We start from the raw sequence: 144,179 nt of genomic DNA, 5'->3' as shown, positions 1-144,179 counted from the left end.
CCATAACACATACATTTTGTTTAATGACAAATGATGTTCAATAATATCTAAGGCTGCACTGAAATCTAACAATACAGCTCCCACAATATTCGTATTATCAATTTCGTTCAGACAATCATCAGTCATTTGTGTCGATGCAGTACATGTTGAGTGTCCTTCCCTATATGCGTGCTGCAGGTCAGTTGTTAAATTGTTCATAGAGAAATAGCATTGTATCTGGTCAAACATTATTTTACATAAGTTTGCTAAAAACTGGCAGCAAGCTGATTGGTTGGCTGTTAGAGACAGCAAAGGGAGCTTTACCATTTTTGGGTAGCGAAATGACTTTTGCCTCCCTCCAGGTCTGTAGACCCTGAAGAAGGCACAGCGATGCCGAAACATTGTTGTTTTACCCAATAAATTACTGTGAGTTTATATATACAGTATATATATATATATGTGTGTGTGACTCTCTTTATTTTTATAAAACACTAAACAACACAACAATATAGCACCTGGAATACTGAGAGATAAATACAAATTCAGCTTGGTTTGAGCTTGGTATTGCGCTTACCCCTGTACTCTATTCTTTGGGGGATTTTTTTCTTCCTATGGATTTGTTACACATCCATTATGCTCTGTGTTTGATTATTTTAATACAAATAATATTCATATTCCAGAATGCAATGCATTCCTCCCACAGGAAAACAGCTGCAGTGCACCAAGGCAGTTTGATGGCACTGGGTCTGACTCCCATCATGGTATTACAGTCACATGGTATCACTCTGCACAACACCATCAACAGCACTTTGGCTATACAGTAAACCATGTAAGACTCCTCTGTTTTCACACCATGTGTATTGTATTGCTAGGTTATATGTTATTTTATATGTTGTGTAAGTTGTTTACTTTTGAAATGTTTTTTTCTGTGGCCTCCTTTTCTGAGATCTCAGGCCCTGAGTACTCACAATAGGAGAGGCGAGGTGTTGACATGTCACTCCATTTAAGTTGAGAGCACAGCACACATATTTAAGAGAGAGAGTGAGAAGGACAGATTGGTACCAAGAGAACAAGTGAGTGGGAGGGTGTGGGAGTGTTTGTGTGTTACACTGCTATTTTCTCTTTACAGTCTCTCTGCAACTCCTCTGATTCCTCATGAGGCCAAGACTAACACACACACACTCTACTCTACTCTGGAGTGGCACATTTGGAGTGGCTGACCAGCGAGGAGCAGAGAAGTGTTAATGCTGTTGGGGAGGAGAAAGGCTGAGCCCTGAGTGGTTTGTTGTCTCCCTCTGTGAATTACACATTCTGTTGACAGTAGATGGGATTCTGCCATCTGAAGAATTACAGCTGTACATAGGGATGTCAAGTGCCACTCAGCGAGGAGTCTCCACTATGATTGCAATCAATATCGGTTAAAGTGGAGGTTAACAGCACAGTGACTGTCAGTAGTTTCAGCTGGTTGGTTATTGGCATCGTATCTGTCAACTATTGACACATAATTTCCCATCCCACAGACTCCCGGCGAGAGGCTCTTAGTAACTTGAAGCAGATAACACAAAAGTTCAATTTCAATCAAAAGTACTGCAAAAGCAACACAAAATATATCAGTAGTTTACGCTTTTTGCTTTCAAATAAACAACTATTTCCACAAAGAAAACAAAGAGAATTAGAGAAACTTAGGTGATTCTGCAAAAATATGAGCAAGGAAGATATCAGCAACCCAAAACTGATTCAGATTGCTACCATATAGAGGACAAAACTATAAAAATAGCTGTAAATATTGTTGTTTCTGGGGAATTTGAAAGGGAAAATACATCCAAAGCACTCCTTATAATTTGGTCAATATATCCCAACCACAACTGAAATAACAATTTCTGTATTACTTGAAACTGTTGGTCAGTTCAGAAAGTAACCACGCCTGGCAATTGTTTTTGTAGAACCACTGTGAGAAAGTCAGTTCTGGATCTGTTCAGTTCGATTGAACGTTTTCTACATTGCATAATGTCTTGTACTGAACAACACATTTCCCCAAAACGCTTTTCATCATTCTTGAACAGACTTTGAGGTAGCTTACGTTTGCTCCATTTGGTGGGTGTGGCGGGGTGTGGCTTGAAGCAATGAGTGGCGTACTTGAAGCGCAGCGGTACATTTTGAACCCACAACCCACCCCTCCCCATTTTTCAACTGGTCATTCAACAGCCCTGTTTCCATTAAATTTAACCTTGCATTACATTTTTTCGTACTGAACGCAGCCCTGGTGACTTTTCTACTCCAAAATGTATGAAAATACACTTATGGTGGCACCATTCAAATATAATTTCCCCCTCCAAAAATGTGCCTAACTGATTTAGTTTAGTAGCTATAACTAAATAGGCTGAAGCATCGGGTTGCCCATCTGTATTTGTGCTAATCATTAGCTAGATCAATGCATCTCAAACTTTTTCAGTCATGGCCCCTTTTTCATCATGGGGGAACATTCTATGCCCACTCACCTCCCTCAATTACATTAACTGCTACTATTGTTACACAAAAAAAGTATAAGAATACATGTTATTCATCAAAAAACAGTACATACAAACACCAGTATCTGGTTTCCCTTCCATATTGAAATTAAAAAAACTGTTAATGAAGGAGAAATAAACCTGCTTAAACATAGTGGCGGGTCATTGTTTACCCTTAAGACAACACAAGGGTTAACCTTTTGTCAATAGGGGGAGCTGTTAGCATTATTTTTTTTTTTACATTTCCAAATTAAACTGCCTCGTACTCAATTCTTGATCGTACAATATGCATATTATTGTTATTATTGGATAGAAAACAGTCTATAGTTTCTATAGGAGTTGAAATTTTGTCTCTGAGTGGTACAGAACAATTTCTACAGCACTTTTCATGACAGGGTTCAGATTTCAGAAATTTTTACCTCTGATCTGGGGTCTGTTTATAAGGCCACAGTGAATGCTATGAAGAAACCGACACTACCTACGTCTTCCTCTGGGTGTCTGTACGTCATCACGTTTTCAATGAACTCTATGGGACGTTCACAGCCATTATAAATGACAAAAATGTACAGAGACCCCTCTTTCTCAACGTGCGCCTCAAGCGTGAAGGCCATCGGACCTGCCTCGTTCCAAATCGTTTTCTAACCAGCAGTATTTCTCCGGTCATGTTTTCAGTCGTTATAGTTGTTAAAAACATCATAAGGTAGTGAATTTTAACCGTTTTATAGCAATTTATATCCGTTTAGTGCGATTCTGAGGAATTTATTTGTCGTGCACTTTCTAGCTTTGGGAACGTTTCGCGGTCTCGGTCGTTGTTAGTGGACATTTCGAAGGACAGAGGACATCTATCGACCAAAAGACGTTTATAACATAGAAAGGATACATTGCCCAAGAATATGATGGAAGATCAGCTCAAAGTAAGCAATATTTAATATGATAAACCGTGTTTCTGTCGAAATATTTTAAACGCATACATCGCCATTTTGTTTGGTATAGCTTCACTTGGCCAACCCTGTATTGAAAAGTAAGGATAATTTTAAAAATGTAAATCAGCGGTTGCATTAAGAACTAATTTGTCTTTCGATTCCTGTCAACCCTGTATTTTTTAGTCAAGTATATGATTAGCTTTTAATTAAACTAGATCACTCTGATAGATGACGTCAGACATATTGAGGCTTGATTTCCTAGTATTTTCATTGTGTAACCACGGTTTTGTATGGCTAAATATGCACCTTTTCGAACAAACTGTATATGTATGTTGTAAAATGATGTTACAGGAGTGTCATCGGAAGAATTCTGAGAAGGTTAGTGAAAAAATTAATATCTTTTGGCGGTGGTTACGTTATAGCGCTCTTTGGCTGGAATCGATGCTCTGGTAACGTTGGAACATGTAGTATGCTAACTTATCGATTTATTGTGTTTTCGCTGAAAAACGCTTAGAAAATCTGAAATATGGTCTGAAATCACAAGAACTGGGTCTTTCCATTGCTATGCTTTGTCTATTTTTATGAAATGTTTTATGATGAGTAAATTGGTCATACACGTTGCTCTATCTAGTAATTCTAGTGGATTTGTGATGGTCGGTGCAATTGTAAACTGTGATTTCTACCTGAAATATGCACTTTTTTCTAACAAAAACTATCCTATACCATGAATATGTTATCAGACTGTCATCTGATGGTTTTTTTTATAGGTTATTGGCTATCAATATCTTAGTTGAGCCGAATTGGTGATAGCACCTGAAGGAGTAAGAAACTGATGGAGTTAGAATAGTGGTGTATTTTGCTAACGTGTTTAGCTAATAGATTTACATATTTTGTCTTCCCTGTAAAACATTTTAAAAATCTGAAATGGTGGCTTTATTCACAAGATCTGTATCTTTCATCTGGTGTCTTGGACTTGTGATTTAATGATATTTAGATGCTACTATCTACTTCTGAAGCTATGCTATCTATGCTAATCAGTGTGTGGGGGGTGGGGGGTGCTCCCGGATCCGGGTTTCTGAGGCAGTAAAAGTTAAGTCATAAAACAGACCAACCTACCCCCCCCCCCCCCCCTCTGCTGTGTCAGCTAATGTCAGCTAACATTTGCCTAGCTGATGGGTCCTTTTGATCCTCACCAAGGAGAGAGAGTCGTGACACTAGTCTGATATGTTAATTCTTAACTCAAACGCTTTATACCCTCGGGTAAAAAGGGGGCGTTTACATCATGCTGACACGCTCTCTGGGTTCCCTGGGGCGTGGCTAGTTACGAGGCAATGTATCACAATTTACTATGATCTCGTTAGAGAACTAAAATCACAATCTTATTGTCAACAAAACATCCTATTTATTTTCCACACAACATAGAGTATGTAAACATGATATACACAGTATGAAAACTCTTCAAGTTACAATGTTTTCGTTATAACGTGTTCATGCTACTTTCACAAAATATACATTATTTTTTGAATAACATTCGGATGTTGAAATATATTGTTCCAGTGTCCATTGTTTGATGTTGTAGTTTTTGGGCGGCAAACTCTTCATAAGGCACACAGACATTCCAACTACCCAAACTAGACCCCAAAAGGAATTGTCAGCTGCCTATGGTTTATGACCGACGTAAGGTGTCATAAAATCCCCACATCCATCCCTCCCCCCTCTGTGGGAGATAGAGCTCTGTAGAGCTGATCCACTGCAATCTGATCTTTTGGATCATCATAGGGGAGTCATGACAATAGTCTTTATTGATAGAGATGGATGTGATATTGCACAGCATTAACAGCAGAGAAAACCCCCTAAATTATATTTTTTCAATTTGATTTTTGATGATTTTTCCTAGAGTGACCCCAACATTAGAAAAAGTTAAACATTGCCTTTATTCATATTTCCATGAAAGCTGTACACCAACAGGGTACAAAGATTGTCTTAGGGTCATTTTTGACCCGGCAGTTATAAAATAATTTACACACCACAAAAATCACAAAGATATATACACACACACACACAATGATAAATTGAGATTGTGTGATACTGATTGAACTCAGACAAAACTAAAATCTTGTGCATGTGCAGCATCTCCCCTCAACTACCCCTCACGACTCAAGTTCACAGACAAAATACTTTTTTTTTAGACAAAATAAAAACAATTTCAGACAAAATAAAAATGTCTTTAAAGCATTGATTACAAATGGGGAATGCAATCAGAGGCTATGCACTCCTCGCAACAAGGGGGAGAGAGGCCTTCTCATCAAAGTTTGCCTTCACCTCCACCACCACTCTAGTTTCTTACCTCCCAAAGAGGAACACAAATGTGGTCCTCCCGAGCACACTGCACAAAACGGCTGAGATCAGTAAACGTGAGGACAGGAAGCCAGCCATCATCCTGGACTACAACCACAACAAAGGAGGCATGGAAAACCTGGACAAGATGATTGGAACTTACAGCTGCAGGAGGATTACTGCCTGCTGGCCCCTGGTCATCTTCCATAACAGCATTGATGTGTCCTCATACAATGCCTTTGTGATATGGAACAAGATCAACCCTACCTGGATGCCTGATAAGCGAATCAAGAGGAGGGTGTTCCTGGAGCAGCCGGGAAAGGCACTTGTAACCCCACACATTCAAAGAAGGGAGCGCCTCCCCCACACAGCAGCCTCTGCAGCGCTTGTGAAAGCTGTTCAGGGGGCTGTATCTTGTCCTGATCCACCTGAGGCTGCAGCTGGGACAGGCAAGAGGAGGAGATGCCAATAATGCCTGACAAAGAAGGACATATGAGAAATACATCTGCAAAGTCCATGCACACACACTTGCAAACTGTCCTACATGTGCTAATTAGAGTTGAATGATTTATGTTCTTCACGTTTTTGTTTTGTATCTATTATCTTATTTTATTCTCATTTATTGTTCTTGTTTATACACCTTGTGGGTGGGGGCAATTGTTAAAAAATGGGAGAAGACTAGTATTTTGTAGTTGAATTCCTAATTGTACAGTGTATAGAATATATCACTATGTTGCCCAAAACAGTTCAAGACTGTTATTGTTCTCCTTCAATAAAATGCATTCAAAACTATTTCTTGCACATTCCTGCTACTTTCTTAGGCTATACAAGTGCTATCTCTTGCTAAACAATTTATGTTTACACCTATGCAGTACCTTCAGCAATAATAATAATACAAATAATAATAAACCTCTACTTAGTAAAGAAAACAATTATGACAGGTGTGTTTTAATAAAAATGAGTTGTGTCCACTGATTAAATGCAGTCTTTCTGCATTGTGAAGAGGGAGAACCCAGATATTCACAAAGCTTGTGATGAATGACAGGTTGTTTCTTCATGCAAAATTGATTTTGGGTGTAAAACTCAATTAAGTTGTTTTATTTTAGGGGTTTAGTGAAGGCGGGTCATTTTTTACCCTTAGAACAAGGGGAGTATACAGAATGTTAAGACTATACACAAGGGTTAAATACCTTGCAGAAACTCTCCCCAATCTGCAGAAATGGAAGGCTTAAAATCCCTTTGTTACACAGAGAGACTTCGCCGCCAAAACTTCAACATCAAACAACGGATACCGGGACAATATATTTCAACATCCAAACGTTGGGGTTGATGAGGGATGGAATATGAAAAATGCATTAAAATTATCTGAAAGACTATCACGGAAATACTGTAACTTAGGAAGGAAACACATTCTAGCTGTAAAGTTTCCACCCTATAGGTTAATACAATATGAAGAACGATGAAATGAAACTATGTTTGAAAAGATAGAAATGTGTTAGTCTTCTAATGAGATAATGGTTTTTCATGTCTGTTACACACTAACTAAGCCACTCCCCTAATGAGGTCAGAGTTCGTGTCCACATGATGGAACCACCCTCCAAGACCAGGGTGCTTAAAATGACTTGAGAATTTAAATACAGACCAGAGAACATGAGGTTGTGGTCCACACGTTGAAAAGAATAAAACTAAAAGACTAGAAAATTGTAAGACCCTCTGAAACTCTTGACGAGAGAAGAAGACTGGTAGATATAACTGGTAGATTTGGATAGAAAACTGTTAAAATAGTGTCTGTGAGTATAACAGAACTGATTTGGCAGGCGAAAACCTGAGAAAAATCCATTCAGGAAGTCGTTTTTTGGGGGGTTTTGTAGTTTTCTATTCAATGCCATTACAGTATCCATTGACTTAGGACTCAAATTGCAGTTCCTATGCCTTCCACTAGATGTCAACAGTCTTTAGAAATAGTTTCAGGCTTGTATTCTAAAAAAATAGGAAGTAAGAGCAGTCTGAATGAGTGGACCCTAAAGTGTCACAGAGCTTTTTCATGCATGCGACTGAGAGAGTGCCTTTCTTGTTTACCTTTTATTTTGACGTTATTGTCCGGTTGAAATATTATCGATTATTTAGGTTAAAAACAACCTGAGGATTGAATAAAAACATCGTTTGACATGTTTCTATGAACTTTACGGATACAATTTGGATTTTTTGTCTGCCTGTTTTGACTGCGTTTGAGCCTTTGGATTACTGAAGAAAACGCGCAAAAAAAACAGAGGTTTTTGGATATAAAGAGACTTTATCGAACAAAAGGAACATTTATTGAGAAAATTTATTTCTGCTGAGTGCAACCACATGAAGATCATCAAAGGTAAGGGATTAATTGTATCTCTATTTCTGACTTGTGTAACTCTTCTACTTGGCTGGTTACTGTTTGTAATGATTTGTCTGCTGAGCTATGTTCTCAAATACTCGTAAGGTTTGCTTTCGCCGTAAAGCAATTTTTTTATCTGACACCGTGGTTGGATTCACAAGAAGTTAATCTTTAAACGAATGTAAAATATGTTTTGTTTTCTGAATTTTTATAATGAGTATTTCTGTATTTGAATTTGGTGCCCTGCAGCTTCACTGGCTGTTGAAGAGGTGGGACGCTACCGTCTCAAGTACCCTAGAGAAGTTAAACTGATGAGGTAATAATTCATAATTGAATGTTACTGATGTAAGAGATATTTATAATAGTTTAACTTCTTGTCAATATGGGGGCGCTGTTTTCACTTTGTAAAAAATCGTGCCCAAATTAAACTGCCTCGTACTCTATTCTAGATCGTACAATATGCATATTATTATTACTATTGGATAGAAAACACTGTCAAGTTTCTAAAACCGTTTGAATTATATCTGTGAGTAAAACAGAACTCATTTTTCAGCAAACTTCCTGATAGGAAGTGAAAAATCTGAAATCGAGGCTCTGTTCCAGGGCCTTCCTATTCATTTGCTTGAAATCTATGGATATACATGCACATCATACGCCTTCCACTAGATGTCAACAGGCAGTGGGAGGTGGAATGGGGTGTCTAGCTTGATCTGAGGTCGAACACGAGCTTTTGGAATGACGTGTCTGGAAATGTCATTGTCTTCGAAGCCGCGAGAAGGAACCCCAGATTGCCTTCTGAAAAGCTTTCGGTATACACGGTAGATATCTCCGGCTCTGATTTTATTTGATAGATGTGATAAAAACATCATAAAGTAGTTTTTTTCAACCGAGTTGTATCAGTTTATTGGACTTTTATTGCGGGTTTTGGAATTTACTTTTCTTTGCGTCAGGTGAAGTTGGGCACGTTTGCGCCACATGGCTAGCTATGGTTGCTAATTCGACAGGAGAAGAGGACATTCTCAAACCAAACAACGATTATTCTGGACCAAGGACTCCTTGTACAAGATTCTGATGGAAGCTCAGCAAAAGTAGTAACCATTTATGATGTTATTTCGTATTTCTGTGGAAAATGTTTAGTTCTATTTTCGCCCCTTATTGCGGGCGCTGTCTCGCTATAACGTAAGCTGTTTGTTACGGTAAAGTTATTTTAAAAAATCTAACACAGCGATTGCATTAAGAACTAGTGTATCTTTCATTTGCTGTCCAACATGTATTTTTTAGTAAAGTTTATGATGAGTTATTTGGTCAGATTAGGTGAGTGTCAGAAATATATCCGGAGATTCTGGGAAAAAGTTGCTACATTTTCACAATGTATAACCACGGGTTTCAGCTCAAAATATGCACATTTTCAAACAAAACATAAGTGTATTGTATAACATGTTATAAGACTGTCATCTGATGAAGTTGTTTCTTGGTTAGTGACTAATTATACCTCTATTTGGTCGGTTTTGTGATAGCTACCTATGCGGTAAAGAAATTGTGAAAATATGCAGTTGAGTCTTTTGCTACTGTGGTTAGCTAATAGAAATACATAGTGTTTTCGCTGTAAAACATAAAAAAAATCGGAAATGATGGCTGGATTCACAAGATGTGTATCTTTCATTTGCTGTATTGGACGATTTTTTCCAAAGTGAAAACAGCGCCCCCCTATTGACAAGAAGTTAATGCAACCGCTGTGTTAGATTTTTAAAAATAACTTTACCACAACATACAGCTTGGGTTATTGTGAGACAGCGCTCACCAACACGGCGGAGAATAGGCATCAACATATTACACAGAAATACGAAATAACATCATAAATGTTTTCTTACTTTTGCTGAGCTTCCATCAGAATGTTGTACAAGGAGTCCTATTTCCAGAATAAATCGTTGTTTGGTTTTAGAATGTCCATTTCTTCTGTCGAATTAGCAACCTTGGCTAGCATTGTGGCGTGAACATTCCCATCCTCTCTTGGCGCAAAGAACGGAAAATTCCAAAAGTCCCGTTAAACGTTGAATAAACTGATAAAACTCGGTTGAAAAAAACTACTTTATGATGTTATTATCATATGTATCAAATAAAATCAGAGCCGGAGATATTCGCCGTGTATACCGAACGCTTTTCAGAAGACAATGTCGAGCTCCCCCGCGCGCCGTCAAAGACAAAGAAAATACCGGACCTGTCACTCCAAAAGCTCTTATTCGGCCTCAGATCAAGCTAGACACCCCATTCAACCTTCCACTGCCTATTGACATCTAGTGGAAGGCGTATGAAGTGCATACATATCGATAAATAAAAGCCAGTTGAATAGGCAGGCCCTGAAACAGAGCCTCGTTTTCAGATTTTTCACTTCCTGTATGGAAGTTTGCTGCCAAAAGAGTTCTGCTTTACTCACAGATATAATTCAAACAGTTTTAGAAACTTCACAGTATTTTCTATCCAATAGTAATAATAATATGCATATTGTATGATCTAGAACAGAGTACGAAGCCGTTTAATTTGGGCACAATTTTTTCCAAAGTGAAAACAGCGCCCCCCTATTGACAAGAAGTTAACCTCTCTAGGGTATGTGGGACGGTAGCGTCTCACCTCGTCAACAGCCAGTGAAACTGCAGGGCGCCAAATTCAAAACAACAGAAATCCCATAATTAAAATTCCTCAAACATACATGTATTTTACACCATTTTAAAGATACACTTGTTGTAAATCCAGCCACAGTGTCCGATTTCAAAAAGGCTTTATGACGAAAGCAAACCAAACGATTATGTTAGGTCAGAGCCAAGTCACAGAAAAACACAGCCATTTTTCCAGCCAAAGAGAGGAGTCACAAAAAGCAGAAATATAGATAAAATTAATCACTAACCTTTGATGATCTTCATCAGATGACACTCATAGGACTTCATGTTACACAATATATGTATGTTTTGTTCGGTAAAGTTCATATTTATATCCAAAAATCTGAGTTTACATTGGCGTGTTATGTTCAGTAGTTCCAAAACATCTGGTGATTTTGCAGAGAGCCACATCAATTTACAGAAATAGTCATCATAAATGTTGATGAAAATACAAGTGTTATACATGGAATTTTAGATCCACTTCTCCTTAATGCAACCGCTGTGTCAGATTTCAAAAAAACTTTACGAAAAAAGCAAACCATGCAATAATCTGAGTACGGCGCTCAGACGACAAATCAACCCAAAGAGATATCCGCCATGTTGGAGTCAACAGAGGTCAGAAATAGCATTATAAATATTCACTTACCTTTGATGATCTTCATCAGAATGCACTCCCAGGAGTCCCAGTTCCACAATAAATATTTGCTTTGTTCAATAATGTCCATAATTTATGTCCAAATTCCTTGTTGTTCACGCGTTCAGTACACAATCTAAACTCACGACGCGCGGGCAGGTCCAGGCAAAAGTTCAGACGAAAAGTCATATTACAGTCCGTAGAAACATGTCAAACGAAGTATAGAATCAATCTTTAGGATGTTTTTAACATAAATCTTCAATAATGTTGAAGAATTCCTTTGTCTTCAGAAATGCGATGGAACTCAAGCTAACTCTCACATGAACGCGCATGGTCAGCTCATTGCAGACCTTACTCAATCCCCTCTCATTCGCCCCCACTTCACAGTAGAAGCATAATACAAGGATCTAAAGACTGTTAACATCTAGTGGAAGCATTGGGAAGTGCAACATGACCCCATTTCCACCGTGTCTAGGATAAGCAAAGCGTTGAAAAACTAAAAACCTCAGAATTCTCACTTCCTGGTTGGATTTGTTCTCAGGTTTTTGCCTGCCATATGAGTTCTGTTATACTCACAAACATCATTCAAACAGTTTTAGAAACTGAAGATTGTTTTCTATCCAAATCTACTAATAATATGCATATCCTGGCATCTGGGCCTCTGGTCACGCTTTTCATCCGGACGTGAAAATACTGCCCCCTTTCCCCAAAGAAGTTAAAGAATGAATACCGTGGTTACCCAAATTCCTAATGAGTTAGTTGTTACATTATTAATTTAATTGAGTAATAATTAAATGCAGTAGGGATTTACTTGATAAATAGCAGTCATCACATTAATGATAGTTACGTCACGACACTAGAATGACCACAAGCTGCAGCTGAGGTCTACAATTAGTCACGACCCAGAAATGCAACAACATTTACATTTACATTTAAGTCATTTAGCAGACGCTCTTATCCAGAGCGACTTACAAATTGGTGCATTCACCTTATGATATCCAGTGGAACAACCACTTTACAATAGTGCATCTAACTCTTTTAAGGGGGGGGGTTAGAAGGATTACTTTATCCTATCCTAGGTATTCCTTAAAGAGGTGGGGTTTCAGGTGTCTCCGGAAGGTGGTGATTGACTCCGCTGACCTGGCGTCGTGAGGGAGTTTGTTCCAGCATTGGGGTGCCAGAGCAGCGAACAGTTTTGACTGGGCTGAGCGGGAACTGTACTTCCTCAGAGGTAGGGAGGCGAGCAGGCCAGAGGTGGATGAACGCAGTGCCCTTGTTTGGGTGTAGGGCCTGATCAGAGCCTGAAGGTACGGAGGTGCCGTTCCCCTCACAGCTCCGTAGGCAAGCACCATGGTCTTGTAGCGGATGCGAGCTTCAACTGGAAGCCAGTGGAGAGAGCGGAGGAGCGGGGTGACGTGAGAGAACTTGGGAAGGTTGAACACCAGACGGGCTGCGGCGTTCTGGATGAGTTGTAGGGGTTTAATCGCACAGGCAGGGAGCCCAGCCAACAGCGAGTTGCAGTAATCCAGACGGGAGATGACAAGTGCCTGGATTAGGACCTGCGCCGCTTCCTGTGTGAGGCAGGGTCGTACTCTGCGAATGTTGTAGAGCATGAACCTACAGGAACGGGTCACCGCCTTAATGTTGGTTGAGAACGACAGGGTGTTGTCCAGGATCACGCCAAGGTTCTTAGCGCTCTGGGAGGAGGACACAATGGAGTTGTCAACCGTGATGGCAAGATCATGAAACGGGCAGTCCTTCCCCGGGAGGAAGAGCAGCTCCGTCTTGCCGAGGTTCAGCTTGAGGTGGTGATCCGTCATCCACACTGATATGTCTGCCAGACATGCAGAGATGCGATTCGCCACCTGGTTATCAGAAGGGGGAAAGGAGAAGATTAATTGTGTGTCGTCTGCATAGCAATGATAGGAGAGACCATGTGAGGATATGACAGAGCCAAGTGACTTGGTGTATAGCGAGAATAGGAGAGGGCCTAGAACAGAGCCCTGGGGGACACCAGTGGTGAGAGCACGTGGTGCGGAGACAGATTCTCGCCACGCCACCTGGTAGGAGCGACCTGTCAGGTAGGACGCAATCCAAGCATGGGCCGCGCCGGAGATGCCCAACTCGGAGAGGGTGGAGAGGAGGATCTGATGGTTCACAGTATCAAAGGCAGCCGATAGGTCTAGAAGGATGAGAGCAGAGGAGAGAGAGTTAGCTTTAGCAGTGCGGAGCGCCTCCGTGACACAGAGAAGAGCAGTCTCAGTTGAATGACTAGTCTTGAAACCTGACTGATTTGGATCAAGAAGATCATTCTGAGAGAGGTAGCAGGAGAGCTGGCCAAGAACGGCACGTTCAAGAGTTTTGGAGAGAAAAGAAAGAAGGGATACTGGTCTGTAGTTGTTGACATCGGAGGGATCGAGTGTAGGTTTTTTCAGAAGGGGTGCAACTCTCGCTCTCTTGAAGACGGAAGGGACGTAGCCAGCGGTCAAGGATGAGTTGATGAGCGAGGTGAGGTAAGGGAGAAGGTCTCCGGAAATGGTCTGGAGAAGAGAGGAGGGGATAGGGACAAGCGGGCAGGTTGTTGGGCGGCCGGCCGTCACAAGACGCGAGATTTCATCTGGAGAGAGAGGGGAGAAAGAGGTCAAAGCACAGGGTAGGGCAGTGTGAGCAGAACCAGCGGTGTCGTTTGACTTAGCAAACGAGGATCGGATGTCGTCGACCTTCTTTTCAAAATGGTTGACGAAGTCATCCGCAGAGAGGGAGGGGGGGGGGGGGGGAGGAGGATTCAGGAGGGAGGAGAAGGTGGCAAAGAGCTTCCTAGGGTTAGAGGCAGATGCTTGGAATTTAGAGTGGTAGAAAGTGGCTTTAGCAGCAGAGACAGAAGAGGAGAATGTAGAGAGGAGGGAGTGAAAGAATGCCAGGTCCGCAGGGAGGCGAGTTTTCCTCCATTTCCGCTCGGCTGCCCGGAGCCCTGTTCTGTGAGCTCGCAATGAGTCGTCGAGCCACGGAGCAGGAGGGGAGGACCGAGCCGGCCTGGAGGATAGGGGACATAGAGAGTCAAAGGATGCAGAAAGGGAGGAGAGGAGGGTTGAGGAGGCAGAATCAGGAGATAGGTTGGAGAAGGTTTGAGCAGAGGGAAGAGATGATAGGATGGAAGAGGAGAGAGTAGCGGGGGAGAGAGAGCGAAGGTTGGGACGGCGCGATACCATCCGAGTAGGGGCAGTGTGGGAAGTGTTGGATGAGAGCGAGAGGGAGAGGGAAAAGGATACAAGGTAGTGGTCGGAGACTTGGAGGGGAGTTGCAATGAGATTAGTGGAAGAACAGCATCTAGTAAAGATGAGGTCAAGCGTATTGCCTGCCTTGTGAGTAGGGGGGGAAGGTGAGAGGGTGAGGTCAAAAGAGGAGAGGAGTGGAAAGAAGGAGGCAGAGAGGAATGAGTCAAAGGTAGACGTGGGGAGGTTAAAGTCACCCAGAACTGTGAGAGGTGAGCCATCCTCAGGAAAGGAACTTATCAAGGCGTCAAGCTCATTGATGAACTCTCCAAGGGAACCTGGAGGGCGATAAATGATAAGGATGTTAAGCTTGAAAGGGCTGGTAACTGTGACAGCATGGAATTCAAAGGAGGCGATAGACAGATGGGTCAGGGGAGAAAGAGAGAATGTCCACTTGGGAGAGATGAGGATCCCAGTGCCACCACCCCGCTGACCAGAAGCTCTCGGGGTGTGCGAGAACACGTGGGCAGACGAGGAGAGAGCAGTAGGAGTAGCAGTGTTATCTGTGGTAATCCATGTTTCCGTCAGTGCCAAGAAGTCGAGGGACTGGAGGGAAGCATAGGCTGAGATGAACTCTGCCTTGTTGGCCGCAGATCGGCAGTTCCAGAGGCTGCCGGAGACCTGGAACTCCACGTGGGTCGTGCGCGCTGGGACCACCAGGTTAGAGTGGCAGCGGCCACGCGGTGTGAAGCGTTTGTATGGTCTGTGCAGAGAGGAGAGAAGAGGGATAGACAGACACATAGTTGACAGGCTACAGAAGAGGCTACGCTAATGCAAAGGAGATTGGAATGACAAGTGGACTACACGTCTCGAATGTTCAGAAGTTAAGCTTACGTTGCAAAAAATCTTATTGACTAAAATGATACACTACTGCTGGCTGGTGAAGTAGGCTAGCTAGCAGTGGCTGCGTTGTTGACTTTGTTTGAAAGTGTAGCTGGCTAGGTAACCTCGATAACTGGCTAGGTAACCTCGATAATTACTCTAAACTACACAATTATCTTGGATACAAAGACAGCAAAGACAACTATGTAGCTAGCTAACACTACACTAATCAGGTCGTTCCGTTGTAATGTAATAGTTTCTACAGTGCTGCTATTCGGTAGAAGTTGGCTGGCTAGCTAGCAGTGTTGACTAGGTAGGAGAACGGCAGCGCGGCGGACGAAAATAGCCGGCTAGCTAACCTCGATAATTACTCTAAACTACACAATTATCTTAGATACAAAGACAGCAAAGACAACTATGTAGCTAGCTAACACTACACTAATCAAGTCGTTCCGTTGTAATGTAATGGTTTCTACAGTGCTGCTATTCGGTAGCATTTGGCTAGCTGGCTAGCTAGCAGTGTTGACTACGTTAGAAGGACGAAAATAGCTGGCTAGCTAACCTCGATAATTACTCTAAACTACACAATTATTTTACCCGTTCCTGTAGGTTCATGCTCTACAACATTCGCAGAGTACGACCCTGCCTCACACAGGAAGCGGCGCAGGTCCTAATCCAGGCACTTGTCATCTCCCGTCTGGATTACTGCAACTCGCTGTTGGCTGGGCTCCCTGCCTGTGCCATTAAACCCCTACAACTCATCCAGAACGCCGCAGCCCGTCTGGTGTTCAACCTTCCCAAGTTCTCTCACGTCACCCCGCTCCTCCGCTCTCTCCACTGGCTTCCAGTTGAAGCTCGCATCCGCTACAAGACCATGGTGCTTGCCTACGGAGCTGTGAGGGGAACGGCACCTCCGTACCTTCAGGCTCTGATCAGGCCCTACACCCAAACAAGGGCACTGCGTTCATCCACCTCTGGCCTGCTCGCCTCCCTACCTCTGAGGAAGTACAGTTCCCGCTCAGCCCAGTCAAAACTGTTCGCTGCTCTGGCACCCCAATGGTGGAACAAACTCCCTCACGACGCCAGGTCAGCGGAGTCAATCACCACCTTCCGGAGACACCTGAAACCCCACCTCTTTAAGGAATACCTAGGATAGGATAAAGTAATCCTTCTAACCCCCCCCCCCCCCCTTAAAAGAGTTAGATGCACTATTGTAAAGTGGTTGTTCCACTGGATATCATAAGGTGAATGCACCAATTTGTAAGTCGCTCTGGATAAGAGCGTCTGCTAAATGACTTAAATGTAAATGTATCTTTGATACAAAGACGGCTATGTAGCTAGCTAAGAACAAATTGCTATGATCAAACAAATCAAACCGTTGTACTGAAATGAAATGAAATGTAATACTACCTGTGGAGCGAAGCGAAATGCGACTACTCGCTCCAACCCGGAAGTTGCTGAAGAACAAGAAGACAAAGGACCCTCTTAACTTCTCTATTATAGGGGGCAGCATTTTCACTTTTGGATAAATAGCGTGCCCAATTTCAACTTCCTTCTACTCATCCCCAGAATATAAGATATGGATATTATTAGATTTGGATAGAAAACACTCTGACGTTTCTAAAACTGTTTGAATCATGTCTGTGATGATAACAGAACTTATGTAGCAGGCAAAACCCCGAGGACTAACCATTCAGATTTTTTTTTTTTGAGGTCACTGTCTGTTCAATGATTTTTCATTGGGATACTAGATTTCTAAGGGACTTGTTTGCAGTTCTTACCGCTTCCACTGGATGTCACCAGTCTTTGGAAATTGGTTGAGGTTATTCCTTTGTGCAATGAAGAAGTACGGCCATCTTGAATCAGTGTAACGTTATGTGTACTGTTTGAGAGTTGCGCAAGACTAGAAAAGTAGCGTTAGTTTGTTGTCCTCCTGTATTGAAAACAGATAGACCCGTCTTCAATTTGATTGTTTATTAACGTTTAAAAATACCTAAAGTTGTATTACAAAAGTAGTTTGAAATGTTTTGACAAAGTTTACACGTAACTTTTGAGATATTTTGTAGTGACGTTGCGCAAATTGGAAGCTGTTTTTTTCTGGATCAAACGCGCCAAATAAATGGACATTTGGATATACAGTGGGGAGAACAAGTATTTGATACACTGCCGATTTTGCAGGTTTTCCTACTTACAAAGCATGTAGAGGTCTGTAATTTTTATCATAGGTACAGTTCAACTGTGAGAGACGGAATCTAAAACAAAAATCCAGAAAATCACATTGTATGATTTTTAAGTAATTAGTTTGCATTTTATTGCATGACATAAGTATTTGATACATCAGAAAAGCAGAACTTAATATTTGGTACAGAAACCTTTGTTTGCAATTACAGAGATCATACGTTTCCTGTAGTTCTTGACCAGGTTTGCACACACTGCAGCAGGGATTTTGGCCCACTCCTCCATACAGACCTTCTCCAGATCCTTCAGGTTTCGGGGCTGTCGCTGGGCAATACGGACTTTCAGCTCCCTCCAAAGATTTTCTATTGGGTTCAGGTCTGGAGACTGGCTAGGCCACTCCAGGACCTTGAGATGCTTCTTACGGAGCCACTCCTTAGTTGCCCTGGCTGTGTGTTTCGGGTCGTTGTCATGCTGGAAGACCCAGCCACGACCCATCTTCAATGCTCTTACTGAGGGAAGGAGGTTGTTGGCCAAGATCTCGCGATACATGGCCCCATCCATCCTCCCCTCAATACGGTGCAGTCGTCCTGTCCCCTTTGCAGAAAAGCATCCCCAAAGAATGATGTTTCCACCTCCATGCTTCACGGTTGGGATGGTGTTCTTGGGGTTGTACTCATCCTTCTTCTTCCTCCAAACACGGCGAGTGGAGTTTAGACCAAAAAGCTCTAGTTTTGTCTCATCAGACCACATGACCTTCTCCCATTCCTCCTCTGGATCATCCAGATGGTCATTGGCAAACTTCAGACGGGCCTGGACATGCGCTGGCTTGAGCAGGGGGACCTTGCGTGCGCTGCAGGATTTTAATCCATGTCGGCGTAGTGTGTTACTAATGGTTTTCTTTGAGACTGTGGTCCCAGCTCTCTTCAGGTCATTGACCAGGTCCTGCCGTGTAGTTCTGGGCTGATCCCTCACCTTCCTCATGATCATTGATGCCCCACGAGGTGAGATCTTGCATGGAGCCCCAGAACGAGGGTGATTGACCGTCATCTTGAACTTCTTCCATTTTCTAATAATTTCGCCAACAGTTGTTGCCTTCTCACCAAGCTGCTTGCCTATTGTCCTGTAGCCCATCCCAGCCTTGTGCAGGTCTACAATTATATCCCTGATGTCCTTACACAGCTCTCAGGTCTTGGCCATTGTAGAGAGGTTGGAGTCTGTTTGATTGAGTGTGTGGACAGGTGTCTTTTATACAGGTAACGAGTTCAAACAGGTGCAGTTAATACAGGTAATGAGTGGAGAACAGGAGGGCTTCTTAAAGAAAAACGAACAGGTCTGTGAGAGCCGGAATTCTTACTGGTTGGTAGGTGATCAAATACTTCTGTCATGCAATAAAATGCAAATTAATTACTTAAAAATCATACAATGTGATTTTCTGGATTTTTGTTTTAGATTCCGTCTCTCACAGTTGAAGTGTACCTATGATAAAAATTACAGACCTCTACATGCTTTATAAGTAGGAAAACCTGCAAAATCGGCAGTGTATCAAATACTTGTTCTCCCCACTGTATATGGACGGAATTAATTGAACAAAAGGACCATTTGTGATGTTTATGGGACATATTGGAGTGCCAACAAAAGATGCTCGTCAAAGGTAAGGCATGATTTATATTTTATTTCTGCGTTTTGTGTTGCGCCTGCAGGGTTGAAATATGCTACACTCTCTTTGTTTACTGTTGTGCTATCATCAGATAATAGCATCTTATGCTTTCGCCGAAAAGCCTTTTTGAAATCTGACATGTTGGCTGGATTCACAACGAGTGTAGCTTTAATTTGGTATCTTACATGTGTGATTTAATGAAAGTTAGATTTTTATATCATTGTATTTGAATTTGGCGCTCTGCATTTTCCCTGGCTTTTGGCCAAGTGGGACGCAATCGTCCCACCTATCCCAGAGAGGTTACCAATCAGTGGTACGGTTGAGTAGCTGTATCTAAGAAGGTGAATTATTTACTCTTTTATTTACATGTTTTCAATTACAGGTGACAAATCATTCATTCCGATTCTTGCATATTATGTGTGCAAAATACTTTTTTGAAGGTTGTACTGATTATGATGAGCCAAGCTAATTCCAGCTGTGTAGCCATGTTTGTTGACATACAATGCATTCTGGGTTTCACGTAATTGTCTGTTTGACTAAAGATGTTATAACAAAATGAGGTGAGTAAGGGTTCACTCATTTTTTGAGGACTTCCGGAAAATAATGGTGGGGATGTGAACCGTGGTAGACAACACACCCCTTCAACATGCATACTATAAACAGACCAAACTCATCTTGTCTTCTCTTATTATCTTTGGTTTCTGTGAGGGAAAAAAGCATGGCTGCGCGCTGAAACTAATCATCGTCGGATTACTTTTGATTTATAGAAAGTGTTTTACTTTTTTTTTTCGATCAATGGTGAGCTCACCCGTGATGTGATTAATTATACATAGTAATTGCTATTAGCTAATTCATATTGTAATTTATGTCAGCCGAGAGTTAGAAAATATGACCGCTTGTGTCTTTCCTCAGTTAGTGCTAGGACAAATGTAGCCTACATTTTTCCGGTTAGGATGATTGTGTTATGCTATAGATACTTCTGTGAATATCTCAACATTGCATCCAAAAATAAACTGCTCACATTCTGGACATAACTTTGTAAGGACTGTCACGGCTGTTGATAGATGTGGACCAAGGTGCGTTCTAAATAAGCATTCTAAATAAGCGTTCTAATCACACGAGTGTGATCGTAAGCTTCAGGGACCACTGTAGAATGATCACACCCGTGTGATGGTACGTGTGAAAGGGTTAAACTAATTTTTCCCGTGGTGCCCCAAATTCCTAATGAGTTAATTGTTACATGATTAATTTAATTGAGTAATAATTAAATGTAGTAGGTCATTATTCGATAAATAGCAGTCATCACATTAATGATGTCACGTTTGAAGGTAACACCCAGGTGCAGACAATGTCGAAGTACAACATTTGAACACAGGCAGGCAAAGGTACCGGATGGCAGGCAGGCTCAGGGTCAGGTCAGGCAGAGGTTGGTAATACAGAGTAGTGGGGCAAAGGTACCGGACGGCGGGCAGGGTCAGGGCAGACAGAAAGGACAAAACCCGGGAAAACTAGAAAATAGACAAGGCAGGAGCAAGTGGAAAACCGCTGGTAGGTTTGAGGAACAAAACGAACTGGCAACAGACAAACAGAGAACACAGGTATAAATACGTAGGGGAAATTGGGGAAGATGGGCGACACCTGGAGAGGGGTGGAGACAAGCACAAAGACAGGTGAAAGAACAGGGCGTGACAAATGATAGTCACGTTACGTCACAACACTAGGGTCGGCCAATTTCTTTTGAGATTTTCTCAATTGAAATAAAATCTAAATATGGTTCTGGAAGTATTCTTTGAATGATTATCAGGTTGCATAAACATGATGAGTGCTTTACCCCGACAATCTTTGCATAAATAAACATAAATAAGGAGGATAAGTTGCTGCTGCTGGTCAGTCTGTGAGCCAGGCATACTAACTCTGACTGGGGAAAGAAACAGGCTTGCTTGAGCCTACTGCCTGAGGTTCACAGAAACAACCCTTCTCTCATTCTGTGACCTACTAGATACCAATTGTTTCAAAGTTTATAATACTACCAAAGTTGTCTTTGAAATCACAAAATTGAGCCCAATATAACTGTTACCAATTATCACTTGTTTTGAGAAATCGTGTTCACACGAGAAATGCACATCTAGTCACTTCGCAATAGAAACTTTCTCTATTTGAAAAATATTGTGATCTATATAATTCTCATTTGTGTAAAATGTGACTTTACTTCTTTATTTGTTACAAGTTAGCTCACAGAATTAAGGGTTTGTTAGAAAGAGAGAGAGAGAAAGAGAGGAGCTATTGGAGCTATTGCTCCATTCTCCTTACAAGCCTTGCACAACTTTTTTCCCCTCCACAAACCAAGGCCTCTGAGGACTGGCCAAACCAAAAGTATAATTGGCTGCGGGGGGTGTCCAATCACAAAATTAGGAATTAAGTAGAACTGCGTAGTGTAAAGCAGTGAGAAAATAATTTCCAATCTATTAAATTCATCATGGTATATTATTGATGGGGTAAAATTGACCTGTCTCTAATATGCTCATGACTCCCCTGTCCCCCGCAAGTTACGTGCCTGCTCATGGGTCAAACAGTGATTTGCCCTTCAAAGTAGACCATATCCATGTCTTTCCCCACTAAAGAGAGTAAAGCAATCCACACACGAGTCATATTGATCCTGATGGTTTTACCCAACTGAAAAGATAAAAGGAAAAGATAAAAGAGGGACACTTCCCCCTCTGCTCTCTCCCTTTCTTACACATGTACACGCACGCACGCACGCACGCACACACACACACACACACACACACACACACACACACACACACACACACACACACACACACACACACACACACACACACACACACACACACACACACACACACACACACACACACACACACAACCCTACCAACAAAGAAAAAGAGAGCTAGCAGTGTGCCGGTGAGTGTATAACTAGACAAGTTATCAAAAAGACATGAAAACCATTGGCTTTGGTCAGAATTGTCTGAATTCGGATGTGTGTTAAGGGAGTTAATGAGTATATCAGACCAACAAGGCATACAAATCTTTCAGAGCTGTGGCTCCACAGAAGGCATGGTGCCAATTATGTATTGATAGACATTAAAGATGGCTGCTAGGTCCAGCATTCAGTTGACAAATGTGAGCTGCAAACATAAATAATACAGTCTGACATTTGTTTTTTTTCTCTGAGTGTGTGGTAATCTGAAAAACATGACTCTCTCCTCTTGTAATTTGTTTGACGTTGTTTGTATACAGTATAAAAAAGCCTCTGCAGCACTCTGCCTGTGTCCATAGTCCCTGTTCACTTCTTATCACTAAGCCCTGAGGTGTGACACCAAACCACTAATAACTTTCCACTTTTTGTCATCATTCTTGCATGAAATTGGCTATTAGATGATTCTCAGGGACAAAGAGGGACTCTAATACAACAGGACGTGCACTGCAACTATTTGCTGGAAGATGCACAAAATACATACAGTATGCCTGATGGACACACACACACACATACCAATCACTACTTTCAAAGTCAAATCCTGAAGTGGAATATGTTTCACCTATTGCTAATGCTGAAGGAGAAGCAAGGTGGAAGGGCATGAAAATCTGAGGATGCACAAGCATCCCCTTGAGGCAGGAGACTGATTTTGCTCACTACCAGTGTCATTGTTTGAATATAGTAAGTGAGTCTGTCTCATGAAACAAAAAACGAATTTGATATGGGGTGGCTGGTAGCCTAGCGGTTAAGCACGTTGGGCCAGTAACTGAAAAGCTGCTGGTTCAAATCCCCATGCTGACTAGGTGAAAAATATGCTGATAAGCCCTTGAGCAAGGCACTTAACCTTAATTGCTCCTGTAAGTTGCTCTGGACAAGAGAATCTGCTAAATGAGTGAAATTGTATTAATATTGCTAGGAATGGCATTTGGGCTGTGCATTTTGGTTTATTTTATTTCTTCTGTATGAGTTTAAGGTTTTTAACTGATCTGATTAAATCTGCATATCAAATCAAATCAAAGTTTATTTGTCACGTGCGAAGAATCCAACATGTGTAGACCTTACAGTGAAATGCTTACTTACAGGCTCTAATCAATAGTGCAAAAAAGGTAATAGGTGAACAATAGGTAAGTAAAGAAATAAAAACAACAGTAGAAAGAGAGTGAAAAACAGTAGCGAGGCTATACTCTATGTTCTCTTCAAGTCAATATCTCTATCATTCTCCACTCTATTGTTATTCCTTCACTCTGAAAATGTCTTGCTAGCATCGGTCTCTCTTCGGTTAGACAGTCAGTGACTCAAAAACAGTCTACGGTACTACCTTTATGTGGGTCTGTCTCTACCTCACTGCATTTTCCTGCTTTCCTGCTCCAGCACAGTAGCATGCTATTCATTCCATGGTTATTGACTGGACAGCGAGAGAGGGGCAGAGAGGGAGAGGAGGTGATGGGGAGAGTGTAAGAGAGACAGATAGATGGAGAATAGTGAGAAAGAGAGAGAGAGCACACTATTTTCGGGTGGCATTAAAGCGGCATTTGTGTCAAACGAATGCTCTTTAGGCAATTTTGACTTGTAAAAGCCAGCGCCCTGCTATTTTCCAACCCTGGCGCCAGTCTTATACAGTGCCTTCAGAAAGTATTCACACGCCTTGATTTTTGCCACATTTTGTTGTGAATTTTAATTGGATTAAAAATTGATTTGTTTGCTACTGGCCTACACACAATACCCCATAAAGTCAAAGTGGAATTGTGTTTTTCAATATTTTAACAAATTAATTAAAAATAAAAAGCTAAAATGTCTTGCGTCAATAAGTGTTCAACCCCTTTGTTATGGCAAGCTTAAATATGTTCAGGAGTAAAAATGTGATTAACAGGTCACGTAATAAATTACATGGTTCCATTTGTGCAATAATTGGTTTTAACATAATTTTTGAATGACTACCTCATCTCTGTACCCCACACATACAATTCTCTGGGAGGTTTTCCAATGCCTCGCAAAGAAAGGCACCTATTGGTAGATGGGTAAAAAAAAGAAAACAGACAGTGAATATCCATTGAGCACGGTGAAGTTATTAATTACACTTTGGATGAGGTATCAATACACCCAGTCACTACAAAGATATAGTCATTGTTCCTACCTGAGTTGTCAGAGAGGAAGGAAACCACTCAGGGATTTCACTATGAGGTAAATAGCGACTTCAAACAGTTAGAGAGTGTAATGACTGTGATAGGAGAAAAATATAAAAAATTTCACAAACAACATTTGTAGTTACTCCACAATACTAACCTAATTGATAGAGTGAAAAAGAAGGAATCCTGTACAGAATAAAAATATTCCAAAACATGCATCTTGTTTGCAACCAAGCACTAGAGTAATACTGCAAACATATGGTAAAGCAATTACCTTTTTGTCCTGAATACAAAGTGTTATGTTTGGGGCAAATCCAATACAATACATTACTGAGTATCACGTTTCATATTTTCAAGCATAGTGGTGGCTGCATCATGTTATGGGTATGCTATCAATCATTAAGGACTGGGGAGTTTTTCAGGATAAAAAGACACAGAATGGAGCTAAGCACAGGCAAAATCTTATAGTGAAACCTGGTTCAGTCTGCTTTCCACCAGATACTGGGAGATTAATTCACCTTTCAGCAGGACAATTTATTTATTTTATTGTATTTAACCTTTATTTAACTAGGCAACACAAGGCCAAATCTATACTTGAGTTGCTTACCAAGAAGACAGTGAATGTTCCTGAGTGGCCGAGTTACAGTTTGGACTTAAATCTACTTGAAAATATATGGCAAGACCTGAAAATGGTTGTCTAGCAATGATCAACAAACAACTTGAAAGAGCTTGAAGAATTTGAAAAGAATAATGGGCAAATATTCCACAATTCAGGTGTGGAAAGCTCTTAGAGACTTATCCAGAAAGCTGTAATCGCTTCCAAAGGTGCTTCTACAAAGTATTGAATGTGAATACTTATGTAAATGACATTTTTCTGTATTTCATTTTCTAGAAATGTGCAAAAATGTCTAAAAACATGTTTTCACTTTGTCATTATGGGGTATTGTGTGTAGATGGGTGAGAGAAATAAACATATTCAGGCTGTAAAACAACAAAATGTGGAATAAGTCAAGAGGTATGAATACTTTCTGAAGGGACTGCATCAACTCACTTGAGCTGAGATGGGAGGGTAGAAATATTTGTGGTGTGTCCTTAACAATGTGTGCCAATGTGCCAATTTCAAACAGTGTTACTCACCAAAAGCTGTTCTTAGCGGTAATTCAATTAGGTATGGCATTGATTTTGCCAGCGGAGGCGCACAGTAGCCGAATCAGTAGCCTATAACCAATGTTTTATTAAAATATCAGGAGCAGCAAAACAGCAAACAGACATTCACGTTTTTTTTATATTCAGCATTATTTTTGTCCACGCAGCTTCTTTGAAAAGTTTAGCCTCATTAGGCCTATGTGTGATGCCCACTGAATGAAATGTCCACTTTCATCTGTTGGACCTAACTGTCTTATCGTGGGAATTCCGATTGCCGTCCTTTTCTGCTAAATCTGCTTGTTTGTTTACCTCTCACGTGGCAAAGTCACTAACCGGCCATATACATGGCTATGTGTAGGCTAATATTTTATAACATTTGGGAAATGTCCAAGTGTCCATTGCTCGAACAGGCAGTGCATTTTTTTGAAACGTGGATATTTCCATGTTGAAGTCAATAAAAAAACTAGATTGGCTACAAGTTTGTTATAACTAGGCTTATTCTACAGTTACTGTATACTGTTTAAAAAACATATTTAATGGATAGGACAAACATCCATGCCTCCTACTGAATAGCCCATAGGCCTATGTATGCAAACATTGCCTTATGCTCATGGAACAAGTTATGTGATTTATGATATCATACTTTTTTTTCTTTGTTGAATTTGATTAAAAACCAAACTTATTAGAAAGATTCAGCATGGGTTTATGGTGAGAACGTACATGGGTCGAATGCAATACAATTTAATCTGCTATTTCTGGAGAAGTGCCAATATGGGGGGTACTCTCACGCCCTGACCTTAGAGATCCTTATTATTCTCTGTGTTTGGTTAGGTCTGGGTGTGACTCGGGTGGGAAAGTCTATGTTATCTGTTGTTTTTGGCCGAATGTGGTTCCCAATCAGAGGCAGCTGTCTATTGTTGTCTCTGATTGGGGATCATATATAAAGTTGTAATTTGGGTTTTGTGGGATCTTGTTTTCTGTATAGTTTCTTAGCCTTACAGAACTGTGCGCTTTCGTCTTTTGTCTTTGTTATTTTGTTTTGGTGTCATCAATAAAAAGACAATGTACGCCTACCACACTGCGCCTTGGTCCACTCTTCATTCTACAAACGAGAGAGAGAGAAGAGATAGCAGAGATTCCTGTGATGTGTTTTAAAACACCATTAAAGAGCTTCAAATCACTGGCAGGACACATTAAACGGGAAAAGGGGTATTTTCACTTTGATTTACTCTGGAGCCATCACTTATCCCCGCGTGGCAATTACTATTGTCCTGCCGGGCCATGACCTCACCCCAGTCCTGTAAACGCAGTTACAATTCAGGGCCCTGTCTGTGTTCCCCCACGTGCCAGCCATCCAATCTTCTGGGAGCGAGAGGGGGGGGGGATGTCCATATGAAGTGCCTGCTTATAATTTAAATGAAGACAACAGTGTTTACGAGCTACCAACATAACCACCCCCCCCCCCCCTACTCCCCTCTTGGTGTAGCTTGATCGCTAGATGAACTTTCTCAACATTACTTTCTCAGTGTCACATCTTCTCCACTGTGTATCAACAAACAAACTGGGGAGTTGGAGTCATATCAATACCGAAGCTCTAATAAGGGGAGCAGCTGATTGTGGATAACTTCCACAACACATTGGAAGAGCTGTCAGTTTCCCTCCATCTTTTCCATCACAGGAATGATTAGGTAATATGCTAACACAACCTTCCAAAAGGGAGTGGAAGGTGATCTATTCTGATAGAAGATGAGAAACACATTACGTGTTCTAAAAATAGTCTGTGTTGTGTTGGTGTTGCATTGGCATTCTGTGTCAAGCTCTCTGTAGATGGAAGCCTTTGTCTTGCATTTCCTTTGTTTATTCCCAACGATTGATGTTGTGGCAGATGCTTGTATAATGTATTTTTTAGTGTGCCCATAGCCACCTTTTGAATCCTCGGGGCATTTAAAACTAGGTAGAATCATTACAACTAGGCTACTGTGGGAGCTCACCTTGCTACAGTCATCCCTCCTCCTGTCCCTCGCTTAAAGGTGTCCACTTCCTATTTGAGTGAATATGGGTTATATGGTGATGGATTGACTCTGAGTCATTCCTGTAGTGAGGGAGGGGTTGACGACAGCTGCTGTAGTATACCTGAATGAATAATTCATCCTCCATATTGTCTGTGTTCTCATTCTTCATGCTTATCTCATAGTTGGTGCTGGGAACAAATATTGTTAATGTGCATTTTACAGAAAAGCCATAGAAATAATATAATTTCATAATTGTGTCTTTAATGTGCATATTGCCATGTTTCTAGCCCATTTATTTTCAAATTCAAATGTCTGAGATTCACAGTGCAGTAATAAAAAAAAACACATGGTGAGGCAGTAAATAAATACATATATAAACAAGTAATGGTAGAGTTAATTAATCTTTGGCTTTTCACTTACAAATGTCACCTTGATGGTGCACTTATGTCAGAGCGTGGAGCCGGTGGAGACCTGGGGCCCTGGGGAGCCAAAGAGGATTTGTAGACAGCAAAGGATGCTTGGCAAGAGAGCTGTCTGACAATCCACAACGACAAGCCTGTCATATGGCAAAACACCAGCGCACACTGCTCAGAACTCCCATCCCCCTCTGGCACTGAGCACTGGGCAAGAGTGGGAGTACAAGAAAATACATATTTATTCCCTCTCCAGAAAAATTATGTTTTGTTTTAAAGTGCTTCGGGAGGGGGGTGGGGGACACACAGATTTCTGGTAGAATGAACAAACATAGCTGGAGGAATTTGTTTATATTTAATCATATTTAAACATGACCTTGTTCTGCAGGGGTGGGTGCTGAGCTCTTTTCCAAGGTGCATGGCGGTGGATCTCCTTTCACTCCAACACTGAAGATGTCAGAGGATGAGCTTTATCTTTATTGAGGAAGCATTTAAAATATTAATGTTTTTCTCCAGCAGCCTGGATGAGGGGGGAGAGAGAGACTGGACATTGGTATTTTTCAGTGATAAAACTAAAACAGTATTCCAACAGATCCACAGAGTAGCATATCAGTGCTATCAGGCAGAACATGAGTATGAGGGTCATACGGATGCAGTAATGGAAAAGAACCCCCCCACACAGGGTAAAATATCTGGTTAACATGTTCAGTAGATATTGAGAATGGCACGGTGAATCCATTTAGCCTACAGCATCTCCATGTACATGACGTAACCAGAAAATGTACAGTTGAAGTCAGAAGTTTACATACACTTAAGTTGGAGTCATTAAAACACGTTTTTCAACCACTCCACAAATTTCTTGTTAACACACTATAGTTTTGGCAAGTCGGTTAGGACATCTACTTTGTGCATGACACATGGAATATTTCCAACAATTGTTTACAGACAGATTATTTCACTTATAATTCACTGTATCACAATTCCAATGGATCAGAAGTTAATTTACACTAAGTTGACTGTGCCTTTAAGCAGCTTGGAAAATTCCAGAAATTATGTCATGGCTTTAGAAGCTTCTGATAGGCTTATTGACATCATTTGAGTCAATTGGAGGTGTACCTGCATGTGTATTTCAAGGCCTACCTTCAAACTCAGTGCCTTTTTGCTTGACATCATGGGAAAATCCAAAGAAATCAGCCAAGAACTCAGAAACAAAATTGTTGACCTCCACAAGGCTGGTTCATCCTTGGGAGAAATTTCCAAACACCAAGCTCATCTGTACAAACAATAGTACGCCAACATAAACACCATGGGACCACGCAGCCGTCATACCGCTCAGGAAGGAGACGTGTTCTGTCTCCTAGAGATGAACGTACTTTGGTGTGAAAAGTGAAAATCAATCCCAGAACAACAGCAAAGGACCATGTGAAGATGCTGGAGGAAACAGGTGCAAAAGTATCTATATCCACAGTAAAATGAGTCATATATCGTAATAACCTGAAATGCCGCTCAGCAAGGAAGAAGCCACTGCTCCAAAACCGCCATAAAAAGCCAGACTATGCTTTGCAACTGCACATGGGGACAAAGATCATACATTTTGGAGAAATGTCCTCTGGTCTGATGAAACAAAAATATAACTATTTGGCCATAATGAGCATCGTTATGTTTGGAGGAAAAAGGGGGATGCTTGCAAGCCGAAGAACACCATCCCAACCTTGAAGCACGGGGGTGGCAGCATCATGTTGTGTGGGTACTTTGCTGCAGGAGGGACTGGTGCACTTCACAAAATAGATGGCATCATGAAGTATGAAAATGATGTGGATATATTGAAGCAACATCTCAAGACATCAGTCAGGAAGTTAAAGCTTGGTCGCAAATGGGTCTTCCAAATGGACAATGACCCCAAACATACTTCCAAAGTTGTGGCAAAATGGCTTAAGGACAACAAAGTCAAGGTATTGGAGTGGCCATCACAAAGCCCTGACCTCAATCCTACAGAAAATTTGTGGGCAGAACTGAAAAAGCGTGTGCGAGCAAGGAGGCCTACAAACCTGACTCAGTTACACTAGCTTTGTCAGGAGGAATGGGCCAAAATTTACCCAACTTATTGTGGGAAGCTTGTGGAAGGCTACCCAAAACGTATGACCCAAGTTAAACAATTTAAAGGCAATGCTACCAAATACTAATTGAGTGTTTGTAAACTTCACTGGGAATGTGATGAAAGAAATAAAAGCTGAACTAAATCATTCTCTCTACTATTATTCATACATTTCACATTCTTAAAATAAAGTAGTGATCCTAACTGACCTAAGACAGGGAATTTGTACTAGGATTAAATGTCAGGAATTGTGAAAAACTGAGTTTAAATGTATTTGAATAAGGTGTATGTAAACTTCCGACTTCAACTGTATGTGAACGCCTGCTCGTCAAACATCTCATTCCAAAATCATGGGCATTAATATGGAGTTGGTCCCCCCTTTGCTGCTATAACACTCTTCTGGGAAGGCTTTCCACCAGTGGAGGCTCCTCAGAGGAGGAAGGGGAGGACCATCCTCCTCAGTGAATTTCATAAAAATAAAAATGGTAAAACATTTTAAAAGTTTAGATAAACCTATTCTGAATATAATCACGTCAACAAATAATGTATTAAAACATACTATTTTGCAAAGGTCTACATTAGCTTCAACAGCACTCTGTAGGGTAGCACCATGGTGAAGCCAGAGGACAGCCAGCTTCCTTCCTCCTCTGGATATATTGACTACAATACTAAACCTAGGAGGCTCGTGGTTCTCACCCGGTTCCAGACTTACACAGTAATTATGACAACTTCCGGAGAATGTCCTCCAACCTAGAGATAGATTGTAATTTTTTTAACTTTCAGTTTCACTTAGTTAGCTAGCAAATGCTGCTAGCTAGTTTAGCCTACTGAAACACCCAGCTCAAACAGAGGGATGCTATGTTATCTAGCTGGCTATGACTATCCAACACAACACTGGAACTCTTCCAAGTTAAGGTAAGCTTTTGATTTTACTAATGTATTGCCACCGGGGCCCGCCAGTGTAACTGCTTACTGACTGTACACTGCAACGTTACTGCATGATTGTTGCGGGTTTACTACTGCATTAGTTCTATTAGCTATGACTACGATGTTACTTTAGCTAATATGGTGACAACGATGTATGCTGTGTGTAGCGGTATGTTTATGGATATTTATTTTTGCCTTTGTCACATACAGCTGATGTGTTGTGCATTGAAGTCCGCAAGTGAAGGAAAGAGGTGAGAGGAGGAGGAGAGCGCATGGATGCGAGAAGGAATATACATGCTTCAATTCGTCCAATAGAAACTATTGTTTGCAACTGTTGGACTAATGATTACATCCTATATTAGCTAAATACAGGCAAGAGTATGCAAGGTAGTATTGAATGTCACTGTCTGTCCATGTGTCACTCTGTCACCTCAAATTCGTCTCTCGACCTGTTTGCACCTACATTGTAAACTTTTATTCATTTGATAGGTTGTAGAAACCTCAAAATGGGTATAGGGAACATTTGAGTATCATGTAGTAGCCTAAACTTATCGATGTTACATTGAACTGGGTTAATGGAATATGAATGACAATCATTCAATATGCTGTAAGGGAAATAAGGCCATGCTCATGAAAAAACATTAGAGCATTAGTGAGGTCAGGCAATGATGTTGGGTGATTAGGCCTGGCTCGCAGTCAGCGTTCCAATTCATCCCAAAGGTGTTCGATGGGGTTGAGATCAGGGCTCTGTGCAGGCCAGTCAAGTTCTTGATGTCAACAAACCATTTTTGTTTGGATCTCACTTTGTGCACTGGGGCATTGTCATGCTGAAACAGGAAAGGGCCTTCCCCAAACTGTTGCCACAAAGTTGATAGCACAGAATGGTCTAGAATGTCATTGTATGCTGTAGCGTTAAGATTTCCCTTCACTGGAATTAAGGGGCCTAGCCCGAACCATGAGAAACAGCTCCAGACCATTATTCCTCCTCCATCAAACTTTACAGTTGGGAATAAGCATTGAGGCAGGTAATGTTTTCCTGTATATATTCAGAGCTGGCATGTGGGGTCTTGATTATTGTGTTGAGCGGTGAGGTATTTTTTTATATGATACAAGGAGAGGTCTTTATGTTGTGTATACTGTAGGTAGCTTTCGATATACTGTAGCCTATACAGTATACTGTGCATAATAGTCTTCATATCTGTCATTAAACAGATGTGTCGTTATGGTTAACGAAAAAGCATAACTGGAAAACATGTTAATTCTTACAACACAGGATGAGGTTGTAACTCATGTAATCTAATTGTTGCACAGTCCCTGCATGTTGTACAGCACTCCCCCATCCAATTAATATGGTTCAATGGTTCCAGAGATGAAATGACATTAGAAAGCCTTCCATCTGCATGGCAAACCCAAAACTCTAGACCCAGAATAGGCCCCCAGTACATTGCATCAGAACTAATGGGCCCTGGCCTTTACCAACATACACCACCTGAGAAATTTCAACCTGGGGGTGACATTTAGCATCACACAGTGGCCCAGCCTGGAGTGGGGGAGGAAACTGTGCGTCAGCAGGTTACATGTCCTGCGCTGCATGTTGGGTCCACAGCAGCACCTCCATCTGTTTCTCCCATAATGCAATTTGCTTTTAATTTCCTAATGTTCTTCTAATCACCCAGGCCGGGTGCAGCAGGGCTAATAGAGGGGTCATGAGTTGATGTCTGTCCAGAGGATCTAGAGGCTTTAATGGGAACCAGAGAATGCAAACTCCATTATGCCAGACAGCCTGCTATGCTGTTACAAATGGCAGGCCCAAGGAATGACCATTTGTTGCGTTGAATACGGGAAATATTTGCTGGTCTGTTGGATATTTCATGCATGTTTTTTTTTTCTACTGTATGTTTTTTTCTTCTTCTCCAATGCAGGGGCTCAAGATAAAGCTTCTAATGAACTGCATCTGCAAGTTGTTATGTTTAGCCCACCACTCCCTCATGGACACAACATTCTCTCACTTGCATGTGAAATCTTTTTCCAAGAAATGTTCCAACTTAAATACAACTTAATCAAATTGCACCAAAATATTCATGAGTATCATGTTATGGGAAAAATGGCATGAGGGGGAGTTGTTTTTAGAATTCAGCCCAGAAATATGAATGAATAATAGATCTAAGTGTGGAAGATGTCAGTGAAGAAGATTTATTCCAAACAATTACCCTTCCCACCAAAATCATCTGTTACATGAGCATGCAAGCAAATGCTCTTTACCCTTCACAGGCGAATCTTAGAAATGTGTTTCATTTACGCAATTAAAGCACCCTTGAATTGGTGCAATACCTACATTTTCAGACTTTGAGCATGCATTTTGTATTCAGATCTCACATCTCCAAATCTTCAAAAAACACTTTCCCTTAGATATGCTTATGTATGCTGGATTTTAGATCAATGGCATAAAGCCCTCAAAGAAAGGAGCAGGGGGAAAACATCCGCTGTGAGGAACTTAAATAAGAAGCCAGGAGCTAGCATCTGTTTATATTCTCTCTCTTCTAAACTCCAAGCGCCTTTCACTAAAGGACCTCACGGCCAGACGCAAACAGAAAATATTTATTGGGGATGTTCAAACTGGTGTGTGTGTTTGTCTGTTGAAAAAAATCTTAATTAGAACTTTTGAAGTGCCGGGCAAAAATCCAAAGTAGTTATTTGTGGCTGGCATTTTATGAAATCGGTTTCTGAACAAACCAGTTTGTCATGAATTTAATAAATGTTTTCTTCCAGTTGCCATACTCCCATATGGGCATGATAAACAGTTGCCATACTCCCATGGGCATGATAAACAGTTGCCATACTCCCATGGGCATGATAAACAGTTGGGTAGTAGCTGACCATCTTTCCCTTCGGACACAATGCATTAGCAAGCAGCATGCATGAGCGTTTATTGTTTTGTATGGTTGAGGGTCAAATCTCATTATGTGAGCAATCTGTGTTGACCCATGAATCATGCCTATCTTCAGGTAATATAAAAGACTAAAGATGGCTATGAAGCTGATAGGTGGTTAAATTGACTGATGATATTAGTCAAGCATGAATATTCTGATTTGAATAATTTTAAAACAAATATGTTCAACAAATATAATGAGATAAGAATGAAAGTCTTTAGGGCCAGTTGAAGAAGCAGAAACTCTAAAATGTTGGAATGCAGCCGGCATTTAATAAAACCAAACTTTTGTTCAATCTGTCCCATGAATAAGTAGAGCAGAGACAGAAGGGTGAGGGGTTGGCTGAAAAACACTCTCAGTATCTATCTTCCCTTCCTTTCCAAGACAACTTTTCAAATCCATTTTGTCCTTAAGCTTTAGCCGAGCGTGGAGAGTGAGTTAAGAAAAGCCTGTTTATGCATATAAAAGGAAAGATGGGTCGCGTGCTCAGCCGACAGAGGCGAGGGGAGGTGCGTGTGGGAGTAAACTAGGTTCGGATTCAGCAGGCCTCTTCACCATCATCAAAGCTCTACTCCACGCTTCCACCAGGGTAAAGCTAATCCCTACACACTGCTCCTCCCAGTGTCGTGCAAGGCAAGGCCATTATAGTTTTGTGATTTAATATTAGTTTTTAGATTTTTATCTTAAATTTAGTTTAGTTTCAGTTCGTTTTCAGACTTGATTTACTCGTTTTTATTTAGTTTCAGTTTGACAAAAACATAGCCTATGCGTGGGAGGATAGGAGCCATTTATGTGTTGTAGGCCTATAGGTGATTTTCGGGGGGGATGCCACTTCTTGCCACTTGGGGAAAGTAGGACATAGGTTTGGTTAAGTTTAAATTATGAATCAATCCTAATGTGATTTGGATTTAAAAGTACAAGCACCTAGACTGGTGCAAGAAATATGGCAGAAGGAAACTCTCGTGCCCATGTTTACACCAATCCAATTATTTGTTTTACTTTAGTAGTTGATGTAAAAAGAATCAAGTACCTTTCTCTGACATAAAGAGAGAGGAAAAAACAACATATTAACCTCTCTTGGGTAGGGGGCTGTATTTTCACCTCCGGATGAAAAGCGTGCCCAAAGTAAACTGCCTGTTACTCAGGCCCAGACGCTAGGATAAGCATGTAATTTGTAGATTTGGATAGAAAACACTCTAAAGTGTCTAAAAGTGTTAAGATAATATCTGTGAGTATAACAGAACTGATATGGCAGGCGAAACTCCGAGGACAAACCATCCAGGGGGGGAAAAATTGAGGTTATAGGATTTTCCAATGGTTTTCTATGTGATACCCTTATTATTAGGAACCTGGTTGCAGTTCCTATGACTTCTACTAGATGTCAACAGTCTTTAGAAATTGTTCAATGTTTCTCTTTTGAAATGAAGAAGTAGTCCTAAGTGTCACTCCAGGTGGACTGTTTTGGTGCGCGTGATCTGGAGCGCGCTTCACATTGTTTTTATCCGGTATTAGAAACAGTTTATTCCCTCTTAAATGTTATCGATTATTTACGTTTTAGGGTACCTGAGGTTGGATTAGGAATGTTGTTTGAAATGTTTGGACCAAGTTTACAGGTAAATTATTAGATCATTTGTAAGCATGTTGGGCGAGTTGAAACCGGTGTATTTCTGAATCAAACGCGCCAAATAAATGGAAATTTTTGGGACATAAAGAAGGACATTATCGAACAAAAGGACCATTTGTGTTGTTTCTGGAATATTTTGGAGTGCCAACAGAAGAACATCTTCAAAGGTAAGGCATTATTTATATCGCTATTTCTGACTTTTGTGGCGCACCTGCCTGGTTGAAATAGGATTTTCATGTGTTTGGGGGGCGCTGTACACAGATATTCGCATGGTTTGCTTTTGCCGTAAAGCCTTTTTGAAATCTGACCCAGCGGCTGGATTAACCTCTTGGCGCTAGGGGTCATATTTTTTATATTTTTTTATTTTTAAATGTTCCCAAGGTAAACGGACATTTTCTCTGGCCCAGATCGTAGAATATGCATATAATTTACAGATCAGGATAGAAAACACTCCAAAGTTTCCAAAATTGTCAAAATATTGTCTGTGAGTATAACAAAATGTATTCTGCAGACGAAAACCTGAGAAAATATAACCCGGAAGTGATATTTTGTTTTTTAAACTGTGTTTCCTTGACCGTCTTTCTTCCATTTTGAAGGGGTATAAACCAGATTCCTTTTCCAATGGCTTCCTCAGGCTGTGACCAGGCTTTAGACATAGTTTCAGGCTTTTATTTTGAAAAATGAGCGAGATGTTTCATAAGTAGTCAGGTGTCCTCTGAATGTTTCCTGCGCGCGAGAGAAGGGCTCCCCATTTTCCTTTCGTCTCTGAATGAATAGGTTATGGTCCGGTTGTAATATTAGTGATTATTTTTGTTAAAAACAACCTGAGGATTGATTATAAAAAACATTTGACATGTTTCTACGACCATTACGGATACTTTTTGGAATTTGTCGAACGGAACACGGCTTTGGTTTTCTCAACATAATGCGCAACCCAAATGGCGTTTTTGTGTGATAAAAGTAATATTTATCGAACAAAAATAACATTTGTTGTGTAACTGGGAGTCTCGTGGGTGCAAACATCCGAAGATTATCTAAGGTAAGCGATTCATTTTATTGCTTTTCTGACTTTCGTGACCATGCTAATTTGGGGCTAGCTGTTGTAGCATTGACAGCTACACTCACAAAAGCTTGGATTTCTTTCTCTGTAAAATATATTTTCAAAATCTGACACGATAGGTGGATTAACAACAAGCTAAGCTGTGTTTTGGTATATTTCACTTGTGATTGCATGATTATAAATATTTTTTGTAATATTTTTTTATTTGGCACCCTGCAATTCTAGCGGTGGTTTAGGAAAGTGATCCCGTAAAAGGGATCCGTAGCGCAGAGAAGTTAACAAGAAGTTACGCTTTATTTTGATATATAACACATATTTTCAATATATTTAAATTTGGTATTTTGGGGTTTCGCGCAATTTCACCTGATGTTGGCCAGGTGGGACGCTACGTCCCATAATACGTTTTGTCATGTCACATTAGTAAAGGGAGCATGTCAGGATGTCAGTGATGTTTGACCCTCTCCACTGCGGCCCTGTCGATGTGCATTGAGGCATGCTCTCTCTGCTGTCTCCTGTAGTCCATGATCAGCTCCTTCGTTTTGTTGACTTTGACGGAGAGGTTATTTTTCTGGCACCGCTCCACCAGGGCTCTCACCTCCACCCTGTAGGCTGTCTCATCGTTATTGGTAATCAGGCCTACCACTGTTGTGTCGTCAGCAAACTTGATGATTGAGTTGGAGAAGTGCGTTGCCACACAGTCATGGGTGAACAGGGAGTACAGCAGGGGGCTGAGCACACACGCCTGTGGAGCCCCCGAGTTGAGGATCCGTGTGGCGGAGCAGTTGTTGCGTACCTTCACCACTTGGCGTCCAAGTCCAGTGCTTAGTGATGAGGTTGGAGGGCACTATGTTGTTGAAGGCTGAGGTGTAGTCGATGAACAGCATTTTTACATAGGTTTTTCTCTTGTCCAGGTGGGATAGGGGAGTGTGCAGTGTGTCAATATGCAAATTGTAGTGGGTCTCTGGTGTCGAGTAAAGGTGGAGGTGATATGGTCCTTAACTAGCCTCTCAAAGCACTTCATGATGACACAAGTGAGTGCTACTGAGCAATAGTCATTTTAATTCAGTTACCTTTGCTTTCTTCGGTACAGGAACAATGATTAACATCTTGAAGCAAGTGGGGACAACAGACTGGGAAATAGAGAGATTGAATATGTCTGTAAACACTACAGCCAGCTGGACTGCACATGCTCTGAGGACACGGCTTGGGATGCCGTTGTCGGGACGTTGGATTGATTGTGACAGCCGCTGTTCATCAAATGGTTAACTGTTTATAATTACGTGATTCAATTAATCAGGTAATTATTCATTCAGTAACCTGGGGCACAATGGGAAAATTTGGCTTTATTGAGTTTCTATTTCCCAAATAAACCTTTCTCGCCCAGGGGTTCCGCTAGCGGAACACCAACAACATTCCGCTGAAAAGGCAGCGCGCAATTTTTTTTTAGAAATATTTAACTTTCACACATTAACAAGTCCAATACAGCAAATGAAAGATAAACATCTTGTGAATCCAGCCAACGTGTGCGATTTTTTAAATGTTTTACAGAGAAAACACAACATATATTTATGTTTGCTCACCACCAAATCCAAAAAAGCACAGACATTTTTTCACGGCAAAGATAGCTTTCACAAAACCCACAAATAGAGATAAAATTAATCACTAACCTTTGAACATCTTCATCAGATGAGTCATATGACATCATGTTACACAATACATTTATGTTTTGTTCGATAATGTGCATATATATATAAAAAAAATCTCAGTTTACATTGGCGCGTTACGTGCAGAAATGTTTTGATTCCAAAACATCCGGTGATTTTGCAGAAATACTCATAATAAACATTGATAAAAGATGCAAGTGTTATTCACAAAATTAAAGATAAACTTATCCTCTATGCAACCGCTGTGTCAGATTTCAAAATAAACTTTACGGAAAAAGAATAATCTTAGAACGGCGCTCAGAGCACAATCCAGCCAAAGAAATAGTCGCCATTTTGGAGTCAACAGAAGCTACAAAAACACTATAAATATGCACTTACCTTCGAATAACTTCATCAGAAGGCACTCCCAGGATTCCCAGTTCGACAATAAATGACTGAAAAGTTCCATAAAGTTCCATAAAGCCCATCATTTAGCCACTTGTTGTTAGCATGTTCAGCCCAGTAATCAATTTTCATGACGCACGAGCAATCCCTCCAGACAAAAACTCAAAAGTTCCGTTACAGGTCGTAGAAATAAGTCAAATGATGTATGCAGTCCATATTTAGGATGTGTTTAACATTAATCATCAATAAGGATCCAACCGGAGAATTTCATTGTCTGAAGAAAGAGCATCGGAACGAGAGCACTCTCTCTCGCTCGCGCGCAAAATGAGACTGAGAATTTCTGAAGACCACTCAGTAAAATAGCTCCTATGAGCCCCTCCTTTATAGTAGAATCATATAACCAAAATCTAAAGACGGTGACATCTAGTGGAAGCCCTAGGAAGTGTTTGCTTATCCATAACTATATTAGGGTATCATTTGGCAATGTTTTGAAAATCGAGTTCTCACTTCCTGTTTGGAAGTCTTCTCAGGTTTTTGTCTGCCAAATGAGTTCTGTTCTACTTACAGACATAATTCAAACAGTTTTAGAAACTTCAGAGTGTTTTCTATACAATAGTAATAATAATATGCATGTATTACCTTCTGGGACAGAGTAGGAGTAAATTCCGTTTGGGCACGCAATTTGTTCAAAGTGTAAAATACTGCCCCCTGTCCCTATTTAACTCAAAGAATATCAGAATATCGATTTTACAAATAGTCGCTAATTAATTAATTTCCTCTACAGTCTCATTCTGAACGTCGCATAATCCGGGAATCTGCACAAACCAGAGTCCCACTAAATAAGTCCGTACCACACCAACTGAGTTGATTATTTATTTACTAACAAGCTAAAATGATAATATAATATACACATACACAAACCCACAGTCTAGGCTATTGATTAGAATTTAGAACAATGAAACAGGTCCCTGGCAGGCCAACACAATATGACACGTGTTACACAAAATTAAGATTTAAAAAAAGAGTGAAAGAGAGAGTGCACAAGAGAAAAGCACACTTGGGTACATTTGTAAACTATGCTTAATTAACCTTTCTAGGGACACACGTTCTGCTAGCGGAACCCCTCGACAACATTCCGCTGAAAAGGCAGCGTGGGAAATTCACATAAATCTCAGTGGCAATTTGAATGCACAGAGACACCATGACGAGATCCTGAGGCCCATTCTCATGCCATTCATCCGCCGCCATCACCTCATGTTTCAGAATGATAATGCAAGGCCCTATTTCGCAAAAATCTCTACACAACTTCTGGAAGCTGAAATGTCCAAGTTTTTCCATGACATTCATACTCACCAAACATGTCACCCATTGAACATGTTTGGGATGCTCTGCATCGATGTGTATGACAGCGTGTTCAAGTTCCTGCCAATATCCAGTAACTTCGTACAGCCATTGAGAGGAGTGGGACAACATTCCACAGGCTACAATCAACAGCCTGATCAACTCTATACGAAGGATATGTGTCGTGCTACATGAGGCAAATGGTCATCACATCAGATACTGACTGGTTTTCTGATCCACACCCCTAAGGTATACGTGACCAATAGATGCATATCTGCATTCCTAGTCGTGAAATCTATAGATTAGGGCCTGATGAATGTATTTCAATTGACTGATTTTCTTATATGAACTCCAATTCAGTTAAATATTTGAAATTGTATCATGTTACATTCATATTTTTGTTCAGTATACATAGCAGTGATGATGACTAAATAAAATGATCTTAGTAGGTAATATAGTCAGCATTTAATGGTGAGGTATTCCAGATCGGGTGAACAAAAGGACTTGAGTTCCTGTAAATTACCACAATCACACCATGAGTTGTTAATCATGAAACAAACCCCTCCGCCTTTCTTTTCATGGAGTTCTTTCTTCCTGTCCGCACAATGGACGGAAAACCCCGCTGGCTTAATGCACAATATTTCCAGAGAGAGACATGGTTCCGTAAAACATTTTGCTCCCTGCTTTTACATGACCACCATTTTACATGACCACCATGACCATGGATTTGTAGCGATTTTTTTATTACCATTTTTGTTAGCGATTATATCACCTTCGTGGTTTTGTTTTCGCTCAACAGTTATTCTATCATCTATTGTCACCCTGGCTGTCTGTCTAGTTGAGGGCCTCTCTTCAGCCGCCTCCTGTTACCTGCTGCACTGCTCCCCGCCTGCCCTGGTCTGTCTCTCCCAGTCTGGTACAGGTGCCCTCGCCACTCTCTCTCTCCCCGGAGCTTTGCTTGCCTACATCATACGCATACATCGCTGAATTTTTTATTGATCTGCTGTTGGACTATTTGATTAGTGATTCTTAGGGCAATTAACAAACATGTTGATGTTGTTCATTTTGCTCTTGTCTACCCTTGGCTTTTACAATGTTGGCAATACCTTTAGAGCCCGTTGCTCTGTGAATGAGGAAATATATGACTGTTTCTCCCTCGAGTTTTGTGAGAAACCACACGCTTGCTCCGTAAATACACGTGAGAACTATGTACATTTCTCCCAAACAACATGGGAGAAATCGGACTCTTGCACTTACATGTCAGAACTGTTCTCCTGGTACTTAACCATGTCTCTGGACTTTACACATCTCCTGAAATATGTGGCATTAAAAACTCTGATGACTGGGTTGTTGTTCAAGTGCTGTCTGTAAATCCAAATGTTGTAACCCCCGATCTAGACTTGCCACTATCTTGCTGCTTCTACTGTCTGGAAATGTGCAATCTAACCCAGGTCCTGACATTCTTAACCCTACCGAATTAAGTAGTCAGAGTGGCCTGAAGCTTCTGCAAATGAATGTAAGAAGTCTTCTGCCGAAGCTTGATTTTGTGAATGTATGGATGAAAACTACCGACCCTGATTTATTTATGCTTTCTGAAACCTGGCTCAAAAAATCTATTACAGAGAAAAATATTGGCATAAATGGTTACAATGTTTTTCGTACAGATCGTACATCCAAGGGTGGTGGTGTTGCTGTATACAGTGGGGCAAAAAAGTATTTAGTCAGCCACCAATTGTGCAAGTTCTCCCACTTAAAAAGATGAGAGAGGACTGTAATTTTCATCATAGGTACACTTCAACTATGACAGACAAAATGAGAAAAAAAAACAGAAAATCACATTGTAGGATTTTTAATGAATTTATTTGCAAATTATGGTGGAAATTAATATTTGGTCACCTACAAAAGTTTATCTCAATACTTTGTTATATACCCTTTGTTGGCAATGACAGAGGTCAAACGTTTTCTGTAAGTCTTCACAAGGTTTTCACACACTGTTGCTGGTATTTTGCTGGTAAGTTATATATAAGTTCTCGGCGATAGTTCTGAATTCTGTTACTAGACCTAAGCAATTTGAATATCTGTCTTTGAACCTAAACCTTGGCTCATCTTTAAATATTGTTGTATCTTGTTGTTTTAGACTTCCATCTGCTATTGCTGTCTCTCTGGATTATATTTTTGAATTGTTATCACAGAATGTCAATTCTGAATTTGTCCTGATGGGTGATCTGAATCAGGACTGGTTTACATCTAGCTCTGATCAACTCAAAATTCTATGCAATACCTATAATCTCACTCAGATTGTCAACAGTGTAACTAGGTTGAATATAAATTATCCTCTGAAATCCTCTTTGATTGATTTGATCTTAACCAATACTCCTCATCGTTTTAATGGTTCTGGTATTTTTGCAAATTACATAAGTGACCACTTTGCTATTGCCTGTGTGAGAAATTCCTAAGCAATATCCACGTGTCATTACGAAAAGAAACTGGAAGCTGTTTGATATTCAATGTTCTTTACGTGATGTATCTAGCATTGAATGGAATAGAATGGAATTAAACCCTGATGTTGAACTAGCCTTTTCTTACTTCCACAACGCATTCCAGGATGTATGCAAGAGCCATGCCTATATTAAAAATTCACGATTAAGGGCAGAGAGAACTCTTGGTTTACTGATGAATTTACTAAAGTCATAAGGGAACAAAATGCTATGTGGGCTAATATAAGAGGGTCTGGTTCGGCGGATTTTTGGATGGCTTTTAAATGTCTTTGAAATATGTGTGTGGAAATGATCCGTAAAGTGAAAGCAGACCACTACCTGAAATCTACTTCGGCAATTTAAACAATCCATCCAAATTTTGTGAAAGGTTTGGAGTGCAAAAAAGATACACAGCTTCCCAAACAATTGTTGGTAGACACACAGATTATAACTGAGAGAACCTCCATTCTGAAAGACTTAAATCAGCATTTTCTAGATACAGGCAGTTTATTTGAAAAGGTCAAAGGTATAATTGTACCCATATGAATTTACATGACACCCCTGTTCACTCCTTCGCCAGGTTATCATTTTCCTCCTTCTCTGTTTCAGAAGTGTGTAAAGCCCTGAAAGAAATTTATAGAAACAATATCCCCTGGACCTGATGATCATCATCATCATCATTGCTCCCCCTTAACATGTATTTTTAACCTCAGACTTGATGTTAAGGAAATCCCCAATTTATATCAAATCAAAATCAAATTAAATGTATTCATAAAGCCCTTCTTACATCAGCCGATGTCACAAAGTGCTGTACAGAAACCCAGTCTAAAACCCCAAACAGCAAGCATTGCAGGTGTAGAAGCATGGTGGCTAGGAAAAACTCCCTAGAAAGGCCAGAACCTAGGAAGAAATCTAGAGAGGAACCAGGCTATGAGGGATGGCCAGTCCTCTTCTGTCTGTGCCGGGTGGAGATTATAACAGAACATGGCCAAGATGTTCAAATGTTCATAGATGACCAGCAGGGTAAAATAATAATAATCACAGTGGTTTTCGAGGGTGCAACAGGTCAGCACCTCAGGAGTAAATGTCAGTTGGCTTTTCATAGCCGATCATTCAGAGTATCTTTACCACTCCTGCTGTCTCTAGAGAGTTGAAAACAGCATGTCTGGGACAAGTAGCACGTCCGGTGAACAGGTCAGTGTTCCATAGCCGCAGGCAGAACAGTTGAAACTGGAGCAGCAGCATGACCAGGTGGACTGGGGACAGTAAGGAGTCATCAGGCCAGGTAGTCCTGAGGCATGGTCCTAGGGCTCGGGTCCTCCGAGAGAGAGAGAGAGAGAGAGAGAGAGAGAGAGAGAGAATTAGAGAGAACATATTTAAATTCACAAAGGACACTGGATGAGACAGGAGAAATACTCCCCCCAACACATGAACTACTGCAGCATAAATACTGGAGGCTGAAACAGGAGGGGTCGGGAGACACTTTGTTCCCATCCGACGATACCCCCGGACAGGGCCAAACAGGCAGGATATAACCCCACCCACTTTGCCAAAGCACAGCCCCCACACCACTAGAGGGATATCTAGTTATATAAATCTGCTTTTGTACTGCCTCTCCGGAAAGGTGGAAATCCTTCACTACCTGACAACTATCGACCCATATAAAAATTGTCTGTAATGTCTAAGGTACTGGAGTCCTTAGTTAGTAGGCAGCTGAAGGCCTACCTCCAAGAAAAAATATCTTAAATGGAATGCAAGCAGGTTTTACGTATGGCCACAGCACTGTTTCAGCAACATTGAAGGTTTTAAATGACATCCACTGTGTTCTTGACAAGAAGTTACATTGTGTGTCTGTCTTTATTGATTTGTCGAAGGCATTCGACACCGTGGACCATGCTGTGTTAGTGCACATTTTAAAATGTTGTGGAATTACTGGTCATGCTCTAGATTGGTTTATAAATTACAGATCAAATTGTACACAATGTGTAATGGCGGATGGTTGTAAATCCAAAGAGTTGTGCTTAGGTGTTCCGCAAGGTTCTATTTTGGGCCCACTGTTGTTAATTTTGTATATCAACAACATCGGGGATCATATTGAAACACCGGATTACATTTTTTATGCAGATGATAATGTTCTTTATTCAAGTGGTAGTAGTTGATCTTTAGCTTTTAAAAATGCCTAAATAGCATTTGACATCATACAACAGAATCTGTATGAATTAAAGCTGATTCTGAATTCGGGAAAAACAAAATGCATGGCATTTTCAAATGCCAGGCATGTTACTAATCATGTCATTGCTACCTTGGCTGGACATACTATAGAGCAAGTCAAAGTGTACAAATATTTGGGTGTGTGGGTTGATGATAAGCTGAGCTTCACTGTGCATGTGGAGAACTTGATAAGGAAGCTCAAGCTGAGAATAGGTTTTTATTACCGGCATAAGGCTTGTTTTTCTCTGGAGGCCAGGAAGGAGCTGGTACGATATACATTACTGGCGATGGTGATATTATTTATATGCAGGCCTCAACCACTAACCTGAGAGCACTTGATTAGGTTTATCATGCGGCCCTCATGTTCCTTACAAATCAAAAACGTCTAACACATTGTGAACTCTACAGCGCTGTTGGCTGGTCGTCATTGAACTTGCGTAAACTTAAACACTGGTATACACTGATTTATAAGGCCAAACTGGGTAAAATGCCATTTTATCTCTGTTCTTTTGTAATCAGGTCGGTAAATAAATCTAAATTACGCTCTTATTCTCATTTTCTTTTAACAGTGCCATGAATTAGAACAGGTCATGGTAGAAACAGTTTTAGTTACTCAGCTCTGTGGTCCTGGAGTTCTCTACTGAACATTAAAAAATTTGATGATCTAGTCCCGTTGGTGGAGTTTAAACACTTCATCATTGAAGAGTGTAATTGTCTTTAGGACAGCTGTTTTTTAGTCAAGACATTTGTGTTCTTTTAACATAATATGTAATTGTTGTGCTTTTGTACTGTGTGTCTATGGTTTTGTCTAATGTTGTGTTAGTGTATGTAAGTTGTTTAGTCTGAAACGTTGTTCCCCTTACTGCGATTGGACCAGGTCTCTCTTGAAAATATATGTTGTTATCTCAATGAGAAAAACCTGTATAAATAAAGGTAAAATAAATAAATAATGAAGTACCTGATTCTCACCCTGAACTCATCTAAAAGTTTCTTTGCGTAATGTCTAATTGATCTTCTAATTACGTCGAGGATTTCAGATCTATGGCTAATAAGCAGGTTTGGTATACAGTAGTATGTTATCATACTGCTGTGAATGGTGTGCTTGCTCATGGCCAATAAGTGGTACAATACCTACTGTGCTTTGGAAACCCCGAGCTCTCAAGAATTGAAGGACTCCAGCAGAGAGGAAGAAACTACAAACAGCAGGAGTACATTCTGTGTTACAGGGGAGAGGAGGGGGATGAATGAGCCAATTGTAAACTGGGGATTATTAGGTGACCGTGATGGTTGAGGGCCAGATTGGGAATTTAGCCAGGACACCGGGGTTAACACCCCTACTCTTACAATAAGTGCAATGGGATCTTTAATGACCTCAGAGAGTCAGGACACCCGTTTAACGTCCCATCCGAAAGACGGCACCCTACACAGAGCAGTGTCCCCAATCACTGCCCTGGGGTATTGGGATCTTTGTTTAGACCAGAGGAAAGAGTGCCTCCTACTGGCCCTCCAACACCACTTCCAGCAGCACCTGGTCTCCCATCCAGGGACTGACCAGGACCAACCCTGCTTAGCTTCAGAAGCAAGCCAGCAGTGGTATGCAGGGTGGTATGCTGCAAACCCAAACTATAGTACGCTAAATAACATAACTGGCATTAAAGGTTTTCAGTTATTATTAATATTCGTTATATCACCCGTTCAGGTGATATCTTTGATCTGTGTATCACACTGAAAACTCTAACAATATACCTGCCTGGGAGAAGCGAGTCTGTATTTACCTGGGAGATATACCTGGGAGAAGCGAGCTGTCTGTGAGTATAACAGAACTCATATGGCAGGCAAAAACCTGAGAAAAAATCCAACCAGGAAGTGGTAAATCTGAGGTTTTTAGTTTTTCAACTCTTTGCTTATCCAAGATAGTGGACATGGGGTCATGTTGCAATTCCTAAGGCTTCCACTAGATGTCAACAGTCATTAGAACCTTGTTTGATGCTTCTACTGTAAAGTGGGGCGAATGAGAGGGGATTGAGTAAGGTCTGCCATGAGCTGACCATGCGCGTTCATGTGAGAGTTAGCTTGAGTTCCATTGCATTTCTGAAGACAAAGTAATTCTCTGGTTGGAACATTATTGAAGATTTATGTTAAAAGCATCCCAAAGATTGATTCTATACTTCATTTGACATGTTTCTATGGACTGTAATATGACTTTTCGTCTGAACTTTTGCCTGGACCTGCCCGCGCTTCGTGACATTAGATTGTTTACTGAACGCGCGAACAACAAGGAGGACTTTGGACATACATTTTTGACTTTATGGATCAAATCAAAAATTGATTGTGGAACTGGGATTCCAGGAAGTGCATTCTGACGAAGATCATCAAAGGTAAGTGAATATTTATAATGCTATTTCTGACTTCTGTTGACTCCAACATGGCGGATATCTTCTTGGGTTGTGTTGGTCTCTGAGCGTCGTACTCAGATTATTGCATGGTTTGCTTTTTCCGTAAAAGAAATGTGAAATCTGACACAGCGGTTGCATTAAGGAGAAGTGGATCTAAAATTCCATGGATAACACTTGTATTTTCATCAACATTTATGATGACTATTTCTGTAAATTGATGTGGCTCTCTGCAAAATTTCCGAATGTTTTGGAACTACTGAACATAACCCACCAATGTAAACTCAGATTTTTGGATATAAATATGAACTTTACCGAACAAAACATACATGTACTGTATAACATGAAGTCCTATGACTGTCATCTGATGAAGATCATCAAAGGTTAGTGATTAATTGTATCTATATTTCTGCTTTTTGTGACTCCTCTCTTTGGTTGGAAAATCGCTGTATGCTTTCTGTGACTAGCTGCTGACCTAACATAATGATATGTTCTGCTTTCGCCGAAAAGCTTTTTGAAATCGGACACTGTGGTTGGATTATCGAGAATTTTATCTTTAAAATTGTGTCTAATACTTGTATGTTTGAGAAAATTGAATTATGAGATTTCTGATGATTGATTTTGGCGCCCTGCAATTTCATTGGCTGTTGGTGAGGGGTTCCGCTAGCGGAACCTAGACAGGTTAAGAAGGCAGAGCAGAGCTTTATTATGGACAGACTTCTTCCCATTTTAGCTACTGTTGTATCAATATGTTTTGACCATGACAGTTTACAATCCAGGGTTATTCCAAGCAGTTTAGTCACCTCAACTTGCTCAATTTCCACATTATTCATTACAACATGTAGTTGAAGTTTAGGGTTTAGTGAATGATTTGTCGCAAATAGAATGCTTTTAGTTTTTGAAATATTTAGGACAAACTTATTCCTTGCCACCCATTCTGAAACTAATTGCAGCTCTTAAGTGTTGCAGTCATTTGAGTAGCTGTATTAGCTGACGTGTATAGTGTTGAGTCATCCGCATACATAGACACACAGGCTTTACTCAAAGCCAGTGGCATGTCGTTAGTAAATATTGAAAAAAGTAAGGGGCCTAGACAGCTGCCCTGGGTAATTCCTGAATCTACCTGGACTATGTTGGAGAGGCATCCATTAGACAGGTAACTCTATCCACAATATAGCAGGAGGTGTAAAGCCATAACACATACTGAATGTTTTTCCAGCAGCAAACTATGGCCGTTAATGTCAAAAGCCGCACTGAAGTCTAACAAAACAGTCCCCACAATCTTTTATCATCAAATTCTCTCAACCAATCACCAGTCATTTGTGTATGTGCTGGGCTTGTTGAATGTCCTTCCCTATAAGCGTGCTGAAAGTCTGTTGTCAGTTTGTTTACTGTAAATTATATATTTTTTATTATTTTATTTAACTTTTATTTAACCAGGTAGGCCAGTTGATAAAGATAAAGATAAATCAAAGCAGTGCGTCATAAAACAACAACACAGAGTTACACATGGGATAAACTGTCAATAGCATTGTATCTGGTCAAACCACTTTTTCCAAATGTTTACTAAGGGTTGGTAACAGGCTGATTGGTCGGCTATTTGAGCCAATAAAGTGGCTTTACTATTCTTAGGTAGGGGAATTACTTTTGCCTCCCTCCAGGCCTTTCTAGTAGGCTTAAATTGAAGATATGGCAAAAAGGAGTGGCAATATCATCCGCTATTATCCTCATTAATTTTGCTTGCAATTGTAATTTTTTTTATTTATCCTTTATTTAACCTCTCTAGGGTATGTGGGACGGTAGCGACTCACCTCGTCAACAGCCAGTGAAACTGCAGTGCGGCAAATTCAAAACAACAGAAATCCCATAATTAAAATTTCTCAAACACACACGTATTTTACACCATTTTAACTTCTTTATGATAGGGGGCAGCATTTTCACTTTTGGATGAATTGCGTGCCCATAGTGAAATGCCTCCAACTCTGTCCCAGATGCTAATATATGCATATTATTATTACTATTGGATATAAAACACTCTGAAGTTTCTAAAACTGTTTGAATGATGTCTGTGAGTATAACAGAACTCATATGGCATGCAAAAACCTGAGAAGAAATCCAAACAGGAAGTGAGAATTCTGAGACTGGTCAATGTTTAACTCATCGCCGATTCAATTCCCTGTAAGATATTGATCTGTTTGCACTTCCTACGCATTCCACTAGATGTCAATAGTCTGTAGAACGTGGAATGAAGCTTATGCTGTGTTGTGAGGCCGGATGGGAGGGGATTGAGTCAGTGGTCTGGCAGATTGCCATTTCCTGGTCACCGCTTTCCTCATGATATCGCCTTGTGTTCCATAACTTCTACAGACATGAAGGAATGCTCCGGTTGGAACGTTATTGGATATATATGATAACAACATCCTGACTATTGATTCTCTACTTAGTTTGACCAGTTTATTCGACCTGTTATTTAACTTTTTGAAGTTTTCGTCCGAGTTCGCTTGCATTTGCGCGAGCGTTTGGACATGTGCACTAAACATGCTAGCAAAAGTAGCTACTTAGACATAAGTAATGGACATTATCGAACAAAACAACGATTTATTGTGGAACTCGGATTCCTGGGACTGCATTCTGATGAAGATGATCAAAGGGAATATTTATGATGTAATTTCGTATTTCTGTTGACTCCAACATGGCGGAGAAATGTTGTTATGTTTGAGCGCCGTCTCAGATTATTGCATGGTGTGCTTTATACGTAAAGTTTTTTTGAAATCTGACACAGCGGTTGCATTAAGAACAAGTGTATCTTTAATTATATGTAAAACATGTATCTTTCATCAAAGTTTATGATGAGTATTTCGGTTATTTGACGTGGCTCTCTGCAATTTCTCCGGCTATTTTGGAGGCATTTCTGAACATGGCGCCAATGTATTTGAATATTGCGCGCTACATTTTTTCTAGCTTTTGGCCAAGTGGGATGCTACCGTCCCACATATCCCAGAGAAGTTAAAGATAGACTTGTTGTAAATCCAGCCAAAGTGTCCGATTTCAAAAAGGCTTTACGACGAAAGCAAACCAAACGATTATGTTAGGTCAGAGCCAAGTCACAGAAAAACACGGCCATTTTTCCAGCCAAAGAGAGGAGTCACAAATAGCAGAAATGTAGATAAAATGAATCACTAACCTTTGACCTTTGACCTTTGACAAGAGGTATGTGGCAGGGTCTACAGTCAATCACGGATTACAAAAAGAAAACCAGCCCCGTCGAGGACCAGGATGTCTTGCTCCCAGACAGGCTAAACAACTTTTTTGCCCGCTTTGAGGACAATACAGTGCCACTGACACGGCCCCCTACCAAAACCTGCAGGCTCTCCTTCACTGCAGCCGAGGTGAGTAAAACATTTAAACGTGTTAACCCTCGCAAGGCTGCAGGCCCAGACGGCATTCCCAGCCGCGTCCTCAGAGCATGCGCAGACCAGCTGGCTGGTGTGTTTACGGACATATTCAATCAATCCTTATCCCAGTCTGCTGTTCCCACATGCTTCAAGAGGGCCACCATTGTTCCTGTTCCCAAGAAAGCTAAGGTAACTGAGCTAAACGACTACCGCCCCGTAGCACTCACTTCCGTCATCATGAAGTGCTTTGAGAGACTAGTCAAGGACCATATCACCTCCACCCTACCGGACACCCTAGACCCACTCCAATTTGCTTACCGACCCAATAGGTCCACAGACGACGCAATCGCAACCACACTGCACACTGCCCTAACCCATCTGGACAAGAGGAATACCCATGTGAGAATGCTGTTCATCGATTACAGCTCAGCATTTAACACCATAGTACCCTCCAAACTCGTCATCAAGCTCGAGACCCTGGGTCTCGACCCCGCCCTGTGCAACTGGGTCCTGGACTTCCTGACGGGCCGCCCCCAGGTGGTGAGGGTAGGTAACAACATCTCCACCCCGCTGATCCTCAACACTGGGGCCCCACAAGGGTGCGTTCTGAGCCCTCTCCTGTACTCCCTGTTCACCCACGACTGCGTGGCCATGCACGCCTCCAACTCAATCATCAAGTTTGCGGATGACACTACAGTGGTAGGCTTGATCACCAACAACGACGAGACGGCCTACAGGGAGGAGGTGAGGGCCCTCGGAGTGTGGTGTCAGGAAAATAACCTCATACTCAACGTCAACAAAACAAAGGAGATGATTGTGGACTTCAGGAAACAGCAGAGGGAGCACCCCCCTATCCACATCGACGGGTCAGTAGTGGAGAAGGTGGAAAGTTTTAAGTTCCTCGGTGTACACATCACGGACAAACTGAATTGGTCCACCCACACAGACAGCGTTGTGAAGAAGGCGCAGCAGCGCCTCTTCAACCTCAGGAGGCTGAAGAAATTCGGCTTGTCACCAAAAGCACTCACAAACTTCTACAGATGCACAATCGAGAGCATCCTGTCGGGCTGTATCACCGCCTGGTACGGCAACTGCTCCGCCCACAACCGTAAGGCTCTCCAGAGGGTAGTGAGGTCTGCAGAACGCATCACCAGGGGCAAACTACCTGCCCTCCAGGACACCTACACCACCCGATGTCACAGGAAGGCCATAAAGATCATCAAGGACAACAACCACCCAAGCCACTGCCTGTTCACCCCGCTATCATCCAGAAGGCGAGGTCAGTACAGGTGCATCAAAGCAGGGACCGAGAGACTGAAAAACAGCTTCTATCTCAAGGCCATCAGACTGTTAAACAGCCACCACTAACATTTAGCGGCCGCTGCCAACATACTGACTCAACTCCAGCCACTTTAAAAATGGGAATTGATGGAAATTATGTAAAAATGTACCACTAGCCACTTTAAGCAATGCCACTTAATACAATGTTTACATACCCTATATTACCCATCTCTTATGTATATATACTGTACTCTATATCATCTACTGCATCTTGCCATCTTTATGCAATACATGTACCACTAGCCACTTTAAACTATGCCACTTTATGTTTACATACCCTACAGTACTCATCTCATACGTATATACCGTACTCTATACCATCTACTGCATCTGCCATGCCGTTCTGTACCACCACTCATTCATATATCTTTATGTACATATTCTTTATCCCTTTACACTTGTGTGTGTGTGTAAGGTAGTAGTGTGGAATTGTTAGGTTAGATTACTGTTGGTTATTACTGCATTGTCGGAACTAGAAGCACAAGCATTTCGCTACACTCGCATTAACATCTGCTAACCATGTGTATGTGACTAATACAATTTGATTTGATTTGATTTGATGATCTTCATCAGATGACACTCATAGGACATCATGTTACACAATACATTTATGTTTTGTTCTGTAAAGTTCATATTTATATCCAAAAATCTGAGTTTACATTGTCGCTTTATGTTCAGTAGTTCCAAAACATCCGGTAATTTTGCAGAGAGCCACATCAATTTACAGATATAGTCATCATAAATGTTGATGAAAATACAAGTGTTATACATGGAATTTTAGATCCACTTCTCCTTAAAAACTTCTTGTCAATAGGGGGGTGCGCTGTTTTCACTTTGGAAAAAATCGTGCCCAATTTAAACGGCCTCGTACTCTGTTCTAGATCATACAATATGCATATTATTATTACTATTGGATAGAAAACACTCAAGTTTCTAAAACTGTTTGAATTATATCTGTGAGTAAAACAGCACTCATTTGGCAGCAAACTTCCATACAGGAAGTGAAAAATCTGAAAACGAGGCTCTGTTTCAGGGCCTGCCTATTCAACTGGCTTTTATTTATCGGAATGTATGCACTTCATACGCCTTCCACTAGATGTCAACAGGCAGTGGAAGGTGGAATGGGGTGTCTAGCTTGATCTGAGGCCGAACAAGAGCTTTTGGAGTGACAGGTCCGGTATTTTCTTTGTCTTCGACGGCGCGCGAGGGACCTCGACATTGTCTTCTGAAAAGCGTTCGGTATACACGGCGAATATCTCCGGGCTCTGATTTTATTTGATACATATGATAATAACATCATAAAGTAGGTTTTTTCAACCGAGTTTTGTCAGTTTATTCAATGTTTATTGGGACTTTTGGAGTTTTCCGTTCTTTGCGCCAAGAGAGGATGGGAATGTTAGCAACCTTGGCTACCATTGTGGCGTGAATTCGACAGAAGAAATGGACATTCTAAAACCAAACAACGATTTATTCTGGAAATAGGACTCCTTGTACAACATTCTGATGGAAGCTCAGCAAAAGTAAGAAAACATTTATGATGTTATTTCGTATTTCTGTGTAATATGTTGATGCCTATTCTCCGCCGTGTTGGTGAGCGCTGTCTCACAATAACCCAAGCTGTATGTTGTGGTAAAGTTATTTTAAAAAATCTAACACAGCGGTTGCATTAAGAACCAGTGTATCTTTCATTTGCCATACAACAAGTATTTTTATGTAAAGTTTATGATGAGGTCTTTGGTCAGATTAGGTGAGTGTCCAAAATATCTCCGGACATTCTGGGGAAATGTTGCTACGTATTCACAATGTATAACCACGATTTGCAGCTCTAAATATGCACATTTTCGAACAAAACATAACATAAATGTATTGTATAACATGATGTTATAAGACTGTCATCTGATGAAGATGTCCAAAGGTTAGTGATTCATTTTATATATATTGCTGGTTTTTGCGAAAGCTACCTTTGCGGTGAATAAATGCCTTTGTGTGTTTGGCTATTGTGGTAAGCTAATATAATTCTATATTGTGTTTTCGCTGTAAATATTGGCTGGATTCACAAGATGTTTATCTTTCATTTGCTGTACACCATGTATTTTTCATAAATGTTTTATGATGAGTATTTATGTATTTCACGTTGCTCTCTGTAATTATTCTGGCTGCTTTGGTGCTATTTTTGATGGTGGCTGCAATGTAAAACTATGATTTATACCTCAAATATGCACATTTTCGAACAAAACATAAATGTATTGTATAACATGTTATAAGACTGTCATCTGATGAAGTTGTTTCTTGGTTAGTGACAAATTTTATCTCTATTTTGTCGGTTTTGTGAAAGCTACCTATGTGGTGGAAAGATGGTGAAAATATGCGGTTGTGTGTTTGGCTATTGTGGTTAGCTAATAGAAATACATATTGTGTTTTCGCTGTAAAACATTTTAAAAATCGGAAATGATGGCTGGATTCACAAGATGTTTATCTTTCATTTGCTGTATTGGACTTGTGATTTCATGAAAATTATATTATATGATATCCCTGTCCCGTTAGGCTAGGCTATGCTAGTCAGCTTTTTTGATGAGGAGGATCCCGGATCCGGGAGGTTGATGAAGTAGAGGTTAATAATGCAACTTCTGTGTCAGATTTCATAAAAACTTTACGGAAAAAGCAAACCATGCAATAATCTGAGTATGACGCTCAGACGACAAATCAACCCAAAGAGATATCCGCCATGTTGAAGTCAACAGAAGTCAGAAATAGCATTATAAATATTAACTTACCTTTGATGATCTTCATCAGAATGCACTCCCAGGAATCCCAGTTCCACAATAAATGTTTGTTTTGTTCGATAATGTCCATCATTTATGTCCAAATTCCTCCTTGTTATTCGCGCGTTCAGTACACAATCTAAACTCACGACTCACGTGCAAGTCCAGCAGAAAGTACGGACGAAAAGTCCAAAAAGTTAAATTACAGTCCGTAGAAACATGTCAAACGAGGTATAGAATCAATCTTTAGGATGTTTTTAACTTCTCTAGGGTAGGTGAGACGCTAACGTCCCACCAGGCCGACATCAAGTGAAACTGCAGAGAGCTAAAATTCTAAATACACCATTCGTTATATTAAACATTCTTGTAAATACATGTATCTTACATCTTTTAAAAGATGAACATCTTATTAATCCAGCCGCTGTGTCAGATTTCAATAAGGCTTTTACTGCGAAAGCAAACATGCGATTTTCTAAGGACGGCGCCCCGCACACACAAGTATTACTAGCATTTTCCAACCAAGCGTCACGAAAGTCAGAAATAACAATAAAATAAATCGCTTACCATTGAAGATCTTCCTCTGGTGGCAATGCCAAGTTTTCCTAGCTACACAGTGAATGTTCGTTTTGTTTGATAAAATCAATTTTTATAGCCTAACACGAAACATTTGTAAAACGCTTGCGTCGTGATTTCCGTCTCATTCAACTTTGGACGAAGCGTTCGTGGTAATTACACACACTAAACAAACGTTTATCCAGTCATGGTTAGTTTCATTGCAATCCTCTGGTTTTACTAACACACCCATGCTTGATGGTTCTTTTCCCGGGACATATTGACCGAAACAAACCGATTAATGACCTCATTTCGCACAAATGGTAGGACCGGTCTATCGTTGATTGACTGTATTTTGGCCCAATGACCACTGATCATCTTGAAATCTAGCTTGGAAGATAGCCAATGAGCTGAGGTAAACGGCAATATGTAATGGTTATACGTTCGAAGACCAGCCTTTGTCGTAAACTCTGGCGTAATAGAGGTTCATTCGCCATTGCAAATCCTACAAATCCTACGAGTGTTACGCATAGCAGTACATATTCAATAGCATTTTCAACAAGTTTGTATATTTAAATTATGGCGAATAAATCAGGAAAAGCTAAAACAAAGTCTAGGTATACAGATTTAAACCAAATTATAGAGGAAATTGATAGAGACAGCCAGACCGAGTTGCTTCAGGAAGATGAATCTTTCAGCGAAGCTAGTTTTGCCTCCCAGGCGGAAGACATGTTTCTGCATGGCGAGGATGCCATGCTGGATTGGTAAATTCTAATGCTAATGTCATTGTTTGAAATTAATAATATCAAATATTATTCATTTGAGATTTTTTTATTTTATTTCTTATTTTATTTGCAATATATAAAAATATAATCTGAAATTAAATGTGTAAAGTACACATTGGCTATACTGTGTGTGTGTGTGTGTGTGATATATTTTTTACATTTATTTTACATAAACATGGAATGGAACAGCACTTCACCATAGTGATTATGTTCCCTGTACTCTATATATATCTGTTTATTTTACGTGTTGATACAGGGCTCATAACGTGAAAGTATTGTTACTGATTTTTTTAATCTTTCACAGTGGCAGTGATTCTGATTATGAGGCACCAATGTCTAGGTGTCCATCTCCCTCTGAAGCTGGTTCATCCAGCCGGACCCCCGCTGTCTCTGGCTCTACACCTACCCAGCCATCTAGAGGTGTGAAGTCAGTGACAAAGAAGCGGAGGTGGGGAAGAGAGAAATCTGCAGACAGAGGGCCAGCGGGTCGTTGGCACTCTGTGTTAGAAGATGATGTGGAACCAAATCCACCAGTTTTTAGACACAAAAGGCAACCAGGATCTCAACTAGACATGACTGCAAAGTACAGCCCCCTTCAACTTTTTCAACTGTTTTTCACCTCGTCAGTTGTTGATTCCCTGGTGTCGAACACCAATAAGTACGGGGCTAAGAAGCAGGCAGGAAAGAAAGAGGCATGGAAGACCATTTCCATGTCAGACCTTTTCTGCTCCTTTTCAATTCATTTACATGGGGCTGGTGAAGTTGAAAACTCTAAGGGACTACTGGAAAACGTCAGCTCTCTATCAACTGCATTGCCCCATGACTGTCATGTCTTGTAAAAGGTTTCTGACTATCTCACGGGCACTTCACATCAGTGACCCAGAAGTTGATGGGGAGAAAGACAAGAAGAGAGGCACACCAAGGTTTGATAGGCTCTGCAAAATCAAACCTCTCTACCCCAGCATCGTTGAGGCCTGCAAGACCTATTTTCAACCCTCCCAGAACCTGTCCATCAATGAGAGGATGGTAGCCTCAAAGGCCAGAATCAGCCTAAAAAAATACATGCGTAACAAACCAACCAAATGGGGTTACAAACTGTTTGTTTTGGCTGTTTCTGTGTGTGCCTACACTTGCAATTTTTTGGTTTATGAGGGGGAAAACAGTTTTGCTACCGGTAATGGACTTAGTTATGATTCCGTTATGGAGTTATTGGATTTCGAACTGCTGGGGAAGGGCTACAAACTGTTTGTGGACAACTTCTACACAAGCCCTACCCTGTTTATCTGGCTGAGGAAGCGGGAGGTGTGGGCTTGTGGCACCATTCGAACCAACAGGGTGGGATTTCCAAAGACAAAGGTGAATGACATGCCTAAGCGGGCTGAGCGGCGTACCATGCGATGGATCTGTGAAGATGGCCTGCTGTTTGTAAAGTGGATGGATACCAGAGAGGTGGTCATGTGCTCCAGTATCCACATGTCCTTCGGTGGAGATCACGTCGTCAGGCGTGTGAAGGACGGTGCCGGGGCATGGACCACAAACAATGTCCCCATCCCAGCTGCTGTGAAGGACTACAACAAGGGCATGGGAGGTGTGGACCTGTCAGATGCGCTGATAGGATACTACAATGTTCTCCACAAGATCATGAAATGGTACAAGACATTTTTCTATCATTTCATTGACATTGCTGTGGTGAATTCCTTCATCCTCCAGAAGGAAATGGCCAAGAGCTGTGGACAGCCCCCCATCTTACAGCTAGCCTTCAGGGAGCTGCACATCCAGGAGCTTGCTAGCTAGAGCAAGTCCAATGTAGCACCTTCTGTCCCTTCTGCTCCAACCAGTGGCGTTCACCTGCCCAGATTCATCTCTTCAGGCATGAATGTGCCTCTGGGCAAAAAGGCCACAGTAGGAAGACGTCGTTGTGCCCTTTGTCACAGGAAATGCCCCATCACCTGCACAACCTGTTCAGTAAGCCTCTGCTTTACAGCAGAAAGAGAAAGAGACTGCTATGGGCCATGGCACCAGCAGCACAATATTGTGTAGAGGACTGAGGGTCTTCACAATATTGTAAATAGAAAATGTGTAACTAGTTACCCTTGTTATTTGTTTGTTTATTATTTTTATATATTTTTTTCATATATATTTTTTTTTTTTGGGGGGGGGGTGTTAGAATAGTATTTATGTATTTTGTATATAGTTCTTTCCTTCAAAATGTATCACTGTACCAATTCGGCCACTTGGGTACATTTGGGTACATTTGTGTGGGACACCTGGATGACTTCATGCTCAATGTCATGTAACTCGCTCATTCTTGAAGTTATCTGTCTAAAACTTTGCTATTGTGCCCATCTTATGTTCTTCATTCAAATCATCCACAGCATCCTATCTGTATGTTTGGCTGTTCTTGGTCATTTGAAAGATGATGCAGCAACAATAAAAAACAGAAAACGTATGTTTATTTCCTTGTATTTTCTTCTACCAGATCTATTGTGTTATATTCTCCTACATTCAATTCACATTTCCACAAAATTCAGAGTGTTTCCTTTCAAATGATACCAAGAATATGCATATCCTTGCTTCTGGGCCTGAGCTACAGGCAGTTAGATTAGGGTATGTCTTTAGGCAGAAATTGAGAAGAAGGGGGGGTACCCAAAGAAGTTAACATAAATCTTCAATAATGTTCCAACCGGAGAATTCCTTTGTCTTCAGAAATGCAATGGAACTCAAGCTAACTCTCAAATGAACGTGCATGGTCAGCGCATAGTCAGCTCATGGCAGACCTTACTCAATTCTCTCTCATTCGCCTCCACTTTACAGTAGAAGCATCAAACAAGGTTCTAAAGACTATTGACATCTAGTGGAAGCCTTAGGAAGTGCAACATGACCCCATTTCCACTGTATCTTGGATAAGCAAAGAGTTGAAAAACTAAAACCCTCAGATTTCCCACTTCCTGGTTGGATTTTTTCTCAGGTTTTTCAGTTCTGTTCTACTCACAGACATCACACAGTTTTAGAAATGTCAGAGTGTTTTCTATCCAAATCTACTAATAATATGCATATCCTAGCATCTGGGCCTGAGTAGCAGGCAGTTTACTATGGGCACGCTTTTCATCCGGACGTGAAAAAACTGCCCCCTACCCAAGAGAGGTTAACTAGGCAAATCAGTTAACAACAAATTCTTATTTACAATGACGGCCTACAACTGCCAAATCCTGCCGCCCAATGGCCCAATCACAGCCAGTTGTGATACAGCCTGAATTCGACCAGAGTGTCTGTAGTGATGCCTCTAGCACTGAGATCCAGTGCCTTAGACCGCAACAATCATTTGTTCACCTCTTCCACACTTACCTTACGGAATTCAAAATTACACTGCTTGTCTTTCATAATTCGGTCATGTCGTGTCTTTGCTATCATTAAATTGAAGACTTATAGTTTTTATCAAAGATTCCTGTAATTAGGGATTACGCGATCACTTGAGTAATAACGTAACTAATTAACTATGAATTCGAGGGCACCAGGGAAAGTTATTAGATTACAAAGTTATAATTTCCCAATATAACCTTTCAGATATTTTCATATCTGATCAATAGTCTTCTGATTAATGATTTATTTATTTTTACCTCACGTTAGTCTCATTCCAAACGTCGTAAATTGTTGATTATCTGCACGAACCCAGTCTTCACTATGAGTCATCCATACATCAATTGTCTTAAATCATTTATTTATTACTAACTAACTAATTCACAGAAATGCATAAAAAAAATAAAAAATTTAAATAGTTACATGAAATGATGGGAGAAATATGCCCTAGTGGGCTGAACCGGCATAGCGGCTTGTTAGACAAAGGGGAAGTTGCGTTCGACTAAGAATTCACTACAGAGTTCACAATTATAACAATTGACATGCTAATCCTTACACATGAACGCTCACTCATTCGGGAACAATTGCAATCAATATATATATAGTTATGCTCGGTGTGTGTCGTCTTGATCGTTGGAGAGAAGTTCGTTTTGGTTGGAGTTCCTTCTGTCCCGGTTATTGTGGATAGTTCAGTGACATTCGTTATAGAATGGATGTTTCGGCGGTTGTCTTTCTTCGCGTTCAATGATACCGAATTCCTAGCTGCAGACTAGTAGTCAATATCAAAACGTATTCTTATTCGTATAAGAGTTTAACCACGTGGTATGGTTAAAGATTCAGCAATGGTACTCAACCTTCGTTCTCCTCCTGGAGGATAAACATGGTCTAATGGTAATTTCTCAGAGTCGACTTTTATTCAGATAGCAGGAAGGGGCTGTCCTTGGACGTCTGACCCAACTGGCTCAGGGGCGGGTCCTCGGGTTTAGTTCAAATCAAAAAGGGATTTGTATTTTCTTAATTAAACAGTCCAAAATCATATTACACAATTATACAAACAGTATCATACTCACTCATTCATTTTATACAACAAACAGGTGTAAACCTCATATCTGAGGTTATTATATAAACAGCGGTATGGTAATGTGACCAATGGGCATGGGTGACCAATGGGCATGTTAATAGCTGGACTCTCCACCGATCTTTTATACTTTGGCAGGAACATGAAATATGTTCGTACCTCAAGTTCTGTGAGGTGGGAGAAAATTCCTTTGTCCTGAAAGTTTACCCTCTGTCTAATACTGTTGGGCCATGAGGAGATTCTCAGGATTTTACGACGTCCCTCTGTGATCACCGCATGGGTTGTGGTGGAAAGGGAGAGGCAGGGAGAGGGGGATGGGGTTTGCAATACCCAAGCAGGCAACATCATGACAGTCAGATATACTTGAATATTTAGTGTCAACATTTGTTGCTGTCATGTCATGCCTAAATTTGCTAATCTTGCTTATGAAAAAAATATTAAAGTAGTTTTACTCTGGAGATGTTTTGAAGGATCATGTTGTGAATAATTGATCTTGTAAATTATATTTTATTAGCCTCCGAGCACTAAATGAAAACAACACAACTTCAGTCAATAGCCCTCCGCTGTGACCTCACTAAAGGCTGCACAGGTTATAACCCACATTGCTTGTTCATACACAACACAAAAACAACAATAATATGTGTAGGCCTACTTTTTGTTTGGAATGGCAAGGTGATGCAAGGTATACTTGGTAGTACACATGCTGTATAGAGAATCTGAACCTTGGAAAGTGGGCTTTGAGAACTTCTGTCTCATACATCATAAAAAATTAAGTTTATATTTGTTTAAGGGGAAATGAGGTCGATGACCTCGGGAATACACTGAGGGATACTTCTAAAGGCAAATTAATCAGAGGACTGCAAGCTCAGGACCTTTTTTCTATTTGTGGCACGTTAATGACAAATAGTGTTAGTTAAGAGGAGGCCTGTGTGTTTGGACTAGTTTTAATGTCATCCAATACTGTATACAAATTGCTGTCTTGACAAAAACATAAACCTGAGTAAGCAATTCATTAGTGCTCCTTGGCTCTCAGAAATAATGCCATTGTATGCTAAAGACTGTTCAAGAGAAAGACATGTTCAAGTAGTGTCTTGTCATCATTGCCCACAACTGAAATGTTGTTGATGTGATTCACAGGATAAAATGTTTAGTGGATGGTTCAATGTGAGAGAGGAAGGGTCATGGAAAGACAAGGTGTACACAAGTACACAAGTAATAGATTTCTATGGCAGGTGATGTCTCATGGCAGAAACAGTCTCATGAACAGTCTCATGAAAAGTCTATAAGCAATTTCAGCTGATGCCAGTGTTACGCATTTCCATCATTAATAATATGAAAATGTAACAAGTGTGACCTACCTTGGTGTGTATATGAAGTTAAACACCTCAATGTGCATTGACGGTAGCATTCAGTGCACAATTGATTACAGATGAATGCCTAGAAAAATTGCTTGTTCTACAGTACACTTCATGCGCCACAATGCAAGCAAAGTTCAAGTGCAACACAAGCAATGTTCCCCCTTCATCCCTCCATCTCTTCTGCCCTCTCTCCCTCCCTCCAACCCTCTCTCCCCCACGCCTCCATCCCTGTCTCTCTCTACCCTCCATTTCTCTCTCCCTCCCAATCCTCCCATAGGCCTTCTGTGGCGGTGCTCTAAATAGGATGGAACCAGACCATTTTCTGCTCTTATGGATTAATCAATCTGTTTGTTTTCTGTTTCCTGCCTGTGTCTGCAACCTTCCTGTGCCCAATTAGAATACCAGCCAGATGAACTGATACCATGGTCTCATGGACTATGTCAAAAGTCTCATTTTAGGCATTTTAGTTTTATGCACCTAGATTGACATTGGTTTATTGGTTTATGCTTATAACAGTTATGGTGTTGCATTACAGTTATGAGTAGCATTTTTTTTGCATCAAATGCAGTTTATTTTACCTATCAAAAATAGTCTTATTTAATTAGAGGAGCTATCTTCATGAACATACCATGGGGAAAGGTGTGGGTAGAAAGGCGAGAGAGGGAATTTTGCCTATAACCACCTTCTTACTGTCAATGGAAATCCACTCATTAATACTCAGCTGCAGTGGAGAAAGGTAAACGGAAGTTAGGAGGAGATTACTTAGGGCCTGTGGACTAAAAGACTCTTCCACCATTTTCCCTAATTAAAAGCAAAGAAAATTATTTGGCTTTACTCAGTATGGCCCTCTTTTTCTTCCATTCCATCCATCCATCCCTTACTTTTGAATCAGTTCAGAGAGAGGGTAATACAAGAGACCTCATACCACCTCTGACACCTTATTTATTTTATTTTCCATTCAGATGTTGAATCTTTAACAGATGGTAGCAGTTGAAATGGTATAGCATTATGTTGAACAATGAAATCTTAAGAGGGGATGTGTTGGGTGGTCTATGTTTCCCCCGAAAATCTAAAGCAAGAGCTTAAGGTAATTCAACACACCGGAGGACCATGTACTGAACAGCCTTGCAAAGATTGAGCAGGAGTCTGCTCACAACTCAACAATTACTAATGCAAGATGCCTTGAGTCATACCGCTGCTGCACTCGCTGCAGTGCAAGACCGAGAAGATACCAAAACAATTCTACAGATTAAAAAACGGTTTAGTTGTCGTTGAATTGATTATACATGTTACAATTCACAGTGAATATCTTACCATAATTTTGCAATACAACAGTGTAATAGCCATAACGATGACCAGCCATAACCAATCAAAACAGTAAATCCCAAAATTCTAGTCATGAGACTGCCTTTCCTCCAGTTTCTGAGAGGCCTCTCATCTCACCCCCACATGAAAAAGCTGGAGGCTCCCCTGCCAAGGCGTCAGTCCACCCCCATCTCCCAGGCTTTTGGCCTGGTTACTCGACGCGGCCTCGCCCAGAGCTGGCTCACATGGCGCGGGCCACACACACAGCAGCAGGCCCGGGTGACAGATGGAGCTCACGGAGAGAGATGGCCCGATTGGCTGCAGTACACAGACGTGGTGCTAACCACACTACACAGAGAGGATGGTGTCCTGAGACTTTGTAGTAGACACCTGATGGAGGAACTTGAAAGTAGGATGTTACAAATGGAGAATGTTTCTTAAAGTTTAAACTGCAATTTTTTTATCGGTTTTCCGAAAAACAAACATACAATTACACGTGAATTCAAAATGCTGCTGCACTGATGCCAGCAATGGTTTGAGTCTCACAGTGTATCCCTTTCAGAAGGTTAACCTCTCTAGGGTATGTGGGACGGTAGCGTCCCACCTCGTCAACAGCCAGTGAAACTGCAGGGCGCCAAATTCAAAACAACAGAAATCCCATAATTTAAATTCCTCAAGCATACAAGTATTTTACACAATTTTAAAGCTACAGTTGTTGTAAATCCAGCCAAAGTGTACGATTTCAAAAAGGTTTTACGACGAAAGCACACCAAACGATTATGTTAGGTATGAGCCAAGTCACAGAAAAAGACGGCCATTTTTCCAGCTAAAGAGAGCAGTAACAAAAAGCAGAAATAGAGATAAAATTAAATCACTAACCTTTGATGATCTTCATCAGATGACACTCATAGGACTACATGTTACACAATACATGTATGTTTTGTTCGGTAAAGTTCATATTTATATCCAAAAATCTGAGTTTAGGCAAGACGCTACTGTATCTCTTGGCAAAAAGCCTGAGAAAATGCAGAGCGCCAAATTAATATTAATTACTATGAAAATTACTATAAAATCAAACTTTCATTAATTCACACATGAAAGATACCAAATTAAAGCTACACTGGTTGTGAATCCAGCCAACATGTCAGAATTCAAATAGGCTTTTCGGCGAAAGCATACGATGCTATTATCTGAGTATAGCACAATAGTAAACAAAGAGAGAGAAGCATATTTCAAGCCTGCAGGCGCGACACAAAACCCAGAAATAAAAATATAATTTTTGCCTTACCTTTGACGAGCTTCTGTTGTTGGCACTCCAATATGTCCCATAAACATCACAAATGGTCCTTTTGTTTGATTAATTCCGTCAATATATATCCAAAATGTCCATTTATTTGGCGCGTTTGATCCAGAAAAACACAGGCTCCAACTTGCTCAAACGTGACGACAAAGTATCTCAAAGGTTACCTGTAAACTTTGCCAAAAAATTTCAAACTACTTTTGTAATATAACTTTAGGTATTTGTTAACGTTGATAATCGCTAAAATTGAAGTCGGGATGATCTGTGTTCAATACAGGATTAAAACTAAATGTAGCATGGCTTTTGGACATGCACTTCAATCAAACACGACACTTGGAGTGACTCGACTTCAAGATGGCCGTATTTCTTCATTACACAAAGGAATAACCTCAACCTATTTCTCAAGACTGTTGACATCCAGTGGAAACCGTAGGAGCAATTCACTTGTGACCTGACAGTGACCAAAAAAAAAAATAATCTGAATAGTTTGTCCTTTCGCCTGCTAAATAAGTTCTGTTATACTCACAGACATGATTCAAACAGTTTTAGAAACGTCAGAGTGTTTTCTATCCAAATATACCAATGATATGCATATTTTATCTGCTGGGGATGAGTAGCTGGCAGTTGAATTTGGGTATGCTTTTCATCCAAACATAAAAATGCTGCCCCCTACCCTAGAGAAGTTAAGCATTGCACCTTTAATACAATTAATGTAACTCAATTCCACATAGCAAAGTTAACATGTCCTTGTCATTTAACTTCTCAATGTATTGCTATACAGGACTTTGCTGTTGTCGATTGCCTTTCTCTCTTTTTCCAACTGTTAACGGCGATGACGTGGTGGTGTCGACTCCAAAATAATTGATTCCTCGACTGTTTGCACATCGATTCCCACTTATGAATATTAAGATTCGATTCCGCTATGAATCGACTCCTAAGATTCAGTAATTTTGGAACAGAGGGGACTGATTAGCTGCCATAGCGAGCTTTTGAGGGTTGGAGAGAGAGGGAAGGGGCACAGTATAGGCAGGTCGGCCACCAGACAGACAAAGTCAGAACCGTGCACTAGGCCTATCTGTTGTCAATCAAAAGTTGTATCTTGCAATGGAAGGCTGTGTCTTGCAATTTCTTGGCTTGCAATGTCTCGTAACTTCAGGAAAGCCTATCATCGATGAATAGGCTAGGATATTCTACAGGCAACAGACCGAAGACTGAACACACACTCGCATCATTAGCGAAGAGAAAGAACAGGCCAGCCAGCGTGAGGGAGAGGGGGGGGGTGCAAGCAGAAAGAACTGTTCGCATATATCTTGGTAATCTTTATCTCGCAATGTCTTGTCGTGCATGCCTTGCAAATTCACCAAAGTAGCCAAAAAGTTTGCCTCTTCCTCTGTGGTTTTATTTCAATTACAGAACTTTCCCCAGGCCTTCATAGCTTATCGTCTAGTGTGGCTATAACATGGAAAATAATATTTTGTGATCGCTGCACTCAGATAACAAATTTGTGGAGATAAAAAAATAATAATCTGGTTAGTTATCTTTCTTAACGTTAAGGATCTCAATTTCGTGTTGTGGATGTGCTGTGCTCTGTTGTGGTGATTTTCTCTGCCTGATAATGACAGGGGATGGGTATCTGAAGAGAGAGAATTTCAAAGGTCTCTGGTTGATGCAAGAACGATCACCTCTCTTTTCGATGTTCCATGTCATGTCTCTGATGGGAGTCCTGGACACTTCAGTGGTTACTGTGGATAATCTGCAATATTGTTGTCTTAACAGTCATAAGCAGTCCACAAGGTAACCTGAAGAAAATGCTGGTGGTTTATTTGGAATATGTAATGTCTGTAAAGGCTTTGCTCTAATACTTTTCTCAACAATTGCAGAGATGACGATGATAGGTGAGCCCAGATTTCACAAGATCAGAAAGTTTCTAGCATTACGACCCTAAAAGTACAATCACAATCATACCTTTATCACTCCCTCATTAACACTTACAGTCAACACCTGTTGCTTTTTTTTGCTTTTTCCTTTTCTCCCCAATGCAGAAATGGGAAAAGTGAAAATATCTGTATTTATTTCTCTATCTCTCTTTGTGTTTCTTTCTCTCTCTCCCTCTCTCTTTCCCTTGTCTTTGATGTTTGTTCTACTTTGAAGATTGGTGGGAGAAGTCAACAGTCACATACTGTACATGTAGATTTGTCTGTGTGGAGAAACACACAGAGGAGCTACCATTCATCAAGGACATCATGATGACATACGGTATGTCTTAAAAAAAGGCAGCATGTTGTTTCTGTAACTAGACTTAAACCGCAAACATAATTTGGTAATTAGCCTGCTTTGAAGGCTGAGATGTAGAACTTGAGGTTCAAATGATAAGACCTTAAGAGCTTTTTGTATGTGTTTATATCATCAAACACAGACAGTCAGTGGACATGGCAGATTATTAATATTTTATTCATTACCCTCTTCTCAACTTTGTGTTTCAACATGTACACATGCATGCTACATACAGTGAGGGAAAAAAGTATTTGATCCCCTGCTGATTTTGTACGTTTGCCCACTGACAAAGAAATGATCAGTCTGTAATTTTAATGGTAGGTTTATTTGAACAGTGAGAGACAGAATATCAACAAAAATATCCAGAAAAACGCATGTCAAAAATGTTATAAATTGATTTGCATTTTAATGAGGGAAATAAGTATTTGACCCCCTCTGCAAAACATGACTTAGTACGTGGTGGCAAAACCCTTGTTGGCAATCACAGAGGTCAGATGTTTCTTGTAGTTGGCCACCAGGTTTGCACACATCTCAGGAGGGATTTTGTCCCACTCCTCTTTGCAGATCTTCTTCAAGTCATTAAGGTTTCGAGGCTGACATTTGGCAACTCGAACCTTCAGCTCCCTCCACAGATTTTCTATGGGATTAAGGTCTGGAGACTGGCTAGGCCACTCCAGGACCTTAATGTGCTTTTTCTTGAGCCACTCCTTTGTTGCCTTGGCCGTGTGTTTTGGGTCATTGTCGTGCTGGAATACCCATCCACGACACATTTTCAATACCCTGGCTGAGGGAAGGAGGTTTTCACCCAAGATTTGACGGTACATGGCCCTGTCCATCGTCCCTTTGATGCGGTGAAGTTGTCCTGTCCCCTTAGCAGAAAAACACCCCCAAAGCATAATGTTTCCACCTCCATGTTTGACGGTGAGGATGGTTTCTTGGGGTCATAGGCAGCATTCCTCCTCCTCCAAACACGGCAAGTTGAGTTGATGCCAAAGAACTCCATTTTGGTCTCATCTGACCACAACACGTTCACCCAGTTGTCCTCTGAATCATTCAGATGTTCATTGGCAAACTTCAGACGGGCATGTATATGTGCTTTCTTGAGCAGGGGGACCTTGCGGACGCTGCAGGATTTCAGTCCTTCACGGCGTAGTGTGTTACCAATTGTTTTCTTGGTGACTATGGTCCCAGCTGCCTTGAGATCATTGACAAGATCCTCCTGTGTAGTTCTGGGCTGATTCCTCACCGTTCTCATGATCATTGCAACTCCACGAGGTGAGATCTTGCATGGAGTCCCAGGCCGAGGGAGTTTAACAGTTATTTAGTGTTTCTTCCATTTGCGAATAATCGCACCAACTGTTGTCACCTTCTCACCAAGCTGCTTGGCAATGGTCTTGTAGCCCATTCCAGCCTTGTGTAGATCTACAATATTGTCCCTGACATCCTTGGAGAGCTCTTTGGTCTTGGCCATGGTGGAGAGTTTGGAATCTGATTGATTGATTGCTTCTGTGGACAGGTGTCTTTTATACAGGTAACAAACTGAGATTAGGAGCACTCCCTTTAACAGTGTGCTCCTAATCTCAGCTCGTTACCTGTATGAAAGACACCTGGGAGCCAGAAATCTTTCTGATTGAGAGGGGGTCAAATACTTATTTCCCTCATTAAAATGCAAATCAATTTATAACATTTTTGACATGCGTTTTTCTGGATATTTTTGTGGTTATTCTGTCTCTCACTGTTCAAATAAACCTACCATTAAAAGTATAGACTGATCAATTCTTTGTCAGTGGGTAAACGTACAAAATCAGCAGGGGATCAAATACTTTTTTCCCTCACTGTACTGTACAGCACATTTCTCAGCTGGATTCTGCTTCTTTATTATGGGATGCAAGCATCAAAACTGCATGGTATATGTGACTTGTTTCAGGAAACTAGGTATATGTCACGCATAAGATGAGGGCACTAATTGTAAGTATCTCTGGATAAAAGTGTCTGCTAACTGACTAAAATGTAATGCAAAAATGTAAAACAAATTTACAAAGAGGGAAAAACGTAGAAGGACTATCCATACCAAAATTGAAATTATATTTCGAAGCACTAACATTTCGTCCCATCCTAAATTGGTTTAGACATGATTCTTCTGCCCCCTAACTGAGTATAGAGAGATAAATAAGGTGTCTCCTATTGCCCTGGAAGAGGTGTTCTTCACTGATATATCCAGTAAACAATTTAAACTAAGTTTTGGTCCTATTATTGCTCACACAATATTCGCCGCAAAATGTAAGAACAATGTAACTGGGATTCCTCCAATATTTCACAATAATGCCTTGCGATCTGGTTGGCATCCATTTGCATCTCCCCTATGGTTCAAATGTGGAATCTGTACCCTTACCGATATTATGGACAGTAATGGTTTGAGAACAATTCAACATTTGAAAGACACATACACATTACCAGGCAACACATTTTTTCTATATTTACAATTTAGGTCAGCTATGCTGGCCCTTGGGAAACAAACCATCCAATGATAGGATTTATAAATACATTTAAGTTTGGGTAGGTGGAGTGGAATACATACTTTCCGGGTGAGGAAAGAGGATGCATACGGTTGGATGGGGACTGTAGGTTGGGGTTATTTTTGTATGCATTTCTTTGATTGTTTTTGTACTTGTAACAAAAATGACAAAAGTACACTGATTCACGACATCAGCAGCCTGGTGGTCCAAAATAGTATAACTGGTGCATTTTAACACCAATAAACCCATCTGTTTAAAAATGAATTTAGTTTATGTCAATCTAGCAAACCAGGCAACTAAAAGAAACTGTCTAAACAATGTTTGTGTTCCTTTATAGCTTGTTAGCTAGCTAACATTAAGTTAGCTGGCTAGCCAGTTCAAATAATGACTATATCATATAGCTGACAACATCTTAACTTTAGTTAATTTGTATTCATTATTACAGGAAAATAAACTCGCAACAAGACCATGGTTTACAAGTTAATGGCAAACTAATTATAGTAAATAGCTTACAGTTGTGAGTGTGACGAAATAAAAGCAGGGCATTCCACCAGAGAATTTTAGAACTTGGACATTGTCTCATTGGCCTAACGTTATATCCTAATTTGACTTTGGTGCAGGTCATGTTGTCCTTCACATTACTGTCTTTGATAAACACACACTATATCAAATAAAATATATGTTTATTTGTCACATGCACAGCATACACGTTCCAGAAGGCATTTCTGGCCAAGAACGCATTTTGATTTAAAAAAAATGTTTACGTCCAAATGCATCTTGTGAAGTAGTTATTGTAGCTAGGTGAGACAACAACACATCACATCCGTATCAAGTACATATCAAGTCAGTGCTTGTGGGAAAAGAGAAATGGCATTTTCTTCTTTTTTAAAGAACTCCATGTGAGTTATTTAAGATACTCTTCAAAGAGGTAGCGTTTTAAATGTTTTTGAAAGATGGGCAGGGACTCTGCTGTCATGACTTTAGGGGAATGCTTATTCTACCATTTGGGTGCCAGGACAGAGAGGGGATTTGACTGGGCTGAGTGTGAGCTGCCCACCCGTAGGCGTGAGAGGGCCAAGAGATTAGAGGTGGCGGAATGGAGTGCTCGATTCCCCATGCTGCTCCATATGCAAGCACCAGGGTTTTGAAGATGACGTGAGCTTTGACTGGAAGCCATTAGAATGTGCGGAGGAGCGGGGTGACATGGGATAACTTCAGAAGGTTGAACACCAGGCGTGCTGCGGCATTTTGGATAAGTTTCAGGGGTTTGATGGCACAATCAGGGAGCCTAGCCAACAGCGAGTTGCAGAGGTCTAGAAGGGAGATAACAAGTGCCTTGATTAGGACCTGCGCCACTTTCTTTGTGAGGAAAGGTTATACCAAGGTTGTTCACCATGAACCTGCAGGAGCGAGTCACTGCTTTGATGTTTGCAGAGAACGACAGGGTGTTGTCCAGGGCCACAGCAAGGTTTTTAGCACATTGGGAGGGGGACACCATGGAGTTGTCAACCATGATGGGGAGGTCTTGGAGTGGGCAGGCTTTTCCCGGGAGAAAGAGCAGGTTCATTTTGTCAAGGTTGACCTTGAGGTGATGGGTCTACATCCAAGCTGAGATATCTGCCAGGCATGCCGAAATGCGTGTCGCCACCTGTGTGTCAGAAGGAGGGAAGGAGAAGAGGGGTTGAGTTTCATCCACATAGCAATGATAGGAGAGACCATGTGAGGATATGACAGGCCGAGTGACTTTGTGTAAAAAGAAAAGAGGAGAGGGCCTAGAACCAAGACCTGGGTGCCACCAGTAGTGAGAGCATGTGGTGCAGACACATATCCTCTCCACGCCATCTGGTAGTAGTGACTTGCCAGGTAGGATGCAATCCAGGAGTGTGCAGAGCCTGAGACGGCCAAACCTGAGAGGGAGGACAGGAGGATCTGATGGTTCACGGTATCAAAGGCAGCTGATAGATCTAGGAGGATGAGAACAGAGAAAGAGTAAACTTTGGCAGAGCGGAGAGACTCTGTGAAACAGTTGACTAAGCTGCCTTGAAGCCTGACTGGTTACGGTCAAGAACATCATTCTGAAAGAGATAACAAGAGAGTTGGTCAGAGTTAGCACGCTCAAGTGTTTTGGAAAGAAGGGATACTGGTCTGTAGTTTTTGACGTCAGAGGGGCCGGGCCGAGTGTTAGTTTCTTGAGGAGGGGAGCGACTTTGGCCTGCTTGAAGTCAGAGGGGACCCAGCCAGGGGTCAGGGATTACTTGATGAGGAAAGTGAGAAGGTCTCCTGAGCTGGTCTGGAGTAGGGAGGAGGGGATAGGGTCAAGTGGGCAGGTTATCAGGTGGCCAGACATCATCAGTCGCAGGATTTCATCTGGAGAGAGAGTGGAGAAAGAGGTCAAGGCGTAGGGTAGATCTGTTTACCTTGCCATATAAAATATAGAACATGTATATTTCTTCTCTTTATTTTATTTTAATACATAGTGCCTTCGGAAAGTATTCAGACCCCTTGACTTTTTCTTCATTTTGTTAGGTTACAGCCTTATTCTACACAGCCTCATCAATCTACACAAAATACCCTAAAATGACAAAGCAAAAACAGATTTTTAGACATATCACATATACATAAATATTCAGACCTTTTACTCAGTACTTTGTTGAAGCACCTCTGGCAGCGATTACAGTCTTGAGTCCTCTTGGGTATGACGCTACAAGCATGGCACACCTGTATTTGGGAAATTTCTCCCATTCTCTGTAGATCCTCTCAAGCTCTATTGGGTTGGATGGGGAGTGTTGCTGCACAGCTATTTTTAGGTCTCTCCAGAGATGTTTAAGTCCGGGCTTTGTTGGGCCACTCAAGGACATTCAGAGACTTGTCCCGAAGCCACTCCTGCGCTGTGTGCTTAGGGTTGTTGTCCTGTTGGAAGGTGAAACTTCATCCCAGTCTGAAGTCCTGAGTGCTCTGGAGCAGGTTTTCATTAAGTCTCTCTCTGTTCTTTGCGCTGTTCATCTATGCCTCAATCCTGACTAGTCTCCCAGTCCCCCCCGCTGAAAAACATCCCCACAGCATGATGCTGTCGCCCACATGCTTCACCGTAGGGATGGTGCCAGGTTTCCTCCAGACGTAATGCTTGGCATTCAGGCCAAAGAGTTCAATCTCGGTTTCATCAGACCAGATAATCTTGTTTCTCATGGTCTGAGAGTCTTTATGTACCTTTTGGCTAACTCCAAGCGGGCTGTCATGTGCCTTTTACTGAGGAGTGGCTTCTGTAGGGGTGAGGAGTGCTGTAGAGGAGTGCTGTAGAGATGGTTATCCTTCTGGAAGGTTCTCCCATCTCCACAGAGGAACTCTGGAGCTCTGTCAGAGTGACCATCGGGTTGTTGGTCACATCCCTGACCAAGGCCCTTCTCCCCCGATTTCTCAGGTTTGGTCAGGTCTAGGAAGAGTCTTGGTGGTTCGAAATTTCTTCCATTTAAGAATGATGGAGGCCACTGTGTTCTTGGGGACCTTCAATGCTGCAGAAATGTTTTGGTACCCTTCCCCAGAACTGTGCCTCGACACAATCCTGTCTCGGAGCTCTATTGACAATTCCTTAGACTTCATGGCTTGGTTTTTGCTCTGACATGTACTGTCAACTGTGGGACCTTATATAGACAGGTGTGTGCCTTTCCAAATCAGGACCAACCAATTGAATTTACCACAGGTGGACTCCAATCAAGTTGCAGACACATCTCAAGGATGATCAATGGAAACAGGATGCACCTGAGCTCAATTTAGAGTCGCACAGCAAAGGGTCTGAATACTTATGTAAATAAGGTATTTCTTTTTTTCTTTTTTTTTTGCAAAAATTCTAAAAACCTGTTTTCACTTTTTCATTAAGGGGTATTGTGTGTATATTGCAGAGTATTTTTATTTATTTAATCAATTTTAGAATAAGGCAGTAACGTAAAAAAAAATGTTGAAAAAGTCAAGGGGTCTGAAAACTTTCCAAAGGTACTATAGTTTGTGTTAGATTACATTGCAGGAAGCAAGACGGCATAATAAGTATATCAAGGCTTATCACAGGCAGGGACTGTGAACTTTCAAGAAATTAAATAAAATCGGTACAAAATAGTTAGTAAGGGAGCAAACTTCCAGAGAGAGTTTTAGAGCTCTATTTAATCCGTATCGTGGAAGTTCAGCGTGCCTGAATGATTGAAAAGGAAAGACAATGTTCCCGCGTTAGAGGAGACAGCATTCACCATAAACCCTGCATATGTCGGCTCAATTGGAAATTACCTTTACATTTCTATTGTGCAATCGGTAACACTCCAGCGATACAGATTCAATAGAGCCTTTTGGCTAACTTATAATAATTCAAATGTTCCTTTGCATGCCTCTGATCTCCATTCAAATGTTTGAGGATATCTGGATTCTTTTGCGAAATCACTTAATTGACAAACTGTGTTCCCCTTGGACAAGCCACACAGCGCGTCTACTCTGAGAAACTTGTTTCCCCTCTCCTCTTTGATCTTGTAAGCAAGTCCCACTCTCACACAGCAACTAATCCTATTATTGGTGGGATAAAACTGAAATCGCACATTTTACGGAATGTTGTAAAGATATTTCCCAACATGCAATAGAGATGACACTGTTAGTGAACAAGAACTGAGAGTATAGTCTCAACAATAATGCTGAGCATCGCTACCTTGGGAACATGCTGTACACCACAGGAGGCTGCTGAGGGGAGGACAGCTCTTAATAATGACTGGAATGGAGTGAATGGAATGGTATCAGAACACATCAAAACAATGTTTTTGATGTGTCAATACCATTCAGTTTATTCCGTTCCAGCCACTACTATGAGCCCGTGCTCCCCAACTAAGCTGCCTCCAACCGCAACAACGTCAAGTGGTACAGTGAAGTCGGAAGTTTACATACACGGTAGCGAAATGCATTTAAAACCAGTTATGGACAGGGGGCAGAATTTCCACTTTGAACGAATTGCGTACCCAAACGTAATTTCCTCCTACTCTGCCCCAGAAGGTAATACATGCATATTATTATTACTATTGTATAGCAAACACTCTGAAGTTTCTAAAACTGTTTGAATTATGTCTGTAAGTATAACGGAATTCATTTGGCAGACAAAAACCTGAGAAGACTTCCAAACAGGAAGTGAGAACTCGATTTTCAAAACAGTGCCAAATGATACCCCTTATAGTGATGGATAAGCAAACACTTCCTAGGGCTTCCACTAGATGTCACCGTCTTTAGATTTTGGTTATATGATTCTACTATAAAGGAGGGGCTCATAGGAGCTATTTTACTGAGTGGTCTTCAGAAATTCTCAGTCTCATTTTGCGCACGAGCGAGAGAGAGTGCTCTCGTTCCAATGCTCTTTCTTCAGACAATGAAATTCTCCGGTTGGATCCTTATTGATGATTAATGTTAAACACATCCTAAATATGGATTGCATACATCATTTGACTTGTTTCTACCACCTGTAACGGAACTTTTTGAGTTTTTGTCTGGAGGGATTGCTCGTGCGTCATGAAAATGGATTTGTGGGCTGAACATGCTAACAACAAGTGGCTAAATGATGGGCTTTATGGAACTTTTCAGTCATTTATTGTCGAACTGGGAATCCTGGGAGTGCCTTCTGATGAAGTTATTCGAAGGTAAGTGCATATTTATAGTGTTTTTGTTGCTTCTGTTGACGCCAAAATGGCGACTATTTCTTTGGCTGGATTGTGCTCTGAGCGCCGTTCTCAGATTATTCTTTTTCCGTAAAGTTTATTTTGAAATCTGACACAGCGGTTGCATAGAGGATAAGTTTATCTTTAATTCTGTGAATAACACTTGCATCTTTTATCAATATTTATTATGAGTATTTCTGCAAAATCACCGGATGTTTTGGAATCAAAACATTACTGCACGTAACGTGCCAATGTAAACTGAGATTTTTTTTATATATATATACAGTGGGGAGAACAAGTATTTGATACACTGACAATTTTGCAGGTTTTCCTACTTACAAAGCATGTAGAGGTCTGTAATTTTTATCATAGGTACACTTCAACTGTGAGAGAAGGAATCTAAAACAAAAATCCAGAAAATCACATTGTATGATTTTTAAGTAATTAATTTGCATTTTATTGCATGACATAAGTATTTGATACATCAGAAAAGCAGAACTGAATATTTGGTACAGAAACCTTAGTTTGCAATTACAGAGATCATACGTTTCCTGTAGTTCTTGACCAGGTTTGCACACACTGCAGCAGGGATTTTGGCCCACTCCTCCATACAGACCTTCTCCAGATCCTTCAGGTTTCGGGGCTGTCGCTGGGCAATACGGACTTTCGGCTCCCTCCAAAGATTTTCTATTGGGTTCAGGTCTGGAGACTGGCTAGGCCACTCCAGGACCTTGAGATGCTTCTTACGGAGCCACTCCTTAGTTGCCCTGGCTGTGTGTTTCGGGTCGTTGTCATGCTGGAAGACCCAGCCACGACCCATCTTCAATGCTCTTACTGAGGGAAGGAGGTTGTTGGTCAAGATCTCGCGATACATGGCCCCATCCATCCTCCCTTCAATACGGTGCAGTCGTCCTGTCCCCTTTGCAGAAAAGCATCCCCAAAGAATGATGTTTCCACCTCCATGCTTCACGGTTGGGATGGTGTTCTTGGGGTTGTACTCATCCTTCTATTCCTCCAAACACGGCGAGTGGAGTTTAGAGCAAAAAGCTCTATTTTTGTCTCATCAGACCACATGACCTTCTCCCATTCCTCCTCTGGATCATCCAGATGGTCATTGGCAAACTTCAGACGGGCCTGGACATGCGCTGGCTTGAGCAGGGGGACCTTGCGTGCGCTGCAGGATTTTAATCCATGACGGCGTAGTGTGTTACTAATGGTTTTCTTTGAGACTGTGGTCCCAGCTCTCTTCAGGTCATTGACCAGGTCCTGCCGTGTAGTTCTGGGCTGATCCCTCACATTCCTCATGATCATTGATGCCCCACGAGGTGAGATCTTGCATGGAGCCCCAGACCGAGGGTGATTGACCGTCATCTTGAACTTCTTCCATTTTCTAATAATTGTGCCAACAGTTGTTGCCTTCTCACCAAGCTGCTTGGCTATTGTCCTGTAGCCCATCCCAGCCTTGTACAGGTCTACAATTTATCCCTGATGTCCTTACACAGCTCTCTGGTCTTGGCCATTGTGGAGAGGTTGGAGTCTGTTTGATTGAGTGTGTGGACAGGTGTCTTTTATACAGGTAACGAGTTCAAACAGGTGCAGTTAATACAGGTAATGAGTGGAGAACAGGAGGGCTTCTTAAAGAAAAACTAACAGGTCTGTGAGAGCCGGAATTCTTACTGGTTGGTAGGTGATCAAATACTTATGTCATGCAATAAAATGCAAATTAATTACTTAAAAATCATACAATGTGATTTTCTGGATTTTTGTTTTAGATTCCGTCTCTCACAGTTGAAGTGTACCTATGATAAAAATGACAGACCTCTACATGCTTTGTAAGTAGGAAAACCTGCAAAATCGGCAGTGTATCAAATACTTGTTCTCCCCACTGTATGCACATTATCGAACAAAACATAAATGTATTGTGTAACATGATGTCATATGACTCATCTGATGAAGATGTTCAAAGGTTAGTGATTAATTGTATCTCTATTTGTGGGTTTTGTGAAAGCCGTCTTTGCTGTGAAAAAATGTCTGTGCTTTTTTGGATTTGGTGGTGAGCTAACATAAATTTATGTTGTGTTTTCGCTGTAAAACATTTTAAAAATCGGACACGTTGGCTGGATTCACAAGATGTTTATCTTTCATTTGCTGTATTGGACATGTTAATGTGTGAAAGTTAAATATTTCAAAAAATATTTTTGAATTTCGCGCGCTGCCTTTTCAGCGGAATGTTGTGTGTGTTCCGCTAGCGGAACCCCTGGGCGAGAAAGGTTAAACTCAGTTTTTCACGATTCCTGACATTTAATCCTAGTAAAAAATTCCCTGTTTTAGGTCAGTTAGGATCACCACTTTGTTTTAAGAATGTGAAATGTCAGAAAAATAGTTGAGAGAATTATTTATTTCTGTCACGCCCTGACCTTAGATATCTCTGTTTTTCTATATATTTTGGTTTAGGTTTGGTTTAGGTCAGGGTGTGACTAGGGTGAGTACGCTAGTTTTGTATGTCTAGCGTTTTTGTATGTCTAGGGTTTTTGTATGTCTAGGGGTGTTGTATGTCTAGGGGTTTTGTATGTCTATGTTGGCCTGATATGGTTCCCAATCAGAGACAGCTGTTTATCGTTGTCTCTGATTGGGGATCATATTTAGGTATCCATTTTCCTCGTTTGTGTTGTGGGATCTTGTCTATATTGAGTTGCCTGAGTGCACACCTGTAGCGTCACGTTTCGTTTGGTTGTTTGTTGTTTTGTTAGGTGAGTTTAAGTTGATTAAATTATGTGGAACTCTACTCACGCTGTGCCTTGGTCTCCTCTTTACGACGAACATGACAGAAGATCCCAGCAAAAATGGACCAAGCAGCGTGTTCAGGAGGAGTGGACTTGGGAGGAGATCCTGGAGGGAAAAGGACCCTGGACGCAGGCCGGGGAGTATCGCCGACCTAAGGAGGAGATAGAGGCAGCGAAAGCGGAACAGCGACGATACGAGGAGATAGCTCAACGGAGCAAGCACGAGAGGCAACCCCAAGAAAATTTGGCGGGGGGCACATGGAGCAGTCGGCGGAGCCGAGCAGCGAACCAGAGCCAGTCAGGGAGTCTGATGAGGAGCTCGACGCAAGATTCCGGATAGAGGTGCTAGCATTGAGCGCGCTGCAGAGCGAGCGTGCTGAGGTGTGTGTCATCAGCCCGGTGTCACCTGTACCGGTCCCACGCAATTGGTCTCCAGTTCGCCTCCACAGTCCAGTATGTCCTGTGCCTCTTCCACTCGCCCTGAGGTGCGTGTCATCAGCCCGGTGCCACCTGTACCGGTCCCATGCATCAGGTCTCCAGTGCGCATCCACAGTCCAGAGCATCCGGCGACAGTTCCCAGTCCGGAGCTTCCGGCGACGGTTCCCAGTCCGGAGCTTCCGGCGACGGTCCACAGTCCGGAGCTTCCGGCGACGTTCCCCAGTCCGGAGCTACCGGCGACGGTCCCCAGTCCGGGGCCTCCGGCGACGGTCCCCGGTCCGGAGCCTCTGGCAACGATCTGCGGTCCGGAGCCTCTGGCAACGATCTGCGGTCCGGAGCCTCTGGCAACGATCTGCGGTCCGGAGCCTCTGGCAACGATCTGCGGTCCGGAGCCTCTGGCAACGATCTGCAGTCCGGAGCCTCCGGCGACGATCCACGGTTCGGGGCCTCCGGAGAGATGACCCACGGTCCGGGGCCTCCAGAGATGACCCACCGTCCGGAGCTTCCAGAGCTCCATCCAGAAACAGAACCGCCACCAAGGGTAGATGCCCACCCGGACCCTCCCCTATAGGTTCAGGTTTGCGGCCGGGAGTCCGCACCTTTGGGGGGGGGGGGGGGGGGGTCTGTCACACCCTGACCTTAGATATCTGTGTTACTATATATTTTGGTTAGGTCAGGGTGTGACTAGGGTTGGTACGCTAGTTTTTGAATGTCTAGGGTTTTTGTATGTCTAGGGTTTTTGTATGTCTAGGGGTTTTGTATGTCTATGTTGGCCTGATATGGTTCCCAATCAGAGACAGCTGTTTATCGTTGTCTCTGATTGGGATCATATTTAGGTAGCCTTTTCCCTCGTTTGTGTTGTGGGATCTTGTCTACATTGAGTTGCCTGAGCGCACACCTATAGCTTCACGTTTCGTTTGGTTGGTTGTTGTTTTGTTAGGTGAGTTTCAATTAATTAAAATTATGTGGAACTCTACTCACGCTGCACCTTGGTCTCCTCTTTACGACGAACGTGACAATTTCAGCTTAAATTTCTTTCATCGCATTCCCAGTGGGTCAGTAGTTTACATACACTAAATTATTATTTGGTAGCATTGCCTTTAAATTGTTTAACTTGGGTCAAACGTTTTGGGTAGCCTACCACAAGCTTCCCCCAAAGAGTTGGGTGAATTTTGGCCCCTTCCTCCTGACAGAGCTTGTGTAACTGAGTCAGGTTTGTAGGCCTCCTTGCACGCACACACTTTTTCAGTTCTGCCCACAAATTGTCTATAGGATTGAGGTCAGGGCTTTGTGATGGCCACTCCAATACCTTGACTTTGTTGTCCTTAAGCCATTTTGCCACAACTTTGGAAGTATGCTTGGGGTCATTGTCCATTTGGAAGACCCATTTAACCCAAGCTTTAACTTCCTGACTGATGTCTTGAGATGTTGCTTCAATATATCCACATCGTTTTCCTTCTCATGATTCCATCTAGTTTGTGAAGTGCACCAGTCCCTCGTGCAGCAAAGCACGGCCACAACATGATACTGCCACCCCCGTGCTTCATGGTTGGGATGTTGCCTCCCCCTTTTTCCTCCAAACATAACGATGGTCAATATGGCCAAACAGTTCTATTTTTGTTTCATCAGACCAGAGGACATTTCTCCAAAATGTATAATCTTTGTCCCCATGTGCAGTTGCAAACCGTAGTCTGGGTTTTTATGGTGGTTTTGGAGCAGTGGCTTCTTCCTTGCTGAGCGGCCTTTCAGGTTATATTGATATAAGACTTGTTTTACTGTGGATATAGATACTTTTGTACCTGATTCCTCCAGCATCTTCACACGGTCCTTTGCTGTTGTTCTGCGATTGATTTGCACTTTTCACACCACAGTACGTTCATCTCTAGGAGACAGAATGGATCTTCTTCCTGAGTGGTAAGACGGCTGCGTGGTCCCATGGTGTTTATACTTGCATACTTTTGTTTGTACAGATGAACGTGGTACCTTCAGGAGTTTGGAAGTTGCTCACAAGGATGAACCAGACTTGTGGAGGTCCACAATTTTTTTTCTAAGGTTTTGGCTGATTTCCTTTGATTTTCCCATGATGTCAAGCAAAGAGGCACTGAGTTTGAAGGTAGGCCTTGAAATATATCCACAGGTACACCTCCAATTGACTCAAATGTTGTCAATAAGCCTATCAGAAGCTTCTAAAGCCATGACATAATTTTCTGGAATTTTCCAAGCTGTTTAAAGGCACAGTCAACTTAGTGTATGTAAACTTCTGACCCACTAGGATTGTGATACAGTGAATTATAAGTGAAATAATCGGTCTGTAAACAATTTTTTTTTAAATTACTTGCGTCGTGCACAAAGTACATGTCCTAACCGACTTCCCAAAACTATAGTTTGTTAACAAGATATTTGTGGTGTGGTTGAATAACAAGTTTTAATGACTCCAACCTAAGTGTATGTAAACTTCCGACTTCAACTGTAAATATAGGTCCATTATAATTTCTACATACTTCTTATCTAGTTTTAGACATTCCAAGAGTGGGCTGGATTTTTTATTTCTTTTTTTCATAATAATTGTTTCCCCTCTGAAGTGTTTTCATTTTACCCATAATAATAATTTCCCCCCTAAACCTCCCATGGGCCAGATTGAATGGGCTCGCGGGCCGGATCTGTCACACGGGCCGTAGTTTTCCCACCCCTGATTAATGGCATGTCATGATAAGTCCAAGGCTGTAACGTAGGTGTCCCATACCTACTTATTTTCTCTCACCTAAAATACTCCCCAAGTTACAGAATAAACTAGGTAGGTGAGTTATCCTTGTGAAATGAACCAGTGGTAGGGTTACAAGGTAATTATGGAGTTCCATGGTTCAAGACATCTGATGATCAGTGTTCTCATCTTCAAATGATAATTCTCACACAAATTGCAGGCTTTCAGATCTATTTAAATGTATTCAATTTTTATCCAACAAGTATCTATTCACTTCCTTTTATTGCCTTTGAGATTACAGCACACTGTGACCTGAGCGAGACAATAAGAGAGAGGAAAAAGAAAGGTTATGGATGATGTCTCCTTAGGAGTGATGTGGCGCCAGCTGGAGAGTCATCTCCTGATGTATTATCTGCTGCTCCCTGTGAAAACACTATGTTTCTTCCAGGAAGCTCAGCTCATATTGCAACTGTTACCCTGATATTAGTTGCAGAGGTAAGAGGGGCCAACCAACTCTGAACCCCTCATTTGGCACATGTTTTAAAACCCTGTTTGTTACTGTAGTTTACTGACTACACTGAATTTGGAATCGGGGTTAAAACAATGGCAAGAATAAAGCCTAAGAACTGCTGATAGTGACAGATCAGGCCCGAAGCAGGGCTCTCTTCAGGAACAGAAGCAGGGACCCTCCAGACAGTCTTAGAACTGCATTTAATTCAGACACCATACAGTAAAAACAGCCACTTTATGTCTCACCTTTATGTGTCAGGGTGGTGGGTAACAATGACATACATCGGGTCAGAAAACCCAGATAAGCACCATCTTCATCATAAACTTACAGTATGTCACATACAGTATGTTGGAATAGCACACTTATTTTTACAAAGCTTTCCCCCACAGCAAAAGCTATTTCTACCACCCACCTATAACCCACCACCCACCAGTATCTTTATCTATCTCAGGGAAAGCTGAGATAGGGAGAGCACCTCACTCAGAGACATCGGTCAGAGAGACTGCACTGTAGGCTACTCCACTTGACTACTCCTGACTGGCTCGCAGGAATAATAAAGTGGCCTGAGAGCAACTGAATATGCAGCTAGGATACACACCATCTTGCTGTAGTGTGATCTTCATTGGGAAATGTCTGGTCAGCCATAAGGATGTGATCAACCATGATCTGGGAGTCTCCTCATATCTCAGAGAGGACGGTGGACAGGGTCTGCAGGACAATGGAAATCTGCACCTCAGCTCCCCAGATAACATACAGAGGTGAAATGTCATGACACGGCAGGAATGACACAGACCACTGGCATCCATAAACACCCCGAACACACCTGCAATGTCCAATGGATAGATACTGTAGGTGGAGGAGGGAATGAGAGGGAGGGAGACTTGGAAGATGCTGCAGTGACATCAGGCTGCTGCGTGGGAGAATGGATTGCCCTGAAAGAGCAGAGTTAACAGAAAACAGCCAGGGAGATGCATCACATGGCCCGGGCTGGAGAAAGTGTCAGCACGACGCCGTATCAGGGGCCCTGCTCTGTGATTGGTTCTGCTTCCATTGTCATTTGTTAACTTCACTCCCCACCCTGAAAGAACACAGTCAGCCCCGGAGCAGCGTGGATAATCTTGACAAGAACCTATCGGAGGCATCTGTTAACATGGAGCGTGCTGCTTGTAATTTTATGTGGCTGTTGTCGTTAGTACGCTTGGTTGAGCAGCCACCAGTTAGACACTGGGAAGAAGGGAGGTAGAGACTTACAGTATGTTAACCATCTATGTTTTATCCAGTTTAAAGTTGTGATATTTTTGGTGGAAATAACTTTGTATCAATTTCAATAAACTCTACATAAGGTTAAAAGATCGGATCAAAACTGAAATGTATCACTTTCAGATGAGACTCAATGGTCAAAACAATCAAATAGAATCATGTTGAGGTGTTTGAGCACCATAGATATCTACAGAAAAAAAAATTGCATTCTTCCACAGACCTATTTTACTAACTTGAGTCTTATTGAACTGACACTAAAAAGCCAACCTGCATACTCCTCTGAAAAGGTGTGGGTTAGAAATTAAATGAAAAGGAAAATAGAAGGGATGTAAGGCGGAAGAAAGAGGGGGGTTAAACCACAGCGGAGTGGTGTATTGATCCAACGTCACAGTGTACCGCAGATCAAACACCCTTTGACCCTAGGGCATATTCACAATTTTAAAACACCTATGAGAACCCTTTACCATCCCATGACCCTCAGGGCATGTCTCGATCTCTCTGGAACCCTCCCCCACTGGACTCATTAGAAATGGATCTGTCATGGCTGAGATCTGGCATGGTTGTCAGATCGATAGACAGCTGCTTACTTTAGATGGGAGTTTTTGATCAGCTCAGCTGAAGGGGAGTTGTGTGTTGGGGCTAGGGCGGTTTGGGAATTCAGCGTTTGACTTTAGCCTTGATGTGGCTCTCACAAAAGCATCCCTGGACATTTGGGTTAACCCCTTGGATCCAATGCTAAGCTTTGTTTCTTAGTGACTGTGTAATTCTCAGATGAAAATTATCCCTTTTTTGTGATAAAGGAAAGCATCTTCTATTTTGCCTTGAAGGTTAATACAGCAGGTCATTTAATTCTCTAAGGAGGAAATTAAACAGGGAAAGTAAGCCTTGGAGTATCTGTATGCATGGCTCCATTACTTCTATCCGATAATACATCTTTGTATTTATTATTATGCTGTGCCAACTTCCATCACAGTTAGCAGTCCAGGAGTCATACACAGAGATAGAAGTTGCTTAGTAAATGGGTCCGAGTGCTGTAGCTTTTCAATGTTTTTTTTTCTCTCTTTCTTTTATTTTCCCCACCCCAGTGCTGTACCATGTGTGAGTGCATAAGAGCATCTTCTTTTTTCTCCCCTAAGGGATAAAAGTCACCTTCTCCAAATCTCATTGAATGGAAAGTCACACAGAAAATAAAAGCTACACTCTATATTCCGCCAGCACACAGAGTTCAAGCTTAGAGGGAGCAGGGATGCTACTGCTTAGTTCTCTCTCTGTCAGCAGGAAAATAGAGTGAGAGAGAGGGAAAGAAGGAGAGAAAAGAGTCAAGGCAGGTCAGGGTATTATAAATAACATTAGAGACATTTTTCTCATTTACAAAAGCAGGATGTATTTGGGCAGAATCGCTCGCTCTTTACTTCTCAGACTTCCTCTCTCTTTCACTTTATCTATTGCTCACTCTCTCTCTCTCTCTTGTGCATTGTGTCTCATCCAGAAAGATTTAAAAAGGCGGTCGAGAGACAGGTCACTTTAAATCATCTGAGAAAATGTGAGGGGCATGTGAAATGTGTAGCCGTTCAGGCACATGAGATGCCTTTGACACATATTTATTTCTCAAGGGTTTTGCTGAAATTATTTTGCCCTTTTGTTAGAGCAAGGCCCCATAATTTTGTGTGATGCACTTGGGTTTTCAGAACCCAAAGGACCAGACACACAACGTTGTTTGGGAGATGGGTGAACTCACACCTTGAGGAAGAGGTGGAAGACTACAGGGCACATTAAACATGTTCATGGTATGTTTTTTATTTTACACAAAGTATCTCTATGCCAAGGTGTAAGCAGTAAATTATTTTCTCTGTTATTTTCTATCATTGTAGTCCACTTCAAACAGACCTCAGACTTTCTCATTATAATAAAACACATGTCAAATGCATGACACAACAAACTGTTGTTATATGATTATAATTATTTCCTATAGAGCATACAGCACATGACACCCTCCCACAGACAGGATGTGTTTGATGAGTGACGTGTGAATCTGTTAAAGAAAGAAATGAGAAAGAGAGAGAGAGAGAGCAGTCTTCAGCTTGACCACGGTTACTATGGAAACCTAGTATATGCGGTGTTGATTGATGGCTGGTGTTATTTGAAAGCTGACTCACCTCGTCATTGAGCCAGGCTTGAGACGGTACTGCATGGCATGGCACGGTGGTTAACTTCTTATGGCTGCAATCCTGTTAACGGGATGATATGACAACAGCTAGTTAAAGTGCAGGGGGCCAAATTCAAACAGAAATCTCATAATTAAAATTCCTCAAACATACATGTATCTTATACCATTTTATTTTTATTTTACCTTTATTTAACTAGGCAAGTCAGTTAAGAACAAATTCTTATTTTCAATAACGGCCTAGGAACAGTGGGTTAACTGCCTGTTCAGGGGCAGAACGACAGATTTGTACCTTGTCAGCTCGGGGATTTGAACTTGCAACCTTTCAGTTACTAGTCCAACGCTCTAACCACTAGGCTACCCTGCCAGTAGCCTAGTGGTAATCCTGTTGTTAATCCCACCAAAGTGTCCGATTTCAAATAGGCTTTTCAGCGAAAACACCACAAACGATTATATTAGGTCACCACCAACACAGATAAATTCAGCCATTTTTCCAGCCAAAGAGAGGAGTCACAAAATGCACAAATAACCTTTGATGATCTTCATCAGATGACACTCATAGGACTTCATGTTACACAATACATATATGTCTTGTTCAATTAAGTTCATATTTATATCCAAAAACCTCAGTTTACATTGGCGCCATGTTCAGAAATGCCTCCAAAATATCCGGAGAAATTGCAGAGAGCCACGTCAAATAACAGAAATACTCATCATAAACTTTGATTAAAGATACATGTTTTACATATAATTAAAGATACACTTGTTCTTAATGCAACCGCTGTGTCAGATTTCAAAAAGCTTTACGGCAAAACACAATATTCAATCATCTGAAAACAGCGTTCAGCCACAAAAGCAAGCCATACAGTTACCCGCCAAATTGTGCAGTCAACAAAACTCATAAAAAGCATTATAAATCTCCACTTACCTTTGCTGGTCTTCATCGGAATGCACTCCCAGGACTCCCACTTCCACAAGAAACATTTGTTTTGTTCGGTAATGTCCATCATTTATGTCCAAATAGCTATTTTTGTAGCGTGTTTGGTAAACAAATCCAACGTCAGGAAGCGCGTTCACTAAAAGCTGACGAAATGTCCAAAAGTTCCGTAACAGTCAGTAGAAACATGTCAAATGATGTATTGAATCAATCTTTAGAATGTTTTTAACATAAATCTTGAATAACGTTCCAACCGGAGAATTACATTGACTTCAGATGAGCGATGGAACAGAGCTCCCTCTCATGTGAACGCGCATGGTCAAAGAATGGTCAGGTCATGGCAGACCTGACTAATTCCCCTCTCATTCGGCCCCCCTTCACAGTATAGGCATCAGACAAGGTTCTACAGACTGTTGACATCTAGTGAAAGCTGTAGGAAGTGCAAACCCATCCATATCTCGCTGTGATTTCAATAGGATCTTGGTTGAAAATCGACCAGCCTCAGAATTTCCACTTCCTGTTTGGATTTATTCTCAGGTTTTTGCCTGCCATATGAATTCTGTTATACTCACAGACATAATTCAAACAGTTTTAGAAACTTCAGAGTGTTTTCTATCCAATGCTAATAATAATATGCATCTATTAGCAACTATGACTGAGGAGCAGGCCGTTTACTCTGGGCACCTCTGTGCACCTTTGTGCACCTCATCCAAGCTACTCAATACAGCCCCTGCAGCCATAAGAAGTTAAGATATTAGCGTGGCGAGGGCTAATGATTGGAGACGTGCATACATGAGAGGTGCATACATGAGGTGGCGAGGGAGCAGGGCTTGTCCGAATACCCATACTATGCGAAAAAAGGGAGTCATACTACAGTAATATCAGCATTTAATCTAGTAGAATGTGCAGCACACTATTGGGGATTCTTTTTTTTTTAAATCACTCCCTTGTGTGTCGACAACAGCTGATAATCAGAATAGGGGTTGCCGCATTCTAGAAAACTTAACGAATGGCGGGATAAGGCGTGATTGCGCATTCAATGACACCTTTTCAGTATGGATGAGTAGTATGTTGATATATGTTGCTTACTGCATACCTTTTTACTAAATAGTAAGTTCGAAATAGTATGTAGAATAATTACTACACAGTATGCAGTTTAAATAAGTAGTAGGCAAGCCAGATTTCAGACATGGCCACTGTGTCTTAGAGTGGTAGAGGTTAGAAACCGATGAAGATATTGGTGGGTGGGAAAGAAGTGGGTGTTTGAATTGAGAATAAAGGCTTGGCGATACAAAATTTTGAAGGAAGCATGGATGAAAGGTTTGTCAATGGAAAATCAGCATGATGAAGAATGACCATGAAGACAATTTTACAGGGGTTTCAATTTCTTAATCCTATACACTTGCAAAATGATGTTTGTCATTTTCTTTAATCCCAATGAAATAACGATTGATATTCAGCTCACCATATCACTTTACACCCTGCTGAAAAAAACAGCAGAGACCGGCATAGGATGGTTGTGCTGGTCACCAGCCTTCTCTTTGTTTTTGCTGGTGCCTTCTCTGTGGTTTTTCTAGTGCCTTCTCTGTGGTTTTTCTAGTGCTTCTCTATGGTTTTTCTGGTCCCTTCTCTGTGGTTTTTCTGGTCCCTTCTCTGTGGTTTTTCTGGTCCCTTCTCTGTGGTTTTTCTGGTCCCTTCTCTGTGGTTTTTATGGTCCCTTCTCTGTGGTTTTTATGGTCCCTTCTCTGTGGTTTTGCTGGTGACCAGCCTTCTGTATGTTCTGGACACTGGTGATCAACATACCAACATGTGTTTTAGACACTGGTGACCAGCATACAAGCATATGCTGTTCACCAGCATCAAAGTGCTTAATTATTTAAGACAGTACATTATATACAGTACCAGTCAATAGCTTGGACACACCTACTCATACAAGGGTCTTTCTTTATTTTTGCTATTTTCTACATTGTAGAATAATAGTGAAGACATCAAAACTATGAAAAAACACATATGTGACTGATCACCTGGATTCCGTCTTATGTAGCAAAATCAGAGCTACAAAATGGTATAAAACATGAAAACAGCCTAACCAGCTCCGCTGGCAACAATTTCATTACGCTTTTTTGCAGACGTTTACAGACTCCGGCCATATTCAACGGGTGTTGTACACATGTCACGTAACATTAGCTAACGAGCCAGCCAGATAACATTAGCTAGTTAAACGATAAACAGTGTCAACAATGCCACAGTGCTGGGAGCTACCAACCATGTTCAACATGAGCTAGATAACATTAGGCTTTAACTAGAACAGAGCATGGCTCTGGGAAATTAATAATAACGTGAACTAGGGAGCCAGCCAGCTAACGTTAGCTTGAAATTAAACCACTTTCTGTCAAAAAGTCTCCCTGTCAGGAATGCTATGCCACAGTTGCCCTTGGTTTGAAGATGAAATCCGGAGACAGGTGTTTCCTCCATCTCTTTAGCTATCATACTCTAAATCCACTGATTTCAAAACTTGATCCTCCAGAAAGTGGAGAGCCACACTTATGCAGCTCCACTATACAATAAATGTTTTAAAAAGCCACGTTCGACAGGATTACCAACACAGACTGATGAGCTTCTATGGCAGAACAGTCCGAACTCTCTCGGCATGTTCAGCCCACTCATTATGTCAGCCAATCATGGCTAGTGGGAAGGTTGTCAACTTTTTCTGTGGCTTAACCAACAAGGCTCGCAATTTAACAATTATAGTCGTATTTACAGATGGCATACGAGATTATTATTAAGGCACATGAAAGTTCACATGTTCAAGATGGCATTTTGATTAAAAAATAAATAAATTACGTTCAAACGGCTCCCCTGTGAAGTCGGGACTTGCGACATATGCCTGGTGTGCTGAATCGGGTCACATGTGGAATCTTGTAGTAACCTAACACTTATTTGGTATAGGGGGCAGCATTTTCACTTTTGGATGAATTTCGTGCCCATAGTGAACTGCCTCCTACTCTGTCCACATGCTAATATATGCATATTATTATTACTATTGGATAGAAAACACTCTGAAGTTTCTAAAACTGTTTGAATGATGTCTGTGAGTATAACAGAACTCATATGGCAGGCAAAAACCTGAGAAAAAATCCAAACAGGAAGTGAAAATTCTGAGAGTGGTCGTTGTTAAAGTCATCGCCTATTCAATTCCCTGTAATATATGGATCTGTTTGCACTTCATACGCCTTCCACTAGATGTCAATAGTCAGTAGAACGTGGAATGAAGCTTATGCTGTATTGTGGGACCGGATGGGAGGGGAATGAGTCAGTGGTCTGGCAGATTGCCAGTTCCTGGTCACGCGCTTTCCTCATGTTGTCGTCTTGCGTTCCATTACTTAAAGAGCCTGAAAAGAATTCTCCGGATGGAACCTTATTGGATATAAATGATAACAACATCCTGAAGATTGATTCTCTACTAAGTTTTACCAGTTTATTCGACCTGGAATATAACTTTTTGAAGTTTTCGTCCGACGTTTGCCTGCAGCTGCGCGAGCGTTTGGACACGTGTACTACGCATGCTAGCAAAATTAGCTAATTGGACATAAGTAATGGACATTATCGAACAAAACAACGATTTATTGTGGAACTAGGATTCCTGGCACTGCATTCTGATGAAGATAACCAAAGGTAAGGGAATATTTATGATGTAATTTCGTATTTCTGTTGACTCCAACATGGCGGAGAAATGTTGTTAAATCTTTGCGCCGTCTCAGATTATTGCATGGTGTGCTTTTTACGTAAAGTTTTAAAAAAATCTGACACAGCGGTTGAATTACGAACAAGTGTATCTTTAATTATATGTAAAACATGTATCTTTCATCAAAGTTTATGATGAGTATTTCTGTTATTTGACGTGGCTCTCTGTAATTACTCCGGATATTTTGGAGGCATTTCTGAACATGGTGCCAATGTAAACCGAGATTTGTGGATATAAACATGCACATTATCGAACAAAACATAAATGTATTGTGTAACATGATGTCATTTGAGCATCATCTGATGAAGATGTTCAAAGGTTAGTGATTAATTTTATCTCTATTTCTGGTTTTTGTTACTACTATCTTTTGCTGGGAAAATGGCTGTGTTTTTCTGTGGCTATGTACTGAGCTAACATAATTGTTTGGTGTGCTTTCTCCGTAAATCCTTTTTGAAATCAGACATGTTGGCTGGATTCACAACATGTGTAGCTTTAATTTGGTGTCTTTCATGTGTGATTTCATGAAAGATTGATTTTTATAGTAATATATTGGAATTTGGCGCGCTACATTCTTTCTAGATTTTAGCCAAGTGGGACGCTAGCGTCCCACATATCCTAGAGAGGTAAACAAATCAAAATATATTTATATTTGAGATTTTTCAACTTAGCTACCCCTTTCCTTGATGACAGCTTTGCACACTCTTGGCATTCTCTCAACCAGCTTCATGAGTCAGTCACCTGGAATGCATTTCAATTAACAGGTGTGCGTTGTTAAAGCAACATTTGTGGAATTTCTTTCCTTCTTAACTTTTAGTTGGTACTCATCCCGGATCCGGGAGCACCCCCCACAGTAAAAAAGCTGACTAGCATAGCCTAGCATAGCGTCACAAGTAAATTGTAGCATCTAAATATCATTAAATCACAAGTCCAAGACACCAGATGAAAGATACACTTCTTGTGAATCTAGCCACCATTTCTGATTTTTAAAATGTTTTACAGGGAAGACACAATATGTAAATCTATTAGCTAACCACGTTAGCAAAAGACACCATTTTTTTTCCTCCACTATTTTTCCACTCCATCACTAGCTATCACCAATTCGACCAAATAAAGAAATAAATAGCCACTAAACAAGAAAAAACCTCATCAGATGACAGTCTGATAACATATTTATTGTATAGCATAGGTTTTGTTAGAAAAATTTGCATATTTCAGGTATAAATCATAGTTTGCCATTGCAGCCACTACTACAGAGAGCAACGTGTATTACCAATTTACTCATCATAAAACATTTCATAAAAATAGACAAAGCATAGCAATGGAAAGACACAGATCTTGTGAATTCAGACAATATTTCAGATTTTCTAAGCGTTTTACAGCGAAAACACAATAAATCGTTATATTAGCATCGCACATGTGCAAACGTTACCCCAGCATGAATTCAAGGCAACGGGAGCGATAACGTTATCATCACCAAAATATATAAATTTTTTCACTAACCTTCTCAGAATTCTTCCGATGACACTCCTGTAACATCATATTACAACATACATATAGAGTTTGTTCGAAAATGTGCATATTTAGCCACAAAAAAACGTGGTTATACCCTGAGAATAGTAGCAAAACTGGCCTGAAAATGTCGGGCGCCATCTTTGAGAGTGATCTAGTCTAATCGATAACTAATCATAAACTTGACTAAAAAATACAGGGTTGACAGGAATCGAAAGACAAATTAGTTCTTAATGCAATCGCTGACTTACATTTCTAAAAGTATCCTTACTGTGCAATACCGGGTCCGCCAAAGCGAAGCTACACAAAACAAAATGGCGATATATGCGTTTAAAATTTTTCAACAGAACAGCGATTTATCATCATAAATAGTTCTTACTATGAGCTGTTCTTCCATCAGAATCTTGGGCAATGTATCCTTTCTCCGGTCTAATCGTCTTTTGGTCGAAAGATGTCCTCTTGTCCCGTCGAAATGGCCACTAACGTTCGGTATGTACAGGAAACGTGCCCAGCTCATGGAAGGGCGTCACGAATAAATGCCTCAAAATCGCACTAAACGGATATAAATTGCTATAAAACGGTTTAAATTAACTACCTTATGATGTTTTTAACACCTATAACAAGTAAAAACATGACCGGCAATATATTACTGTCTAAACCAAGGCTTGGAAAGAGGTCGGTCCAACGCCCATCGTGCGTCGAGCGCAGGATCCAAAAGAAAGCTACTTCCGGTATTTGGTGTTTTATACAGGCCCTGATTGCGCAATCGACTCCATTCAAATTGTCACCACTTACTGACATCTAGAGGAAGGTGTAGGCAGTGTTTGTATCCTCATAGCATTCACAGGGACATTAAAACTGACCTGGGACCAGAGGCCAAGATTTCTGAAATCTCACTCCCTGTCAGGAAAAGTGCTGTAGATAGAGTTCTGTTCCACTCAGAGACATAATTCCAACGGTTATAGAAACTAGAGAGTGTTTTCTATCCAATAATAACAATAATATGCATATTGTACGAGCAAGAATTGAGTACTAGGCAGTTTAATTTGGCAAAGTCAAAAAAAAAAAGTGCTAACAGCTCCCCCTATTGACAAAAGGTTTTAATGCGTTTGAGACAATCAGTTATGTTGTGACAAGGTAGGGGTGGTATACAGAAGATAGCCCTATTTGGTAAAAGACCAAGTCCCTATTATCAGACTTATTTTTCTCCATATCTCCGGATTCCTACCGCAAGCTCTGAACCTTTTTTTATTCACCTGGATCATCGCAGCTAGCTAGCTGCTATCCGAGTGGTCACTCCTGGCTAACGTCTCTGTCCTGAAGCAAGAACCAATTAGCCTGAAGCTAGCCTTGCTAGGCCCATCTGCTAGGCCCATCTCCCAGCTAGCCGAAGAGGTACATCAGGGTGTGAATGCCCATCTGCTACCCTGCTAGCCTCGGCCTGCTAGCTGTCTAGAGCCCATCGGACTGTTAGCTTAAGAGGCCCATCGGACAAATTCTTTGGCCAATGTACCTATTTTGCCAATTGGCCTGGTTTACCATACGTAGCCCTGCTGATCCGTCTGCCGACGTAACAGCACTAGGGGGCCACAACAGACTTTCTTCCGCCGCGACGTCCCTCAAAGGGGGGGGGCTGCTAGCTTGCTAGCCCTGGCCCGCTAGCTGCCTGAAGCCACTCACTGGACTCCTATGATCACTCGGCTACGCATGCCTATCCCTAACGTCAATATGCCTTGTCCATCGCTGTTTTGATTAGTAATTATTGCCTTGTTTCACTGTAGAGCCTCTAGCCCTGCTCAATAGCCCTTAGTTAACATCTTGGCGCGCGGATCCCTTTAGCGGGATAATTGTCATCAACAACCGCAATTTTTCCCAAAAAATTGCTAAATATATTTATATTCATGAAATCACAAGTGCAATATAGCAAAACACAGCTTAGCTTGTTGTTAATCCACCTGTCGTGTCAGATTTTGAAAATATGCTTCACAGCGAACGCAATCCAAGCGGTTTTGTGTGAGTTTATCGATCACTAGACAAAACATTACGAACACCTAGCAGCAATGTAGATTGGTAACGAAAGTCAGAAAAGCAATAAAATTAATCGCTTACCTTTGATGATCTTTGAATGTTTGCACTCACGAGACTCCCAGTTACACAATAAATGTTCCTTTTGTTCGATAAAGATGATTTTTATATCCAAAAACCTCCACTTGGTTTGCACGTTATGTTCAGTAATCCACAGGCTCGTGCCAGTCTTGAAGGGCAGACGAAAATTCCAAATAGTATCCGTAAAGTTAGTAGAAACATGTCAAACGTTTTTATAATCAATCCTCAGGTTGTTTTTAACATAAATAATCGATAATATTTCAACAGGAGGGTAAAGTAATTCAATACAAGACAGAAATAAAATGTTGAGCTACAACTTTCGCGCGCAAGAACTAATCAAGGACACTGACGCGATTTGATAAATCTCGCTCATTTTTCAGAATAAAAGCTTGAAACTATGTCTAAAGACTGTTCACAACCTGTGGAAGCCATTGGAAAAGGAATCCGGTTGATATCCCTTTAAATGGAGGATAGGCAGGCAATGGAATAGGGATTTTTCAAAATAAGAGGCACTTCCGGGTTGGATTTCCTCAGGTTTTCGCCTGCAAAATCAGTTCTGTTATACTCACAGACAATATTTTGACAGTTTTGGAAACTTTAGAGTGTTTTCTATCCTAATCGGTCAATTATATGCATATTCTAGCATCTGGGCCTGAGAAATAGGCCGTTTACATTGGGAATGTTATTTTTCCAAAGATAAAAATTCTGCCTCCTAGCGTCAAGAAGTTAACACTTTAGTTCTACCTCCCACACATGCGGTGACATCACCTGGGTTAAATTATATTTCTAGAGACAATATCTCTTTCATCGTCACTCTATGCACAGGTTTATCCCCACTGTATTCATACCCTACCATAACTTTGTCTGTACATTATGCCATGAATCTATTCTACCGTGACCAGAAATCTGCTCCTTTTACTCTCTGTTCTGAACGTACTAGACGACCAGTTCTTTTAGCCTTTAGCCGTACCCTTATTCTACTCCTCCTCTGTTCCTCTGGTGATGTGGAGGTCAATCCAGGCCCTGCAGTGCCTAGCTCCACTCCCCTTCCCCAGGCGCTCTCATTTATTGACTTCTGTAACCGTAAAAGCCTTGGTTTTATGCATGTTAACATTAGAAGCCTCCTCCCTAAGTTTGTTTTATTCACAGCCCTAGCACACTCTGCCAACTGGATGTCCTAGCCGTGTCTGAATCCTGGCTTAGGAAGACCACCAAAAACCCTGACATTTCCATCCCTAACTATAACATTTTCCGACAAGATATAACTGCCAAAGGGGGCAGAGTTGCAATCTACTGCAGGGATAGCCTGCAGAGTTCTGTCTTACTATCCAGGTCTGTGCCCAAACAATTTGAGCTTCTACTTTTAAAAATCCACCTCACCAGAAACAAGTCTCTTACCGTTGCCACCTTCTGTCCCCAGCTATGCCCTGGACACCATATGCAAATTGATTGCCCCCCATCTATCTTCAGAGCTCGTGCTGTTAGGTGACATAAACTGGGACGTGCTTGACACCCCGGCCGTCCTAAAATCTAAGCTTGATGCTCACAAATGATCAATGAACCCACCAGGTACAACTCCAAATCCGTAAACACGGGCACCCTCAAAGATATCATCCTAACCAACCTGCCCTCCAAATAAACCTCTGCTGTCTGCAACCAGGATCTCAGCGATCACTGCCTCATTGCCTGCATCCGTAATGGGTCTGTGGTCAAGAGACCACCCCGCTGCACTGTCAAACGCTCCCTAAACACTTCAGCAAGCAGGCCTTTCTAATCCACCTGGCCTGGGTATCCTGGAAGGCTATTGACCTCTTTCCGTCAGTAGAGGATGACTGGTTATTCTTTAAAAGTGCTTTCCTCACCATCTTAACTTCTCTAGGTTAGGGGACAGCATTTTCACGTTTGGAGGAAAAGCATACCCAAATTCAACTGCCAGTTACTCATCCCCAGAAGATAAGATATGCATATTATTAGTCGATTTGGATAGAAAACACTCTGAAGTTTCTAAAACTGTTTGAGTCATGTCTGTGAGTATAACATAACTTATTTAGCAGGCGAAACCCCGAGGACACTTTTTTTTTGAGGTCACTGTCTTTTCAATGAGGTTTCATTGGGAAACCAGATTTCTAAGCGAATTGCTTGCAGTTCCTACGGCCACACTAGATGTCAACAGTCCTGAGAAATAGGTTGAGGTTATTCCTTTGTGTAATGAAGAAATACGGCCATCTTGAAGTCGAGGCACTCCAGGTGTCCTGGACATGCGCTTCAATCAAACAGAAGGCATGCTACATTTCGTTTTAATCCTGTATTGAACACATATCATCCCATCTTCAATTTTATCGATTATTAACGTTAAAAAATACCTAAAGTTGTATTACAAAAGTAGTTTGACATTTTTTGGCAAAGTTTACAGGTAACCTTTAAGATATTTTGTCGTCACGTTTGAGCAAGTTGGAACCGGTGTTTTTCTGGATCAAACACGCCAAATAAATGGACATTTTGGATATATAGACGTAATTAATCGAACAAAAGGACCATTTGTGATGTTTATGGGACATATTGGAGTGCCAACAACAGGAGCTCGTCAAAGGTAAGGCATTAATTATATTTTTATTTCTGCGTTTTGTGCCGCGCCTGCAGGGTTGAAATGTTTTCTCTCTTTTGTTTACTATGGTGCTATGCTCAGATATTAGCATTGTATGCTTTCGCTGAAAAGACTATTTGAATTCTGACATGTTGGCTGGATTCACAACCAGTGTAGCTTTAATTTGGTATCTTTCATGTGTGATTTAATGAAAGTTTGATTTTATAGTAATTTTCATAGTAATTAATTTTAATTTGGCTCTCTGCATTTTCTCAGGCTTTTTGCCAAGTGATACAGTAGCGTCTTGCCTAAACTCAGATTTTTGGATATAAATATGAACTTTACCGAACAAAACATACATGTATTGTGTAACATGAAGTCCTATTAGTGTCATCTGATGAAGATCATCAAAGGTTAGTGATTTAATTTTATCTCTATTTCTGCTTTTTGTTACTGCTCTCTTTAGCTGGAAAAATGGCCGTCTTTTTCTGTGACTTGGCTCATACCTAACATAATCGTTTGGTGTGCTTTCGTCGTAAAACCTTTTTGAAATCGGACACTTTGGCCGGATTTACAACAAGTGTAGCTTTAAAATGGTGTAAAATACTTGTATGTTTGAGGAATTTAAATTATGGGATTTCTGTTGTTTTGAATTTGGCGCCCTGCAGTTTCACTGGCTGTTGACGAGGTGGGACGCTACCGTCCCACATACCCTAGAGAGGTTAAATAAGCATGCCCCATTCCAAACAAATTTAACCAGGAACAGATATAGCCCTTGGTTCACTCCAGACCTGACTGCCCTTGACCAGCACAAAAACATCCTGTGGCGTACTGCATTAGCATCGAATAGCCCCCACGATATGCAACTTTTTGGGGAAGTTAGGAACCAATATACACAGGCAGTTAGGAAAGCAAAGGCTAGCTTTTTCAAACAGAAATGTGCATCCTGTAGCACTAACTCCAAAAAGTTCTTGGACACTCAAGTCCATGGAGAATAAGAGCACCCACCTCACAAATTTATTGTCATGCCAGAGGATGAGCCTGCAGGAAGGGTACCACATGAGGGAGGAGGATGTCTTCCCTTTAACGCATAGTGTTGAGATTGTCTGCAATGACAAACAGCTCAGTCCGATGATGCTGTGACACACCGCCCCAGACCATGACGGACCCTCCACCTCCAAATCGATCCCACTCCAGAGTACAGGCCTCGGTATAATGCTCATTCCCTCGATGATAAATGCGAATCCAACCATCACCCCTGGTCAGAAACAACCGTGACTCGTCAGTGAAGAGCACTTTTTTGCCAGTCCTGTCTGGTCCAGCGAAGGTGGGTTTGTGCCCATAGGCGACGTTGTTGCCGGTGATGTCTGGTGAGGACCTGCCTTACAACAGGCCTACAAGCCCTCAGTCCAGCCTCTCTCAGCCTATTGCGGACAGTCTGAGCACTGATGGAGGGATTGTGCGTTCCTGGTGTAATTTGGGCAGTTGTTGTTGCCATCATGTACCTGTCCCGCAGGTGGGATTTTCAGATGTACCGATCCTGTGCAGGTGTTGTTACATGTGGTCTGACACTGAGAGGACGTCAGCTGTCCGTCCTGTCTCCCTTTAGCGCTGTCTTAGGCGTCTCACTGTATGGACATTGAAATGTATTGCCCTGGCCACATCTGCAGTCCTCATGCCTCCTTGCAGCATGCCTAAGGCACGTTCATGCAGATGAGCAGGGACCCTGGGCATCTTTATTTTGTTGTTTTTCAGAGTCAGTAGAAATGCCTCTTTAGTGTCCTAAGTTTTCATAACTGTGACCTTAATTGCCTACCGCCTGTAAGCTGTTAGTGTCTTGACGACTGTTCCACAGGTGCATGTTCATGGTTCATTGAACAAGCATGGGAAACCGTGTTAAAACCCTTTACAATGAAGATCTGTGAAGTTATTTGGATTTTTACAAATTATCTTTGAAAGACAGGGTCCTGAAAAAGGGACATTTCTTTTTTTTTATGAGTTCATAACTTTTATTCACACACAACCTGCATTCAGAATGACTGCCAGAGTTAGAAACTAACCTGGAATAACCGTTTCAGAAATGGGCAGCTAGACCATGCTGCACCAGCATAGACCATCAAAGTAGCATCACCAGCATATCAGCATAAACTGGCCAACAACATATCAGCATCACCAGCATACCAGCATGAGTTGGTCACCAGCATCACAGCTTGACCTGCTGGTCGGCCAGCTCGAACAGCACAGACCATCATGGATCAGCATAGACAAGCTTGAAATTTAGGCTGGTCTATGCTGTGTTTTTTTCATCATGACATCAGTAGCACAGTGGGTGCATTATGTTATATCCTCATAGTGGTATAGTGGTACATCTGTGCTGTGCATCTATGCGAGTACATGTATTTCCAACACAGTTTGTTTTTGTGGCCTTTGACCCCTCCCCACCTGTCCACTCTTCTCTTCCCCTGTAGTGTGTGTTGGTCCGTTTCTGTGTAATAGCCCTCTAGTGTGTTGATCAGTGTCTGTAGTTGTGTGTTGGTCAGTGTCTGTAGTTCTGTGTTGATCAATGGCTGTAATTGTGTGTCAGTGGGCAACCGCAGAGTGCATGTGATGCGTCTAGTGCAGTAGTGCCTAATTTGCATGCTCACTTACCACGTGCTTGCATACTCTCGTTTACAGCTCGCTGCCACCAGCTAGCCCTTGTGGTGAACTGGGTAGCAGTTTCATGCCCAAGTCTTCCCTTGCCGGTGCAAAGCCTCTCCATGACCGACTCCTGTTGGGCCTCCTTGTGGCGGCACACGGTAACTGGATGTTTTGCAACACCTGGCCAACCGGCAGGGGATCTCGGAGCAGCAGTTGGCCCCAGAGACATTCACTTCAGGTATCCACTTCTGACCTTGGTCATCAACCGGAAACTGTACTAAAGCCTGATGGCGACGGGCTGTCTGGTGACGGGGGCAGGAGTGAATGCACAGAGAGCCCTTAATCAGACCCCTGCACGCCAGCAGCACAGGACTTATGGTATACAGCAGTTGGGACATGAATGGCAGCTGCTCTCGGCAGACACCTGTGTGACTGATCAGCCCTATTTAGGAGCCACACTGCTCACCCCAGCTGGGTAGAGTCCTAGAAAAGGTGGCCTAAAAATGTCCCACTCACCCCTTCCTGGATAGGCTACTGCACCTATCGGGCGTTCCACCCAGCAGTTGGAAAATGCTAAAGACACCTCAGAACTCTTTTGGTCACTGATGACAATAACAATAGACCCCATTAGAGAACAGCTCTGATTGCTGCAAAACTGAGGCACTACAACATTTACACTGCTGCCCTGAGTGAGACCAGGTTCCTGGATGAAGTTTCCCTGAAAGAGGATGGAGATGGCTACACCTTCTTCTGGAATGACTTCCCCCCCAGGTGTGTAATAACAGCAATTAAGAACAGCCTCACCGAAGCACCTGTTGGCATAAGTGAGGGACTGATGTCGCAATATAGTCCCCTAGCCAAGATGCGTGTGTGACTCTTCTCAGTGCATACACACCAACGTTACCATCAGAGAATGAGGTAAAGGACAGCTTCTACCAGTCACTAGATGAGGCCTTGGGCCGCATCCCCAGGAATGACAAGATCTTTCTGCTGGGTGACTTCAACATTAGGGTCGGACAGAACAACAGGATATGGAGTGAAGTGCTATTTAGGCATGGTGTTGGCCAGGTCAATGAGAACAGCATGAGACTGCTAACTCCATGTACTGAGAATGATATCATCATCACTAACAACGTGTTCCAGCAGAAGAACAAATATAAAACATCATGGATGAACTGACGCTCCAAAGACAGGCACCTGATTGACTACGTCATAGTGAGACATGCTGACACCAATGAAGTCCTGCTGACTCGTGAGGGGTGCATAATGCTGGACAGATAACCGTATGATACTTGCTAAACTCCAGGTGAAAGTACGTCCCCTCCAACGTCTGCAGAAGTCCAGTAAGAAGCAGCTGCACTGTGCCTCACTTAACCTTTTCTCAATAGGGGGGGGGGGGGGGGCGCTGTTCTCACTTTGTAAAAAATCGTTCCCAAATTAAACTGCCTCGTACTCAATTCTTGCTCCTACAATATGCATATTATTATTACTATTGGATAGAAAACACTCTCTAGTTTCTAAAACCGTTTGAATTATATCTGTGAGTAAAACAGAACTCATTTTGCAGCAAACTTCCTGTGAGGAAGTGAGAAATCTGAAATCGGGGGCTCTGTTCCAGGGTCAGCCTATCAATTTGCATGGAATTTATGGGTCTACATGCACGCCTTCCACTAGATGTCAGTAGGCAGTGAGAGTTGGAATGGGGTGTACAGCTCTATCTGAGGCCGAACAAGACCTGTTGGAATGACGCGACCACTCTTTCCTTTATTCTGCATGGCGCGAAGGGGACCCCTGGATTGCGTTCTGAAAAGCTTTCGTTATAGGCGTTAGATATATCCAGCTCTGATTTTATTTGATATATGTGTTAAAAACATCATCAACTAGTTATATTAAACCGACTTATATCAGTTTAAATCAGTTTATTCCGATTTTCGGTATTTTCTTTGTTATGCTTTCTGGTGAGTTGGACACTTCTGTGCCGCATGGCTAGCGTTTGCTAGCGTTCTACAGATGAAGAGGGCATTCTACAACCAAACAACGATTATTCTGGACAAAGGACCCCTTGTACAAGATTCTGATGGAAGATCATCAAAAGTAGGAACAATTTATGATGTTATTTCGTATTTCTGTCGAAAATGTTTAGACGTATATTCCGCCCAGATTTCGGGGCGCTGTCTCGCTATAACGTAAGCTGTATGTCGTACTAAAGTTATTTAAAAAAATCTAACACAGCGGTTGCATTAAGAACTAGTGTATCTTTCATTTGCTGTCCAACCTGTATTTTTTTGTAAAGTTTATGATTAGTTATTTGATTAGATGATGTGAGTGTCAGAAATATATCCGGATAATTTTGTGCAGTTTGGCTACGTATTCACATTGTTCAACCACGAATTGTACCGCTAAATATGCACATTTTCGAACAAACTATATATGTATTGTGTAATATGATGTTATAGGGCTGTCATCTGATGAAGTTTGAGAAGGTTAGTGAAAAAATGTATATCTTTTGCTGGTTTATTCGCTATAGCTAACTTGCCTTGAATGAATGCGGTTGTGTGGTAGGCTATTGTAGTAAGCTAATATAATGCTATATTGTGTTTAAGCTGTAAAACACTTAAAAAATCTGAAATATTGTCTGGATTCACAAGATGTTTGTCTTTCATTTGCTGTACACCTTGTATTTTTCATAAATGTTTTATGATGAGTATTTAGGTATTTCACGTTGGTCTCTGTAGTTATTCTAGCTGCTTTGTTGAGATTTTGTGATGTTGGCTGCAATGTAAAACTATGATTTATACCTGAAATATGCACATTTTTTGAACAAAACATATGCTATACAATAAATCTGTTATAAGACTGTCATCTGATGAAGTTGTTTCTTGGTTAGTGACTATTTATATCTTTATTTGGTCGAATTTGTGATAGCTACCTATGCAGTAAAAAAATGGTGAAAATATGCGGTTGGGTCTTTTGCTATCGTGGTTAGCTAATAGAAATACATATTGTGTTTTCCCTGTAAAACATTTTAGAAATCGGAAATGATGGCTGGATTCACAAGATGTGTATCTTTCATCTGGTGTCTTGGACTTGTGATTTCATGATATTTAGATGCTAGTATTTACTTGTGGTGCTATGCTAGGCTATGCTAGTCAGCTTTTTTACTGATGAGGGTGCTCCCGGATCCGGGATGAGTACCAAGTAGAAGTTAACCTGTCTAGGACTGAACCCCGTTCCGCTAGCGGAACCCCTCGCCAACAGCCAATGAAATTGCAGGGCACCAAATACAAATCAACAGAAATCTCATAAATCTAATTTCTCAAACATACAAGTATTAGGCACCATTTTAAAGATACAATTCTCGTTAATCCAGCCACAGTGTCTGATTTCAAAAATGCTTTACAGCGAAAGCTCCACAAACGATTATGTTAGGTCACCACCAAGTCACAGAAAAACCCAGCCATTTTTCCCGCCAAAGAGAGGAGTCACAAAAACCACAAATAGAGATATAATTAATCACTAACCTTTGATGATCTTCATCAGATGACACTCATAGGACTTCATGTTACACAATACATGTATGTTTTGTTCGATAAATGCATATTTATATCCAAAAATCTAATTTTACATTGGTGTGTATGTTCAGTAGTTCAAAAACATGCTATGATTTTGGAGAGAGCCACATGAATTCACAGAAATACTCATTATAAATGTTGGTGAAAATTCAAGTGTTATGCATGGAACTTTAGATACACTTCTCCTTAATGCAACCGCTGTGTCAGATTTCAAAAAAACTTTACGTAAAAAGCATAATCTGAGAACGGCGCTCAGAACCCAAACCAGCCCAAAAAAATATCCGCCATGTTGCGACGTCAACATTAGTCTGAAATAGCATTATAAATATTCACTTACCTTTGATGATCTTCATCAGAATGCACTCCCAGGAATCGCAGTTCCACAATAAATGTTTGTTTTGTTCGATAATGTCCATCATTTATGTCCATTTATGTCAAAATAGCTTCTTTTGTTAGGGCGTTTGGTAAACAAATCCAAAAGCGCGTTCAGGTCCAGTCGGACGAAAAGTTCAAAAAGTTATATTACAGGTCGAAGAAACTTGTCAAACTAAGTATAAAATCAATCTTTAGGATGTTTTTATCTTCAATGTTCAATAATGTTCCAACCGGAGAATTCCATTGTCTGTAGAAAAGCAATGGAATGAGAGATACCTCTCATGTGAAATGCGCGTGACTGAGAACAAGTCTGCAGGCAGACTCCTTAGTCAAACAGCTCCCATCCGGCCCCCCTTCACTGTAGAAGCCTGAAACAACGTTCTAAAGATGGTTGACATCTAGTGGAAGCCTTAGAAAGTGCAACATAACCCATATCCCACTGTGAATTCAATAGGGGCTGAGTTCAAAAACTACAAACCTCAGATTTCCCACTTCCTGTTTGGATTTTTTCTCAGGTTTTTGCCTGCATTATGAGTTCTGTTATAATCACAGACATCATTCAAACAGTTTTAGAAACTTCAGAGTGTTTTCTATCCAATACTAATAATAATATGCATATATTAGCATCTGGGACTGAGTAGGAGGCAGTTCACTCAGGGCACGCTATTCATCCAAAAGTGAAAATGCTGCCCCCAATCCCAAATAAGTTTTAAGAAAGCTGCAATAAGGAACGAGTTCTGTCGCTCTCTGGCTAAAAGACTGAGGGTGTTTGAGCTTCTACTGAGCCCACAGGACCCCATGGACCAGAAGTGGGCCTCTGTCAGCTCAGTGCTCTATAAGGCAGCGGCCCGCTCCATAGGCTCCAGAGGTAGGAAATATTAGGACTGGTTCGATGAGAACTTGGACACCATGACAACCTTACTAGACAATATGAATAATGTTTACTTACTGTTTTACCCACTTTAAATGTACATACTGTATTCTAGTCATGGCTAATTCTATATAACTACTACACACATTTATATTCATGACACTGATATTGCTCGTTCTGATATTGATCGCAGTGATATGTCTTAATTTATTGTTATTTTGTTTATTTTTGGATTATGTGTGTATTGTTATTGTTTTGCTAGATATTGCTGCATTGTTGGAGCTAGAACCATAAGCATTTCTTTGCACCTGCCATAAAATCTGCAAAACTGTGTACGCAACCAATAAACTTTGATTTGAGTTGATATGCACAAAGTGCACAGGCCTACTCTCACCAACCCCACATCTGGTACCCTCCAGCAGCAATGGTGAGTATCACACAAGAAAGTGTACACCACCTTGCATGCTCTGCAAATCAAATGGTGGACAAATGTACGCAGACAAAAATGACATGCACAACGTCTACAACTCAGTTAAAACTGTCTATGGCCCTAGAAGCTGCTCCATCATCCCCCTGAAAACAGCTGACGGTCTAACTCTCTTGGAGTACCAAAACCAGATTCTGTTGAGGTGGGCTGACCACTTTGAAACCCTACTCATCCAGCGCACTCCAACAGACCATACCATCCTGGAAGAACTGGCTGTCTGTCCACCCGTCCAAGAGCTCAACCATCCACCAATTTTCCAAGAGGGTTTATCTTCCCAAGAGGGATGAAGAATGGCGCCGGAGGAGATGGCTGCCATTTTAAGGGCTCCTAACCAGTTGTGCTACTGTGTGTGTTTTTTTGCGTTATTTGTAACTTATTTTGTACGTAATATTTCTGTCATAAAAGAAATTCCGGTATGCCCTCCGATGAACCATCAAACAGGTAAAGTGTCAATACAGGACTAAGATTGAATTGTACTACACCGGCTCCGACGCTCGTTGGATGTGGCAGGGATTGCAAACTATTACGCACTACAAAAGGAAGCACAGCCGCGAGCTGCCCAGTGACACAAGCCTACCAGAGAAGCTAAATGACTTCTATGCTCGCTTCAAGGCAAGCAACACTGAAGCATGCGTGAGAGCACCAGCTGTTCCGGACGACTGTGTGATCACGCTATCCGTAGCCGATGTGAGTAAGACCACAGGTCAACATTCACAAGGCCGCAAGGCTAGACAGATTACCAGGACGTGTACGCCGAGCATGCGCTGACCTTTTGTAAAGTGTCTTCACTGACATTTTCAACCTGTCCCTGATCGAGTCTGTAATACCAACATGTTTCAAGCAGACCACCATAGTCCCTGTGCCCAAGAACACCAAGGTATCCTGCCAAAATGACTACCCGACTCGTAGCACTCACATTTGTAGCAATGAAATGCTTTGAAAGGATGGTCATGGCTCAAATCAACACCATTATCCCAGAAACCCTAGACCCACTCCAATTTGCATACCGCCCCAACAGATCCACAGATGACGCAATCTCTATTGCACTCCACACTGCCCTTTCCCAGCAGGACAAAAGGAAGACCTACGTTAGAATGCTATTAATTGACTAAAGCTCAGCGTTCTACACCATAGTGTCCTCAAAGCTCTGGGACTAAACACCCACCTTGTAACGCCCGGGATGTAGTGGAGGAAGAAGTCAGGCGCAGGAAGCAGAGAGTTCGGGGTAGCGCTACTCTAAATGCACCACAACGGTGAACATACGCCAACCCAAACAAATGCCCCAAACATGGGGAACTTAAACAGTCCAGCAAAAAAACAAACACACGGACAACCGTGACCTACACCCGTGAACACACGTACACTGAAATAATCCCGCACAAAAGCCCAACCAATTAGCCTAACTAAACACAGGTGCAACTAATAAACAGAAAAGGAGGGAAAAAGGGATCAGTGGCAGCTAGTAGGCCGGTAACGACGACCGCCGAGCGCCACCCGAACAGGAAGGGGAGCTACCTTCGGTAGGAGTCGTGACACCCCTCTGCAAATAGATCCTGTACTTCCTGACGGGCCGCCCCCAGGTGGTAAGAGTAGGTAACAACACATCTGCCACGCTGATCCTCAACACAGGGGCCCCTCAGTGTTGCGTGCTCAGTCCACTCCTGTCCTCCCTGTTCACCCATGACTGCATGGCCCTGCACGACTCCAACACCATCATTAAGTTTGCTGACAACACAACAGTGGTAGGCCTGATCACCGACAACGATGAGACAGTCTATAGGGAAGAAGTCAGAGACCTGGCAGTGTGGTGCCAGGACAACCTCTCTAGGGTATGTGGGACACTAGCGCCCCACCTGGCCAACATCTGGTGAAAAAGCAGAGCGCCAAATTCAAAAACAGAAATACTCATAATAAAAATTCATGAAACATACAAGTGTATACATCGGCTTAAATATTAACTTCTTGTTAACCTGTCTAGGATGAGAGTGGCGCTAGCGGCACTCCCCCCCCACCCCCACTGAAAAACCAGTGCCGCGAAATTCAAAAAAAATATTTTTTTAAAATATTTAACTTTCACACATTAAAGTCCAATACAGCTAATGAAAGACACAGATCTTGTGAATCCAGTCAACATGTCCGATTTTTTAAATGTTTTACAGGGAAGACACAATATGTAAAGATGTACACATTAGCACCTAAAAACACATTAGCATAATCCACCATCTTTTATTTGTCCACCAACACCAGTAGCTATCACCAATTCGGCTAAACTAAGATATTTATAGCCCCTAACCAAGAAAAAAACTAATCAGATGACAGTCTGATAACATATTTATGGTATGGGATAGGTTTTGTTAGAAAAAAGTGCATATTTCAGGTAGATGGCATAGGTTACAACTGCACCCACCGTCACAAATGGAATAGAAAAACTACTTAGAGCAACGTGTTTACCTACTTACTAATCATCAAACATTTCGTAAAAATACACAGCATACACGAATCGAAAGACACAGATCCTGTGAATACAGACAATATTTCAGATTTTCTAAGTGTCTTACAGCGAAAACACAATAAATCGTTATATTAGCATAGCACATAGCACATAGCAGCCCAGCATTGATTCTAGCCAAAGTGAGCGATAAAAGTAAACATCGCCAAAATATATTAATTTTTTCACTAACCTTCTCAGAATTCTTCAGATGACACTCCTGTAACATCATATTACACAATCCATATAGAGTTTGATCGAAAATGTTTATATTTAGCCACCAAAATCATGGTTAGACAATGTGGAATGTAGCTCAGCTGGTCAGAAAAAGTCTGTGCGCCACTTAGACAGTGATCTACTCTTATACATAAATACTCATAAACGTGACAAAAAAATATAGGGTGGACAGGGATTGATAGACAATTTAATTCTTAATACAATCGCGGAATTACATTTTTTAAATTATCCTTACTTTTCAATACAGCTTGCGCCAAGCGATGCTACGTCAAAAAACATGGCGTCCGAAGCCACTAACACTTTTCGACAGAAACACAATTTATCATAATAAAAATGTCCTACTTTGAGCTGTTCTTCCATCGGTATCTTGGGCAAAGGATCCTTTCTTGGGTCCAATCGTCTTTTGGTGGAAAGCTGTCCTCTTGCCATGTGGAAATGCCAACTGCGTTCGGGATGAACTGGAAGCGTGCCCAGCAACTCACAGCTTTTCAGAAATAAATGTCCCAAAATCGCACTAAACGGATATAAATTGCTATAAAACGCTTTAAATTAACTACCTTATGATGTTTTTAACTCCCATAACGAGTAGAAACATGACCCGAGTAATATTACTCCCTCCACTAACGCTTGGAACAGGTGCGGGTCGGTGCCCTCTATGCGCATGACGCAGCTCCAAAAGACTGACTAGCCTCAGGGTTTTTTAATTTATAGTGCCTGTGAACGTGCAATCGACCCGATTCAAATCGTCATCACGTAAAGACATCCAGGGGAAGACGTAAGCAGTGTCCGTATAGTCATAGCAATAACAGTGGCCTTTTAACTGACTCCAGATCAGTGGCCAAAATTTCTGGAATCTGACTCCATGTCAGGGAAATTGCTGTAGAATGGGCTCTGTTCCACTTAGAGACAAAATTTCAACTCCTATAGAAACTATAGACTGTTTTCTATCCAATAATAATAATAATATGCATATTGTACGATCAAGAACTTTGTGGGAAGCCGTTTCAAAAAATTACACGATTAGCATAAATAGCCACAACAGCGCCCTCATCCCCAACAGGTTAATCCAGCCGCTGTGTCAGATTTCAAAAAGGCTTTACGGCGAAAGCATACCATGCGATTATCTGAGGACAGCGCCCAGCTTACAAAAGCATACAAGCATTTTCCAGTCAGGTAGAGGAGTCACAAAAGTCAGAAATAGCGATAAAATTAATCACTTACCTTTGAAGATCTTCATATGGTTGCACTCACAAGACTCCCAGTTACACAGTACATGTTCGTCTTGTTCGATAAAGTCCCTCTTTATGTCCCAAAAACTCAGTTTTGTTGGCGTGTTTTGTTCAGTAATCCAATGGCTCCAAGGCGGTCACAGCAGGCAGACGAATACATACTAAAAGTAGCGGTAAAGTTCGTTGAAACATGTCAAACGATGTTTATAATTAATCGTCAGGTTGTTTATTGTCTTTATAATCAATAATATTTCAACCGGACAATACCTTTTTCAATAGAAAGGAAAAATAACAAACTTGGGCGCGCCGAATCAGGTCTGCAAAATTCCTCTGTCCTCTGACCAAAATGGCTGTTAACTCGTCATTTAAAAAAATAAAAGCCTGAAACCATGTCTAAAGACTGTTGACATCTAGTAGAAGCTATAGAAACTGCAATCTGATTCCTAACCCGTTGGACTCTCAATAGGCACTGAATTGAAAAACAGCCACATGAAAATAATTCCACTTCCTGGATGTATTTTTCTCAGGTTTTTGCCTGCCCTATCAGTTCTGTTATACCCACAGACATTATTTTAACGGTTTTGGAAACGTTAGAGTGTTTGCTATCCAACTCTTTCAATTATATGCATATCTTAGCTTCTGGGCCTGAGTGACAGGCAGTTTACTTTGGGAACACTTTTCATCCGGAGGTGAAAATACTGCCCCCTACCCAAGAGAGGATAACAACCTCTCTCTCAATGTGATCAAGACAAAGGATATGATCGTGGAATACAGGAAAATAATGGCCAAGCAAGCCCATTCTCATCGACGGGGCTGTAACGGAGAAGGTTGAGAGCTTCAAGTTCCTTGGTGTCCACATCACCAACAAACTATCATGGTCCAAACACACCAAAACAGTCATGAAAAAGGCACGACAACACCTCTTCCCCCTCAGGAGACTGAAAAGATTTTGCATGGGTCCTCAGATCCTTAAAAATGTATACAGCTGCACCATCGAGAGCATCCTGACTGGTTGCATCATCGCATTGTATGGCAACTGCTCGGCCTCTGACCGCAATGCACAACAGAGGGTAGTGCGTACGGCCCAGTACATCTCTGTGGCCAAGCTTCCTGTCATCCAGGACCTCTAGACCAGGCGATGTCAGAGGAAGGCCCTAAAAATTGCTAAAGACTCCAGCCACCCTAGTCAGTCATAGACTGTTCTCTCTGCTACCACATGACAAGCGGTACCGGAGAGCCAGGTCTAGGTCCAAAAGTATTCTTAACAGCTTCTACCCCAAGCCATAAGACTCCTGAACAGCTAATCAAATGGCTACCCAAACTATTTGCATTGACCACCCCCCAACCCCGACCCCCATGTTATGCTGCTGCTACCCTATGTTTATTATCTATGCATAGTCACTTTACCTCTACCTACATGTACATATTACCTCAATTACCTCATCTAACCTGTGCCCCCGCACATTGACTCTGTACCGATACCTCTTGTATATAGCATCACTACTGTTTTTTTTATTGTTGCTCTTTAATTATTTGTTATTTTTCAATTTCTTATTTAATAAAAAAAAATGTTTTTACTTCAGTTTATTTTAATAAATACTTTAACACTTATTTTTCTTTAAACGGAATTATTGGTTAAGGGCTTGTAAGTAAGCATTTCACTAAGGTCTACACCGGCGCATGTGACAAATACATTTGATTTTATCAGCTATCGAACAACAAGCCTCCTGGGGTCGACATCATCCCGGCAGAACTACTTAAGCAAGGAGGTTACTTCTGCACCATAACGCTACACCAGTACATCACTGAGGTTTGGGACCGGGAGATCGTCCCCCAACAACGGCGAGATGGTGGGGGCATTCTACTCAAATTTGGCTGCCCATGCTTTGGCAATTCCATGATTGGATGATGGCTTGGGGGCCATACGAGAGCAGGAGTTGGTGCCCTTCGGAGTATGTACTAGTGTGAGGCAAGGTGGCATCTGTACTCTAACATCTTCCTCCTATCTGTCACCTAGCTTTTCCACAAGGATCTTGAGGACAGAAGCAGGGTTGTGGTGGACTTCAGGCTGGACAGAAACCTACTCAACATTAGAAGGCTCCAAGCAGCCAAGGTTTCGATGGAGCGGGTCCTTGAGCTGCAGTATGCTGATAGCTGTGCTCGTGACCCACACTCCAGAAGAACTTTAGTCCATCATTGCAATGGCTGTGAGGGTCTATAGCAGGATGGGACTGTCTATCAACACCACCAAAACAGAGGTGGTCTGCCAATGGAGACCCAGCCCTCCCCATCATGCCTGTCTTCACCATTGAACATTACCTCTGGCAATATTCCCGTCATTCAAATACCTGGGCAGCACCGACCCCAAAGCATCGACCCCGAAATTCAAAACAGGATCAAGCAAGCCTTAGTAAAAACTCAGATGCAGGGTCTTCCAAAACAGGGATCTCCACCTCCACACCAAAGTTGCCGTCTATCAAACCGTCTAAATCAGCACACTTCTTTACAGCTCTGAAGTGTGGATCACCTACAGCCCTGACCCTACAGTCGCCAGATCAAGAAGTTTGAGAGATTCTATATAGGATACCGGCAGCACATCCTGGAAATAATCTCGTGTGGCCTTGTGCCCCAAGCGGAAATACTTGTTAAGACCAACTGCAAGAGTATCGAGGCCACGGTCACCCAACACCAACTGCGCTGGCTCAGGCATGTCATAAGGATGCCTCATGAGCGCCTGCTATGGAAGATCCTGTATGACCTGTTACACCTCGACTGATGGTCTGCAGGGGGGCAGAAGAAGCGCTACAAGGACCAGCAGAAAACATAACTGAAAAGTGCAACATCAAACCTACAGACATGGAGGGCGCTGCTGCCGACCGTCCCGCCTGGCGGAAGCTCTGCCATAAAGGTGTACAGATGTGCGAGGAGGAGAGGCCAACAAAGACACAGCAAAAACAGCTCAGGAGGCACACAACCATGCCTTCCACCAAAAACACAGACTGCACATGCCCAACCTGCAATGAAGTTTGTGGATCTCGGATTGGAAATAATAATAATGATATAAAATCAAACTTTCATTAAATCACACATATAAGATACTAAATTAAAGCTACACTCGTTGTGAATCCAGCCAACATGTCAGATTTCAAAAAGGCTTTTCGGCGAAAGCATAAGATGCTATTATCTGATGATAGCACAACAGTAAACAAAGAGAGTGTAGCATATTTCAACCCTGCAGGCGCAACACAGAACGCAGAAATAAAATATAAATCATGCCTTACCTTTGACAAATTTATTTTGTTGGCACTCCAATATGTCCCATAAACATCACAAATGGTCCTTTTGTTCGATTAATTCCGTCCATATATGTCCAAAATGTCCATTTATTTGGCGTGTTTGATCCAGAAAAAAACAGCTTCCAATTTGCGCAACGTCACTACAAAATATCTAAAAAATTACCTCTAAACTTTGCCAAAACATTTCAAACTACTTTTGTAATACAACTTTAGGTATTTTTAAACGTTAATAATCGATCAAATTGAAGACGGGTCTATCTGTTTTCAATACAGGAGGACATCAAACTAACGCTACTTTTCTAGTCTTGCGCAACTCTCAAACAGTACACATAACGTTACACTGATTCAAGATGGCCGTACTTCTTCATTGCACAAAGGAATAACCTCAACAAATTTCCAAAGACTGGTGACATCCAGTGGAAGCGGTAGGAACTGCAAACAGGTTGATTAGAAATCTAGTATCCCAATGAAATCTCATTGAACAGACGGTGACCTCAAAAGAATTCACCATTATCTCAGAAGTGGAAGTCATCATCGGAAATGATGGACTTCCATAAGCAAGTAAGCAAGTAAGTTGATCAATGTCTGTAGTTGTGTTGGTCAGTGTCTGTAGTTTTGTTTTTCAGTCTGTAGTAGGGTTGGTTGTAGTGTTCTACAGGTGTTGGTCAGTGTCCATAGTTGTATGTTGGTCAGTGTCTGTAGTAGTGTTGGTCAGTGTCTGTAGTTTTGTGTGTTGGTCAGTGTCTGTAGTAGTGTTGGTCAGTGTCTGTAGTTTTGTGTGTTGGTCGTAGTGTTCTCTTTGTGTTGGTCAGTGTATATAGTTGTGTGTTGGTCAGTGTCTGTAGTAGTGTTGGTCGTAGTTTTGAAGTTGTGTTGGTCAGTGTTTTAGTCAAATCAAATCAAATGTTATTTGTCACATACACATGGTTAGCAGATGTTAATGCGAGTGTAGCGAAATGCTTGTGCTTCTAGTTCCGACAATGCAGTAATAACCAATGAGTAATGTAACCTAACAATTTCACAACAACTACCTTATACACACAAGTGTAAATGGATGAAGAATATGTACATAAAAATATATGAATGAGTGATGGTACAGAACGGCATAGGCAAGATGCAGTAGATGGTATAGAGTACAGTATATACATATGAGATGAGTAATGTAGGGTATGTAACATTATATTATATTATATTATATTATATTATATTATTTATTATTATATTATATTATATTAAGTTATATTAAGTGGCATTGTTTAAAGTGGCTATTAAGGCGCGAGAAGGAACCGGGGATTGCCTTCTGAAAAGCTGTCGTTATAGACGGCTACTATCTCCGGCTTTGATTTTATTTGATAAATGTGACAATATCATCGTAAAGTATGTTTTTTCAATATAGTTTTATCATATTATTGAAATTTTTTCGGGAGGTTAGGCGTGTTGCGTTCTCTGCGTTTGTTCAGGAAGTAGAGCTTCGCGCCACTTGGCTAGTGTGCTTGCTAATTCAAGAGGGAAAAATGCCATTCTAAATCCAAACAACGATTGTTCCCGACAAAGGACCCCTTGTACAACATTCTGATGGAAGATCATCAAAAGTAGGACCCATTTATGATGTTATTTCATATATCTGTCGAACATGTGTACTATTAGTTTGCGCCCAGATTTTGGGCGCTCTCTCGCCATAACGTAAGCTGCATGTCGTAATGAAGTTATTTTTTGAATTCTAACACGGCGATTGCATTAAGAACTAAGCTATCTTTAATTTGCTGTCCAACATGTATTTTTTAGTAATGTCTATGAATAGTTATTTGATTAGAATAGGTGAGTGTCAGAAATATATCCGGACATTCTGGGAAAAAGATGCTAAGTTTTCCCAATGTATAACCACGATTTGTGCCGCTAAATATGCACATTTTCGAACAAACCATATATGTATTGTGTAATATGATGTTAAAGGACTGTCATCTGATGAAGTTTGAGAAGGTTAGTGAAAAAATTAATATCTTTTGCTGGTTTATTCGTTATCGCTAGTGTTGGCTTGAATCAATGCGGTTGTGTGGTTGGCTATTGTAGTAAGCTAATATAATGCTATATTGTGTTTTCGCTGTAAAACACTTAAAGAATCGGAAATATTGGCTAGATTCACAAGATGTTTGTCTTTAATTTGCTGTACACCATGTATTTTTCATAAATGTTTTATGATGAGTATTTAGGTATTTCAATTTGGTCTCTGTAATTGTTCTAGCTGCTTCGGTGCTATTTCCGATTGTAGCTGCAATGTAAAACTATGATTTATACCTCAAATATGCACATTTTTCGAACAAAACATAGATTTATTGTATAACTTGTTATAAGACTGTCATCTGATGAAGTTGTTTCTTGGTTAGTTTGGTTGGTTCTTGGTTAGTTAGGTTGGTTTTGTGCAAGCTACCTGTGCTGTGAAAAATGTCTGTGCTTTTTTGTATTTGGTGGTGAGCTAACATAAATATACGTGGTGTTTTCGCTGTAAAACATTTTAAAAACCGGACATGTTGGCTGGATTCACAAGATGTGTATCTTTCATTTGCTGTATTGGACTTGTTAATGTGTGAAAGTTAACTTGTTATGGCTGCAGGGGGCGTATTGAAAAACTGGAAAATATGTGCACATTTTCAAACGGCCTCTTAATCAATTTTTGCTCTTACAATATGCATATTATTATTACTATTGGATAGAAAACAGTCTCTAGTTTCTAAAACCGTTTTAATTATTTCTCTAAGTGGAACAGAACTATTTTTACAGCCCATTTCCTATCCGGAAGTGAGATTTCCAAAATCGATGTCGCCCTTCAAGCCCTTGTCTATAAAAGGGCATGTCACTTAGGACTGTAGAAACACGTCATACGCCTTCCTCTGGGTGTCATGCGGAAGTGAGAGAAGAAATCACTTGATTATCTCGTCCTGGATTTGAACACAACCTCTTGGAGTGAGTGTTGCGCAGTTTATTTTTCTTTCTGGGCGCGAAGTAGGACCTGGACTCGGCTCCTGGAAAACCCTCTGTAAAGGTGAATATGATCTCTGGCTTCGATTTTATTTGATACATGTCACAATATCATCCTAAAGTATGTTATTTCAATATAGTTTAATTATATTATTGAAATGTATTCTGGACTTTAGACGTGATGCGACGCAATAATTTTTTCAAGATGGAGAGGTTAGCGTCGCACTGCCAGTGTTCTTGCTAATTCAAGAGGGAAATTGTTCGTTCTGGATCGAAATAAAGACATTTCTGAACAAAGGACCCCTTGGAGAACATTCTGATGGAAGATCAACAAAGATAAGGACCCAATTTGGGATGCTTTTTCATATATCTGTCGAACTGTGCTATGCTACCGTTTGCCTTGAGTCAATGTTGTTGTGATGTTAGCTATTGTAGTAAGCTAATATGACGATATATTGTGTTTTCGCTGTAAAACACTTGAAAAATCGGAAATATTGGCTCTATTCACAAGATCTTTCTCTTTCATTAGCTATCCACCATATATTTCTCTGAAATGTTTTATGATGTGTAATTAGTAGTTGACGTTGGTGTCTGTATTTTCTCTGGCTACTCCCGTGCGATTTCTGACTGTAGCTATGATGGTAGCAGTAATGTAAAACTGATTTATAGCTAAAATATGCAAATTTTTTGAACAAAACATAGATTTATTGTGTAACATGTTATAGGACTGTCATCTGAGGTAGTTTTTTCTAGGTTATTTAGGTTGGTTCTAGGTTAGTTAGGTTGGCTTATGCATGTTACTTGCATCCTACTTGTGCTGTGAAAAATGTCTGTCCTCCTTTTTTATTTGGTGGTGAGCTAACATAAATATATGTGGTGTTTTCTCTGTAAAACATTTTAAAAATCGGACATGTTGGCTGGATTGACAAGATGTTTATCTTTCAAATGCTGTATTGGACTTGTTAATGTGTGAAAGTTAAATATTTAAAAGAAAATAGATTTTGAATTTCGCGCCGTGCACTTGAGCTGGATGTTGTCATAGGTGTACCGGCGTCGGGCTGCATTGCTAAAAGATACAACTGTTATTCATGGATTTTTTGATCCACTTCTCCTTAATGCAACCGCTGTGTCAGATTTTAAAAAAACTTTATGGAAAAAGCACACAATGCAATAATCTGAGTACAGCGCTCAGAGACCAACACAACCCAAACAGATATCCGTCATGTTGTGTAGTCAACAGAAGTCAGAAATAGCATGATAAATATTCACTTACCTTTGATGATCTTCATCAGAATGCACTCCCAGGAATCTCTCACAGTTGAAGTGTACCTATGATAAAAAATTGCAGACCTCTACATGCTTTGTAAGTAGGAAAACCTGCAAAATCGTCAGTGTATCAAATACTTGTTCTCCCCACTGTATGTATAATTGACCCCAAAAAAAAATTTTATTCGAAAAACGGTCCAACAACCTCTTTTAATAATAAGGTTTTAAAATGTTGAAAAAAAAATTATATTTCACCCTTGAGACCTGACTTTGTGATCATTTCCCATATGAAATCCTACGGTGGAGTGCGCTCGCCCCTATCGTATCTTTGGTTTATGACTCTAGGCATTGGCAATGTTCCGGTTGCAATATGTTTTTCATGAACTGCCGACTATTTGAGTGGTATTTGCAATCGTGTACATGGTCCGCCTAATGCCAATAAGATGCCATTCATTTTTGTCCATTTCATGGGGGTCTTCCCTTGCCATTGTTCCTCAAATGCAGTGTATGATATACCATTTTGCAGCTCCGAGTGTCTACTTTTATCCAACATAAAAAACATAATTTCAAAAGACCGAATCCAGGTGGTGAGTTACATTTGCTATTTTATACTGTTTTGGCAGGCATTGTCAAGCAGTGTCCAAACCATCAGCACTAACTGGAGGTTGAACTGCAAGAAAATTCCAATGAAATGTAACATTTTACTACCACTCCTTTCTAATCTGTCTAAATAAAGCATTGAAAAAATAAAGGTGGAATTCCACCAAAAATATCAAAATTTAGACTATAAGCCATTTGCCATTTCTAAACCATTGATTGTGTGAGAAACATAGTTTTTGTGTTTTGATTTTACCTTTTACATATATTGAACCCCCAAGCACTCTCTTAAAAACACCAATATTCAGGTTGAAGAACCACTTTGGGTGTTTCAGAGTACTTCTGTTTCAAAACATATTCTGTGTATTAAAACTTCTTATGGCTTGGGGGCAGTATTTCAACGTCTGGATGAGAAGCAAGCCCAAAGTAAACTGCCTGTTACTCAGGCCCAGAAGCTAGGATATGCATATAATTTGTAGATTTGGATAGAAAACACTCTAAAGTTTCCAAAACTGTTAAAATAATGTATGTGAGTATAAAAGAACTGATTTGGCAGGTGAAAATCTGAGGAAAATCCATCCAGGAAGTGGGATTTTTTTGATGTGGGTATTTTCAATTGAATGCCTATAGAGTGGGTTAGGAATGGGTTAGGACCCAGATTGCAGTTCCTATGGCTTCCACTAGATGTCAAAAGTCTTTAGACATTGTTTCAGGCTTGTTTTCTGAAAAATGAAGACGAATGAGACCCTTTTTTGTCAGTGGACTGAGGAAGCATGCAGAGCTGGTTTGCACGCGTGACCAATGGCGCACCCTTCGTTGTTTTTCCTTTCGGTTGAAATATTATCAATTATTTAGACAATTGACAACCTGAGGTTTAATTATAAACATCGTTTGACATGTTTCGACGAACTTTACCGGTACTATTAGGATGTATTCGTCTGCATATTTTGACCGCCTTGGAGTCAGTGGATTACTGAACAAAACACGCCAACAAAACTGAGTTTTTGGGATATAAAGAGGGACTTTATCGAACAAAACAAACATTTATTGTGTAGCTGGGACTCTTGTGACTGCAACCATATGAAGATCTTCAAAGGTAAGTGATTAATTTTATCGCTATTTCTGACTTTTGTAATTCCTTTACTTGGTTGTAAAATGTTTGTATGCTTTTGTAAGCGGGGCGCTGTCCTCAGATAATCGCATGGTATGCTTTCGCCGTAAAGCCTTTTTGAAATCTGACACAGCGGCTGGATTAACAAGAAGTTAAGCCGATGTATAACACTTGTATTTTTTATGAATGTTTATTATGACTCATTCTGTATTTTGAATTTGGAGCTCTGCAATTTCACCGGATGTTGCCGAGGTGGGTCGCTAGCGGAACGCCTGCGCCAGAAAGGTTAAAGCACTTACACTGGGTTTATATTCAAACACCCTCCAAACACTAGATCACAGTTTAGGTGGCAATCTTTCATGGTTTCATTACGCAATCATGGTGTTTTGAGACTTTCTGTTTTTAGAGTGTATGAGTACTGTTAGTTACATGGATACACACACACGCATACACACTCGCCTCATACACACTAACATATACTGCACTCACATGCTCACGCTGCTGCAATATGGCCTCCGAGGTGCATATGTTTAGAGCCCACCGTTTCACACCCTGATCTGTTTCACCTGTCGTTGTGCTTGGCTCCACCCCCTCCAGGTGTCACCCATCTTCCCAATTTTACCCAGTGTATTTATACCTGTGTTCTCTGTTTGTCTGTTGCCAGTTCGTTTTGTTCGTCAAGCCTACCAGAGTTTTTCCCCTTGTTCCTGTCTGTTTCTAGTTCCTGTTTTCTATTTTTCCCCGTTCTGCCTGCCCTGAGGCTGCCTGCCGTTCTGTACCTTGGCACACCACACCGAATTATTGACCTCTGCCTTCCCTGACCCTGAGACTCAAACACCATTTCACCGCAGCTCCCATCTTGGTTTATCCTGACCCGTTCCACCAGTTCGTGGTTGAGGTCGATGCTTCGGATGTCGGAGTAGGGCTGTCCTGTCCCAGAATTCTGCTATGGACCTCAAGTTACATCCTTGCGCCTTCTTCTCCCATTGCCTCAATGCCACGGAGAGGAACTACGATGTGGGGAATCGTGAGCTTCTCGCGGTGAAGATGGCGTCGGAGGAGTGGTGGCACTGGCTGGAGGGGGCAGAACATCCGTTCATTGTGTGGACTGACCACAAGAACATGGAATATCTCCACACCGCCAAGCGTCTCGATTCCAGGCAAGCTAGGTGGGCCCTGCTTTTCACCCGGTTCATCTTCTCCCTCTCATACCGACCAGGATCCAAGAATGTCAAGCCGGATGTGCTGTCACACCGCTATAGCCCCACGGCTACAACCCCAGAACCCGAGCCCATCCTTCCTACCTCATGCCTGGCGACGGCACTCAGCTGGGGAATAAGGAAGCCGGTTTGTGAGGCGCAGCATTCCCAGCAGAACACCGGGGGGGGGGGGGGGGGGCAGATAACCGGCTGTTTGTTCCTGACGTGGTCCGTTCCTCGGTCCTGGAGTGGGCCCACTCCTCCTGTCTTGCCTGTCATCCGGACTCCCGTTGGATCCTGGCCTTTGTGTGACAACACTTTTGGTGGCCTACCATGGTTTCTGACGTCTCCGTGTTCATCGCCGCATGCACGATCTATGCCCAGAACAAGACTGCTCGGCAGCTTCCGACTGATCTCCTTCGACCTCTGCCTGTGCTTCACCATCCCTGGTCTCACATATTCCTGGACTTTGTCATGGGTCTCCCACCGTCTGATGGCAACACCACCATCCTGACAGACCCGCCCACTTCATTCCTCTCCCCAAGCTACCCTTTGCCAAAGAGACGGCCCAGCTCATGGTGCATCACATCCTCCGGATCCATGAACTCCCAGTGGACATGGTCTCCGACCAGGGTCCTCAGTTCTCACCCCGGTTCGGGAAGGTGTTCTGCACACTCATTGGGTCGTCGGCCAGCCTGTCCTCTGGGTTCCACCCCCAGTCCAACGGCCAGTCGGAGCGAGCCAACCAAGACCTAGAGACAACTCTCCGCTGCCTGGTCTCCGCCAACCCCAAAACCTGGAGCAAGCAACTATTGTGGGCCGAATACGCCCGCAACACCATTCCTTGCTCTGCCACGGGTCTCTCATCCTTTGAGTGTTCCCTGGGTTATCAGCCCCTGCTCTTCCCTGAGCAAGAGGAAGAGGTCGGCATAGGTGTTTGTCCGCCTCTGTCGTCATACCTGGAAGAGAGCCTGGTCGGCACTTCTCAAGACCACCTCCAGGTATCAACAACAAGCGGACCGCCGCCGGACCCCGGCTTCCCAAGATCGTCTCAGGGGCAGAAGGTATGGCTGTCCACCCGGGATCCTCCCCTCCAGGTGGAGTCTCGCAAACTTTACCCCTGGTTTATCGGCCCTTTCCCCATCTCCAATGTCATTAGCCCCTCTGCTGTTTGTCTTCTGTTGCGCCGTACCCTCTGTATACATCCCACTTTTCATGTATCTAGAATCAAATCCATGCCTCACAGCCCTTTGTCTCTTGTTTTCAGACCCACCCCTCTTCCCCGTCTCATCGACAGCCAACCGGCGTACACGGTGAGGCGTCTCCTGAAGGTTCGACGTCAGGGCAGGGGATTCCAGTACCTGGTTGACTGGGAGGGTTATGGCCCTGAGGAGAGGTGCTGGGTCCCTGCTAGGGACATCCTGGACCCAGGCCTCGGTGCTAATTTCCAACGCCGACACCCCGGTCAACCAGGTATCCGCCCCTACTGTCCCATGATCTGTTTCTCCTGTCTTTGTGCTTGTCTCCACCCCCCTCCAGGTGTCGCCCACCTTCCCCATTATCCCCAGTGTATTCATACCTGTGTGGTCTGTTGCCAGTTCATTTTGTTTTTCAAGCCTACCAGCGTTTTTCCCCTTGCTCCTATCTGTTTCTAGTTCCTATTTTCTAGTTTTGACCATTCTGCCTGCCCTGACCCTGAGCCTGCCTGCCGTTCTGTACCTTGGCACACCACACTTGATTATTGACCTCTACATGCCCTGACCCTGAGACTGCCTGCCGTTCTGCACTTTTTGGAATCTGATCTGGATTACTGACCTCTGCCTGCCCTTGACCTGTCATTTTGCAAGCCCCCTGTTCTAGTAATACACTTTTGTTACTTCGACACTGTCTGCATCTGGGTCTTCCCTAAAACGTGATACACTGTGAGATAGTGTATTTCTAATGACAATGTGTGTAGCAACCCTCCCCCGCTGTTATCTGATACGCAGCTTTATCTGGAGCATATTGTGGTGATTGCTGTGTAGGAGGCACTGAGAAACACCAGTCCCATGGGTATACTATACACACAGTTCATGTGCATACAATGCAGTATGCGTGCTGGTGGTAATGTGATTAACACACCTACGGTACAACTGCACCAGTGGGTACAAGACGCATGTTCATACAATATGCTAGTGGATGATGTAACACACTCAGAACTGCAGCAGTTCAGGTATGTATATGCCGCTGCTAGGACACACACACACACACTTGCACAGGAGTGACGTACTGTACTGGATACTTGTACACAAAACTGATGTACATACAGATAAGTAATCCCATAACAATGTCAAAAAAATATACCCCAGATAAGTGGCTCTTCAAGCAGCGTGTAAAATCGTCACTTACCAGGTTCTCAGTAAAGCACTTTACACCATGCAGGAACACATGGCTGACTGGGCTATAAACTAAAAGGGAGGATATATGTGAGTGACAATCCAGTGGTCTGTCTCTGCACACGCAGAGATCCCATGCAGTAAAGCACAAGCCTTCTCCACACGCCTCTCTGTCAGGTGAGAGGCTGGAGTTGGACACACACCGCCATAAGCTACACATATGGGTGCCCTTCCCAATAAACCTGACATGCACCAAGAGTTCGCAGAGGTTAAAGGAACATTTCTATAATACCTCTCAGCGTCCCAGTAATCTCATCTCAACTATTAACCCCGATGGACTTATGAGAGGGGCTCAACCTGTAACCCTGCCTTGTAAAAGAGGCTCCTGTAATCACATCTAGGCTTAATTCTCAGAGAAAATATGACAGCCTGTCTAGTTGGAGGAGAAAACATATCCCAACAGACCTTGGTATCATGTTGTAGTGTGTAGGTGTTTAGATCGCTGTTTACTCACGTACAGTGGGGAGAACAAGTATTTGATACACTGCCGATTTTGCAGGTTTTCCTACTTACAAAGCATGTAGAGGTCTGTAATTTTTATCATAGGTACACTTCAACTGTGAGAGACGGAATCTAAAACCAGAAAATCACATTGTATGATTTTTAAGTCATTCATTTTCATTTTATTGCATGACATAAGTATTTGATCACCTACCAACCAGTAAGAATTCCGGCTCTCACAGACCTGTTAGTTTTTCTTTAAGAAGCCCTCCTGTTCTCCACTCATTACCTCTATTAACTGCACCTGTTTGAACTCCTGTTACCTGTATAAAAGAAACCTGTCCACACACTCAATCAAACAGACTCCAACCTCTCCACAATGGCCAAGACCAGAGAGCTGTGTAAGGACATCAGGGATAAAATTGTAGACCTGCACAAGGCTGGGATGGGCTACAGGACAATAGGCAAGCAGCTTGGTGAGAAGGCAACAACTGTTGGCGCAATTATTAGAAAATGGAAGAAGTTCAAGATGACGGTCAATCACCCTCGGTCTGGGGCTCCATGCAAGATCTCACCTCGTGGGGCATCAATGATCATGAGGAAGGTGACCTGAAGAGAGCTGGGACCACAGTCTCAAAGAAAACCATTAGTAACACACTACGCTGTCATGGATTAAAATCCTGCAGCGCACGCAAGGTCCCCCTGCTCAAGCCAGCGCATGTCCAGGCCCGTCTGAAGTTTGCCAATGACCATCTGGATGATCCAGAGGAGGAATGGGAGAAGGTCATGTGGTCTGATGAGACAAAAATAGAGCTTTTTGGTCTAAACTCCACTCGCCGTGTTTGGAGGAAGAAGAAGGATGAGTACAACCCCAAGAACACCATCCCAACCGTGAAGCATGGAGGTGGAAACATCATTCTTTGGGGATGCTTTTCTGCAAAGGGGACAGGACGACTACACCGTATTGAGGGGAGGATGGGGCCATGTATCGCGAGATCTTGGCCAACAACCTCCTTCCCTCAGTAAGAGCATTGAAGATGGGTCGTGGCTGGGTCTTCCAGCATGACAACGACCCGAAACACACAGCCAGGGCAACTAAGGAGTGGCTCCGTAAGAAGCATCTCAAGGTCCTGGAGTGGCCTAGCCAGTCTCCAGACCTGAACCCAATAGAAAATCTTTGGAGGGAGCTGAAAGTCCGTATTGCCCAGCGACAGCCCCGAAACCTGAAGGATCTGGGGAAGGTCTGTATGGAGGAGTGGGACAAAATCCCTGCTGCAGTGTGTGCAAACCTGGTCAATAACTACAGGAAACGTATGATCTCTGTAATTGCAAACAAAGGTTTCTGTACCAAATATTAAGTTCTGCTTTTCTGATGTATCAAATACTTATGTCATGCAATTAAATGCAAATGAATTACTTAAAAATCATACAATGTGATTTTCTGGATTTTTGTTTTAGATTCCGTCTCTCACAGTTGAAGTGTACCTATGATAAAAATGACAGACCTCTACATGCTTTGTAAGTAGGAAAACCTGCAAAATCGGCAGTGTTTCAAATACTTGTTCTCCCCACTGTACGTGAGGGTACGTGAGGGGAATGAGACATCCTTCCTCACGGGATAAATAAAAATCAAGGTTATGAATACACATATATATACATACATATGCAGGCCCAAACACACACACTCACATAGCCATGTGCAAATTAATCCATCAAATTAAGCTATTATGCTGTTGGTGTAGGGAAGCTCTGTGTGCCCTCATCCTTCAGATGTGCTTTCTTTGTGCCTTGCTATAAATAAACAAACAAATACATTAGAGACTCCTCTTTGAGCTATGAAGGGATGTTTATGTAAGCTTGGGAAAGTGATTTAGCTAAGTCTATACTTGGTCAGACCTAAACACGCCATTCACAGAAGCTAATAGCTCAGATATGTTTGTTGTGTGTCTTACTTCAAAATGGTTTAGGCACACCTTGGTATTCCTGTATAATGACAGAAGATGGACATCCTGGGTAAAAATCATTCCATGAACATATCGGAGCAACGGTGGAAAATACATTAAAAAACAAAGTCAACATATAGTGGGGCAAAAAAGTATTTAGTCAGCCACCAATTGTGCAAGTTCTCCCACTTAAAAAGATGAGAGAGGCCTGTAATTTTCATCATAGGTACACTTCAACTATGACAGACAAAATGAGAAAAGAAATCCAGAAAATCACATTGTAGGATTTTTTATGAATTTATTTGCAAATGATGGTGGAAAATTGGTATTTGGTCACCTACAAAAGTTTATCTCAATACTTTGTTATATACCCTTTGTTGGCAATGACAGAGGTCAAACGTTTTCTGTAAGTCTTCACAAGGTTTTCACACACTGTTGCTGGTATTTTGGCACATTCCTCCATGCAGATCTCCTCTAGAGCAGTGATGTTTTGGGGCTGTTGCTGGGCAACACGGACTTTCAACTCCCTCCAAAGATTTTCTATGGGGTTGAGATCTGGAGACTGGCTAGGCCACTCCAGGACCTTGAAATGCTTCTTACGAAGCCACTCCTTCGTTGCCCGGGCGGTGTGTTTGGGATCATTGTCATGCTGAAAGACCCAGCCACGTTTCATCTTCAATGCCCTTGCTGATGGAAGGAGGTTTTCACTCAAAATTTCACGATACATGGCCCCATTCATTCTGTCCTTCACACGGATCAGTCGTCCTGGTCCCTTTGCAGAAAAACAGCCCCAAAGCATGATGTTTCATCCCCCATGCTTCACAGTAGGTATGGTGTTCTTTGGATGCAACTCAGCATTCTTTGTCCTCCAAACACGACGAGTTGAGTTTATACCAAAAAGTTCTATTTTGGTTTCATCTGACCATATGACATTCTCCCAATCTTCTTCTGGATCATCCAAATGCTCTCTAGCAAACTTCAGATGGGCCTGGACATGTACTGGCTTAAGCAGGGGGACACGTCTGGCACTGCAGGATTTGAGTCCCTGGCGGCGTAGTGTGTTACTGATGGTAGGCTTTGTTACTTTGGTCCCAGCTCTCTGCAGGTCATTCCCTAGGTCCCCCCGTGTGGTTCTGGGATTTTTGCTCACCGTTCTTGCGATCATTTTGACCCCACGGGGTGAGATCTTGCGTGGAGCCCCAGATCGAGGGAGATTATCAGTGGTCTTGTATGTCTTCCATTTCCTAATAATTGCTCCCACAGTTGATTTCTTCAAACCAAGCTGCTTACCTATTGCAGATTCAGTCTTCCCAGCCTGGTGCAGGTCTACAATTTTGTTTCTGGTGTCCTTTGACAGCTCTTTGGTCTTGGCCATAGTGGAGTTTGGAGTGTGACTGTTTGAGGTTGTGGACAGGTGTCTTTTATACTGATAACAAGTTCAAACAGGTGCCATTAATACAGGTAACGAGTGGAGGACAGAGGAGTCTCTTAAAGAAGAAGTTACAGGTCTGTGAGAGCCAGAAATCTTGCTTGTTTGTAGGTGACCAAATACTTATTTTCCACCATAATTTGCAAATAAATTCATTAAAAATCCTACAATGTGATTTTCTGGATTTTTTTTTCTCATTTTGTCTGTCATAGTTGAAGTGTACCTATGATGAAAATTACAGGCCTCTCTCATCTTTTTAAGTGGGAGAACTTGCACAATTGGTGGCTGACTAAATACCTTTTTGCCCCACTGTATCCAAGAACGTCAATAACTCCAACATATTGCTTATGGACCTCTACTGCCTCAGAAACCCGGATCCGGGAGCACCCCCCACCCCCCACACACTGATTAGCATAGCTAGCATAGCTTCACAAGTAGATAGTAGCATCTAAATATCATTAAATCACAAGTCCAAGACACCAGATGAAAGATACAGATCTTGTGAATAAAGCCACCATTTCAGATTTTTAAAATGTTTTACAGGGAAGACAAAATATGTAAATCTATTAGCTAAACACGTTAGCAAAATACACCACTATTCTAACTCCATCAGTTTCTTACTCCTTCAGGTGCTATCACCAATTCGGCTCAACTAAGATATTGATAGCCAATAACCTATAAAAAAACCCATCAGATGACAGTCTGATAACATATTCATGGTATAGGATAGTTTTTGTTAGAAAAAAGTGCATATTTCAGGTAGAAATCACAGTTTACAATTGCACCGACCATCACAAATCGACTAGAATTACTAGATAGAGCAACGTGTATGACCAATTTACTCATCATAAAACATTTCATAAAAATAGACAAAGCATAGCAATGGAAAGACCCAGTTCTTGTGATTTCAGACCATATTTCAGATTTTCTAAGCGTTTTTCAGCGAAAACACAATAAATCGATAAGTTAGCATACCACATGTGCAAACGTTACCAGAGCATCGATTCCAGCCAAAGAGCGCTATAACGTAATCACCGCCAAAATATATTAATTTTTTCACTAACCTTCTCAGAATTCTTCCGATGACACTCCTGTAACATCATTTTACAACATACATATACAGTTTGTTCGAAAAGGTGCATATTTAGCCATACAAAACCGTGGTTATACAATGGAAATAGTCACAACTCAAGCCTCAAAATGAGGAACGTCAGCTTTCAGAGTGATCTAGTTTAATCGAAAGCTAATCATATACTTGACTAAAAAATACAGGGTTGACAGGAATCGAAAGACAAATTAGTTCTTAATGCAACCGCTGATTTACATTTTTAAAATTATCCTTACTTTTCAATACAGGGTTCGCCAAGTGAAGCTATACCAAACAAAATGGCGAAATATGCGTTTAAAATATTTCGACAGAACATCGATTTATCATATTAAATATTGCTTACTTTGAGCTGATCTTCCATCAGATTCTTGGGCAATGTATCCTTTCTATGTTATAAACGTCTTTTGGTCGATAGATGTCCTCTGTCCTTCGAAATGTCCACCACCAACGACCGACACCCCGAAACGTTTCCAAAGCTAAAAAGTGCACGACAAATAAATTCCTCAGAATCGCACTAAACGGATATAAATTGCTATAAAACGGTTCAAATTAACTACATTATGATGTTTTTAACAACTATAACGACTGAAAACATGACCGGAGAACTAGAACTAGTTACATAACGATTTGGAATGAGGCAGGTCCGAAGTCCATCTTGCTTGTGGCGCGCGGAGAGAGAGAGGGGTCATCCCACGTTTTGTGGTTTTATATGGGCTGGGATTGTGCAATAGACTCCATTCAAAACGTGATGACGTACAGACACCCAGAGGAAGACGTAGGCAGTGTCGGTTTCTTCATAGCATTCACTGTCGCCTTAAAAACAGACTCCAGATCAGGGGTAAAAATTTCTGGAATCTGACCCCTGTCATGAAAAGTGCTGTAGATATTGTTCTGTACCACTCAGAGACAAAATTCCAACTTCTATAGAAACTAGAAGGTGTTTTCTATCCAATAATAACAATAATATGCATATTGTACGATCAAGAATTTAGCACGAGGCAGTTTAATTTGGAACCCAAATATGCTAATGCGGAACAGCACCCCCTATAGTTCCAAGAAGTTATGGGAATACAGTACATGACAACAGAAAGTCAAAAGACTGTTATTGAAACCCAATTAATATGAATTGGTTATTCTCATTTGGGCAGTCATGGAGTGCTGTGATTGGCTAATGTGATGTGGCGGGCCTGACGTCCTCCCAGAGAGCACTCAGGGAACGCTTGATAGTGACCAGCAACCTGACAGCCCAGCCCATCCTCCATCACCATTCTTCAGCAGCTCCAACAGTGCTGTTAGCACTTAGAGATGGCACATCAGAGTTCACTGACATTCTGTGTGTGTGTGTGTGTGTGTGTGTGTGTGTGTGTGTGTGTGTGTGTGTGTCTAACTTTGTGTGTTTTATTTGAAAGGCACAGGGCCGTGTATCTTCCCATAAGCCTCTCCATAGCCTCCCCTTCTCACCTGACTCCCCCTTCATTAAAGAAATAGCTTCAAGGGCACGATTCCATGTATTCCCTCTTTTTCTCTCTCACCCTACTCAACCTACATCCTACATCCCTCCACCCCCTACTGCCCTCCCAGCCCCATGAAATCTACACAGCATTGAAATGAAATATGATAAAAGGAAATGTTTCCTTAAGATTTCCTGACGTGATGGACAGAATCCCTCCAGATTAAGTAAGTATGGCTGCACAGGCAGCCAACAAGCCTATCTCACTGGCTGAAGGCGGCAGGGTAATGTTCCTCAGTGTTATTTTCATATAGCACTCCATAGAGCCTCCTGATCTGGTTTCTCCCGAGGCTGCTATTTCAGAGATAGAGATTCAGACTGTGAGGTCTCAATCTTAATTTATTCTTCCAGGGGTCTGGGGAAATACAGGAAGTAGAGCTCTTGGGGGAGTTCTAGGAAAAACAAAAACACAGATATTGGTTGTGCCACGTATTCCAAACTGCATCCGTCTGTCCCGTTCTGGACTATTCAGCAGGAGTGTGGGGTGCTATGTGGTATCTCAAAAATAAACTGTCACGCTGGCATGAATTATTCGGGAGACAGGCGCAGGAAGCGTAATAGTTTTTTTTATTAAGCCCTAATTACGGCGTGCCGTGTAAAAGCACAGGGACGAAGACCAAACACGTAACAAAACACAGGGTTGAAACCCAAACAAAAGAGCGAGGAGTACCTCAAATAAATAACACATGCGCACAATGATTAACACACGGGACAAGACCCGTAATCTTCTGCACAATCCACAATGGGTTGAAAGCCAAAACACACAGCACAGGTACGCACCAACGGACATTGTAACAATAATCGACAGCCCAATGGAAACCAAAGGGCACACTTATACAAGTACTAATCAGTGGGAATAGGGGACAGGTGTGCGTGATGAAAGTTCCGGAGGGATTCATGGCACAAACAAGTCCATAACATAGCAGTACGTTATTTTTTTAGGTATCCACAAGTTTGCACCTATACTGGAAAAAACTGGGGACATGGGCTGAGAACCCTTTGAGGTGAGATGGAAGGTGTGTATGGTGAAACATTAGAATAGACTGTAAGGATATGCCAATTGCCAGAATAAACAGCAAGTTTTTCAATGGGATTCATTTGTGAGAGATATATTATGTACAACCTACTTAAAGGCAAGAGATCGCTATGTGCACAAGTAAGATTATGTATATTGCCCCTGCGTATTGAAACAGTTCGGTATTGTTGTGAAATGGAAGAGGAAAGACTATGTAATTATTGTGACCACGAAGAAATAGAGAATTAAACAAATTTTATCCTCTATTGCCCTTTCTACCACAATAGACTATTGTCCATTTTCCAGAAAGCCCACCAGATATACCCTGGCATTATGTCAATGAGCGATGAGGAGAAACTGAAATGTTTTTTTGTCCCTGGTGTATTTCCGTTTGCAGAATTTTTTGATTAGACCTGGAATAAAAGAAAAAGAGCGACCTATAATGAAATTATACAAATACTTAGCTCCTATATAACAAATGGCACTTATGTACAGTGCAATCTGAAAATATTCGGACCCCTTCCCTTTTTCAACATTCTGTTACATTACAACCTTATTTTAAAATTGACTTAAAAAAAAAAATCCTCGTCAATCTATACACAATACCCCATAATGACGAAGTGAAAACAGGTTTTTAGAAATGTTTGCAAATGGACTCAAATTATTATTTTTTAAAATACCTTATATACATAAGTATTCAGACCCTTTGCTACGAGACTCAAAATTGAGCTCAGGTGCATCCTGTTTCCATTGATCATCCTTGAGATGTTTCAACAACTTGATTGGAGTCCACCTGTGGTGAATTAACTTCTTTGGTATAGGGGGCAGCATTTTCACTTTTGGTTGAATTTCGTGCCCATAGTGAACTGCCTCCTACTCTGTCCCACAAGCTAATATATGCATATTGTTATTACTATTGGATATAAGACACTCTGACGTTTCTAAAACTGTTTGAATGATGTCTGTGAATATAACAGAACTCAAATGGCAGGCAAAAACCTAAGAAAAAATCCAAACAAGAAGTGAAAAATCTGAGAGTGGTCGTTGTTCAACTCATCGCCGATTCAATTCCCTGTAAGATATGGATCTGTTTGCACTTCCTACGCATTCCACTAGATGTCAATAGTCTGTAGAACGTGGAATGAAGCTTGTGCTGTGTTGTGGGGCCGGATGGGAGGGGATTGAGTCAGTGGTCTGGCAGATTGCCAGTTCCTGGTCACTCGCTTTCCTCATGATATCGCCTTGCGTTCCATAACTTCTACAGACATGAAGGAATGCTCCAGTTGGAACGTTATTGGATATATATGATAACAACATCCTGGAGATTGATTCTCTACTTAGTTTGGCCAGTTTATTCGACCTGTTATATAACTTTTTGAAGTTTTCGTCCGAGTTCGCCTGCATTTGCGCGAGCGTTTGGACATGTGCACTAAACATGCTAGCAAAAGTAGCTACTTAGACATAAGTAATGGACATTATCGAACAAAACAACAATTTATTGTGGAACTAGGGTTCCTGGGAGTACATTCTGATGAAGATGATCAAAGGTAAGGGAATATTTATGATGTAATTTCGTATTTCTGTTGACTCTAACATGGCGGAGAAATGTTGTTATGTTTGAGCGCCGTCTCAGATTATTGCATGGAGTGCTTTTTACGTAAAGTTTTTTTGAAATCTGACACAGCGGTTGCATTAAGAACAAGTGTATCTTTAATTATATGTAAAACATGTATCTTTCATCAAAGTTTATGATGAGTATTTCTGTTATTTGACGTGGCTCTCTGCAATTTCTCCTGATATTTTGGAGGCATTTCTGAACATGGCACCAATGTAAACCGAGATGTGTGGATAAAAATATGCACATTATCGAACAAAACATAAATGTATTGTGTAACATGATGTCCTATGAGTGTCATCTGATGAAGATCATCAAAGGTTAGTGATTAATTGTATCTCTATTTCTGCTTTTTGTGACTACTATCTTTTGCTGGGAAAATAGCTGTGTTTTTCTGTGGCTATGTACTGAGCTAACATAATCGTTTGCTGTGCTTTCGCCGTAAATCCTTTTTGAAATCAGACATGTTGGCTGGATTCACAACATGTGTAGCTTTAATTTGGTGTCTTTCATGTGTGATTTCATGAAAGACTGATTTTTATAGTAATATATTTGAATTTGGCGCACTACATGTTTTCTAGCTTTTGGCCAAGTGGGATGCTACCGTCCCACATATCCCAGAGAGGTTAACTTCTTATGGCTGCAAGGGCAGTATTGAGTAGCTTGGATGAAAGGTGCACAGAGGTGCCCATATTAAACGGCCTACTTCTCATTCCCAGTTGTTAATATATGCACATTATTATTCATATTGGATAGAAAACACTCTGAAGTTTCTAAAACTGTTTGAATTATATCTGTGAATATAACAGAACTCACATGTCAGGCAAAAACCTGAGAAGTTCCACTTCCTGTTTGTATTTTTTCTGGGGGTGCCAATTTTCAACCAAGCTCTCAAAAGAATCACAGCGAGCCATTGATGAGTTTTCACTTCCTACGGCTTCCACTAGATGTCAACAGTCAATAAAACTTTGTCTGATGAATCTAATGTGAAGGGGGGCCGAAGACAGAAATTATTCACCACTGCCACTTCATGCTTTCACGTGATAGGCATCTCCGTTCCATCTCTCAATTGAAGTCGATGTAATTCTCCGGTTGGAACGTTATTCAATATGTATGTTAACAACATTCTAAAGATTGATTCAGTACATCGTTTGACATGTTTCTACTGACTAACGGAACGTTTGGACACTTCGTCACGTTATAGTGGTCGCGCTTTGAGACTTTGGTTAGAGCGTTTGGTAAACAATTCGAAAGTAGCTAATTTGACATAAATAACGGACATTTTAACCTTTCTCGCCCCGGGGTTCCGCTAGCGGAACACCCACAACATTCCGCTGCCTTCACAGCGCGCGGAATTCAAAAATATTTTTTTGAAATATTTAACTTCCACACATTAACAAGTCCAATACAGCAAATGAAAGATAAACATCTTGTGAATCCAGCCATCATTTCCGATTTTTTTAATGTTTTACAGCGAAAACACAATATATATTTATATTAGCTCACCACAATAGCCAAACACACAACGCCATTTATTCACCGCCAACATAGCTTTCACAAAACCCACAAATAGAGATAAAATGAATCACTAACCTTTGAACAACTTCATCAGATAACAGTCTTATAACATCATGTTATACAATACATTTATGTTTTGTTCGAAAATGTGCATATTTAGAGGTACAAATCGTGGTGCACCAAATTGTCCGGAGAAATTTAGGACAGTCACGTAATCTAACCAAAAAACTCATCATAAACTTTATAAAAAAATACATGTTGTACAGCAAATGAAAGATACACTGGTTCTTAATGCAACCGCTGTGTTAGATTTAAAAAAATAACTTTAGTACAACGTACAGCATGCAATATTGTGAGACAGCGCCCTACAATTCTCCGCCTTGTTGGAGCCAACATAAACCACAAAAATACGAAATAACATCATAAATATTCTCTTACCTTTGATGATCTTCCATCAGAATGTGGTGCAAGGAGTCCTAGTTCCAGAATAAATCGTTGTTTTGTTTTAGAATGTCCATTTCTTCTGTCGAATTAGCAACTTTGGCTAGCCATGTGGAGTGCACATGTCCAAGAATTCTTAGCGCATGGAACGAAAAATTCCAAAAGTCCCAATAAACGTCGAATAAACTGGTCAAACTCGGTTGAAAATCCAACTTTGATGTTTTTCTCATATGTATCCAATAAAATCCGAGCCAGAGCATTTCGTTGGGTATACCTAACGTATTTCAGAAGACAATGTGGGGTTCCCTGGTGCGCAGTTGAATACTGCCAATAGAGCGGACCTGTCACTCCAAAAGCTCTCATTCGGTCTCAAAAAAAGCTAGACACCCCATTCAACATTCTACTGCCTGTTGACATCTAGTGGAAGGCGTATGAAGTGCATACAGATCCATAAACAAAAGGCGCTTGAATAGGCAGGCCCTGACACAGAGCCCCATTTTCAGAATTTTCACTTCCTGTTTGGAAGTTTGCTGCCAAATGAGTTCTGTTTTACTCATTTACAGTTTGATAAAGTTCATATTTATAACAAAAAATCTGAGTTTACATTGGCGCGTTACATTCACTAGTTCCAAAAACATCAAGTGATTTTGCATAGCCACATCGTTTCAACAGAAATACTCATCATAAATGTAGACGATAATACAAGTTATACACATGGAATTATAGATATACCTCTCCTTAACTTCTTATGGCTGAAGGGGCAGTATTGAGTAGCTTGGATGAAAGGTGCACAGAGGTGCCCAGAGTAAACGGCCTGCTCCTATGTCATAGTTGCTAATATATGCATATTTTTATTCGTATTGGACAGAAAACACTCTGAAGTTTCTAAAACTGTTTGAATTATGTCTGTGTGTATAACAGAACTCATATGGCAGGCAAAAACCTGAGAAGTTCCACTTCCTGTTTGGATATTTTCTGGGGGTGGCAGATTTTCAACCAAGCTCTCATTGAAAATACAGAGAGATATGGATGGGTTTTCACTTCCTACGGCTTCCACTAGATGTCAACAGTCAATAGAACTTTGTCTGATGACTCTAATGTGAAGGGGGGCCGAAGGAGACAGGAATGAGTAATCACTTCCATGAGGTGCCCACGCGTTCACGTGAGAGTGAGCTCCGTTCCATCGGTCAATTGAAGTCGATGTAATTCTCCGGTTGGAACGTTATTCAAGATGTATGTTAAAACCTGTTGAGGATGGGGGCGCTGTTGTGGCTATTTATGCTAATCGTGTAATTTTTTGAAACGGCTTCCCACAAAGTTCTTGATCGTACAATATGCATATTATTATTATTATTGGATAGAAAACAGTCTATAGTTTCTATAGGAGTTGAAATTTTGTCTCTAAGTGGAACAGAGCCCATTCTACAGCAATTTCCCTGACATGGATTCAGATTTCAGAAATGTTGGCCACTGCTCTGGAGTCAGTTAAAAGGGCACTGTTATTGATATGACTATACGGACACTGCTTACGTCTTCCCCTGGATGTCTTTACGTGATGACGATTTGAATCAGGTCGATTGCGCGTTCACAGGCACTATAAATTAAAAAACCCTGAGGCTAGTCAGTCTTTTGGAGCTGCGTCAAGCGCCTAGAGGCCACCGACCCGCACCTGTTCCAAGCATTAGTGGAGTGAGTAATATTACTCGGGTCATGTTTCTACTCGTTATGGGAGTTAAAAACATCATAAGGTAGTTAATTTAAAGCGTTTTATAGCAATTTATATCCGTTTAGTGCGATTTTGGGACATTTATTTCTGAAACGCTGTGAGTTGCTGGGCACGCTTCCAGTTCATCCCGAACGCAGTTGGCATTTCCACATGGCAAGAGGACAGCTTTCCACCAAAAGACGATTGGACCCAAGAAAGGATCCTTTGCCCAAGATACCGATGGAAGAACAGCTCAAAGTAGGACATTTTTATTATGATAAATCGTGTTTCTGTCGAAAAGTGTTAGTGGCTTCGGACGCCATGTTTTTTGACGTAGCTTCGCTTGGCGCAAGCTGTATTGAAAAGTAAGGATAATTTAAAAAATGTAATTCCGCGATTGTATTAAGAATTAAATTGTCTATCAATCCCTGTCCACCCTATATTTTTTTGTCACGTTTATGAGTATTTATGTATAAGAGTAGATCACTGTCTAAGTGGCGCACAGACTTTTTCTGACCAGCTGAGCTACATTTCACATTGTCTAACCATGATTTTGGTGGCTAAATATAAACATTTTCGATCAAACTCTATATGGATTGTGTAATATGATGTTACAGGAGTGTCATCTGAAGAATTCTGAGAAGGTTAGTGAAAAAATTAATATATTTTGGCGATGTTTACTTTTATCGCTCACTTTGGCTAGAATCAATGCTGGGCTGCTATGTGCTATGTGCTATGCTAATATAACGATTTATTGTGTTTTCGCTGTAAGACACTTAGAAAATCTGAAATATTGTCTGTATTCACAGGATCTGTGTCTTTAGATTCGTGTATGCTGTGTATTTTTACGAAATGTTTGATGATTAGTAAGTAGGTAAACACGTTGCTCTAAGTAGTTTTTCTATTCCATTTGTGACGGTGGGTGCAATTGTAAACTATGATATCTACCTGAAATATGCACTTTTTTCTAACAAAACCTATCCCATACCATAAATATGTTATCAGACTGTCATCTGATGAGTTTTTTTATTGGTTAGGGGCTATAAATATCTTAGTTTAGCCGAATTGGTGATAGCTACTGGTGTTGGTGGACAAATAAAAGATGGTGGATTATGCTAATGTGTTTTTAGGTAATAGATGTACATCTTTACATATTGTGTCTTCCCTGTAAAACATTTTAAAAATCGGACATGTTGACTGGATTCACAAGATCTGTGTCTTTCATTAGCTGTATTGGACTTTAATGTGTGAAAGTTAAATATTTAAAAAAAATATTTTTTTTGAATTTCGCGGCACTTTTTTTTCAGTGGGGGTGGGGGGGGAGTGCCGCTAGCGGCACTCTCATCCTAGACAGGTTAACAACATTCTAAAGATTGATTCAGTGTCAGATTTTTTTTTACTACGGAAAAAGCAAATAATGTAATAATCTGAGACGGAGCTCAGAACAATAGCCAAATTAGCCGCCATGTTGGGGTCAAAGGAAACAAGAAAATACATGATAAATGTTTCCTTACCTTTGATGAACTTCATCAAAATGCAGTCCTAGGAATCCCAGGTCCACAATAAATGCTTGATTTGTTCGCTATTGTGCGTTATTTATGTCCAATTAGCTACTTTGGTTAGCGCCTTTGGTAAACAATTCCAAAGTCACAAAGCGCCTCCACTATAACGTGACGAAATGTCCAAAAGTTCCGTAACAGTCAGTAGAAACATGTCAAACGATGTACTGAATCAATCTTTAGAATGTTGTTAACATACATCTTGAATAACGTTCCAACCGGAGAATTAGATTGACTTCAGAAGAGCGGTGGAAGGGACGTCCTCCTCATGTGAAGGCGCATGGTGAATGCGTGATCAGCTCGTGGCAGTGATTACTAATTCCTGTCTCCTTCGGCCCCCTTCACATTAGTCATCAGACAAAGTTCTGTTGACTGTTGACATCTAGTGGAAGCCGTAGGAAGTGAAAACTCATCCATATCTCGCTGTAATTTCATTGAGAGCTTGGTTGAAAATCTGCCACCTTAGAAACAATTCAAACAGGAAGTGGAACTTCTCATATGAGTTCATATGAGTTCTATATGAGTTCTGTTATACTCACAGACATCATTCAAACAGTTTTAGAAACGTCAGAGTGTTTTCTATCCGATATGAATAATAATATGCATATATTAGCAACTGGGACTGAGGAGCAGGCCGTTTAATATGGGCACCTCTGTGCACCTTTCATCCAAGCTACTCAATACTGCCCCTGCAGCCATAATACGTTTTTAACCTCATTGTGAATTCTGTGCTCTTGCAGTCAACTTTGCAGGATGGCCACTCCTAGGGAAAGTAGCAACAGTGCTGAACTCATTTTATAAACAATTGATCTTACCGTGGACTGATGAACAAGGCTTTTAGAGATACTTTTGCAACTCTTTCCAGCTTTATGCAAGTCAACAATTCTTAATCTTAGGTCTTCTGAGATCTCCTTTGTTCGAGGCATGGTTCACATCAGGCAATGCTTCTTGTGAATAGCAAACTCAATTTTTGTGAGCTTTCATAGGGCAAGGCAGCCCTAACCAACATCTCCAATCTCGTCTCATTGATTGGACTCCAGGTTACCTGACTCCAATTAGCTTTTGGAGTAGTCATTAGCCTAGGGGTTCACAGCCTTTTTCCAACCTACAATGTGAATGTTTAAATGATATATTCAACATAGATAAGAAAAATACAATCATTTCTATGTTATTAGTTTAAGCACACTATGTTTGTCTATTGTTGTGACTTAGATGAAGTTTAGATCAAATGTGATGACTAATTTATGCAGAAATCCAGATAATTCCAAAGGGTTCACATACTTTTTCTTGCAACTGTAAGTGTGCCAAGCTTGTAGCATCATACCCAAGAAGACTGGAGTCTGTAATCACTGCCAAAGGTGCTTCAAGAAAGTACTGATTAAAGGGTCTGAATACTTATGTGAATGTGATATTTCAGTTTAACGTTAACAATCTAAAAACCTGTTTTTGCTTTGTCATTATGGGGTGTTGTGTGTAGATTGACGAGGGAAAAAAACAACTGAATCTATTTTGGAATAAGGCTGTAACATAACAAAATGTGGAAAAAGTCACACACACTTAATTCCTTTTTGTGCAAGACTGGGTTCAAAGTCCTTTTGTTTCATTTATCTGTATTTATTTTTATTATATTTACTGCTCTAGGGTTTTAATTATTGCTTGGATAACCTTATTTACTATTATGTAAAAAACAAATATATTTTATGTGATGCGCACTACACAGAACACCAGAAGAATTATAAAAATCACTGAATTATCACAGGGAATTATTGTAATGTTTGTTTGTGTGTCAATTAATTTCGTAAGCAATGGGTTGCCAACTGACAATTTGACACAAAAATAAAATGTAATTCTTTCATTTATTCATACAGTGAATACTGTATACAGTAGATACTGCAGTACCTTATGTTTGCACTATAGCAATATTAAAACAACAAGGAATACGTATGTGCGAGCCTGTGTGCATCCATTCGTGTGTGTGTTAGAGAGAAAATAATAAATTGAAAGGTGTGATGGGTCTGCACTCAAAAAGATGTTGCATAAAGCTTACTTCATTTAAAAACATGTTTTTATTATTTTCACTGCATCAGGGACAGCGTACACAGATGTTTAGGCTTACAGCCTTCTTCAGACTGTAGGTACGGTACAAATCTGTTTCATTCAAAACAGCATTTTTAGGGAACACAATCAAGCAACCGATGAGCAGCAGGTGCTTCTGATCAGGGTTGCCACTTATCTGTCTATTCGGGATGTGACTTCTGTAGTCTACCTGTATGCAAGTTAGTCACAAAGAAATACAGAATTATAGGGTATGGGAGCGGGCACGAAGGTCACTTGAGGGCATCAGGCGTGAACCATTCATGAATGAATTGCCTCATTTGTCCGCTCACTTGAATACATTATATCAATTCACAATATAGCTTACCATAAAGGACATCAGGCTCTGCCATTCATAAATATGTGCGGTTAACTTCTACTTGGTACTCATCCCGGATCCGGGAGCACCCTCATCGGTAAAAAAGCTGACTAGCATAGCCTAGCATAGCGCCACAAGTAAATACTAGCATCTAAATATCATGAAATCACAAGTCCAAGACACCAGATGAAAGATACACATCTTGTGAATCCAGCCATCATTTCTGATTTTTAAAATGTTTTACAGGGAAGACACAATATGTATTTCTATTAGCTAACCACGATAGCAAAAGACCCAACTTTTTTTCCCCACCATTTTTTTACTGCATAGGTAGCTATCACAAATTCGACCAAATAAAGATATAAATAGTCACTAACCAAGAAACAAATTCATCAGATGACAGTCTGATAACATATTTATTGTATAGCATATGTTTTGTTAGAAAAATTTGCATATTTCAGGTATAAATCACAGTTCTACATTGCAGCTGCAATCTGAAATAGCGCCGAAGCAGCCAGAATAATTACAGAGACCAACGTCAAATACCTAAATACACAGCATACAGCAAATGAAAGACCAACATCTTGTGAATCCAGCCAATATTTCAGATTTTTTAAGTGTTTTACAGCGAAAACACAATATAGCATTATATTAGCTTACCACAATAGCCAGAAACACAAGCCATTTACCAGCAGCAAAGGTTAGCGATCATAACAAACCAGCAAAAGATATATAATTTTTGAATAACCTTCATAAACTTCTTCAGATGACAGTCCTGTAACATCATATTACACAATGCATATAGGGTTTGTTCGAAAATGTGCACATGTAGCGGCACAAATCGTGGTTATACAATGTAATTAGTAGCCAAACTTCAAACAATCTGTCCGGCGCCATCTTGGAGAGGCACCTAATCTAATCAATAACTAATCATAAACTTGACTAAAAAATACAGGTTGGACAGCAAATGAAAGATACATTAATTCTTAATGCAACCGCTGTGTTAGATTTTTTAAATTAACGTTACTACGACATACAGCGTGCGCTAAAGCGAGACCGCACCGAAATTCATGGCGGAATTATTGTTTAACATTTTTCAACATAAATACGAATTAACAGCATAAAGACTTCTTACTATTTGATGAGCTTCCATCAGAATCTTAGGCAAGGTGTCCTTTGTCCAGAACAATCGTCTTTTGGTTGAAAGATGTCCTCTTCTCCTGTAGAATTAGCAGCTAACGCTAGCCATGTGCCGGAGAGGTGTCCAACTCGCGATAGCGCGTGACAAAGAAATTCCAGAATATCGCAATAAACTGATATAAACTGCTATAAGTCGGTTTAAATTAACTACCTTATGAAGTTAAGACAAATCAAATTAAATCAGAGCCGGAGATATAGAACTGCTAAAACGAAAGCTTTTCAGGACGCCATGGTGATGTCCCTCCTGCGTCAGGCCCCCCGTTGAAAAGGTCGGACCTTCCGTTCCAAGAGCTTTTATAGTGCCCCAGATGGTGCAATCCACTCCATTCAAATTCTCACCGCTTACTGACATCTAGGGGAAGGCGTATGCAGTGCATGTAGCCCCATAGCTTACATGGGAATTTATAAACTGACCCTAGAACAGAGACCTCGATTTCAGAAATCTCACTTCCTGACAGGAAGTGTGCTGCAGAATGAGTTCTGTTTCACTCAGAGAAATAATTCAAACGGTTTTAGAAACTAGAGAGTGTTTTCTATCCAATAGTAATAATAATATGCATACTGTACGAGCAAGAATTGAGTACGAGGCAGTTTAATTTGGGAACGAATTTTTACAAAGTGAAAACAGCACCCCCTATTGAGAAAAGGTTAACTCATAAATGATATGCAAAATCTGATATTGCCAGTGTTCTTGTATAACAGTCTAAATTTGGCCTACAGGAGGTGAAATATAGTTCTTCGTTTAAACTGTGTTGGGATATAATTTATACATATCCATGTCTTCTCTTTGGAGTAATTTGTCGTCATAATCACCTCCTCTGCGTGGTGGATTAACTTTTTAGATCCCGACTCCTCTGCGTGGTGGATTAACTTTTTAGATCCCGACTCCTCTGCGTGGTGGATTAACTTTTTAGATCCCGACTCCTCTGCGTGGTGGATTAACTTTTTAGATCCCGACTCCTCTGCGTGGTGGATTAACCTTTTAGATCCCGACTCCTCTGCGTGGTGGATTAACTTTTTAGATCCCGACTCCTCTGCGTGGTGGATTAACTTTTTAGATCCCGACTCCTCTGCGTGGTGGATTAACTTTTTAGATCCCGACTCCTCTTCGTGGTGGATTAACTTTTTAGATCCCGACTCCTCTGCGTGGTGGATTAACTTTTTAGATCCCGACTCCTCTTCGTGGTGGATTAACTTTTTAGATCCCGACTCCTCTGCGTGGTGGATACATTTTTTAGATCCCGACTCCTCTGCGTGGTGGATTAACTTTTTAGATCCCGACTCCTCTGCGTGGTGGATTAACTTTTTAGATCCCGACTCCTCTGCGTGGTGGATTAACTTTTTAGATCCCGACTCCTCTGTGTGGTGGATTAACTTTTTAGATCCCGACTCCTCTGCGTGGTGGATTAACTTTTTAGATCCCGACTCCTCTTCGTGGTGGATTAACTTTTTAGATCCCGACTCCTCTTCGTGGTGGATTAACTTTTTAGATCCCGACTCCTCTGCGTGGTGGATTAACTTTTTAGATCCCGACGCAACACAATTCATTAATAGAGTGATTTTGCTCTATAAAGTGCCTAGCAACTAGCGAGGTGATATTTTGACATCTTATAGCAAGGCGCTGGATATTCTTCCAATATAAATCTTATTGCAAGAACACTAACATGTACAAAACATAATATTGAGTTGCACACTCTTTTGCCCTCAGAGCAGCCTCAATTCGTCGGGGCATGGACTCTACAAGGTGTTGAAAATGTTCCACAAGGATGCTGGCCCATGTTGACTCCAATGCTTCCCACAGTTGTGTTAAGTTGGCTGGATGTCCTTTGGGTGGTGGAATATTTTTGATACACACTACCATACCCTGTTCAAAGGCATTTTTCCCATGGTCAGTCTATGTCATGGAAAGAGTTTTGTATACTCAATGTATAAATAACTCCTTTATTAGTGAAAATTATACATGACTTTATCTCATAGGTCCGCGTGTTATGGAAACATCTAGACTCTTCAGTGGTCTCCAAACCATGGAGTTTGCTCTCTGGCGCTAGAACACATACTCTATATATGTGTGTGTAGCTGTCTCTGTGACTTGGTGAGTATATGTTATGGAAGCATCTAAAGTGTCTCTCTCTCCCTCTGAAGTCTCAGAGCCAAAGTCACAAGGGGCTAACACACAGGAGGATTAGGCACAAGCCCAGGCTCGATGATCATTAACCAATTAAGTTAATCATGCCCATGCCTGAGAAGCATGGCAAGAGGGAACTACATTGATTTCCTTTGGTTTGACCCCCCCCATCTCTTGCCCCCTCTCTCTCCCTGTCTCGCTCTCTCTCCTTGGATCTCTCTCTCCCCTGCGGTGTGTCTATCCAATTGTCTCTGTCCCATCCTTTCTTTATCTATCCCTATCCTCTCGCTCTTTCTCACTATCCAATCCTCTCTCCCTATGGCACCCATTCTTCTCCTCCCACACTTCCTTTATATTTATCTCTGTCTTTCTCATCCCAACCCGCTCTCTCTCCAATCTCTTTCTCTCTCCTTCCTGTCCCTCTCCCCCTCTTGCTGACGGCAGGCCCCGATAGGCCCCATTAGCTCATCAGTGTTGACCAGAGACTGATGTGGTCACAACTCTGCGTTATGTAAACAGGCAGCTCCTGCCAGAGCTCTGTCACCCTGTTAGTGTGACAAAACTCCCAGCCCTCTGTGTGGTGGGGAAACCGACACAGTCTGCCACTGATGGGCATGGAGGACAATGTCTGGCATTGGAAGCTAATTACTCTAATCATCCATTCTCAGAGCAGAGCTATTTGAGGACAGAGGGAGAACGACTGTCGTATGGATGTGCCAGCGTCTGTACTACCTGTGTCTGAGACACAGCCTGGTAGATCTCACACTCTTGCCTAGCGAGACACACACATACACACCCACACACTTCTGTTTCCATGCAGCTCTCTCAGTGTGGGTGCAGGAATGATATCACTGGAACACACAGCTGTCTCTGAGCAGAGCAATGGAATGGGCCTTCCAATAGTCTCTGCATGTCTCTTTTCACTGCATCACCAGAAACAAGACTGCAGCACACCACTGCTACACTGTAGCCTTAGAGAAAACACAATGCACACGGCGCTGTATACCCCACATAGAGAAAATACATCCCAATCAGTTTAACACGTCCCTTACCTGCAACACTCAACAGCTAGCACTGCCACCATTAAACAGTGCCTGTTCTACCCAGAGAAAACCTTGAAATTATACATATTCATACTGTAAAGGTTCACCAAATCCACTACGTCCCTGTACGAATGACTGAGGACTGGGAATGCAGGACTGGGAATGTCATGCTGAAGGTACACGTGTATCACACTCCAAGGTTGAGCTGTTTTACTGTATAAATTATTTCACATGGGGCATCTGTTAAGAGTGAGCTGTTCTGTGAATGTGTTTCTGGGACTCCCAGATTCTCTGTCTCCTCAGACAGAGTGCTGGTTTGTGTGCCTCTCCAGCACCACAGTGACCCCTGCTGCACAGATTGGACTGGACCACTGTATTGCAGGGCTGGCTGGAACTAACTGAAGACCCACCCTCCCATCTATTAAAGTCCTTCTGAAATCACAGTCTGTATATAGATTAAATGTATTGTAGTGTGTAGTACTACTTTGCTTGGAGATAATGCTAGCGATAGTGTGTGTGTGTGTGTGTGTGTACATGTGTGAGTGTGTGAGTGTGTGTGTGTACGTGCGCAATTACTGGCTATATTGTAGTAGGATGAAACAAAGAAAATGTGAAATCAAGATTTGTCATTAATATCATTTTTCAAAGCACAGCAAAAATCTCTCAGCACTCAAAAGCAATATGTATTGATTTACCAAACAATTATATTTTAAGCTGTACATTTGAACTAATATATCAAGACAAATAACAACAGCATCTTCTCATCCAACTCCAAGGAAGACTTACTAAAAGGGCCTAAATTTCAACAAGCACCCAGTATAGAACCACTCATTAGACATACAGTGCTATTATGTACTGTTTTTAAAAGCAGAAATTACTCCAACTAGCCTAAAGTTCCACATAATCACACTTATTCACTTTAAAGATGGACTAAATACATTATTCCAGCTTTTTACTCCTCAACCAGCATCTCTAAAATGATTGACACCTTGTACTTTGTTTTGACGCTTTAGAGATAACTGCTCAATATTACTCCAATGATAGCTGACAAACCTCCAACATCTAAGAGCAGAGACTTGATCAAATGTGATCTCTTTCAGTCAGACGTGTAATTGTGGCATGAATCATCGAGAGGAAGATTGGGAAAAGAAGACGTTGTCAGGGATTCCTCTGCAATGAACTGCTAATGGATTTACACCACTGCCTGACAGCTTAAAAAACCTTACGTTATGTTTTTAAAATGTGTATTTTTCTCATTTAGTTTGGAAGTGAAAGCTCAGGCTTGCCAGTCAAGCATTAAATTAATCAAATCTGTTTGCCTTTCGGTCAATTCTGATTTCCTAAATGGTAATATTTACTGCTTCACATTTTCACCTTTTTTTAATTGCAGGTTTCCTGTAGTTTTAGGGGAAGTAGTTTTCCGGGAAGTATTTCTAAGGAAAGTAAGTCTGAATTATCTTCGTTCTAGTTACTTGCTCATGATTTTTTCAGACAGTTTTACAGACAGTTTTGTACGAAGTGTATGTGTATCTATATTAGAATAACCTCAAAACCTCATACATTTTGAATGTAGGCTGTGAAAAACAGTTCCATGTATTAATCTGGCATTATAAACTTTGTGGTTCGAGCCCTGAATGCTGATTGGCCGACAGCCGTGATATATCAGGCCATATGCCACAGGTATGACAAAACATTTATTTTTACTGCTCTAATTATGCTGGTAACCAGTTTATAATAGCAATAAGGCACCTCGGGGGCTTGTGGTATATTTTGTATTTATTAAGGATCCCCATTAGCTGCTGCCAAGGCAGCAGCTACTCTTACTGGGGTCCAGCAACATTAAGGCAGTTGGCCAATATTCCACAGCTAAGGGCTGTATCCAGGTACTCGTGAATAAGAACAACCCTTAGCCGTGGTATATTGGCCATATACCACACCCCCTTGGGCCTTATTTCTTAATTATATCACACTCTGTCACAACAATATTACAGTAGGCTACTGATGACAGCGTCATCACTTACACAACATGTTTTGATAGGTAGATACTAAAGGTATACAGTTTGTGGGAGTGAGTTCATCATCAAGAGGAAGTAAATTAACATGGTAAAGAGAAACAACTCAGCGTATTACTGTAATTTGAATGTGGGATCAGACAATGGTCAATTATAGGACAAGACAACTGCCCATAATATCACTGGAATGCTTATCCTCCCTCTCTGAGCCGCGGGGGCTTTGCAATGAAGGACATGCGAATGAACGCTCAATGGGAGGAACACCCCCAAATACTCATTATCTCACATTCGCCAGTGATGTGCCATTGGATATTGAATACATTATTCTCTCTGCAGGGTCTCCAAAAGGTTATTTTGCAGCCAGTCTCTAATATTCCATTCAGGGAGAATTAAAAATCTCTCCCAAATAACTCAGCTGCCGCCGGCACACTAATTGGGTTGCTTATTTGTGCGAATGCAGATAATATTTCGAAATAATCACTTTTTGATGGAACATCAGAGTACGTGACAGAGTGGAATGAGGGGAAGTATATTTAAGGATGAAGAGAAAGAAAATCAAAATAGCTTGTAAACAAGCACCCTTCACTGGTTGACCCCAAAGTGGGGTCAACACTATCTGCCTAGAGAGTTTTCAGCTATACTTTTCGTGGCTGTTTATTTACCACCACAGATGGATGCAGAATCTAAGACCGCACTCAGTCAGCTGTATAAGGAAACAAACAAACAGTAAACCGCTCACCCAGAGGCGGCGCTCCTAG

This window comes from Salvelinus alpinus, chromosome 9 (genome assembly GCF_045679555.1).
Source record: "Salvelinus alpinus chromosome 9, SLU_Salpinus.1, whole genome shotgun sequence".
Taxonomy (NCBI): Eukaryota; Metazoa; Chordata; class Actinopteri; order Salmoniformes; family Salmonidae; genus Salvelinus; species Salvelinus alpinus.
This window is presented reverse-complemented; position numbering follows the sequence as displayed.